General features: G+C 42.1%; 1 long non-coding RNA gene across 1 annotated transcript; it reads right to left on the bottom strand.

Moving 5' to 3' along the window:
- Positions 1-19,688: 19,688 nt before the first annotated feature.
- Positions 19,689-120,750, bottom strand: LOC139560446 (uncharacterized). Its single transcript, XR_011671940.1, has 3 exons — positions 120,388-120,750; positions 110,574-110,659; positions 19,689-22,185 (listed from the first exon to the last, which is right to left on the bottom strand). It is a non-coding gene; the product is annotated as an uncharacterized lncRNA (long non-coding RNA).
- Between the last annotated feature and the right edge of the window lie 3,059 nt (positions 120,751-123,809).

Here is a 123,809-nt window from a genome sequence, read left to right as displayed (position 1 = left end):
TAGGACATTTTTCAAAATCTTATTCCTTATGATTTATTTTCTGACTGTCTTTTTGCCATTTATGAATGTGTTATTCAATGCGCTTCAATTTTTCTTGTATACCTTAAGGGGTCCTAAAATTCAAAATCAAATAGCTAAATGATCCATGGTATTACCATCTTAAAACAATTCCATATGTTAGCTTAGTACTCAAACCCCCCCCCCCCCCCCCCCCCCCCAACGGCTTAGACTTTGATTATAATCAGCTTCTTGACATATGTCGCCTGTCAGGTGGATGGATTATCATAGCCTACTCACTAACAGGGATGTAAACAAATTTCTGCACAAAATTTGAGCGAAATAAGCTTTTGTACATTTGGAACATTTCTGTGATATTTTATTTCAGCTCATGATACATGAGACCAACGCTAAACATGTTGCTTTGATTATTTTGCTCAGTATATGTCGGGTCTATAAGAAATATATCTATTAAGATCATTGGTCTCTACACAGTATGCTTCAAGCTACTTTTTTTCTCTCAGAATGAGCTGGTGTATATGCTATTGATCATTCATTGACATTCATCTTGTACTGCACATTGTTGGTTCAACAAAGATTTAGCCTCATGAGACATTTGAGACATCCAATTGGAGTTCACTAAATGGAATATTAGAAACCAGTACATGGGCATTTCACCAGTACAGAGCTATTCTATCACAACATTGAAGGACCACATCACTGCTGGTTTTTATTCTTTCCTTAAGGTTCCACAGTGTGAAATAATGCTGTGTTGATAACCCATCCACTTAACCCGGAAGCCAGCCACACCAATATGTCAGAGGAAACACAGTTCAACTGATGACTGAAGTCAGCCTGCAGGTGCCCGGCCGGTCAAAAGAAGTCGCTAAAGCGCGATGAGCCCCCGCCAAACCCTACCCTAAAAATGCTGGGCCAAATGTGCAAAGCCCCAAGTGACATAGCCTGGGATCAAACCCAGGCCTGTAGTGATGCCTCAATAACTGCAATGTGATGCAGTGCCTTAGACCGCTGCTCCATTCGGGAGGTAGTTACTCTTCTGTTTTTTATAGTATTTGCTTGTGTATATCAGCAGGGGGCAATGTTCTCATATAATACAACTGACTCCTGCCATGCCTGTCAGATAGAGCATGGCAGAGAGTTAGTGTGCAGTGCAGAGTTGACTACCCAGCAAAAAAGGTCAAGCTTGCAGATGGAGGTATTGTTATTGAGGTGTCAGCAAAATGATATGTCAGTTTGATAGTCATTTTATTTCAATCATGTGATCATCAATAATGAATTTGCATATTTGTTGATGATCAATGACATATTGTTCATTAAATATTTACATATCTGTCAGTGCGTCTGTAGTTTGGACATACGGTACCTGTCAAAAGTTTGGACACACCTACTCATTCAAGGGATTTTCTTTCTTTTTACTGTTTTCTACATTGTATAATAATAGTGAAGACATCAAAACTATGAAATAACACATATGGAATCATGTAGTCAACAAAAAAATGTTAAACAAATCAAAATATATTTTTGATTTTAGATTCTTCAAAGTAGCGACCCTTTGCCTTGATGACAATTTTGCTCACTCTTGGCATTCTCTAAACCAGCTTCACCTGGAATGCTTTTCCAACAGTCTTGAAGGAGTTCGCACACATGCTGAGCACTTGTTGGCTGCTTTTCCTTCACTCTGCAGTTGAGGTCAGGTGATTATGGAGGCCAGGTCATCTGATGCAGCACTTCATCAATCTCCTTCTTGGTCAAATAGCCCTTACACAGCCTGGAGGTGTGTTGGGTCATTGTCCTGTTGACAAACAAATGATAGTCCCACTAAGGGCAAACCAGATGGGATGGCGTATCGCTGCAGAATGCTGTGGTAGCCATGCTAGTTAAGTGTGCCTTGAATTCTAAATAAATTACTGACAGTGTAACCAGCAAAGCACCCCCACACCATCACACCTCCTCTGAACAGTTGATGTTGAGATGTATCTGTTACTTGAACTCTGTGAAGCATTTACTTGAATTCTGTGAATAATTTTTGGGTGCTGCAATCTGAGGTGCAGTTAACGCTAATGAACTTATCCTTTGCAAATCATATCAAATCAAAGTTTACTTGTCACGTGCGCCGAATACAACAGGTAGACCTTACAGTGAAATGCTTACTTACAGGCTCTAACCAATAGTGCTAGAAAGGTGTTAGGTGAACAATAGGTAAGTAAAGAAAAAAAACAACAGTAAAAAGACATTAAAAAGACAGTGAAAAACAGTAGCGAGGCTACATACAGACACCGGTTAGTCAGGCTGATTGAGGTAGTATGTACATGTAGATATGGTTAAAGTGACTATGCACATATGATGAACAGAGAGTAGCAGTAGCGTAAAAGAGGGGTTGGTGGGTGGTGGGTGGCGGGACACAATGCAGATAGCCCGGTTAGCCAATGTGCAGGATCACTGGTTGGTCGGTCCAATTGAGGTAGTATGTACATGAATGTATAGTTAAAGTGACTATGCATATATGATAAATAGTCCGGGTAGCCATTTGATTACCTGTCCAGGTGTCTTATGGCTTGGGGGTAAAAACTGTTGAGAAGCCTTTTTGTCCTAGACTTGGCACTCCGGTACCGCTTGCCATGCGGTAGTAGAGAGTACAGTCTATGACTGGGGTTGCTGGGGTCTTTGACAATTTTTAGGGCCTTCCTCTGACACCGCCTGGTGTAGAGGTCCTGGATGGCAGGCAGCTTTGCCCCAGTGATGTACTGGGCCGTACGCACTACCCTCTGTAGTGCCTTGCGGTCAGAGGCTGAGCAATTGCCGTACCAGGCAGTGATGCAACCAGTCAGGATGCTCTCGATGTTGCAGCTGTAGAATCTTTTGAGGCTCTCAGGACCCATGCCAAATCTTTTAAGTTTCCTGTGGGGAAATAGGCTTTGTCATGCCCTCTTCACGACTGTCTTGCTGTATTTGGACCATTCTAGTTGTTGTTGATGTGGACACCAAGGAACTTGAAGCTCTCAACCTGCTTCACTACAGCCCCCTCGATGAGAATGGGGGTGTGCTCGGTCCTCCTTTTCCTGTAGTCCACAGGGATAGGTTGTTATTCTGGTACCACCCGGCCAGGTCTCTGACCTCCTCCCTATAGGCTGTCTCGTTGTTGTCGGTGATCAGGCCTACTGTTGTGTCGTCTGCAAACTTAAAAAAATATATATATGTATTTCTTTTCTCTCCCCTTTTTCGTGGTATCCAATTGGTAGTAGTCTTGTCGCTGCAACTCCCGTACGGACTCAGGAGAGGCGAAGGTCGAGAGCCATGCGTCCTCCGAAACACAACCCAACTTAGCCGCACTGCTTCTTGACACAACGCACATCCAACCCAGAAGCCAGCCGCACCAATGTGTCGGAGGAAACACTGTACACCTGACGACCTGGTCAGCGTGCACTGCGCCCGGCCCACCACAGGAGTCGCTAGTGCACGATGAGACAAGGATATCCCTGCCGGCCAAACCCTCCCTAACCCGGACGACGCTGGGCCAATTGTGCGTCGGCCAATGGACCTCCCGGTCGCGGCCGGCTGCGACAGAGCCTGGGATCGAACCCAGATTCTCTGGTGGCACAGCTAGCACTGCGATGCAGTGCCTTAGACCACTGCGCCACCCAATGATGGTGTTGGAGTCGTGCCTGGCCATGCAGTCGTGGGTGAACAGGGAGTACAGGAGGGGACTGAGCACACACCCCTGTGGAGCTCCAGTGTTGAGGATCAGCGTGGCAGATGTGTTGCTACCTACCCTCACCACCTGGGGGCGGCCTGTCAGGAAGTCCAGGATCCAGTTGTAGAGGGAGGTGTTTAGTACCAGGATCCTTAGCTTAGTGATGAGCTTTGAGGGTACTATGGTGTTGAATGCTGAGCTGTAGTCAATGAATAGCATTCTCACATAGGTGTTCCTTTTGTCCAGGTGGGAAAGGGCAGTGTGGAGTGCAATAGAGATTGCATCCTCTGTGGATCTGTTTGGGCGGTATGCAAATTGGAGTGGGTCTAGGGTTTCTGGGATAATGGTGTTGATGTGAGCCATGACCAACCTTTCAAAGCACTTCATGGCTACGGACGTGAGTGCTACGGGTCTTTAGTCCTTTAGGCAGGTTTCCTTTGTGTTCTTGGGCACAGGGACTATGGTGGTCTGCTTGAAACATGTTGGTATTACAGACTCAATCAGGGACATGTTGAAAATGTCAGTGAAGACACCTGCCAGTTGGTCAGCACATGCCCAGAGCACACGTCCTGGTCATCCATCTGGCCCCGCAGCCTTGTGCATGTTGACCTGTTTAAAGGTCTTACTCACGTCGGCTACGGAGAGCGTGATCACACAGTCCTCCGGAACAGCTGATGTGCTCATGCATGCCTCAGTGTTGCTTGCCTTGAAGCGAGCATAGAAGTGCTTTCGCCTGTCGTGTCACTGTGCAGCTTGCGGCTGTGCTTCCCTTTGTAGTCTGTAATAGTTTGCAAGCCCTGCCACATAAGATGAGCATCGGAGCCGGTGTAGTATGATTCAATCTTAACCGTGTATTGACGCTTTGCCTGTTTGATGGTTCGTCGCAGGGCATAGCAGGATTTCTTGTAAGCTTCCGGGTTAGAGTCCCGCACCTTGAAAGCGACAGCTCTACCATTTAGCTCAGTGCGAATGTTGCCTGTAATCCATGGCTTCTGGTTGGGGTATGTACGTACAGTCACTGTGGGGACAACGTCCTCGATGTACTTATTGATAAAGCCAGTGACTGATGTGGTGTACTCCTCAATGCCATTGCAAGAATCCCGGAACATGTTCCAGTCTGTGATAGCAAAACAGTCCTGTAGTTTAGCATCTGCTTCATCTGACCACTTTTTTATAGACCAAGTCACTGGTGCTTCCTGCTTTAATTTTTGTTTGTAAGCAGGAATCAGGAGGATAGAGTTGTGGTTGGATTTACCAAGTGGAGGGCGAGGGAGAGCTTTGTACGTGTCTCTGTGTGTGGAGTACAGGTGATCTAGAATTTTTTTCCCTCTGGTTGCACATTTGACATGTTGATAGAAATTTGGTAGAACTGATTTAAGTTTCCCTGCATTAAAGTCTCCGGCCACTAAGAGCGCCGCCTCTGGGTGAGTGGTTTCATGTTTGCTTATTTCCTTATACAGCTGACTGAGTGCGGTCTTAGTGCCAGCATCTGTCTGTGGTGGTAAATAAATAGCCACGAAAAGTATAGCTGAAAACTCTATAGGCAAGTAGTGTGGCCTGCAATTTATCACAATATATTCTACTTCAGGCGAGCAAAATCTAGAGACTTCCTTAGATTTCATGCACCAGCTGTCGTTTACAAATATGCACAGACCCCCCCCCCCCCCCCCGTCTTACCGGAGTGTGCGGTTCTATCTTGCCGGTACAGCGTATATCCCGCCAGCTGAATATCCATGTCGTCATTCAGCCACGATTCCGTGAAACATAGGATATTACAGTTTTTGATGTCCCGTTGGTAGGATATTCGTGATCGTACCTCGTCTAATTTATTGTCCAATGATTGCACGTTGGCGAGTAGTATTGACGATAATGGCAGCTTTCCCAATCGCCTTCTCCGGGTCCTGACCAGGCATCCGGCTCTTTGTCCTCTGTACCTGCGTCGCTTCCTCTTGCAAATAACGGGGATGTCGGCCCTGTGGGGTGTTTGGAGAATGTCTTGTGCGTCGTCCTTGTTGTAGAAAAAATCTTTGTCTAATCCGAGGTGAGTGATCGCTGTCCTGACATCCAGAAGCTCTTTTTTTGCCGTAAGATACGGTTGCAGAAACATTATGTACAAAATAAATTACAAATAACGCGGAAAAAAACATAAGAGCACAATATGTTGGGCACCCGTAAAACTGCTGCCATTTCTTCCGCCGCCATTTTCTGGGTGAACAACAGAGGTAACTCTGAGTCTTCATTTCCTGTGGCGTTCCTCATGAGAGCCAATTTCATCATACGCTTTATGGTTTTTGCGACTGCACTTGAAGAAACTTTCAAGTTCTTGAAATTTTCCAGAGTGAATGACTTTGATGTCTTAAAGTAATGATGGAAACTGTCGTTTCTCTTTGCTTATTTGAGCTGTTCTTGCCATAATATGGACTTGGTCTTTTACCAAAACCTTTTTGGTTACTACATGATTCCATATGTGTTATTTCATAGTTTTTATGTCTTCACTATTGTGATGTAAACAATGTAAAAAAATGTATATATATTATTCTACAATGTAGAAAATAGTAAAAACAAAGAAAAACCCTTGAATGAGTAGGTGTCCAAACTTTTGACTGGTACTGTATATGTACCATGGTTTTCTGATCCACGCCCCTACTTTTTTTAATGTATCCGTGACCATTTTTTTTCAGTTGACTGATTTCCTTATATGAACTGTAACTCAGTAAAATAGTAAACCATTTATAATTAGGCTTTTTAAAGGCACATTACACTTAAAAATCTAAAGTTTGTCTGTTTTCAGAACTCAGAAGTTGTCTTCTGTCAACAAATTTTCCCATCCTAGACCATCTGTAGATCCAGCTGTTTGCAAACAATCCAAAATGAATGGAAAAAATGACCACCAAATAATTTCCAGATTTGCGGTGCTTATCTTTTACACTAAAAACTAAAGCTCTTGGTGTTATATTAGATTGTAAACTGTCATGTTCAAAGCATATTGATTATATTGTTGTAACGACGGGGAGAGGTTTGTCTGTGATAAAGAAATGCTCTGCTTTTTTAACATCACATGCAACTAAACAAGTCCTGCATGCTCAGGTTTTGTCGCATCTTGACTATTTTCCAGTTGTATGGTCAGGTGTGGCAAAATAGGATTTAGAAAAGCTGCAGCTGGCCCCGAACAGAGCAGCACTTCTGGCCCTCAAATGTACACAGAGGGCCAATGTCAATAACATGCAGGTTAGTCTTTACTGGTTTAAGGTGGTAGAGAGATTGACTGCATCACTACTGGTCTTTGTTTTATGTATTGACATGCTGAAAGTACCAAATTGTCTGTTCAACCAGTTAATTATTCGTAGTTAAAATGTTTGTTCCTGTTCCTGTCCATTAGTGTTCTGTATTTGTTCTGTGTTTGTGTCGACCTCAAGAAGAATAGCTGTTGTTTCTTCAACAGCTAATGGGGATCCAAATAAAAATAAATACAATTACTAATTTGGCGTTGAGGCATATGGCACAATGCTCTAATTGTTTGCATGCGTAGTGGACTCTTGACATTGTACTACTTTTGAGATCTGAAAACACCTGACAAACTTTGATATAAACTGCTAAAGGGGCGTTACACTCAAAAATTAACTGATAAATTCTCAGATTGAGTACAAGAAGATGCCGAAACGTTGGTGGTTTACCAATAGACATTACTGGGAGCTTATACATTGTGTGTGACTATCTTTACTTTATAGCCTACAGCTTACTCATCGTTAATCAGCACCTCTACTAACTTTTTGGGGGTGTGCACCAGCTCATGCTTTTTACAAGATAAATGCACACCCCATGCAATTGATTGCGTAGAGCCAGCTGTATGCCTCAACACCAACAGGAAAAGAGGAACGCCATATGATTTCCAGATCTTATTTGGTGCTTATCTTTTCTTATTCATGTGGGGGTTTTGCATATAGGTGTATCTACACAAGTAATGCCCTGGGATGTGGACTTAAAGGGATTGTTCACACAAATTACAAAATTACATATCGGTTTCCCTACCCTGTAAGCAGTCTATGAACAACATAAGACAGCAATCCATGCTTGGGTTTTGTTTACCTGGTCACTGTCTCCTTTTTAGCTTTCATAGCACAAAACCAATGTAAGTGAAAATCCCTGATATTAGCATTTTTCGCTTTTCATTTCCAAATCATCTTCAAGTAACTTTATTGAGCTATACAATCAATTGTTGACAACTTTGGGATGATTTGGACTTGCAATGTGAAAATGCTTATATTGAGGATACCCCCTTGCATTGGGGGGGTGAAAATGCTTATATTGAGGATACCCCTTGCATTGGGGGGGTGAAAATGCTTATATTGAGGATACCCCCTTGCATTGGGGGGGTGAAAATGCTTATATTGAGGATACCCCCTTGCTAAACAAAACCAAAGCAGAGAATGCGGTCTTACCTTGTCCAATGACTGCTTACAGGTTAAGGAAACGGATGTACCAATGATGCAATTTGGGTGAACTATCCCCATAAGCCTACTTTTCAGGTATCAAAACATCCGACAGACTTCAAATGTTTTGAGTGTAATGCCCGTGTAGGGGTTGTGTAGTAATGTAGTAGTCTAATAAACAGAACAATTGTATTAATCTAAACTTCTTGTTGTTAAGATTGGCAGATAAGGAAAGAGGGCTGCATCAGAAGCCAGCGTGGAAAAGCATAGAGTGTAACTGTACAGATATCCAGAGCTTCTTGAGGAGTACAGAAGAAAGGAAAAGAGGTCAAAAGTTGCAGACAAGAGTGTTATTGCTGACTCCCTTGTCCTTACAGAAGTGTTTGGTAACAATGCACAACATTGATTTTATACCTGTGTTGTAACCAGGGCTTTTTTAATAATGTTCAATGGTAACACTGTTTTTCATTGGTAGAAATGTTAGGAGCACCACATACAATTTAGAAGCACCAGAAAAATTGATTGAGTTAAATTGATTGAGATAAGGCCTACATTGGGCCAACGTGAATCCCTACCTACTTTTGAAGCTCATCTCCTGAAGAAGATAGCAATTTTCCTTTCTTTCTGTGCCACCAAATGTTTGCATATACTGTTACCAAGTTGTTAGTAGGGCTGCACAATATGGGCAAAAAAATCATATCGCAATTTTTCAACCAAAGATTGCGATTTGACTTGCGCTATAGATCAGAACACTTGGGTGAACTGTTGTAATCATAGAAATATATTGGTTATTCTAATGCTATGGTTGGTGCTGTCGGGCATGACAACAAATGAAAAAGCCAGGTAGGAGTTATGATAGGGTAGGAACCAAAGTGTTGGCAGATGTTTCCCAGGGGACCCTAATCACATTTGAATAGCATTTAAACAAAGATTTTAGAATAGGCTATCTGATTCAGAACATGCCATTGCACAAACAACATGCTGATCTAGATTGTAGCACCACCACTTGTAGCAACCTGTATTAGAGCTAATGTTTGCTTTGCCCTAGCTAGTGCATTTAGCTAAATGGCATTTAGCTAGCCAGCTAGCTAGTTAGCGGTTAGCATTATTTTAGGCGTTGTTTGTAACACTGTAAGCCTACACTAGTAAAACTGTAATCATGTTATTGCATGCTAATGGAGTTTAGATGTGTATGTTATTACACAAGAGGAATAGGGAGGAGCTGGGCAGTGGTGGGGAGTTAATGATTAATTTGTTGTGATGATTAAAGCATTGCTTAATGCTTCAGATTGTTAATATGTTTAAAAATTATATATTTTTTGCTCTTGATGAAGCACTGTTTGCTCATTTGCTCATTACCATAATGCAGTCTCTCATCTACTGTAACATGGATCTCATTACCAAAATGCAACATCAATGATAAAATATTCCTAGAATAATATTACAGAACTCAAAATATTTGAGCTGTGCATAAAATAATTTGCTCTTTATATTTGTGTACTTTTTAAACAATAATAATAATAGTTTAAAACATAAATAATAAACAATCCAGGTTATGAACATGCCACACGTTACAGTAATGAGAACTGATTAAAATGGAAATATATTTAAAATCAAAATGTCATTTTTTTAATCAAATATATATTTTTGTAACTCTCCAGTATTCTAGGATTTTTTTTTTTTTTTTTACATTTCCACCTTCCTATGTTTGTTTTTTTACTTTACAAGTGTTACAGTAATGAGATTTTCTTGTGCATGGTCTTGGAAAATGTGTAAAAAAAATCATTAAATGTGAACAGTTAAGATGATTAATTTAACATGGACAATAATTACAGATGGCATTTAATTCATTACAAAAGATGCCATTTTTGTCTTTGTGTTTTCAAAATGTACCAAGAGTAATATCAAGTGAAGTAAAAGACCATCGACGGAGTTTTAGGAGTAGATGACCACAGTACGATGACACTTTCTGTAGACTGCAATTACACTGATACAGCAAAGGTTGGATAACATCTCAGATGGATGAAAGAGAATAGATTAATACATTTAGTAAATGAAAGAGGGCAGGGAGATCGAGCGAGAGGCATTTGATTCATGGCAAATACATTTATTTAATAAGCCTATCAGCCCCTTGATGTATTGCATTTAAACTTTTATTTGGTGAATAATTTCATAAATTATGCTCTTAATTCATCACTCAGTTAGACATTTAAATATACAAGACATTTAATCCACATAGCGTAGAGCCTGCTGAGAAACAACACCACAGTCATTTTGTGTGGTGCTAATTCAAAGGTATGCTTGAGCATCCACAGGTAAAACACACAGAGAGAGTCAAAGACTGAGCATGTGTAATCAATATAGGGATCAATAGTTCATAGAAATACAGATGTTATTGAGACATCTTCTACCAAATAATATTTACTTAATAATTTTGACAATAATACATTAATATCAAAATGAATGAATTCTTATGCAATAGTTTAAAAAAATTGACATTAGTTCTGACATTTTAGATGCAATTTGCAAGCCACTGAAAAATGAAAAAGGACTATTAATACTTGCTATTATGTGCAAGGTTTATTTTTTTGCGTATAGCTCACGCCTTGTTGAATAGGATTTGTAATTCTATTGTTGTGGTAGAGAAAGAGGCGTCCCTGTTTGGGTCTTCCTGTGTTTGACTGTATTCATGTACTGAGGTTGATCAGGGATTCTCTTTGTATAGGCTTCTCTCCCTGCACAACTTAACAGGCCATACACAAAGAGAGAGAAAGAAAGAAAGAAAGAAAGAAAGAGAGAGGGAGAGAGAGAAAGAGAGAGCGAAAGAGAGAGAGAGAACACTTGATGAGGTGCAGAAGAGGGAAACCAGCACATTAATTCGGCTTTAACCAACCTTTTTCAAAGCATTCTCAGGGAACTGGATCATATATGCTCCAGCTAGAGGCACAGAAAACAGCCACACTGCACGTTGGGAAAGTGAAATGCCATATTTTGTAATCGTATTTTGTGTGTTTGGACTCTAAGGTCTAGTGTTACTCTCAACAATATGAGTGTGAAACTGCGGCAGAGAGACAATCTAAATAGAAGAATATATCTGCTGCTAATGAGACTAAGAGCAAATAAGAAAGGTATATTTACAGGAGAAAAGGAGGAAGAGAGAGGATTAGGAGTGGATTTATATGTCATATGTAGCCTCCCACGAAGACAAGCATGTCCTGCTGTGGAGTGCCCTGTAGATGGCAGGGCAGGGGGTGGAGAGGACTGAGGAGTTCCCTGTGGATGGCAGGGCAGGGGACAAGGGATTAGTCTAACATGGGGCTGTTTAGAATGGAGGTGACTGACAGGCAAAGACAAAAAGTTGTAGGGAGAACACATGCAAAATGTCAACTATTGTTGTGATGGCGACAGTGATGTTGATGGATAGGGGTGATGGTGATGATGGTAGTGAGGGTGAGGATGATGATAGTCTTGGTGGCTGGCTTTATGCTGCTGTATGCTACTGAAAGTGTGTTCTATTTAACCTGTGTTTGTGTGTCACAGGAAAACATTTATTATGAGAGGCTCCATTCCATATTCTGAAAACAATTGGCTTTGATGTTCAACAGAATAACACTCAAGGCAGTTCAGATGGTTCTTTTAACTCACTAATAAGAGATGATGAAGTTAAGACTTTGCCCTTCTGGAAAATTGCCGCAAAGAAACCTAGCAGCAGCCTCATGCATATTCATGAGGTGTTGATGGTTATCAAGTCATCACAATCAAAACAAACATCCAGGGCCCTCGTTATTGGTTTCTAAATTACACCGCACCAGGAAATAGGACCAAAACAGCTCAGCACCAGATGGAATCCTCAAAGCACTGTGAAATTTGACAAGGAAAACCATGTTGTATTTTTATTGGGGAAACTATCCATTGGTCTGTGTTGATCAGAAAAATATACATTACTGATGAAAACGGACAAAATATTTGCAGAATGTGTTGTTTAGGGGTCCAAATGTGTTGTTTAGAGATGATAGCAAGTATTTTTTCTCAGCATGTCAATTTAATTTAATCGAGTTAATGGGATAACAAAGAGAAAAACAACAACTCAAAGATCAAGAAAAATGAATATGAAAATTGAAATGACTAATTAGTAATAGCAGTGTATTTCAAGGTTTTGACATGCATCAACATTGGTCTAAATTTGACCAATTGGACAAGAAAAGTATGATTTGAAAGGTCATTGTTATTATAATGGTTACAGATAATGCCACACATGAACCAGAAACAAGCATAAATGGTTAACTTGCAGTGTACCCCAACATTCTTCCTACTGAATTAGTAGGTGTTTAGATCTAAAGTCCAACTTTCCTAATTGGAGCAATTACTATGCTGAAGGGAACACATTTTGGCTGGCTTTGAAACAGGTCCAGAGATGTAAAACCATATCCTTATTATCAAATCAAGGTAATAATAGGGTTGATTGATATTGGCAATGCGAATATTAACAATTGTATGGAAACTAATGACGATTTGCCTATTTTCCCACATGGAATATATGCAATTGAAAGTACCGTTACTTATTGAAAGTACACTTACTGATTTTGGCCAAGGCCAGTACTGATGTCCGGAGGTAGTACAGTGGATAAATAAATAAATAAAATGACTGAAAATCCATTATTTCTTTGTGTGGAGGTTTTACAGCGGAATAGCGGTGACATCATTATTCCAACATATTGTAAAATCTCCCTCACTATGCCTCTAACAGCTCCTTAAATCGTATCAGTCAGACCATTTAGGTTTTTCCTGCAATCTTCAAACGCTTATCGGGTTGACCACCCTACCAATTACTGCTCAGCCATGCTGCAGGGCCTCATACACCAACACCACACAGAGCACATCGTAGAGTCAGAAATACATTCAGAAATACACACTCCACTCAAAACATACAGTGACAGGTTTTTTACTAACACAGGGCTTAAATGACAGTTCCATTTGGATAACACAAAATGATCATGAATGGACTTCACTGTATGTAATATAGTCACGTCACATTGGTAGTTTTTAGTGAAGGGAAGTGGCTCATCCAGGTTAAAGGTGTGCTACAGTAAATGTATTCAACTCATACACTGTCTTCTTATAAAGTCAGAGCTATTTAATCAAGCAAAATATGAAACGGAATGATTCTGCACAGTGTATATAGTGAGTAGGAAGATACTTCTCATGATAAAATATGCCATTTTCAATTAACCAAAACCACCTGTGAAACAGTCTGTTTGGCTTGATAATGAAACAAATCGCCATGGTGACACAGAGGCAATGAGGATGAAGGAGGAGGATGTGCCCTGTTTCCCTCACTGTCTACCAGTGTGTGTATGTTTCAGTGTGTGGGTTTCAGTGTGTGTACAGTCTCCTCAGTTACCCAGAGGGATTACCAAGGGAGAGGAACACTTATACCATCCAATTCCTGTTTCATAAATTACTGCTTCTTGGGTCATTTCCAGGAGGACAAATAGGCCTGTGTCGTGTTTAATTCTCCTATAGTACCATCAGAAATAGAGAATCTCTTCCCAAGCAGGATCCCAGCTCACCATTGTTTGACATTCTGTAAGAAGAATTACTAGAAAACTTTTAACAACTTCCACTCTGGGCCATTTTCAATCAAACTCGCACTGCAGAAAAATCGGATAATTTCCATTTACATCAAAATGTGTTTTGTTTTATTTTAAATTGCCTGAGCTCCACAAGTTTGATTGAAATCCAACCTGTAAGCAGCTCAATTAATGAAATCCAACTGGTATTGCAATTTTGACACAGTAGCTCAACCTTCATCACAGAGTGGTTTTGGGTAATATAAAACTCTAACGTGTATATTTCAAATTATGAAGACTGTTTTTTGCTCATTAAGATGAGTTTTGAAATTAAATTCAAATAAAATAAGTGTCATGAATATTGGCATTTCAGAATTTTTCTATTTAATAGTCATCAACTCAAGCACCACCCCAACATCAACAAATGGCATGTTTCTACAGTACCAGTCAATAGTTAAGACACACCTACTCATTCAAAGGTTTTTCTTTATTTTTTATATTTTTTACATTGTAGAATAATAGTGAAGACATCAATACTATGAAATAACACATATGGAATAATGTAGTTACCAAAAAAGTATTAAACAAATCAAAATACATTTTAGATTTTAGATTATTCAAAGTAGCCACCCTTTGCCTTAATGACAGATTTGCACACTCTTGGCATTCTCTCAACCAGCTTCACCTGGAAAGCTTTTAAAAAGTCTTGAAGGAGTTCCCACATATCCTGAGCACTTGTTGGCTGCTTTTCTTCACTCTGCGGTCCAACTCATCCCAAGCCATCTCAATTTGGTTGAGGTCAGGTGATTGTGGAGGCCAGGTCATCTGATGCAGCACTCTATCACTCTCCTTCTTGGTCAAATAGCCCTTACATAGCCTGGAAGTGTGTTGGGTCATTGCCCTGTGGAAAAACAAATGATAGTCCCACTAAGCTTAAACCAGATGGGATGGCATATCGCTGTGGAATGCTGTGGTAGCCATGCTGAAATAGGGCTATCTTGTGTATACCACCCCTACCTTGTCACAACACAACTGATTGGCTCAAACACATTAAGAAAGAAAGAAATTCCACAAATGAATGTTTAATAAAGAACACCTGTTAATTGAAATGCATTCCAGGTGACTAACTCACGAAGCTGGATGATAGAATGCCAAGAGTGTGCAAAGCTGTCATCAAGGCAAAGGGTGGCTACTTTGAAGAACACAAATATAAATTATATTCTGATTTATTTAACACTTTTTTGGTTACTACATGATTCCATATGTGTTTTTTCATAGTTTTGATGTACTCATCATTATTCTACAATGTAGAAGATAGTAAAAATAAAGAAAAACCCTTGAATGACTAGGTGTGTCCAAACGTTTGACTGGTACTGTATGTTCTGTGGATAAACAGATAGAGGAAGATAAGTTTTTCTAATGACATCGGTGTGCATCAAATCATTTTAACCAATTATGAGTAGGCATTGCCTACTAATTGCTTCCTTGCCTACTAACCAATTAATTGACTACTAATTGGTTGATGATGTCATTGGAAACACTTATCTTCCTCTATCTATTTTGAAATTTCCCTTTAAATATCAAAGCTGTGGATGGATTATTTAATCATTTATATTCACTTGTATCCTTGATTATTCCAGTCAGAACACAATATGTTGATTTCAGATTCATCATAACCTAAGGTAAAATATTCAAATAACAACGCAAGTTATTCAATTATAAAATGCCCAATTTTAACTAATTTAACTAATTGGGATGTTCTTAGTTGGGATGCTGAAGTTTTTGTTGATGCTGAAATGTAATTCCTCTGAATTTGTTAATGACTTTCCAATGTCTGTTCTCAGAGTCATGGGACAATTCTCTTTAGCTCCATGCTCGTAGAATTGAGAGCCTAACCTTCTCACATAACATGGTTTATATACGGGATGTGAGGTCACTTTTCCATCGTTGAATGAGACAGTGACTATACCCAAAGGGATTTTTTTAACTCTGTAGGAAGGCTGCATGGAAAGACAGTCTCTCAGGTGTCATGTCAATCATAGCAGGGATCATGGTCTGACATCCATTTGACATGTGTTTGTATTTTCACCATTTCCCTCCATTTTGGAGAGCAGATCTACTCTATGATAATGTCCTGGAGTCAAACTCTAATACCCTTGGTGCCCATAGATTCATCCTGTGAACTACAATTTATATATAGTATGACAGGAAAGTCCTCATTTATTTTTGTTCAATAGCTATGCACAGTTGAAGCACACAATAATAATAGTATTAATAAATAACTAGCTTCATCAATATTATTTCAGTAATTATAACACCACACTAAGAGTCCGGACGAATTTGTGCAAAACATGTCATTAATAGAGGCATTATTTCAGGGTAACTATAAGGGAAAGGATTTAAGTCATTACAATGTACCAGGCATCTTAGAATAGTTTGTAGCATAATACCTGGCTAATTTCTAACTAAATCCAAACATATGAGATCAAAAGTGGTAAGTACATCCACAAATGTAACTTATTACTAGCTTGTTACAGTAATTACAAAGGTTATTCATCTGCAGTTACTCAGCTATAAGTCAACATAGTTGAACTCCGCCTCCTTTTTGCTAAATATTTAGATCAACAACAAATATTTGATTTTATCCGTTGATCCGAGAGCCATGTGAAAACTTGGATGTTTCATATTGATATTTCATATGGAATTCCTATTCATATCGAGAGGTTTAAGGTCTGAACCTTGCTTCAGCATACACTCAGTAGATAAATGTGTATCCTTCACACGGGAGAAGCTCTCAATGGTAGGAGTCAAGGTTCATTACTTTTCCACTCCCATACAGTTGTCTCCTCTACAGAGGCCAACATATGATATATACCGCACTCTACTTTGATTCCCTGTAAGCACAGAAGGTGGTAATAATTCATTGCACAGTTTAACTCTTAAAAGGCAGAAAAGAAGAGGACACAACTGTGGTAAGCCAGCCAAAGGAAGGAACACACTATCTGTCTGAAAGTGACACACTAGAGACAATTGAAAACAATTATTTTCTGACAGAACACCATTGGGAATATCAGGTAATATCAAGACCTTTATTTTTGAGACCATAGGGTTTTGATATATCATCATGGCTGCAAAAATCTTTTTTAAAGGATGTCATGTATGACATTTATATAAAGCAATTATGTTATAATGTACTGTATAAGGAAAAACATGCCATGGATTCAAATTCGTGCTGTGCATAGACATCATGATTTTCTTTCTCTGTCTCTGACAATTTCCCTCTAGCAAGCACCTGCCGTGAAACAAAAGACAGTATTTCAGTCCCCAATAACTGCTTCTCTGCATTTACAGTGAGGTCTGAAATTATTGACACCTTAGATAATGATGAGCAAAAATGACTGTATAAAATAACTAATTATAATACAGCAGCACACAAGCCTAAGATCACCAAGCATCGGCTGGAGTGGTGTAAAGCTCGCCGCCATTGGACTCTGGGGCAGTGGAAACGCGTTCTCTGGAGTGATGAATCACACTTCACCATCTGGCAGTCCGACGGACTAATTTGGGTTTCGTGGATACCAGGAGAATGCTACCTGCCCCAATGCATAGTGCAACTGTAAAGTTTGGTGGAGGAGGAATAATGGTCTGGTGCTGTTTTTTATGGTTCGGGCTAGGCCCCTTAGTTCCAGTGAAGAGAAATCTTACCGCTACATACTTTTGGTAATGTAGTGTATATTGTATGCACAACAAAAATAATAGGGGAATTATATAATTTTATACTAATCCAAGTATAATTTTTTTTTAAAGGTAGTGGTCAAAATTATTGACACCCCTGTTTTCAATATCTCATCTTGTGAAGATAACGGCACTGAGCCTTTTTCTAAAATGTTTTATGAGTTGGTGAATCCTTCCAGATTATTTTGTATCCTTCGCCTGCGCTTGTGGACTGCCCTCTTCAATTCATATCCCATGTTTTCAATGGGTTTCAAGTCCGGCCATTGCAAAATGATGATTTTTGTTGCCAATTAACATTTCTTAGTGGATTTTGATGTGTGCTTGGGGTTATTGTCTTGCTGGAAGATTCACTTTTTCTAAAACACCCTGCGGGGCTAATCAGGATGGCCTACTTTTCCTGTCTTCCTTTTTAAGCCCTCCTGATGGATTTTTTTATTTTAATTCTAATCCTATGAATTTTCATGAGGAGTGAGGAGACCGAGACAGGTCTTTAAATGAAGGTGCATTTTGGCAACAATGTGCATATTTTAAAGATCACACACTGAGCTTTACGTATACAACCAGTAAGAAGTTGGATGATCTCATGAACAAGCTGGGAAATGTAGATACATTTGTTTTTCAGGGGCAAGTCGAGGACATATTTTGTCATGCTTTTAAATGATTTGGTCTGTGTGGGTGGCAAACCAAACAGATATTATCTATAATCTGGGGGGCACTGATGTCTGTCTTATAAATCTTGTTGATCTCAATTCTGGAATTCTGTGGAATCCCAGTTTTTATGCAATTGTGTCAATAATTTGTAATAATAAGATCCCTGGGAGTTATTGCAACAGTGACCAAACCACAGTAATTGTGACTCAAATCCTTTTTGACACTCATCTTGTGTTTAAGGCCAGTCCCAGAAAGCATATTCCTTGGGTGTATAATTCCCCCTACACTCTGCCAGCACAATGTTCTGTGTCATGCTCATCACGACACAACGCATTTGTCAGACACTCCACCTCGTTTCCTCCATCCATCAGCCTGTGTTTGTGTAAACATTCAGAGTGGCCAGGCACATGGAAATACAGCTGTCAATGGACTACAATTACAGTTACAGCACACACAACAGCAGTTTACACAATGACAACACCACTCAAAACAGAACAAGTTTGCTAAGCCAAGAGAGATAAACTGTTGCCACTGGGAAGTTGGACAGTAAAACGAAAGGAGGATGTCATAACAAGATATCCAATTGACTGACATTAGTGTCAGGTTGCATGTGAAGGCTGTTGGGCACACAGTTACAGAAATGTCACGTAGTGCACAATACTTTACATGGTTACATGATGCCAGAACATGTCCAGTACACAAGAGCAGAATTTGTATAATAGCTGCTAGCTCTGGGTGACTGGTGCCCTCACTATAACCATTGATAAATGGCTTCAAATCAAATTGTATGTCACATACACCGAATACAACTAGTGTAGACTTCACCGTCAAATGCTTGCTTACGAGCCCTTCCCAAAATGCAGAGGAATAAAATAAAATACACAAGAAAGAAGCTATATACTGGGAGTACCAGTACCAGGCTTGCCCTGGTACTGGTACTCCCAGTAAATAGCTGGGAGTAGCGATAGTTAATTTGGAATTCTATCAAATCCATGTTGACTGAAGGATCAATTATTCTGAAACACAAAATACTGGAAAAAGCCATACTATGGAACTAACTTATCATATAATCATATTTGTATACACTATGCCAATAGAAATTGACAGACCATCACCATCAGGACAATGTGAGTGTAGATATCATGAGCAACTACTGAGCTGCTGTCTTTGGGAATATGACATAATATGAAGGTACAGGGCTGGCGTTATGGGTGGGCCTTAAGGGGCCTGGTCCGCCCTACCGTACCTCCTTGCTCGTCCAAATAAAATATTAATAATGTATTTGACACAGTGAGACACACCCATAAAGCTGTCATCAGGGCAAAGGGTGACTATTTGAAGAAACTCAAATATAAAATATATTTTGATTTGTTAAACACTTTTTTGTTTACTACATGATTCCATATATGTTATTACATAGTTTTGATGTCACTATTATTTTACAATGTAGAAAATAGGTAAAATAAAGAAAAACCCTTGAATGAGTAGATGTTCTAAAACATTTGACCGGTAGTGTAAGTTAAATTGTAACGGCTGTCTTCGGGTGAAAGAGAGGAGGACCAAAATGCAGCGTGATGATAATCCATAATTTTAATAGGCTACTTAAACAACGAACAAAACAACAACCTGACAGAAATAACCGAAGACGCTACAGTCCCGAACTAGTGAACACGGAACATATGAACAGGAACAGGAACAATCACCCACAAAACACACTACAAAAACAGGCTACCTAAATATGGTTCCCAATCAGAGACAATGACTAACACCTGCCTCTGATTGAGAACCATATCAGGCCAAACAAGAAACCCTACATAGAAACAGACAACATAGACTATACCCACCCAACTCACGTTCTGACCAACTAAATAAAGACCAAACAAAGGAAAATAAGGTCAGAAACGTGACATAAATGCATTGGATACAAAACAAACACTGGCATATTATAAAGGAGAACATATCCAATGTAATTATATTGATTCATATCAAACAAGAAAATACAGTGCATTCGGAAAGTATTCAGACCCCTTCCTTTTTTCCACATTTTGTTACGTTACAACCTTATTCTGAAATGGTTTAAATAGTTTTTTCCCCTCCTCAACCTACATACAATACCCCATAATGACAGAGCAAAAACAGGTTTTAGACAATTTTGTACATTTCTAAAAAATAAAAACAGAAATACTGATTTTACATAAGTATTTAGACTCTTTGCTTTGAGCCCCAAAATTGAGCTCAGGTGCATCCTGGAGATGTTTCTACAACCAGATTGGAGTCATCCTGTGGTAAATTCAATTGATTGGACATTATTTGGAAAGGCATACCTGTCTATATAAGGTCCCACAGTTGACAGTGCATGTCAGAGCAAAAACCAAGCCATGAGGTCGAAGGAATTGTCCGTAGAGCTCCAAGACAGGATTATTGTGAGACACAGATTTGGGGAAGAGTACCAAGACTCTTCCTAGAGCTGGCCACCCAGCCAAACTGAGCAATCGGGGGAAAGGGACCTTGGTCAGGGAGGTGACCAAGAACCAAAGGGTCACTCTGACAGAGCTCCAGAGATCCTCTGTGGAGATCGGAGAACCTTCCAGAAGAACAACCATCGCTCCAGCACTCCACCAATTAGGCCTTTATGGTAGAGTGGCCAGACGGAAGCCACACCTCAGTAAAAGGCATATGACAGGCCGCTTGGAGTTCACCAAAAGGCACCTAAATGACTGTCAGACCATGAGAAACAAGATTCTCTGGTCTGATGAAACCAAGATGGAAATCCTTGCCCTGAATGCCAAGCATCAGGTCTGGAGGAAACCTGGCACCATCCCTACGGTGAAGCACGGTGGTGGCAGCATCATGCTGTTGGGATGTTTTTCAGCAGCAGGGACTGGCAGACTAGTCAGGATCGAGGGAAAGATGAACGCAGCAAAGTACAGAAAGATTGTTGATGAAAACCTTCTCCAGAGCACTCAGGAACTCAGAGTAGTGAGAAGGTTCACCTTTCAACAGGACAACGACCCTAAGCACACAGCCAAGACAACGTAGGAGTGGGTTTCGGGACAAGTCTCTCAATGTCCTTGAGTGGCCCAACCAGAGTCCGTACTTGAGCACGATCAAACATCTCTGGAGGGACCTGGAAATAGCTGTGCAGCGACGCTCCAAATCCAACGTGATAGAGCTTGAGAGGATCTGCAGAGAAGAATGGGAGAAACTCCCCAAGAATGCTCAATGCTTTAATCGCTGCCAAATGTAACAAAATGTGAAAAATGTCAAGGGGTCTGAATATTTTCCGAATGCACTGTATATTCAGTTAAATCAATACAGCATTGTAATATTATGAATGCCTTTCTCTCTCCTTGCCGGGGATTAGACAGAGCCTCAAAACCAGAACCCTGGGGAGACATGAACACTCATGTTTAATAAATATGAACACTTCCATTGTTTTCCTGTATCTGTGCATTAATCCTTAGAGCACAGTCCATTGTACAAAATAAGTCAAGTTTCACGTTTTATTAGTCGTATGTACAGGATACACATAGTCCAACGAAATGCTTACTTGCAGGTTCCTTCTCGACAACGCAACAACAATAAGAAATAATAAAAGATAAGAATATGAACATAAAGTAAATGGCTCAGTAGAATAAACCTTTTAGCATCCCCATGTGAGGGACATTAAGGAGATTAACATTCGAAAGCTTGTTCAGTACATGATGGCAAACCAGAGGTTTTTTGTACACTGGACAGGAGCTCACAGGTTTTTGTTCCAACCACTTACTAACACCTCATTCAACTAATTGTGGTCTAAATTGTAGACAATGAATAGTTGATCATGGTGTTTGCTGGGCAGGAATAAAAACTTGCACAGAGCACTACCCTGGGGCAGAAATCACCCACGTCTAGTTTATAATGAGCTACAATAAGATGACAATTATGCATGATAGAGAATAATGTGTGGATCTACTTCTAACATAGTGATGCTGCCCACTGCTGAATAAACTCCTGACTAAACTCCTGGGATAGGATGATTTTCCTGGTGGATGGGAGGTTCCCAAGTTCTTTACATCTGTTTGGTTGATGGGGTGGGATGTGCTTCAACCTGAGGAGAACAGAGCAGAAACATAAGGCCAAGGGAGGAGAAATTAACCTCACTGCTCAAAAATGAACCATGCGTGCCACAACACTACAGTCAAAATGGGAGCCACTTCCAAAAACTACAAATTCTAGCTCATTTAAAAAAAAAAAAGCCTGAAACTCTTTCTAAAGACTGTTGACATCTGCTGGAAGCCCTAGAAACTGCAATCTGGGAGGATTTCCATTGATTTCCCCCATAGACAGGCATTTAAATGGTGTCACCTCAACAAACAAAAAAATTCTGGATGTATCCTCCTGGGGTTTTCGCCTGCTATATCAGTTCTGTTATACTCACAGACATTATTTTAACAGTTTTGGAAACTTTAGAGTGTTTTCTATCCAATACAATTATATGCATATCCTAGCTTCTGGGCCTGAGTAACAGGCAGTTTATTTTGGGCACCTCATTCATCCAAACTTCCGAATACTGCCCCCTATCCCTAAGAAGTTAACTACTCATGATGTGATTGTGATAACATACAGGAACTCAAGTCCTTATGTTCACCCGACCTAGAATACAGTGGTTCTTCCTTTAAAAGTTTAGAACTTATGCTGCGACCGTTTGTGGTAGATGGTGGCATTCTGTCATTGCACCACACTATCACAAGGGGGAATTAGAACGCTGATCTATCGGTAGTCTAAACTGTGGTACAAATTGACTACCTGTTCGTAAAATTGACAGCTGCGCCATATAGATTGCAAAATAGTTGGGAAGAGATTTTCAATGTATCGATTCCATGGCACATGGTTAATGAATTGACGCGCAATTTTCCGTTCCTCCTGAAAGCCCTAATATTAAAAACAGTCAAATGCATTCTCTCTGTTGCCCACACGCACTTTAAACATTTGGATAATAATGTCACGATCGTCGTCTGGAGAAGGAGAGGAGGACCAAGGTGCAGCGTATTTTAATTAAAATATGAAACACTTGACAAAACAACAAAAACGATAAACGAACAGTCCTGTAAGGTGAACACACAAAACAGAAAACAACCACCCACAAACACAGGTGGGAACAGGCTACCTAAGTATGATTCTCAATCAGAGACAACGATAGACAGCTGCCTCTGATTGAGAACCATACCAGGCCAAACACACAGAAATACAAAACAAGGACAACATAGAACACCAGACATAGAATGCCCACCCAAACTCACGTGACAAATAAAGCATTTAAAACGTATTGATGAAAGAAGCCGCCTCTTAATGAGTTCCGAGAGCCAATCTGTTATCCAATGATTATTTTTATTATTATTAACTCTGCATTATAATTATATAAACACCCCTTCGATATTCTCACAGACCAGAAATAAATCCTATTCATAATGAATAATCAGATGCGTGTTGCAAGCTAGATTTATTTTTTGCTTACTATATTAGGTATTGGATCACAAAAAAGTATTACTTTTACAATACCTTGTAGTTTACCAATAAAATGGACCGATGGGGATGTGGAAATACATGGTATACATATCCCGAAATAAAGAAATGATCTCTCTCCAATAAATGTTAATAGAAAGTTAGCAAAAATAGACAAGATCTTGCTACAATGGAAAGGAAAATACCTGTCTATTTGTGGAAAAATCCCCGTGATTAACTCTTTCGTCATATGCAAGTGTCGTCTGTTGACCTATTTGCTTATGGTTTTGCCTACACCTTGCGACCTGTTTACATTATATGAAGAAGAAAAAAATCAATTTTATTTGGAATGGCAAGCCAGACAAATGTTAGAGGGTATATTTATAGAATGAATATGAATTCGGAGTGCAGAAATTAGAAATTACTTCATCAATTGGAACCTTTATCAAGCAGAAGGGGTAAAAGTAAGGAACTTGTCTGTCGGCCCTGCATTAAAGACCAAAATTGGTTAAAGAAAATTGTGATAAATAAAAAATATATAGCAGTTTCATTTAAGGAACAAAGAATTGACAGCTGTGCCATATAGATTGCAAAATAGTTGGGAAAAGATGTACCGATTCCATGGCACGCAATTTTCCATTTATTATAACCTACTGCAGGCCTTAAACCTATGGGTTTAACCTTCTGAATTAATGATTATATTGAAGATAGCCGCCTCTTAATGAGTTCCGAGAGCCGATCTGTTATCCAACGATTATTACTATTATTGTTATTATTATTACTACTTAATGACAGAGCATGGGGACTGGTCTTGATAAATCAATACGATTTTTCTTTGGAAATGTTAGGATTATGATTGTAAAATTCATCAAATCAAATCAAATTGTATTGGTCACATACACATGGTTGGCAGATGTTAATGTGAGTGTAGCGAAATGCTTGTGCTTCTAGTTCCGACAATGCAGTAATATGTAACAAGTAATCTAACAAATTCACAACAACTACCTTATACACACAAATGTAAAGGGATGAATAACAATATGTGCATATAAATATATGGATGAGCGATGGCCATGCGGCATAGGCAAGTTGCAGTAGATGGTATAGAATACAGTATATACATATGAGATGAGTAATGTAGGATATGTAAACATTATTAAAGTGACATTATTTAAAGGGACTAGTGATACCTTTAGTCCATTTATTAAAGTGGCCAGAGATTTGAGTCTGTATGTTGGCAGCAGCCTCTCTATGTTAGTGATGGCTGTTTAACAGTCTGATGGCCTTGAGATAGAAGCTGTTTTTCAGTCTCTCGGTCCCAGCTTTGATGCACCTGTACTGACCTCGCCTTCGGAATGATAGTGGGGTGAACAGGCAGTGGCTCGGGTGGTTGTTGTCCTTGATTATCTTTTTGGCCTTCCTGTGATATCGGGTGGTGTAGGTGTCCTGGAGGGAAGGTAGTTTGCCCCCAGTGATGCGTTGTGCAGACTGCACTACCCTCTGGAGAGCCTTGCAGTTGAGGGCGGTGCAGTTGCTGTACCAAGCGGTGATACAGCCCAACAGGATGCTCTCGATTGTGCATCTGTAAAGGTTTGTGAGTGCTTCAGATGACAAGCCAAATTTCTTCAGCCTCCTGAGGTTGAAGAGGTGCTGTTGCTCCTTCTTCACCACACTGTCTGTGTGGGTGGACCATTTCAGTTTGTCTGTGATGTGTACGCCGAGGAACTTAAAACTTTCCACCTTCTCCACTACTGTCCCGTCGATGTGGATAGGGGGGTGCTCCCTCTGCTGTTACCACGATCATCTCCTTACTTTTGTTGACGTTGAGTGAGAGGTTATTTGCGAGGGTTAACACGTTTAAATGTTTTACTCACGTTGGCCACGGAGAACGAGAGCCCACAGGCTTTGGTAGCGGGCCGTGTCAGTGGCACTGTATTGTCCTCAAAGCGAGCAAAGAAGTTGTTTAGTTTGTCTGGGAGCAGGACGTCGATATCCGCGACGGGGCTGGTTTTCTTTTTGTAATCCGTGATTGACTGTAGACCCTGTCACATATGTCTCGTGTTTGAGCTGTTGAATTGCGACTCTACTTTGTCTCTATACTGACGCTTTGCTTGTTTGATTGCCTTGCGGAGGGAATAGCTGCACTGTTTGTATTCGGTCATGTTTCCAATCGCCTTGCCATGATTTAAAGCGGTGGTTCGCGCTTTCAGTTTTACGCAAATGCTGCCATCAATCCACGGTTTCTGGTTAGGAAAGGTTTTAATAGTCACAGTGGGTACAACATCTCCGATGCACTTGCTAATAAACTCGCTGACCGAGTCAGCGTACACATCAATGTTGTTGTCTGAGGCTATCCGGAACATATCCCAGTCCACGTGATCGAGGCAATCTTGAAGCGTGGAATCCGATTGGTCAGACCAGCATTGGATAGACCTTAGCACGGGCGTTTCCTGTTTTAGTTTCTGTCTATAGATAGGGAGCAACAAAATGGAGTCATGGTCAGATTTGCCCGAAGGCATGGCGGAGGAGGGCTTTGTATGCATCGCAGAAGTTAGAGTAGCAATGATCCAGAATGCAACCAGCTCGTGTCGCGCTTTTGAGATGCTGATAGAATTTAGGAAGTCTTGTTCTCAGATTAGCTTTGTTAAAATCCCCAGCTACAATAAATGTAGCCTCAGGATGTATGGTTTCCAGTTTACATAGAGTCCAGTGAATTTCTTTCAGGGCCGACGAGGTATCTGCTTCGGGGGATATACACGGCTGTGACTATAATCGAAGAAAATTCTCTTGGAAGATAATGCTGTCAGCATTTGATTGTAAGGAATTCTAGTTCAGGTGAACAAAAGAACATTAGTTCCTGTATGTTGTTGTGATTACACCATGAGTGGTTAATCATCTCTTGCGAGAGAGATGTTTGTTTCTGTCGGCGCGATGCATGAAGAAACCGGGTGGCTCTATCGACTCTGACAACATATCCCGAGTGAGCCATGTTTCTGTGAAACAGAGAATGTTACAATCTCTGATGTCTCTCTGGAAGGCAACTCGTGCCCTAACTTCGTCCACCTTGTTATCTAGAGTAATTGGCGAGTAATATGCTCGGAAGCGGTGGATGGTGTGCTCGCATTCTGAGTCTTACCAGTAGGCCGCTCCGTCTGCCTCTCCCACATTGTTTTGTGTCGGCCTCTGGGATTAGACCCAATGTCCAGGGTGGAGGTCCGAACAAAGGTTCCGCTTCGGGAAAGACGTATTCCTGGTCGTAATGATGGTAAGTTGACATCACTTTTATATTCAATAGTTCTTCCCGGCTGTATGTAATAACACTTGAGATTTTCTGGGCTAACAATGTCATAAATAATACATCAAAAAACAAATAACTGCATAGTTTCCTAAGGACCTGAAGCGAGGCGACCACCTCTGTCGGCACCATGTTACACAAAGAAGATTGTGATTGTAAAATGAATCAGCTGATGCATTGGTCCAGAGCCAGGTGTCATTGGCGGAGAGTCCGGCAGAGAATGACGCGTTGAAGAGGGCGAGGAACTAGATGGAGTCACAATCCATGCCAGGCACACCTGTGACCTCTAGAACTCCACCTCCTGTTTGTGGACTCTGCAAACAATGTGACCTTGATGAAAATACCTGTTTATTTGTGGAAAATCACCCTGATTAACTCTTTAGTCATATCACAGTTCACCTATTTGCTTATGGTTTTGCCTACACCTAGCGACCTGTTTAAATGATATGAGCAAAAAACATGATATTTTATTTGGAATGGCAAGCCAGACAAAATTAAAAGGGCCTATTGTATCACCCAATGTTCAAGAATGGCCTTTTTCCCTTTATTCAGATTACAACCGCTCACTTTTGGTTATTTGAAAAAGAAAAAAAAATCTCCAAAATATCGCTCATTTATCGGCAGTCTAAACTGTGGCATAAATTGACTATCTATTTGTATAAAAAAGGAGGTGTTTTCATATTGAATAATCAGATGTGTGTTGCACTTTAAACATTTGGATAATAAAACATTTAAAGATTGATTTTAATACTTCTGACAGCCAAAATTCTAACTCCACCCATAACTTTTGGACTTTTAAACATTCCCAGAAGGCATGGATTATTATAACCTACTGCAGGCCTAAATCCTAGGGGTGCAAACGTTTCTATGATGGGCTACTAGCAGGACAATAGACTCCTATCAAAAGGATAGCTCGGCTAGGTGTGCAAAAAAATCCCTCCAGCTTGCAATGTGTTAAGTACTCTAAAGTTTGCCATTTCTAACTCTAAACCTCGTGCAACTGCAACATGTCGGATGAAACATATACTGTGCAGTATTTCTTCATCAACATCTTTATGCTTTCTTTATTTAATTTCTTTAAAAAAAAAAGAATGATTAAAATACTCTTTCAAGATGCAGATGTTGATTTCAACTATCAGCAGGATAATAGACTCTTGCCAAGTTTAGGGACTTTAAATATATTAATGGAACAAATTACTATGGGAAGAAATATCACTGAATGACATGTGGACTGGTCTTGATATATCAATCAGATTTTTATTTGGAAATGTTAGGATTATTTTGTTCTTCACTATCACAATATTAAAAACGTTCAAATGCATTCATCAATTAAATCGTTTTAGCTGACACACTGCGGTTCATCTGATGAAGGTGCACATGGGCCTATCTATATAATGAATATGAATTCCGAGGGCAGAAATGATTAAATATTAAAGCATTAGACATCTCAATAAAGGCGTCAGTCATACAAAAATTATACTTAAATCCGAACTGGTTCTCTAGCAAATTAGTAAGAATGTCTCACCCCATGTTCAAGTTATGCCACACATACAGCTAACACAAATATATGGAAATGTCTGCTCTACACAAAATTACAACCAACTAATTGCAGCATTACCGCAAAAATGGAAGAGGCAAGTGGAAGGGGGAAAAGTAAGGAACTTGTTTGACGGCCCTGGAGGCATTTTGAAAACATGCTTGTTTTTCACAAGGGCTATTAGCCGGACAATAGACACGATGTGGTCCCAAAAACACCTCTCTGACATAGGGTCCAGCATATATCTTGATATTGTCATTGAATGTCTCGCCAGCTTTGATCCATGCCTGGGCCTGCAGCACGCAAAGGTCTTTGTTTGTCAGACGAATCATTGGGTCGAAACTACAGAACAGTACAAAACAAGAGAACACACATGGTTAATGTTCTGAAAAAAAGAAGAACAAATATAGAATTATATATATATATATATATATATATATACAGTGGGGAGAACAAGTATTTGATACACTGCCGATTTTGCAGGTTTTCCTACTTACAAAGCATGTAGAGGTCTGTAATTTTTATCATAGGTACACTTCAACTGTGAGAGACGGAATCTAAAACAAAAATCCAGAAAATCTCATTGTATGATTTTTAAATAATTTATTTGCATTTTATTGCATGACATAAGTATTTGATCACCTACCAACCAGTAAGAATTCCGGCTCTCACAGACCTGTTAGTTTTTCTTTAAGAAGCCCTCCTGTTCTCCACTCATTACCTGTATTAACTGCACCTGTTTGAACTTGTTACCTGTATAAAAGACACCTGTCCACACACTCAATCAAACAGATTCCAACCTCCACAATGGCCAAGACCAGAGAGCTGTGTAAGGACATCAGGGATAAAATTGTAGACCTGCACAAGGCTGGGATGGGCTACAGGACAATAGGCAAGCAGCTTGGTGAGAAGGAAACAACTGTTGGCGCAATTATTAGAAAATGGAAGAAGTTCAAGATGACGGTCAATCACCCTCAGTCTGGGGCTCCATGCAAGATTTCACCTCGTGGGGCATCAATGATCATGAGGAAGAAGAGGGATCAGCCCAGAACTACACGGCAGGACCTGGTCAATGACCTGAAGAGAGCTGGGACCACAGTCTCAAAGAAAACCATTAGTAACACACTACGCCGTCATGGATTAAAATCCTGCAGCGCACGCAAGGGCCCCCTGCTTAAGCCAGTGCATGTCCAGGCCTGTCTGAAGTTTGCCAATGACCATCTGGATGATCCAGAGGAGGAATGGGAGAAGGTCATGTGGTCTGATGAGACAAAAATAGAGCTTTTTGGTCTAACTCCACTCGCCGTGTTTGGAGGAAGAAGAAGTATGAGTACAACCCCAAGAACACCATCCCAACCGTGAAGCATGGAGGTGGAAACATCATTCTTTGGGGATGCTTTTCTGCAAAGGGGACAGGACGACTGCACCGTATTGAGGGGAGGATGGATGGGGCCATGTATCGCGAGATCTTGGCCAACAACCTCCTTCCCTCAGTAAGAGCATTGAAGATGGGTCGTGGCTGGGTCTTCCAGCATGACACAGCCATGGCAACTAAGGAGTGGCTCCGTAAGAAGCATCTCAAGGTCCTGGAGAGGCCTAGCCAGTCTCCAGACCTGAACCCAATAGAAAATCTTTGGAGGGAGCTGAAAGTCCGTATTGCCCAGCGACAGCCCCGAAACCTGAAGGATCTGGAGAAGATCTGTAAGGAGGAGTGGGCCAAAATCCCTGCTGCAGTGTGTGCAAACCTAGTCAAGAACTACAGGAAACGTATGATCTCTGTAATTGCAAACAAAGGTTTCTGTACCAAATATTAAGTTCTGCTTTTCTGATGTATCAAATACTTATGTCATGCAATAAAATGCAAATTAATTACTTAAAAATCATACAATGTGATTTTCTGGATTTTTGTTTTAGATTCCGTCTCTCATAGTTGAAGTGTACCTATGATAAAAATTACAGACCTCTACATGCTTTGTAAGTAGGAAAACCTGCAAAATCGGCAGTGTATCAAATACTTGTTCTCCCCACTGTATATATATAACATGTCTTACAGAGCCTTTCCATAAATCCACTCAAATTCCTTCAACTGTCTTTTGACTGCGATTAGAGCAATGTTGATGTTGTGCTGTGATGCCAGCAGATTCCAAATTGCCTTTGCTGATTGCTCATCATCTTCAACCATTAGTGAGTTGATGGCTTGAATGGTCTCGCTGGAAATGGAATACAATGTAAAAATGTGCAGCATACAGTAAAGACCAGCAGTAGATTTATTTAAGCATTCTTTTTTGCATTATTAGGCCTACTTTACAGTATTGTAGCCTACTGTACCTGTTAATTCTCCTGGGCTTTCGCGTTCGGCGTAACACAGTCGAATAGCACTGTCCGTGACCATAATCCCCAAGGTCACGCACGCCTCCAACTCAATCATCAAGTTTGCACACGACACAACAGTAGTAGGCCTGATTACCAACAATGACGAGACAGTCTACAGGGAGGAGGTGAGGGCACTGGCAGAGTAGTACCAGGAAAATACCCTCTCCTTCAATGTCAACAAAACAAAGGAGCTGATCGTGGACTTCAGGAAACAGCAGAGGGAGCACGCCCCTATCCACATCAAGACCACAGGCGAGAAGTTCATTCAGAGACTTGTCTCGAAGCCACTCCTGCGTTGTCTTGGCTATGTGCTTAGGGTCGTTGTCCTGTTGGAAGGTGAACCATCACCCCAGTCTGAGGTCCTGAGCCCCCTGGAGCATGTTTTCATCAAGGATCTCTCTGTACTTTGCTCCGTTCACTTTTCCCTTGATCCTGACTAGTCTCCCAGTCCCTGCCGCTGAAAAACATCCCCACAGCGTGATGCTGACACCACCATGCTTCACCGTAGGTATGGTGCCAGGTTTCTTCCAGATGTGACGCTTGGTATTCAGGCCAAAGAGTTCAATCTTGGTTTCATCAGATCAAAGAATCTTGTTTCTCATTGTCTGAGTCATTTAGGTGCCTTTTGGCAAACTCAAAGTGGGCTGTCATGTGCCTTTTACTGAGGTGTGGCTTCCGTCTGGCCACTCTACCTTAAAGGCCTGATTGGTGGAGTGCTGCAGAGATGGTTGTCCTTCTGGAAGGTTATCCCATCTCCACAGAGGATCTCTGGAGCTCTGTCAGAGTGACCATTGGTTTCTTGGTCACCTCCCTGACCAAGGCCCTTCTCCCCCGATTGCTCAGTTTGGCTGGGCGGCCAGCTCTAGTTAGAGTCTTGGTGGTTCCAAACTTCTTCCATTGAAGATTGATGGAGGCCACTCTGTTCTTGCACCTTCAATGCTGCAGAAATGTTGTGGTACCCTTCCCCAGATCTGTGTCTCGACACAATCCTGTCTCGTAGCTCTATGGACAATTCCTTCAACCTCATGGCTTGGTTTTTGCTTTGACATGCACTGTCAACTGTGGGACCTTGTATAGACAGGTGTGCCTTTCCAAATCATGTCCAATCAATTCAATTTACCACAGGTGGACTCCAATCAAGTTGTAGAAACATCTCAAGGATGATCAATGGAAACAGTTGCACCTGAGCTCAATTTCGAGTTTCATAGCAAAGGGTCTTAATACTTATGTAAATAAGGAAATTCATTTTTTAATTTGTCATAAATTTGCAAACATTTCTAAAAATAATTTAGTCCATTTTAGAATAAGGCTGTAACATAACAACATGTGGAAAAAGGCAAAGGGTCTGAATACTTTCAGAATGCACTGTAGATACTACTGTACTGATGGATCTAGGAACACAAGCATTTCGCTACACCCGCAATAACATCTGCTAAATATGTGCACGTGACCACTAAATTTAGATTTTATGTGCACATTTGGCAATGTCTGATTTCTGATTGTCTTAACTCACCACATCCACCAAGACTAACTACTCAGTAATTGTATCTTCACCTCACACATTGTAAAATAAGTATATATATATTTTTTTACATCCATTACAAATGATAGTTCTTCTGTATTTGAAATCCTTTTCCAACACTCCCTGCCTCGATAATAACCAAGCCTCAGTGTGATTGAGCAATATTTCCAGTGGAGCTCACTGGCACGCAAAACTCTGTGGGCCCGGAATATTCTAGTTGATGCAAGTTCACTAGCAACAGCTTCAGGCTGGATCCAGTTGATAATTTAACACAAATGTTGCACTTCACTAGCAATAGCTCAAGTCAAGACAGATAGAAAGGTAGGCTGACAGGCAGATAGAGAGATAAAGGGGATTGTAAAGAACCAGAATTTTGATCAAGATATTGTCTACTGTTTTAATTTGTCGGCTTTAGGCCTATGTATTTTACTTAGTGAGTTGACGATGTAGACCTACTGCTATCTCTGTGTTGCATACGCTCAGTTCTTTAGCTGCTAATGGATCACGGTGTGTCAATGTGTCCATATGGCAGAGGATGGTGCTCTCTCCTTAGATTAATTTTAATTTCACTTCGGATGTTTGTTACATTTTTATGATGTAACAATGATTTTGAGAAACTAAAAAGTTATTATTGAAATGAAACTGTTCCACAAAAATGCGCATATAAAAATGACTTTCACGTAGATCGGTAGAAATGGTCGGATAAATTGTAAGCTTCACCAAACTTGAAACTCACAAGCTGCCTATGCTCTTTACTATAACGCAAGCACGTGCACACATAGAAGGTCCCGTGAAATAAAAGTGCCCCCCCTATTGATATCAATGTCCCGTCCAACTGATTCGTTCTGGGCCTGGGAAGGTAGTATGAGGAGCAAACTACCTGATAATCCCTAGCACATTAAATCCAAAGTAATACGAAAATATCCTGCCATAAAAAGTCAGTGGGGAGTCGAGTGGTAAGAGAAAATAAAGTAATAATAAATGGTGGAGGACCTGTACTGGACAGTCGGACAAGAAAACACAACACCTAATCAGATACATGTAATTGAGAATTGAGTCCTGAAATAGAGTGAACAAATTCCCTGCTTGTTTATGTCACAGAAATATTATAATAGTATAATTTGGATTTAAAGACATAATACAATTCCAGGAGGGTCCAGGCTTAACTTTCAATCAGATATGGGGAATATATATATCCTAAGTAAATGTTATGCAGTGCAGTCCAGATTGAACAGCATATTACCAAACACAAGAGATAACCAAGGCAACATATTTTGTAGAGTGGTCACTCTTAGATAGCGTCTAGTAATGGGTATATTTGTTGATTTAAAACATTGTTGGACAATTTCAGATATGTTTCCATTCCCAGCAGCATTCCCAAAAAATGTAGGAATCTACCAGGGTTCTCAATGTCAGGAGTAAAGTTCATTCTGCTAGAGCACTTCCATTCTTTAAAACAGGTTTAACCTATACAATAATATACATATAACTTTATTCCTAGCCTATATAAACTCACCAAAAAAGAAACGTCCTCTCACTGTCAACTGCGTTTAATTTCATCAAACTTAAAATGTGTAAATATTTGTATGAACATAACAAGATTCAACAACTGAGACATAAACTGAACAAGTTCCACAGACATGTGACTAACAGAAATGGAATAATGTGTCCCTGAACAAAGGGGGGTCAAAATCAAAAGTAACAGTCAGTATGTGGTGTGACCACCAGCTGCATTAAGTACTGCAGTGCATCTCTTCCTCGTGGACTGCACCAGATTTGCCAGTTCTTGCTGTGAGATGTTACCCCATTCTTCCACCAAGGCACCTGCAAGTTCCCGGACATTTCTTGGGGGAATGGCCCTAGCCCTCACCCTCAGATCCAACAGGTCCCGGACGTGCTCAATGGGATTGAGATCCGGGCTCTTTGCTGGCCATGGCAGAACACTGACATTCCTGTTTTGCTGGAAATTACGCACAGAATGAGCAGTATGGCTGGTGGCATTGTCATGCTGGAGGGTCATGTCAGAATGAGCGTGCAGGAAGGGTACCACATGAGGGAAGAGGATGTCTTCCCTGTAATGCATAGCGTTAAGATTGCCTGCAATGACAACAAGCTTAGTCCGATGATGCTGTGACACATCACCCCAGACCATGATGGACCCTCCACCTCCAAATCGCTCCCGCTCCAGAGTACGAGTCTCGGTGTACGCTCATTCCTTCGACGATAAACGCGAATCCAACCATCACCCCTGGTGAGACAAAACCGCGACTCGTCAGTGAAGAGCACTTTTGCCAGCCCTGTCTGGTCCAGCGACGGTGGGTTTGTGCCCATAGGCGACGTTGTTGCCGGTGATGTCTGGTGAGGACCTGCCTTACAACAGGCCGCTCAGCAAGGAAGATGCCACCGCTCCTAAACCTCCATAAAGAAGCTAGACTACGGTTTGCAACTGCACATGGGGACAAATATCGTACTTTTTGGAGAAATGTCCTCTGGTTGACGAAACAAAAGTAGAACTGTTTGGCCATAATGACCATCATTATGTTTGGAGAAAAAAGGGGGATGCTTGCAAGCCGAAGAACACCATCCCAACCGTGAAGCACGGGGGTGGCAGCATGATCTTGTGGGGGTGCTTTGCTGCAGGAGGGACTGGTGCACTTCACAAAATAGATGGCATCATGAGCAAGGAAAATTATGTGGATATATTGAAGCAACATCTCAAGACATCAGTCAGGAAGTTAAAGCTTGGTCGCAAATGGGTCTTCCAAATGGACAATGACCCCAAGCATACTTCCAAAGTTGTGGCAAAATGGCTTGAGTACAACAAAGTGAAGGTATTGGAGTGGCCATCACAAAGCCCTGACCTCAATCCTATAGAAAATTTGTGGGCAGAACTGAGTAAGCGTATGTGAGCAAGGAGGCCTACAAACCTGACTCAGTTACACCATCTCTGTCAGGAGAAATGGGCCAAAATTCACCCAACAATTGAAAGGCAATGCTACCAAATACTAATTGAGTGTATGTAAACTTCTGACCCACTGGGAATGTGATGAAAGAAATAAAAGCTGAAATAAATCATCTCTCTACTATTATTCTGACATTTCACATTCTTAAAATAAAGTGGTGATCCTAACTGACCTAAGACATGGAATTTTTACTCAGATTAAATGTCAGGAATTGTGAAAAACTGAGTTTAAATGTATTTGGCTAAGGTGTATGTAAACTTCCGACTTAATTTGTAGGTATTCCTTTTCTAGGTGGGCAGTGTGGAGTGCAATTGAGATTGCGTCAATTGAGATTGCGTCGTCTGCGGATCTGTTGGGACAGTATGCACATTGGAGTGGGTCCAGGGTGTCTGGTATGTTGGAGTTGATGTGTGCCACGATCAGCCTTTCAAAGCACTTCATTATTACAGATGTGTGCTAGAGGGCAGTAGTCATTGTGGTGTGGGAGGAAGCCTTAGAGTTTTTGGGAACAGGAAGGATGGTAGTCAGCTTGAAACATGTGGGGATTACAGACTTGAACAAGGAGAGGTTGAAAATGTCTGAAGACGCCTGCCAGCTGATCAGCACATGCCCTGAGATCATTGGCTCGGTCTGCCCTTATACATTCGTATGCCCATATATGGTAGTAAGTCACGCCAAAGATTTTACGGCACATGTCAATAGCCAAGATACTCAGCTTTCCGAGACAGATAGGAGCTACCATTCTCATACCAGACTGAATTGAATAAAAAAAATCAAATAGGGTCCCCAAATATGGGGACTTTACATTTAAGAGGTTAAAATCATTGAATTAGTCTGGTAGAGAGGCAACATTGGGCAGATCACGGCAAGGGCTTCCTTTGTAGTTTGTAATTTACAGTAGCCCCTGCCACGTGTCGAGCATCGGAGCCGGTATATTAGGATTCCACCTTGTTCCGATATTGTTCTTTTGCCTGTGATGGCTTTGGGGAAGTCGTAGCATCACCTCTTGTACGCATTAGTGTCCTCAGCCGTAGCCGTTAGCTGTGATAGCCCTGTGAGTGGTAGATCTGTCCCTTAGCTTAGCGCGCACCTTGTGTTAATCCAAGGTATTTCATTGGGTAAGCAGCGAACCTTTCCTGTGGGGACAACATCAGAGATGCATCTCCTGATGAAGCCAGTGACGAAGGTGCTGCTGCATAGCCTCTGCTTCGGTAGACCTTCGGTAGACCATGGGTACTGGGACTCTGTCGATAGTGTCGACGAGCTAACCACCTGTCACCGGCATCATCAGGAAATGCATCAATGACGTCATCCCCACAGTGAAGGTTTGCTGCTTTCTCAATCAAAAGCTCTAGATTGGCACCTCACCTCTTTCCTCTGGCTGGCTGGAATCACTGCATATAGTCATCTAACTCTTACCACTCCTTCTTTCGCGTCCATATCACTGCTTTGAATGAGCTATACTAGTACTTCTGTCTTCTTACAGTCAAAGGAGAAAGTTTTGCTCGCAGTCTTTGATGTGGTTGTTGCTCCATTCACCTCCACCCATCCTGTGAAGGGGATGGTTGTCTGATAACCTTTTTATCTGAGATAATACGTTTGGCGGTGACAGTGTGGCCTGCTACGGTCACCTGATCAGTTTTTCCCACTGGCTTCCGTTGTACTCTACAGCCCTTTGAGAAGTTCCCAGGTTGTCCACACTTAAAGCAGTGTTCACACCGATCACCTGTATTATTTTCCTGACAGACTCGTCATCCTCTCTTTCCATTCCATCTAGGCTGATGAGCAGGCGCAGGGGGGTTGTGTATACTTTTCTGCATTTCCTCCACTTCCTCCTTCAGTTTCTTCACCATTTCATAAAACTCAGCGTCCCTTTGACTAGCTGCTGCTGGTGCTTTACAACTCTTACAACTTGAGAAGGGTGATCTTGGACCCCTAACATTGTCTCTGCACCGCTGTTACTTTGCTGCTGGATCTGCACCTTAGGTCTGCAGTTCACTCACTTTGGTTATTGTACTGCTTGTGTTCTTTCTCAGATTTTTATTTTTTAATTTTACCTTTATTTAACTAGGCAAGTCAGTTAAGAACAAATTCTTATTTTCAATGACAGCCTAGGAACAGTGGGTTAACTGCCTGTTCAGGGGCAGAACGACAGATTTGTACCTTGTCAGCTCGGGGATTTGAACTTGCAACCTTTCGGTTACTAGTCCAACGCTCTAACCACTAGGCTACCCTGCCGCCCCAGATTGCTTCATCTTTCGTACTCAAAGCTAGCCGTTTCATTAATCTTGTCAATTAGCATCTCGTCTGTCACTCTTTAATCATAGAGGTAATGTTTCAGTTGAAACTTATTGTGATCACACAACAGCTCTGTACTAACTGACCTGAATCATTTCTTCTGTATGAGCTCTGGACTGTACTTCTCATCTGAACCTGCCTCTCTGGCAGCAACCTCTCTTACAACTCAATTGCTCTGAACAGAATGTTCTGTGGGAACTCACGACTGTCTTGGGTTATATTTACTAGCCTGTGGTACAGGTCATTGGAACTGTCGTCCTTGAAATGCCCCTTTAAGATTTCCCCGTATGGCTGGTAGAGCCTGGCACTTGCAATGCCAGGGTTGTGGATTTGATTCCTATTGGGGACCCGTATGAACAGATATGAACAATATGCACTCACTACTGTAAGTTGCTCTGGATAAGAGTGTCTGCTAAATGTATTTATTTAACCCTTATTTTACCAGATAAGTTGACTGAGAACACATGCTCATTTACAGCAACGACCTGGGGAGTAGTTACAGGGGAGAGGAGGGGGGACGAATGAGCCAATTGTAAGCTGGGGATGATTAGGTGACTGTAATGCTATGAGTATCATGACACTAGGCGAGACCCAAATGCAGACACAGGAGGCAGATGGTTGGCATTTAAGATGTTTAATAAATCCAAAGGGAATAGGCAAGAGAATGGTCGTGGACAGGCAAAGGGTCATAACCAGATCAGAGTCCAGGAGGTACAAAGTGGCAGGCAGGCTCGAGGTCAGGGCAGGCAGAATGGTCAGGCAGGCGTGTACAGAGTCCAGAACAAGAAAGGGTCAAAACCGGGAGGACTAGAAAACAGAGAAAAGGCATAGCAGGAAAACGGGAAAAACCACTGGTAGGCTTGGACATATAAGACGAACTGGCACAGAGAGACAGGAAACACAGGGATAAATACACTGGGGAAAACAAGCGACACCTGGAGGTGGTGGAGACAATAACGAGGACAGGTGAAACAGATCAGGGTGTGACAATGAGAGAGTCTAAATTACTCAAATGTTAATGGAAGGGTGAAGTCACTTTTTATTTCAAGCAAATCATTTATGGCCTTCACTACAGCTTCAATGACTTCAGCTTCACTGTGTCCCTTGTTCAGTCCCATGTCAATCTGATGCATCAGATTCATGTATGAAAGTTCGTTTTTTTGTCCCCTCTTCCCAATCTGTCCACAAATCTTGAACTGTCTGCTTAACGTCACTTCAGCTAATCGATTTGACTGTGGATGTAGCACACTGTTTCACTGGCCCTGGGCTGTGTCCTGTGTGTCCCACTTTCTCAAGCAACCTCTTTGATTTTCAAAGCTAAGGCCTGGGTAGCTGACTAAAAACTAAACTGGAGATCTGAGTATTGTTTTTTTCTATCACTTTGCTTTAGCTGGTCTGTTAACTTTAGTAGGTCATTCAGATACTGCTTGGCTACATCCCAATCTTCTTTTTCAAATAACTTCATCCATTCATTCCATAATTAGGCGTATTAACATTTGCCTCTGTCTCTTTCAGCTGGAGCTTTAACATAAACACACACTTCTTTTAGCTGTTCCAGACTCAGGCGCAGTAGTTTCTCACTCACCCTATATTGGCACTGTTCCAGCTCCATACTCTCTGGCCATGTCTAGACTTGACACTTCATGCAGCTTTAGTATTCTGATTATAGAGTTCTGATCATGGAATTTCAAACGCGCCGTGCATCTACGCCTACATTTAAATGTGTCTACCGTGTCCAGAGTGTGTCCAGATTCCCTTTCCCGCACTATATTCAAATGCCAGTATGCATTCTACAAATGGTGGAATAGGCAAAATATGATAATAACACAACATCTGACGATAGTAGCTAAGTTCTGTAGCCAGCTAACCTCTGTGGCTAGCCAGCAAGCTGGTAAGCAATACTAAAGGGTTTGCAAATGGGTTAGCATAACTTTAGCCAAGCAAAATAATAGTTTTTCTAAATATTAGCTAGCTGGCTAGCATTTATGAGGCCAGCAAACACATTCTTCACACGCTAGGAACATATTTCCTCCAACGTTATAATGAAAAGGTGCCTCTCTGTCCCAAAACCAAAACACAATTTTTCTGGAGACTTGTGGGAGGAGTGCTGATGACGTCGCGGACTGTATGGCTTTCGGTAGCCTGATTGTGTCCATACTTAGGAGAAATCCACACACAATGCATCCCTGACCACGTCCTGAAGTGGTCAGCCAGATCTGAACACCTGTCTTTTCAACGCGATCTTCAATTCTGATTGCAGAAGTCGCACGTAAGTGGCAAGTGTAGACACAACCCCTGTGTGTGCTGCCTCTCGTCCCGCAGAGCTAACTCGAATGCTGTCAATCGAGGTCCGGTTCTATTTTTATCCGCGTCATCCATGCCATGGCACAATGTTTTTCTTGGCTAGCTCGCCAATTTTATTGCACATTGTAATAATGACGACTTTCAAGCATGCAGAAGATTAGAACGTTTACTTTTCTTTTCTGAAATCACAAGACATACATGCTGCCTGTATCACCGCTAGGTCTCTTTCACTGATGGTCAATAATCTCTATCTCAAATATATACATTGTCATTCTCTTAAAGGATATAAACTTATACAAAACACATGAACAAACATAGCGAAATACTGGTAATATGGACACATTCACATTTCCGTATTCTCTGTTACAGATGGCTAATTTCATATCTCATCTAGCCAGTTGGCTAGCTAGGCACTCGGTTAGCATACAACACAGTAGGTATATCTCTATATCTGGCAAACTTTTACACACACCTCATTTATTTCCCTGATACCCTTACTGGTGTATACATTCACTTAACATGTGCAAAATAACATTTGTATGCACTTTAGGACTTCTTTGCTCACCTGAAATCACAACACAACACATCAGACAGACTGTGTCATCACTAGGTCTCCTTCTACTGATGGTCAATAATCTAAGACCCGTAAGACCCCTGAGATCTCTTAACTGGTCTAACAGTGCCTGACATTGAGCATTATTCAGTAATTACCACAACAACCATCTCATGTCCTAATATACTAGTCTGCTTTACAGTACCATGTGAATGAGCCACATGTCTAAAGATAATATGAAAAAGGGGGGTCTATTTCTTATGGCTAATGTTACAATAGAGTTCCACACGAAAGCTCCACACCTAAGGATAAAGTACATTGACGCAAACACCCAAAGTCAACTGACAAAATAAAAATGACTGACATGAAACAGTTGAAAGTGTATGAAAGCCGGCGATGACGTCCCTGAGCAATGATGCTCTTTTCATGCCACACAGTACTTGTCTATCCTTGTTTTTGTGTGCCTTAGAAACCCATCAACTGAATATGAACAGCCCTGGTGGGTATTGCTGATGCTTACCCACCAGGGCCGATTCAGATGACACCAAAATGAGTATGGGTGCCGCGGCTGCACTGTATCATTCTTTTGAGCTCTTAATTACAACTTGTATAAAAAGAGGTGATTTCATAAGTATTCTCACATGCACTCTCAGAGGGCACCTTGCTCAGGAGGGGGGGACATGCCTGTCATTTCAGGGCATCAGACAGAGTTGCTTTTTTCCACCAATATTGTACATGTTCCCGGGGAATATTTGACAGCCATATTGCTTTTTAAACTGTGGTTAAAGTAATTACATAGAGCTGCTTTTCAGGAGAAGCTGAGGCCAGCTTTGAATGAACCGCTGGAATTGAAATCAGACTCATACTCAACAAGGATATTTCTCTATCATTTCTCCCTCTAAACTCTTTCTCTGACCATCCATTCTCAGAATCTACCACTTCAATGGACCATGCTTTCTCGGAATCTACCACTTCAATGGACCATGCTTTCTCGGAATCTACCACTTCAATGGACCATGCTTTCTCAGAATCTACCACTTCAATGGACCATGCTTTCTCAGAATCTATCACTTCAATGGACCATGCTTTCTCTGAATCTACCACTTCAATGGACCATGCTTTCTCAGAATCTATCACTTCAATGGACCATGCTTTCTCAGAATCTACCACTTCAATGGACCATGCTTTCTCAGAATCTATCACTTCAATGGACCATGCTTTCTCAGAATTTATCACTTCAATGGACCATGCTTTCTCAGAATCTATCACTTCAATGGACCATGCTTTCTCTGAATCTACCACTTCAATGGACCATGCTTTCTCAGAATCTACCACTTCAATGGACCATGCTTTCTCAGAATCTATCACTTCAATGGACCATGCTTTCTCAGAATCTACCACTTCAATGGACCATGCTTTCTCAGAATCTACCACTTCAATGGACCATGCTTTCTCAGAATCTACCACTTCAATGGACCATGCTTTCTCAGAATCTATCACTTCAATGGATACATCATGTAAAAGGCATGATCTCTTGAATGCAGCCTCATGGACTGTTAGCACAGGCATTCCTTATTGTTAATTAAAGGCGTGGCCTCTAGAAAAATGGTTACAGTGAGGGAAAAAAGTATTTGATCCCCTGCTGATTTTGTACGTTTGCCCACTGACAAAGAAATTATCAGTCTATAATTTTAATGGTAGGTTTATTTGAACAGTGAGAGACAGAATAACAACAAAAATATCCAGAAAAATGCATGTCAAAAATGTTATAAATTGATTTGCATTTTAATGAGGGAAATAAGTAGTTTTGAGTTTTGAGTCAGTCTTTACCCTACAAAATCATGTTAGGATATATCAGTTATCCTGTTAGAGCTTTTGTGCCGAATCCAATGCGGTGTTTCAGGTGCAACGTTTATGGTCAAGTTGCAGTAGTTTGTAGGAGGGAGATTCCAAGATAAGGGAAGTGTGCAGGAGGGCATGGGATAGAGGACTGTGTAGTTTTGGTGGATAAAGTTTGTGTGTGTCAACTGTAGGGGTGCCCATGTTGCTGGGGATCAGAAGTGTCTGGTGCGAGAGAGGCAGGTTGAGGTGGCCAGAGTCAGAGTAGTGCAGAAGATGTCGTATGCTGAAGGAGTAAAGAAAGTAGAGGAGTATGGGTCAAGGGTGAGGGATCCTGAGAGGATCCCTGTGAGTAGTAGATCTGTGCCAGCACAGAGGGATAGGCCAACGAGTGATATATGCTTCAGTAAGGTTGGCTTCTTAGTGTTCATAGCAATGGTTATCAACTGTATCGCACAAATGGAACGTAAATAACAGAAAATAGATGTTGTGGTTGCACCAGAGAAGTATTTGGGTATATGAGATTTGACATCAGAAGTTTTCCAGGGTGTGTTGAGTGGTGGTGTCCCGTCCTCCCAGGCCGTTGGCATTTGCAGGAGCAGATAGGGTCAAAGTAGTGGAATCGGGTCGTGTGTTTTTAATGAGTGTAGGGTTAATTGGAAGGGTGTTTTTTTATATATTTTTTTATTGTAGTTATATATATATTTATTTTGTAGCTCAACGTATAATGTATTTATATTATAGACCAGCGGTAATGCAACATCTTGGATGCCAACCGCTGTTAAACTCCAAAGAAGAAGAAGTCAGGGGATCCCTTTTGTGTTGGTTGGAGTGCTCTGGGAGGACAGGAGGTGTAATGGGTGTTTTGTACCCTCTGAAAGTAAGTATAATCAATCTAAAAGTAGTTTTATGGCAATGCTCTTAGTCCACCTAGAACCATTATCCTTCTCCCTAGGCACAGCTTCCAGTAAGCGTTGCAACATTACTACGTTTACATGCGCACAGTAACTCATATCTCTCTTAAGGTCTTATTTGGGATAAGCTGTTTACATGCAAATTTGATATCCCACTCACGAGTATCCCTGAATCCATGAATAAACAGAATATTCCTCATTTAAGTGGATTAAATGGAATTGTAACTGAAATATGGACACTGACAGTAGGCCTAAAACTCTCGCATGTAGCGTAATATAATATTAACTCCTGCAGAATTATGCCTTTCTTTCAGTAAATTTATACAACAGGAGTGGGGAACAGGAGAAATATGATTTCTTTCTTTCAGCATCTCTTGAGGAAATTTGACTGCGCATGTAATGTGTAATCTTTGACACTTACGCTAGCAGATAGTATTTCAACCACATTAAATACGCACAAAAGACGAACTGAAGACTTTTTTCGTTTTCTCAGCTTTTCATTTCCTTAAAACCGGTCAAACTGATGACATTTGGACATTTTGCACAGGACCAATCTTTCCACTGTTTTGGAGTTATTGCATTTTCCCCCAGTCACCAAACAAAACAGACAACTTTACCGGTGTTAACTAGATTAGATTAACTAGAACCTTGTTCTGAACACCTCCAAAACAAAGGTCATGTGGTTTGGTAAGAAGAATGCCCCTAACCCCACAGGTGTGATTACTACCTCTGAGGGTTTAGAGCTTGAGGTAGTCATCTCATACAAGTACTTGGAAAGCACATATCAAAGCTGCAGGCTGAAGTTAAATCTGGATTTGGTTTCCTCTATCGTAATCGCTCCTCTTTCACCCCAGCTGCCAAACTAACCATCCTACCCATGCTAGATTAAGGATACGTAATTTATTGATCGACAGGTAAGGGTGCTCTCGAGCGGCTAGATGTTCTTTACCATTCGGCCATCAGATTTGCCACCAATGCTCCTTATAGGACACATCACTGCACTCTATACTCTTCTGTAAACTCGTCACCTCTGTATGCCTGTCGCAAGACCTACTGGTTGATGCTTATTTAGAAAACCCTCTTAGGCCTCACTCCCCCCTATCTGAGATATCTACTGCAGCCCTCATCCTCCACATTCAACAACCGTTCTGCCAGTCACATTTTGTTAAGGTCCCCAAAGCACACATCCCTGGGTCGCTCATCTTTTCAGCTCGCTGCAGCTAGCGACTTGAACGAGCTGCAATAAACACTCAAACTGGACAGTTTTATCTCAGTCTCTTCATTCAAAGAATCAATCATGGACACTCTTACTGACAGTTGTGGCTGCTTTGCATGATGTATTGTTGTCTCTACCTTCTTGCCCTTTGTGCTGTTGTCTGTGCCCAACAATGTTAGTACCCTGTTTTGTGCTACTACCATGTTGTGCTGCTGCCATGTTGTGTTACTACCATGTTGGTATCATGTTGTGTTGCTACCATGCTGTCTTGTTATGGGTTGCTGCCATGCTATGTTGTCGTCTTAGCTTTCTCTTCATATAGTGTTGTGTTGTCTCTCTTGTTGTGATGTGTGTTTTGTCCTATATTTTAATTAAATTTATTTGTATTTTTAATCCCAGCCCCCATCCCCATAGGAGGCCTTTTGCCTTTTGGTAGGCCATCATTGTAAATAATAATTTGTTCTTAACTGACTTGCCTAGTTAAATAAAGGTTCAATACATAAAAATTAAAAAAAGATGACTAATGCATCCATTCTATTGATGTAAGACATTATTCTGGGGAGCACTACTCTATTTAGTCTTCTGGGGCATCAAGTTATGACAGAAGAGAAGCTGCATCTAACTATAGTTGACAAAGAACTGGCCGACTAAATGTCGGAAATTATATGGCCTACCAATTGTTGGAAATTATTAGCAGAAACTTAGGGGTGAAAGTAACCAGTACTGGTTATCTGATATTCTGTACTGTGGTCCAGTACAGAATATCAGAAAAATGTATTATTATGGTGGATGGAACAGCGCAGGTAGGCTTAGTGATTTATTTGACAATCAGATGAAAACATTATACAACACCCATGATATGCAAAACTGATTCTGAGCAGACCGCGGAAAACAACAGTAAACAGGATAAGATGTTTACATGCCACAGTACCGTCGAAGATATCCCAGGCATCTAATCCGGGTTTCTCATAACCGGGATACAAGCTTTTTCAGGTTATTGTAAACTGGATATGTTTAAATGCGTCAACTCAAAAACAGAATACTTGAGTGTCCCAAATAATAACAGGATATCGGTGTGCATGTAAACATGTGTCACGCCCTGACCTTAGAGATCCTTTTTATGTCTCTATTTTGGTTTGGTCAAGGCGTGAGTTGGGGTGCGCATTCTATGTTTTGTGTTCTATGTTTTGTATTTCTTTGTTGTTTGGCCGGGTGTGGTTCTCAATCAGAGGCAGCTGTCTATCGTTGTCTCTGATTGAGAACCATACTTAGGTAGCTCTTGCCCACATGGGTTTTGTGGGTAGTTGTTTTCTGTTTTGTGTGTATACCTGACAGAACTGTTGCGTTTTGTTCCATTTTTGTTTTTTGTTTCAGTGTTCAGGTTATATTAAACATCATGAACACTTACCACGCTGCACCTTGGTCCTCTTTTTCAAACAGCCGTTACAACATGGTCCCTGTCTTCTTTTGATTGAAACAAATGTATATTGGCAGCAACTCTAAACTGAATCACTGTCTGTAGTACAGCATGGAGCTCGTATTGATTATCTGATTATTGTGCATTTGTGAACTACGAGAAGCAGAAAATAAATTGTTACACTTTCTTCGTTTTTTATTCTCAGGCTCCACCCTTGATGTACAATAACATGTTTTACCTTGGTATTGTTAGGTTGTATTTAGTTGTTTAGCAGAGGACATCACCTCTTTAAACCAGGGGGTGTAGATATGCTACAATCATCCATGGTGCTACAATCCCTTTTTCCATGACATGAATGGAATTGAATAAGACCAATGTCCCTAAGTGGAAAGAAAGCAAAATACAAATAATTAAAGATACATTAATCTCTATAAAATTTAATCTGCATCAAAGCAAATTAGTTGTACAGTACATGTTGACTTGGAATATTAAAAACCTTGCCTCGCTGAAAAGGCATCTGGCTGGAAGGAGATGAAAGAACAGTTTCATACATGTATGTAATGATCATTTGTTCACTGTGCAAATTGAAAGCAGAGAAGGAAAGATTGCTAGCCTACTCACACCTGCTGTAGTGAGACTCCCACACACAAATCCTAACCACTTATAATACAGTTTGCTATACAAAAATCACTTACACATAAGTAAAAAGTGTGGCTGGAATCATCATTCGGTAAGGGGGGGCAGTTGTACTAAAGGTAGCAGAAGTAGTAGTGGTAGTTATAATAGATGCAGTGGTATAACATGTTATTGAATGTGAAATAAATGGCTGAAATAAGAGTTGCTGATGCTAGGCTGTCTCCCAGCCCAGGAGAGAAGCCCAGGGATTAGCCTGTAGCAATGTAGCAGAGGAAAGCAAAGGATGACCTGTGGAGCGGCTGGGGCTAACACTATACAACTGGACTCTCTAGGCTGCATCACGCTGCAGTGGTTTAGTACACCATGTGTCACACTGCGATATGTAGGTGTCACAAACAAGAAGTCTGTTCTGCACACTGTCAAGAAGGCCTTCACATAGAAGAATGAAAGACAGCCGGGAGAGAGTGGGAGCGATTAAAAAAAAGTGAAAGAAAGTACAAAATTCTCAACAGATTTTTAGCGCCTCTTGAGAGAAGGTTAGTGAAGTTGTGAAATTTGCTGGGGTAGAGAATATATATTTTTTGTCCTTTTTGTCAGAACTTGAAAGAGTTGGATGGGATAATATAATTGGTTCCAGGAGTGTGAGAGCAGGAGGAGGAGGAAGGGAGTACTTATACATACCCCAACAATCTGACAGTACATACAGAAAAAAGAAATGCAAAATAAACGTAAGTTGACAGGCAAAATGGGGACAGTTAGGCTTAGTGTTATTACCATGACAAAGAGTAAAAGAGTGTTGTGTCTACTCCCTGCATGGAGGGTGAAGGGGTTTAAGGGCAGAGCAGCAGGAGAGGAGGAAATGGGATGCCTGTGTGTGTGTGTGTGTGTGTGTGTGTGTGTGTGTGTGTGTGTGTGTGTGTGTGTGTGTGCGTGCGTGCGTGCGTGCGTGCGTGCGTGCGTGCGTGCGTGCGTGCGTGCGTGCGTGCGTGCGTGCGTGCGTGCGTGCGTGCGTGCGTGCGTGCGTGCGTGCGTGCGTGCGTGCGTGCGTGCGTGCGTCTATTACTTCTTTCACATAGGATTCACAGTATGTTACCTGTAAAAACAATTGGGCAATGTTTATATGATCCCTTTTCAAAAAGCTCAGTCTTTACCACTCTTGTCAGCATGCACCTTTTATATTGCCATTGATTTGACGGCAACTGAACAGGAGATTAAACTTTGACCCTGTTGTAGCCACCGTTGTCATGGTAACCTGACACAGCAAGCAACATTTATCAAGTTCTAAATTCCTTGATTGGACGGAATGCAACACACTGCTTTAATTTCTTCACATTCACAACACTGAGTTAGCAGCTCACCATATTTGTAAACAATTACCTTGTAATGTGTTAATTTTCCTCTTATGGTGAATAAAAGTTGGCTACAGTTAAACTCAAAACATTGTCAGATTCTGGTTCTGGTAATTACATGAGCTTGCTAGCCAACTAGATCGCTATAACAGGGTGGACTGGGAGACAAGGGGTTAATTTGAGTCAAGAGATTTGTGATCTGTGAATGCTGTTGCTAATTGTCTGTTGCTTTGATTGTTTTCAGGTGTGCATCTACCTGCCCTTGGAAAACAAGATTGCAGTCAGAGTGCATTATAGCTGCAGTATGCTACAAATACTGCATCCAAAATATATATTTTTTTACCGCAGTAATTTTGCACTGTTACTGCAGTTAGAGTGCAGTATAACTTAGTACACTCAAATCAAATCAAATTGTATTAGTCACATGCACCAAATACGAGCCCCTAACCGACAATGCAGTTTAAACAAAATTGGATAGGAATAAGAGATAAAAGTATAACAAGTAATTAAAGAGCAGCAGTAAAATAACAATAGCGAGACTATATACAGGGGGGTACCGATACAGAGTCAATGTGCGGGGACACCGGTTAGTTGAGGTAGTATGTACAGTGGGGAGAACAAGTATTTGATACACTGACAATTTTGCAGGTTTTCCTACTTACAAAGCATGTAGAGGTCTGTAATTTTTATCATAGGTACACTTCAACTGTGAGAGAAGGAATCTAAAACAAAAATCCAGAAAATCACATTGTATGATTTTTAAGTAATTAATTTGCATTTTATTGCATGACATAAGTATTTGATACATCAGAAAAGCAGAACTGAATATTTGGTACAGAAACCTTAGTTTGCAATTACAGAGATCATACGTTTCCTGTAGTTCTTGACCAGGTTTGCACACACTGCAGCAGGGATTTTGGCCCACTCCTCCATACAGACCTTCTCCAGATCCTTCAGGTTTCGGGGCTGTCGCTGGGCAATACGGACTTTCGGCTCCCTCCAAAGATTTTCTATTGGGTTCAGGTCTGGAGACTGGCTAGGCCACTCCAGGACCTTGAGATGCTTCTTACAGAGCCACTCCTTAGTTGCCCTGGCTGTGTGTTTCGGGTCGTTGTCATGCTGGAAGACCCAGCCACGACCCATCTTCAATGCTCTTACTGAGGGAAGGAGGTTGTTGGTCAAGATCTCGCGATACATGGCCCCGTCCATCCTCCCCTCAATACGGTGCAGTCGTCCTGTCCCCTTTGCAGAAAAGCATCCCCAAAGAATGATGTTTCCACCTCCATGCTTCACGGTTGGCATGGTGTTCTTGGGGTTGTACTCATCCTTCTTCTTCCTCCAAACACGGCGAGTGGAGTTTAGACCAAAAAGCTCTATTTTTGTCTCATCAGACCACATGACCTTCTCCCATTCCTCCTCTGGATCATCCAGATGGTCATTGGCAAACTTCAGACGGGCCTGGACATGCGCTGGCTTGAGCAGGGGGACCTTGCGTGCACTGCAGGATTTTAATCCATGACGGCGTAGTGTGTTACTAATGGTTTTCTTTGAGACTGTGGTCCCAGCTCTCTTCAGGTCATTGACCAGGTCCTGCCGTGTAGTTCTGGGCTGATCCCTCACATTCCTCATGATCATTGATGCCCCACGAGGTGAGATCTTGCATGGAGCCCCAGACCGAAGGTGATTGACCGTCATCTTGAACTTCTTCCATTTTCTAATAATTGTGCCAACAGTTGTTGCCTTCTCACCAAGCTGCTTGGCTATTGTCCTGTAGCCCATCCCAGCCTTGTACAGGTCTACAATTTATCCCTGATGTCCTTACACAGCTCTCTGGTCTTGGCCATTGTGGAGAGGTTGGAGTCTGTTTGATTGAGTGTGTGGACAGGTGTCTTTTATACAGGTAACGAGTTCAAACAGGTGCAGTTAATACAGGTAATGAGTGGAGAACAGGAGGGCTTCTTAAAGAAAAACTAACAGGTCTGTGAGAGCCGGAATTCTTACTGGTTGGTAGGTGATCAAATACTTATGTCATGCAATAAAATGCAAATTAATTACTTAAAAATCATACAATGTGATTTTCTGGATTTTTGTTTTAGATTCCGTCTCTCACAGTTGAAGTGTACCTATGATAAAAATGACAGACCTCTACATGCTTTGTAAGTAGGAAAACCTGCAAAATCGGCAGTGTATCAAATACTTGTTCTCCCCACTGTACATGTAGGTAGGGTAGCCATTTGACGAGATGTTCAGGAGACTTATGCCTTGGGGGTATAAGCTGTTTAGAAGCCTCTTGGACCTAGACTTGGCGCTCCGGTACCACTTGCCGTGCGGGAGCAGAGAGCACAGTCTATGACTAGGGTGGCTTTTAGGGCCTTCCTTTGACACCGCCTGGTATAGAGGTCCTGGATGGCAGGAAGCTTGGCCCCAGTGATGTGATGCAACCAGTCATGATGCTCTCGATGGTGCAGCTGTAGAACCTTTTGAGGTTCTGAGGATCCATGCCAAATCTTTTCAGTCTCTTGAGGGGGAATAGGTTTTGTCATGTCCTCTTCACAACTGTCGTGGTAGGCTTGGACCATGTTAGTTTGTTGGTGATGTGGACACTGAGGAACTTAAAGCTCTCAACCTGCTCCACTGCAGCCCCGTCGATGAGAATGGGGGCGTGCTCGGTCCTCTTTTTCCTGTAGTCCACGATCATCTCCTTTGTCTTGATCACGTTGATGGAGAGGTTGTTGTCCTGGCACCACATGGCCAGGTCTCTGACCTCCCTATAGGCTGTCTCATTGTTGTCAGTGATCGGGCCTACCACTGTTGTGTCATCAGCAAACTTAATGATGGTGTTGGAGTTGTGCCTGGCTGTGCATTCATGAGTGAACAGGGAGTACAGGAGGGGACTGAGCACACACCCCTGAGGGGCCCCTGTGTTGAGGATCAGCATAACAGATGTGTTGTTACCTACCCTTACTACCTGGGGGAGGCCCGTCAGGAAGTCCAGGATCCAGTTGCAGAGGGAGGTGTTTAGTCCCAGGGTCCTTAGCTTATTGATGAGCTATGAGGGCACTATGGTGTTCAATGCTGAGCTGCAGTCAATGAATAGCATTCTCACATAGGTGTTCCTTTTGTCCAGGTGGGAAAGGGCAGTGTGGAGTGCAATAGAGATTGCATCATCTGTGGATCTGTTGGGGCTGTATGCAAACTGGAGTGGGTCTAGGGTTTCTGGGATGATGGTGTTGATGTGAGCCATGACCAGCCTTTCAAAGCACTTCATGGCTACAGATGTGAGTGCTACGGGTCGGTAGACATTTAGGCAGGTTACATTAGTGTTGGTATTACAGACTCGGACAGGGAGAGGTTGAAAATGTCTGTGAAGACACTTGCCAATTGGTCAGCGTATGCTCACAGTACCCGTCCTGGTAATCTGTGGCCCTGCAACCTTGTGAATGTAGACCTGTTTAAAGGTCTTACTCATATCGGCTGCAGAGAGCGTGATCACACAGTCTTCCGGAACAGCTGGTGCTCTCATGCACGTTTCAGTGTTATTTGCCTCGAAGCGAGCATAGAAGTAGTTTAGCTCGTCTGGTAGGCTCGTGTCACTGGGCAGCTCTCGGCTGTGCTTCCCTTTGTAGTTTGTAATGGTTTGTAAGCCTTGCCATATCCGATGAGCATCAGAGCCGGTGTAATACGATTCGATCTCAGTCCTGTATTGATGCTTGAAGCGGCAGCTCTAGCCTTTAGCTCAGTGCGGATGCTGCCTGTAATCCATGGCTTCTGGTTGGGGTATGTATGTACGGTCACTGTGGGGACGACATCATCGATGCACTTATTTATTTATTGATTGATTTTTTTTTTTACCCCCTTTTTCTCCCCAATTTCGTGGTATCCAATTGTTAGTAATTACTATCTTGTCTCATCGCTACAACTCCCATACGGGCTCGGGAGAGACGAAGGTCGAAAGCCATGCGTCCTCCGGAACACAACCCAACCAAGCCGCACTGCTTCTTAACACAGCGCGCCTCCAACCCGGAAGCCAGCCGCACCAATGTGTCGGAGGAAACACCGTGCACCTGGCTGCCTTGGTTAGCGCGCACTGCGCTCGGCCCGCCACAGGAGTCGCAGGTGCGCAATGAGACAAGGATATCCCTACCGGCCAAACCCTCCCTAACCCGGACGACGCTAGGCCAATTGATCGATGCACTTATTGATGAAGCCAATGAATGATGTGGCATACTCCTCAGTGCCATCGGAGGAATCCCGGAACATATTCCGGTCTGTGCTAGCAAAGCAGTCTTGTAGCTTAGCGTCTGCTTCATCTGACAACTTTTTTATTGATCTAGTCACTGGTGCTTCCTGCTTAAATTTTTGCTTTGTAAGCAGGAATCAGGAGGATAGAATTATGGTCAGATTTGCCAAATGGAGGGTGAGTGAGCGCTTCGTGTGCATCTCTGTGTTTGAAGTAAAGGTGGTGCAGAGTTCTTTTTCCTCTGGTTGCACATTTAACATGCTGATAGAAATTTGGTAAAACGGATTTAAGTTTCACTGCATTTAAGTCCCCGGCTACTAAGAGCGCCACCTCTGGGTGAGCGTTTTCTTGTTTGCTTATGGCGGAATACAGCTCATTAAATGCTGTCTTAGTGCCAGCCTCTGACTGTGGTGGTATGTAAACAGTTACGAAGAATACAGATGAAAACTCTCTCGGTAGGTAGTGTGGTCTACAGCTTTTGATGATATACTCTACCTTATGTGAGCAATAGCTCGAGACTTCCTTAGATATCATGCACCAGCTGTTATTCACAAAAATACATAGTCCGCCGCCCCTTGTCTTACCAGACGTCGCTGTTCTATCCTGCCGGTACAACGTATAACCAGCCAGCTGTATGTTGATATTGTCGCCGTTCAGCCACGACTCCGTGAATCATAAGATGTTACAGTTTTTAATGTCCCGTTGGTAGTTTAATCTTACGTGTAACTAGTTGATTTTTTTCTCCAAGGATTGCACGTTTGCTAGCAGAATGGAGGGAAGTGGGGGTTTATTCGATCAAATTCTCAGAAGGCAGCCCGCCCTTCGGCCCCTCTTTCTCCGCCTCCTCTTCACGCAGATCACGGGGATCGGGGCTTGTTCCCGAGAAAGCAGTATAGCCTTCTCGTCAGGCTCGTCAGAGTCGTGAAAGGAAAAAAAGGATTCTGCCAGTCCGTGGTGAGTAATTGCAATCCTGATGTCTAGAAGTTATTTTCGGTCATAAGAGACGGTAGCGGCAACGTTATTTACAAAATAAGTAAAAAAATAAGTTACAAACAACGCAAATAAAAAAATAAAAAACACAATCGGCTGGGGGCACGTAAAACGTCTGCCTTCTTCTCCGGCGCCATTAGTAAGACTAATGGCACCGCAGTTATTCTGCAATTACTGCGTCTAAAATACCAGTCGACTGCAGTTACAAAACTGCAATCTTTTTTGTAACGGTGGGGTTTAAAACCTCTCTGGGATATGTGGGACGCCAGCGTCCCAACTGGCCAACATCCAGTGAAAATGCAGAGCGCCAAATTCAAATAAATTACTATAAAAATTTAACTTTCATGAAATCACACATGCAATACACCAAATTAAAGCTACACCTGTTGTGAATCCAGCCAACGTGTCAGATTTCGAAAAGGCTTTACGGTGAAAGCAAACAATGCTATTATCTGAGGACAGCACCCCAGCAAACAAACACAGACAATCATATTTCAACCCTCCAGGCGCGACACAAAACGCAGAAATAAAGATATAATTAATGCCTTACCTTTGACAAGCTTCTTCTGTTGGCACTCCAATATGTCCCATAAACATCACAAATGGTCCTTTTGTTCGATTAATTCTGTCGATATATATCCAAAATGTCAATTTATTTGGCGTGTTTGATCCAGAAAAACACCGGTTCCAACTCGTGCAACATGACTACAAAATATCTCATAAGTTACCTGTAAGCTTTGTCCAAACATTTCAAACTACTTTCCTAATACAACTTTAGGTATTTTTTACGTAAATAATCGATCAAATTTAAGACGGGATATACTGTGTTCAATACCGGAGGAAAACAAAGTGTAGCGAGCTTTCAGGTCACGCGCCTCTAACAAAGAGTACACTTCTCTCTACCCTCGTTCTGAACAGTGCTACTTCTTCATTTCTCAAAGGAAAAACCTCAACCAATTTCTAAAGACTGTTGACATCCAGTGGAAGCGATAGGAACTGCAAGTAAGTCGCTTAGAAATCTGGATTCCCAATGAAATCCCATTGAAAAGAGAGTGACCTCAAAAAAAAAAATCAGAATGGTTTGTCCTCGAGATTTCACCTGCCAAATAAGTTATGTTATACTCACAGACATGATTCAAACAGTTTTAGAAACTTCAGAGTGTTTTCTATCCAAATCTACCCATAATATGCATATATTAGCTTCTGGGCCTGAGTAGCAGGCAGTTTACTTTGGACATGCTTTTCATCCGGACGTCAAAATACCGCCCACTATCCCAAAGAACTTAAAAGGTTTGTGTATTTCCCGTTCTGGAGAATTACGGGAAAGACAGGGACAACAGTTGTTGTTTCCAAATCTACATGCTGCACTTAACAAAGAAGCAACGTTTGGTGTCTGTTGTTTGAACTATTGAATTGTAGTGTATATTGAGTATTTATTGGAAAGGAATGTAGATTTGGTGACCAGCAAATTTAAATTGTTTTAATATATTTCTCTGTATTCAGGGCCAGTCCGGGCCGTTCTGTCTCCCTAGGCGAGACCAAAAAATTGCCACAGTCCGAAAGGCTGTCGGCCCATGCTTACTGAGGTATAGCCTACAGTGTCGCCTGAAATTGAATTTTAGGAATGCCCATCTATGTGGTAGGCCCACCATTTGTAAAACATATCATTGCATTGGCTTTGTTAGTCATGATTCCTGTGACTAATCAATTTGGTTATTTAAGCTCTGAATATCAGCTAACCAACTTTATCAGGAGGAGTTATCCTTAGACTATTTGCAATGTGTTAACACAGCGGGAAATGCAGAAGTATTTCATTTTTTGCTATGATCAGCTCGTTAAAAATGTAAGAATAAAAACTTGAAACCACTGATCATGACAATTTAGCCCAAGGAATGAAACTCCTGGACCCCAGTTGTGAGTAGCCTACAGTAATTGTCCATTTTACTTTGACCTGTCCTGTTTTTAGGATAGGCTATGTTTTCAAAATGGCCAGAAACAAAGTCCTTTCTTCTGAAACTCGTCAGTCTATTCTTGAAACTGGAGATCTTGTACAACGCTGTGTTCTACTCCGTTCACAGAACAGAGCAAACTGGCCCTAACCAGAATAGAAAGAGGAGTGGGAGGCCCCGGTGCACAACTGAGCAAGAGGACAAGTACATTAGAGTGTCTTCCCTGATCCAGTATTCAGTTTAGGTCTTTATTGGCTTTTAGTTAGCCACCAAGCCAGCAACAAACTAAAGCCGAGTGGTACAGCGGTCTAAGGCACTGCATCACTACTACAGACCCGGGTTTGATCCTGGGATGCATCACAACCGGCTGTGATCAGAAGTCCCATAGAGTGGCGCACAATTGGCCCAGCATCGTCCGAGTTAGTGAGTGTTTGGCCGAGGGAAGGCCGTCATTGTAAATAAGAATTTGTTCTTAACTGACTTGCCTAGTGAAATAAAATAAAACATAAAAAAACATTGTCTAGAAAGTTTATTTAATTTTTATACATCATTTGGGGTCTCTCTAAGCTTCAATAGGAGGTTCTAAATCTAGCATTGAAATGCATCCTTGTAGCTGTGGGCTAATGTAGTCAATGTTTGCCTTGGGTAAGTTGAGCTAATGCAAGGCATTATTGCTGGGATATGTAACATAGGCCTGGCCTATACCAACTTTATAAGGATGAGTTATCCTTAGACTATTTGCAATGTGTTAACACAGCGGGAAATGGCCTGGCCTATGTTAAAAGTGTTTTAAAAAGTACTAGTGTTAAGCTTGTTTAAAAGATGCTTAAAATTATGAAAATACAAAAGTGTTGAATTGTTTGGGAAATAAAGAAAACATTTTTTTAAGGTAGGGGTAATATTTAATTCAGTACAGAAATTTGTAGGTGGCAGGAATTACCCTGTCCCTGGTCAGCTCTCGACCTTCGCCTCTCCTGAGTCCGTAGGAAGTCACAGCGATAGGAAAAGACTATAACTACCAATTGGATATCACGAAATTGGGGAGAGAAACTTACCCCATGCCTGGTTTGTGCCAAGATATTTTTGTGTGTGACAAGCTATGTCTTCTAAACTGTTTACATGAATTCTGATTATTTCCAAGGATACACCAAGGATACATCCTGAAACATGTACAGTAGCAGTCAAAAGCTTGGACACAACTACTCATTCCAGGGTTTTTCTTTATTTTGACTATTTTCTACATTGTAGAATAATAGTGAATACATCAAAACTATTAAATAACACATATGGAATGATGTAGTAAGTGTTAAACTGTCAGTGATTTATTTAGAACTCAAGGCACACTTAATCAGCATGGCTACCACAGCATTCTGCAGCGATATGCCATCCCATCTGGTTTGCACCTAGTGGGACTATCATTTTGTTTTTCAACAGGACAACGACCCAACACACCTCCAGGCTGTGTAAGCGCTATTTGACCAAGAAGGAGAATAATGGAGTGCTGCATCAGATGCCATGGCCTTGACAATCACCCGACCTCAACCCAATTGAGATGGTTTGGGATAAGTTGGACCGCAGAGTGAAGGAAAAGCAGCCAACAAGTGCTCAGCATATGTAGGAACTCCATCAAGACTGTTGGAAAAGCATTCCAGGTGAAGCATGTTGAGAGAATGCCAAAAGTGTGCAAAGCTGTCATCAAGGCAAAGGGTGGCAACTTTGAAGAATCTGAAATATAAAAAATATTTTGATTTGTTTAACACTTTTTTGGTTACTACATGTGTTATTTCATAGTTTTGATGTTTTCACTATTATTCTACAATGTAGAAAATAGTAAAAATAAAGAAAAACCCTGGAATGTGTAGGTGTGTCCAAACTTTTGATTGGTACTGTAGATATCTTTGTTAGAAAGAATACTATTTCCCTTGATGGAGTGATGCTGAATGTAAAAGAAATGCTCAATTTACTCCCCTGTCCCCTACGGGCTTTGTTGTCGGCAATACCTTTCAGATTAATTAAGAAGTCTGCAAAAAGTTTGCGGCAAAACGTATTGGTTTGAAAGGTGTACGTGTGTAAGCTTCTCTCCTATCTAGGCCTACAAAGTTTAACTTATGCATGTAGAAGTTAGTCCATTTCAATATCACATGACGTCTGCACTTTGAACACAGACTTAGAAAGCCTCCCGGTGCGCACTGGTTTTAATGACTGATATTAAATGATTAAGTATGTTTGTTATTTCTACATAGAAGACGAAGTGGTGTTAGTCAGCTGGAAGAGAGATTAAAAGCCTAGTCCCACCTAAGGGGCCCTTCAGGCAAAACAAGAGACAAATTACTCTTCTGCAAGGCTATACGTGATATCATTCTTGGCTGGAAAATGTTATGAAGAGAACTTGCAATAGACTAGAGTTCTCAAAGTCAACTCAGGACCTCAAAGCCAGTTTCACAGCTTTTTTTTCACCTGGTGGGTACAGTTAAGTATCAGCTAAAAGCGAAAACCAGCAGGCTCTGGACCCCTGGACTAGAGCATGCCTCACATAGGTAGACCACATACATGAGTATATAGACTAGGGATTCGTGTGCGTACGTGTGTACAGTGCACCTTGCCCCTGAACATCAAAGAGCATAGGCCTGCATTTGTAAATTTCTCCCTGTGGTATTATGGTGGTACATTGCCTTGCAAAAGTATTCATCCCCCTTAGCGTTTTTCCTATTTTGTTGCATTACAACCTGTAATTTCAATTGATTTTTATTCAGATTTCAAGTAATGAACATACAAATTGGTGAAGTGATATGAAAAAAATTACTTGTTTAAAAAAAAAAAACTGAAAAGTGGTGCGTGTATATGTATTCACCACCTTTGCTATGAAACCCCTAAATAAGATATGGTGCAACCAATTACCTTCAGAAGTCACATAATTAGTAAACTAAAGTCCACCTGTGTGCAATCTAAGTGTCACATGATCTCAGTATATATATACACCTGTTCGGAAAAGCCCCAGAGTCTGCAACACCACTAAGCAAGGGGCACCACCAAGAAAGCGGCACCATGAAGACCAAGGAGCTCTCCAAACAGGTCAGGAACAAAGTTGTGGAGAAGTACAGATCAGAAACTTTGAACGTCCCACGGAGCACCATTAAATCCATTATTAAAACATGGAAAGAATATGGCACCACAACAAACCTGCCAAGAGAGCGCCGCCCACCAAAACTCATGGACCAGGCAAGGAATGCATTAATCAGAGAGGCAACAAAGAGACCAAAGATAACCCTGAAGAAGCTTCAAAGCTCCACAGCGGAGATTGGAGCATCTGTCCATAGGACCACTTTAAGCCATACACTCCACAGAACTGGGCTTTACGGAAGAGGGGCCAGAAAAAAGCCATTGCTTAAAGAAAAAACTAAACAAACACATTTGGTGTTCGCCAAAAGCCATTTGGGAGACTCCCCAAACATATGGAAGAAGGTACTCTGGTCAGATGAGACTAAAATTAAGCTTTTTGACCATCAAGGAAAACGCTATGTCTGGCGCGAACCCAACACCTCTCATCACTCCGAGAACACCCTCCCATGTTTTTCATCGGCAGGGACTGGGAAACTTGTCATAATTGAAGGAATGATGGATGGCGCTAAATACAGGGAAATTCTTGAGGGAAACCTGTTTCAGTCTTCCAGAGATTTGAGACTAGGATGGAGGTTCACTTTCCAGCAGGACAATGACCCTAAGCGTATTGCTAAAGCAACACTCAAGTGGTTTAAGGGGAAACATATAAATGTCTTGGAATGGCCCAGTCAAAGCCCAGACCTCAATCCAATTGAGAATCTGTGGTATGACTTAAAGATTGCTGTACACCAGCGGAACCCATCCAACTTGAATGAGCTGGAGCAGTTTTGCCTTGAAGAATGGGCAAAAATCCCAGTGGCTAGATGTGCTAAGCTTATAGAGACATACCATAAGAGACTTGCAGCTGTAATTGCTGCAAAAGGTGGCTCTACAAAGAATTGACTTTGGTGGTGGTGAATAGTTACGCACGCTCAAGTTTTCATTTTTTTGTCTTATTTCTTGTTTGCTTCACAATAAAACATATTTTGCATCTTCAAAGTGGTAGGCATGTTGTGTAAATCAAATGATACAAACCCCCCCAAAAATCAATTTTAATTCCAGGTTGTAAGGCATTAAAATAGGAAAAATGCCAAGGGGTGAATACTTTTGCAAGCCACTGTATATCTCCCACCGCATTTAATCATGGAAAGAGGGCTGGGAATATGGCCGAATATAAAGAGTGTAGTTATTCCCTCCACAAGGCAATCAAACAAGCGAAATGTCGGTTTAGGGACAAAGTGGAGTTCAATTAAATGGCTCAGACACAAAACGTATATAGCAGGGTCTACAGGCAATCACGGACTACAAAAATAAAACCAGCCACGTCACGGACACCAACGTCTCGCTTCCAGACAAACTAAACACCTTCTTTGCCTGCTTTGAGGATAATACAGTGCCACCGTCGCAAGGACAAGAACTCCAGCACCCCCCTCTCCTTCTCCGTGGCCAAGACATTTAAACGTGTTAACTCTCGCAAGGCTGCTGACCCAGACGGCATCCCTAGCCGCGTCCTCAGAGCATGCACAGACCAGCTGGCTGGTGTGTTTGCGGAAATATTCAATAGCTCGCTATCCCAGTCTCCTGTCCCCACATGCTTCAAAATAGCCCCCATTGTTCCTGTACCCAAGAAGGCAAAGATAACTGAACTAAATGACTACCCCGTAGCACTCACTTCCGTCATCATGAAGTGCTTTGAGAGACTATTCAAGGATCATATCACCCCCATCTTACCTGTCACCATAGACCCACTTCAGATTGCATACCGCCCCAACAAGTCCACAGATGATGCTATCGCCATCACACTGCACACTGCCCTATCCCATCTGGACAAGAGGAATACCTATGTAGAGTGCTGTTCATTGACTACAGCTCAGCATTCAACACTATAGTATCCTCCAAGCTCATCATTAAGCTGGAGGCCCTGGGTCTCGACCCCGCCCTGTGCAATTGGGTCCTGGACATTCTGACGGGCCGCTCCCAAGTGGTGAAGGTAGGAAACAACATCTCCACTTCGCTGATCCAATTTCTTGGGCCACTATACCTATTTTGCCAGTTGGACTTGGACCCCTCTGCTACTCGGAACCCTACTAATCCATCACGACTGGTCTAACGACGTCACCGCACAAGGAGGCCAAAACAGACTTTCCTCCGTCGAGACATCCCTCTAAGACCTTTCTGCTAGCTTGCTAGCCCCTTCTGCTAACTGTCTAAATCGCCGTGAATCGTCTCCAGCCAGCCTAACCACTCACTGAACCCTTATTGATCACCCGGCTACGCATGCCTCTCCCTAATATCAATATGCCTTGTCCATTACTGTCCTGGTTAGTGATTATTGTCTTATTTCACTGTAGAGCCTCTAGCCCTTCTCAATATGCCTTAACCAACCATTTAGTTCCACCTCCCACATATGCGGTGACATCACCTGGTTTCTAGAGACAATATCTCTCTCATCATTACTCAATGCCTAGGTTTACCTCCAATGTACTCACATCCTACCATACCTCTGTCTGTACATTATGCCTTGAATCTATTCTCTTACGCCCAGAAACCTGCTCTTTTTACTCTATGCTCTGAACGCACTAAACGACCAGTCCTGATAGCCTTTAGCCGTACCCTCATCCTACTCCTCCTCTGTTCCTCTGGTAATGTAGAGGTTAATCCAGGCCCTGCAGTGCCTAGCACCACTCCTACTCCCCAGGTGCTCTCATTTGTTGACTTCTGTAACTGTAAAAGCCTTGGTTTCATGCATGTTAACATTAGAAGCCTCCTCCCTAAGTTTGTTTTATTCACTGCTTTAGCACACTCTGCCAATCCGGATGTCCTAGCCTTGTCTGAATCCTGGCTTAGGAAGTCCACCAAAAACCCTGAAATTTCCATCCCTAACTATAACATTTTAGAACTGCCAAAGGGGGCGGTGTTGCAATCTACTGCAGAGATACCCAAACAATTCGAACTTCTACTTTTAAAAATCCATCTATCCAGAAACAAGTCTCTCACTGTTGCCACTTGCTATAGACCACCCTCTGCCCCAGCTGTGCCCTGGACACCATATGTGAATTGATTGCCCCCCATATATCTTCAGAGCTCGTGCTGCTAGGTGACCTAAACTGTGACATGCTTAACACCCTGGCCATCCTACAATCTAAGCTTGATGCCCTCAATCTCACACAAATTATCAATGAACCCACCAGGTACAACCCCAAATCCGTAAACACGGGCACCCTCATAGATATCATCCTAACCAACTTGCCCTTCAAATACACCTCTGCTGTTTTCAACCAAGATCTCAGCGATCACCGCCTCATTGCCTGCATCCGTAATGGGTCTGCGGTCATACGACCACCCCTCATCACTATCAAACGCTCCCTAAAACACTTCAGCGAGCAGGCCTTTCTAATCGACCTGGCCCGGGTATCCTGGAAGGATATTGACCTCATCCCGTCAGTAGAGGATGCCTGGTTATTCTTTAAAAGTGCCTTCCTCACCATCTTAAATAAGCATGCCCCATTCAAAAAATGTAGGACCAGGAACAGATATAGCCCTTGGTTCTCTCCAGACCTGACTGCCATTGACCAGAACAAAAACATCCTGTGGCGTTCTGCATTAGCATCGAACAGCCCCCGTGATATGCAACTTTTCAGGGAAGTTACGAACAAATATACACAGGCAGTTAGGAAAGCTAGGCTAGCTTTTTCAAGCAGAAATTTGCATCCTGTAGCACAAACTCAAAAAACGTCTGGGACACTGTAACGTCCATGGAGAATAATAGCACCTCCTCCTAGCTGCCCACTGCACTGAGGCTAGGAAACACTATTACCACCGATAAATCCACTATAATTGAGAATTTCAATAAGCATTTTTCTACGGCTGGCCATGCTTTCCACCTGGCTACCCCTACCCCGGTCAACAGCCCTGCGCTCCCCACAGCAACTCGCCCAAACTTCCCTCACTTCTCCTTCACCCAAATCCAGATAGCTGATGTTCTGAAAGAGCTGCAAAATCTGCACCCCTACAAATCAGCCGGGCTAGACAATCTGGACCCTCTCTTTCTAAAATTATCTGGCGAAATTGTTGCAACCCCTATTACTAGCCTGTTCAACCTCTCTTTCGTATCGTCTGAGATTCCCATAGATTGGAAAGCTGCCGCGGTCATCCCCCTCTTCAAAGGGGGAGACACTCTAGACCCAAACTGCTACAGACCTATATCTCTTCTACCCTGCCTTTCTAAGGTCTTCGGACACTGTGTTAACAAACCTCCAGATGAGCTTCAATGCCATACAACTCTCCTTCCGTGGCCTCCAACTGCTCTTAAATGCAAGTAAAACTAAATGCATGCTCTTCAACCGATTGCTGCCCGCACCTGCCCTCCCGTCCAGCATCACTACTCTGGACGGTTCTGACTTAGAATATGTGGACAACTACAAATACCTAGGTGTCTGGTTAGACTGTAAATACTCCTTCCAGACTCACATTAAACATCTCCAATCCAAAATTAAATCTAGAATTGGCTTTCTATTTCGCAACAAAGCATCCTTTACTCATGCTGCCAAACATACCCTCGTAAAACTGACCATCCTACCGATCCTCGACTTCGGCGATGTCATTTACAAAATTGCCTCCAACACTCTACTCAACAAATTGGATGCAGTCTATGACAGTGCCATCCGTTTTGTCACCAAAGCCCCATATACTACCCACCACTGCGACCTGTACGCTCTCATTGGCTGGCCCTCGCTTCATACTCATCGCCAAACCCACTGGCTCCAGGTCATCTACAAGTGTCTGCTAGGTAAAGCACCGCCTTATCTCAGCTCACTGGTCACCATAGCAGCACCCACCCGTAGCATGCGCTCCAGCAGGTATATTTCACTGGTCACCCCCAAAGCCAATTCTTCCTTTGGCTGCCTCTCCTTCCAGTTCTCTGCTGCCAATGACTGGGACGAACTGCAAAAATCACTAAAGCTGGAGACTCTTACCTCCCTCACTAGCTTTAAGCACCAGCTCTCAGAGCAGCTCACAGATCTCTGCACCTGTACATAGCTCATCTGTAAATAGCCCATCCAATCTACCTCATCCCTATACTGTATTTATTTATTTATTTTGCTCCTTTACACCCCAGTATCTCTACTTGCACATTCATCTTCTGCACATTCTACCATTCCAGTGTTTATTTGCTATATTGTAATTACTTCGCCACCATGGCCTATTTATTGCCTTACCTCTCTTATCCTACCTCATTTGCAAATGCTGTATATAGATTTTTCTGCTGTATTATTGATTGTATGTTTGTTTATTCCAGGTGTAACTCTGTGTTGTTGTATGTGTCGAACTGCTTTGCTTTATCTTGGCCAGGTCGCAGTTGCAAATGAGAACTTCTCAACTAGCCTACCTGGTTAAATAAAGGTGAAATAATAAAAAGCTAAAAAAATACTCAACACTGGCACTCGGAGTGTGGTGTCAGGAAAACAACCTCTCACTCAACGTCAACAAAACAAAGGAGATGATCGTGGACTTCAGGAAACAGCAGAGCGAGCACCCCCCATCCACATCAAAGGGACAGTAGTGGAGAAGGTGAAAAGCCTCAGGAGGCTGAAGAAATGTGGCTTGTCACCTAAAACCCTGACAAACGTTTACAGATGCACAATCGAGAGCATCCTGTCTGGCTGTATCCCTGCCTAGCAGAGCAACTGCACCGCCCTCAACCGCAAGGCTCTCCAGAAGGTGGTGTGGTCTGCACAACGCATCACCGGGGGGCAAACTACCTGCCCTCCAGGACACCTACAGCACCCGATGTCACAAGAAGCCCAAAAGGATCATCAAGGACAACAACCACCCAAGCCACTGCCTGTTCACCCCGCTACCATCCAGAAGGTGAGGTCAGTACAGGTGCATCAAAGCTGGGACCTGTGTTGTTATGTGTTAATAACATTTAGACTACGTTTCCCAGCAGGCTATGCGGGCACGGAAGATGGTTGAAGAATTTCTTGCATGGCTAAACATGGAGTTTTCTAGCTGAAGTATATGTTCATTAAAAGTAGTTAAACCTAAACCTACGTTTGTCATTATATAAGAAACAAACATAACATGGTGTCAGATTGGTAGTCGCTATGACAAGAGACAGAGAAAAGAAAGGAGTAACTCTGCAAATTTCTGCTACAGAAATTGAACATTCTACCACAAGTCAAGTGACGTGAGTAGTTGAAGATGCTAGCTTGCAAGAGCGAGGACAACGAGCCGCAGCAGCGAGAGTGACAGCAGCGAGAGCGAGGCTGCATTGGAATCTGTTGACGAGCAAGTTGATGAGCAACATACTGAAGTAAGAGAAATTGACACTGTTCCTGTTCTCCGTCATGGATAGGCTTAGTCCTCCTACTCCTATGCAGTTAACAGGCAATCTAGCTGACAATTGGAAATGTTTCAAGCAGATTCAATATCTACCTAGCAGCCAGTGGTGCAGGGGGAGATGATGACAAATTGAAAGCTTCCATTTTTCTGCATGTTATTGGAGAGGATGCATTGGACATTTACAATAGCTTTCAGCAAGACGAGGCAAACTTGACATTGACTGTGCTAATGGCTATATATGAGGAGTACTTTGTACCAAGCCAGAACGTCACGTTTGAGAGATACAAGTTTTTCTCTCATGATCAGAAACAGGGAGTCATTTTTGACCAGTATTTGGCTGAGCTGAACACACTGAGCAAAACGTGTGAATTCGAAAATCTGAAAGACTCACTAGTGAAAGACAGGATAGTCTGTGGCAAACTTGATAATGGACTCAAGGAGAGATTGCTGCGTGAGCAAGATTTAACTTTGGATAAAGCAAGTGAATATGTGTCGAGCAGCTGAAACCAGCAGAGCACAAGCTAAAGAGCTGTGCAGGGATGAGACGTCAGTGTATGCAATAAAAAGAGAGGAGCACAACACACAACGCCTTACAAAACAAAAACAAGCAAAAGAGAGAAATCAAAACACTACTTGTGGAAAATGTGGATTTATCCACAAGCCCAAAAAATGCCCTGCATATGGCAAATAATGTAACAACTGTGGGAAAAATAATAATTTCTCAAAATTCTGCAAAGCTGAGGCTACAAAGAAAAAGGTTCACACAGTCGAGGAGATGGAAGAATTCTTTGTTGATTCTGTGGAAATATGCAATGCAGTAAATGCTGAATGGATTGTGCCATTGACTGTGAATGAAACTATAATACCATTCAAGCTTGATACTGGAGCACAGGTAAACCTGTTATCGCTGGATGACTACAAAACACTGAAGGTGAAGCGCAAAATACACCCGGTGAAATTTAAGGTTACTGGTTATACTGGGGAGAACGTACCAGTTAAAGGTAGTTGCATAGTAACTTTACAGCACAAAGGAAAACAGTTCAGAGCACAGCTGCTGATTGTGGAAAAGAGTGTACAGCCTATTCTAGGAATCATTGCATGTGAAAAGCTCAATTTGTTGAAAAGAGTGTATGTAGTGACATCACAGACTGAAAATGACCAAGAATCACTACTGGCTGTGTATGAGGATGTGTTTGAGGGTCTTGGATGTTTACCAGGAGAACACAAAGGTACTGATGACAAAATTACTCCAGTTGTGCATACATGCAGAAAAGTTCCATTTGCACTGAGGAAAAAGCTCAAAGAGGAAACTCGGACGCATGGAAAAGATGGACGTCATCACAAAAATGGATGAACCTACAGACTGGGTAAGCTCACTGGTTATTGTGGGGAAAAAGAACGGTGATCTCAGGATATATCTAGACCCGAGAGATCTCAACAAAGCAATCAAGAGAGAGCATTTCAAGTTGCCAACCAGAGAAGAGATAATGTCGCAGCTTGCTGGAGCAAAGTGGTTCAGTAAGCTTGATGCCTCATCAGGATTCTGGCAAATGAAGCTAGATGATGCAAGCTCAAGGCTATGCACATTCAACACACCTGAGGGCAGGTACAGATTTCTTCGTCTACCATATGGGATTCTCTCAGCGCCAGAGGTCTACCACAAGTGTCACGTTTTCCTTTATCTTGTATGTGTTTTAGTTGGTCAGGGCGTGAGTTGGGTGGGTTGGTCTAGGTTTGATTTTCTATGTTGGGATTTTGTGTTCGGCCTGGTATGATTCTCAATCAGAGACAGCTGTCAATCGTTGTCCCTGATTGAGAATCATACTTAGGCAGCCAGGGTTTCACGTGTGTTTTGTGGGTGTTTGTTCCTGTGTCAGTGTTTGGGCCACACAGGACTGTTTCAGGTTAGTCACGTTTGTTGGTTGTTGTATTTTGTAGTGTTTGTTGTTTTCCCATTAAAATATGAATACTTACCAATCCGCATCTTGGTCCGATCCATGCTCCTCCTCGTCTGAGGAGGAGAACGACTACGACAGCCGTTACAGAAACACCCACCAAAACAGGACCAAGCGGAGTGGAGAAGGAAGGCAAGAACAACAGCAATGGGGAAAAGAGGAATGGACATGGGAGGAAATCCTAGACGGAGAAGGACCCTGGGCAGAGCCAGAGGAGTGTCGCCGCCCCAAAGCGGAGCTGGAGGCAGCGAAAGCGGAGAGGAGGTACTATGAGGCGAAAGCAAGGCAGAGCGGCTGGAAGCCCGAGAGGCTCACCCAAAAATTTCTTGGGGGGGGGGCTAAAGGGGAGTGTGGCGAAGCCGGGTAGGATACCTGAGCCAACTCCCCGGGCTTACCGTGGAGTGAGAGGGCGTCGTACTGGTCAGACACCGTGTTATGCGGTGGAGCGCACGGTGTCCCCAGTACGCGTGCTTAGCCCAGTGCGGGCTATTCCACCTTGCCGCACTGGTAGGGCTAGGTTGGGCATCGAGCCGGGTGCCATGAAGCCGGCCCAACATATCTGGCCTCCAGTACGTCTCCTCGGGCCGGCGTACATGGCACCAGCCTTGCGGGTGGTGTCCCCGGTTCGCCTGCATAGCCCAGTGCGGGCTATTCCACCTCGCCGCACTGGTAGGGCTACGGGGACCATTCAACCTGGTAAGGTTGGGGAGGCTCGGTGCTCAAGAGCGCGTGTCCTCCTTCACGGTCCGGTATATCCGGCGCCACCTTCCCACCCCAGCCCAGTACCATCAGTGCCGACACCACGCACCAGGCTTCCAGTGCGTTTCCAGAGCCCTGTTCTTCCTCCACGCACTCTCCCTGTGGTGCGTGTCTCCAGCCCAGTGCCTCCAGTTCCGGCACCACGCACCAGGCCTACAGTGCGTCTCAGCCGGCCTGAACTGCCCGTCTGCCCAACGGCGCCTGAACTGCCCGTCTGCCCAACGGCGCCTGAACTGCACGTCTGCCCAACGGCGCCTGAACTGCCCGTCTGCCCTACGCCGTCTGAACTGTCCGTCTGTATTGAGCCTTCAAAGCCGCCCGTCTGCCATGAGCCTGCAAAGCCGCCCGTCTGCCATGAGCCTACAGAGCCGTCCGCCAGACAGGAGCCGCTAGAGCCTTCCGCCAGACAGGAGCCGCTAGAGCCTTCCGCCAGACAGGAGCCGCTAGAGCCTTCCGCCAGACAGGATCAGCCAGAGCCTTCCGCCAGACCGGATCAGCCAGAGCCTTCCGCCAGACCGGATCAGCCAGAGCCTTCCGCCAGACCGGATCAGCCAGAGCCTTCCGCTAGACCGGATCAGCCAGAGCCTTCCGCCAGACCGGATCAGCCAGAGCCTTCCGCCAGACCGGATCAGCCAGAGCCTTCCGCCAGACCGGATCAGCCAGAGCCGTCAGCGAGCCATGACCAGCCAGAGCCGTCAGCGAGCCATGACCAGCCAGAGCCGTCAGCGAGCCATGACCAGCCAGAGCCGTCAGCGAGCCATGACCAGCCAGAGCCGTCAGCGAGCCATGACCAGCTAGAGCCGTCATCCAGCCATGACCAGCTAGAGCCGTCATCCAGCCATGACCAGCCAGAGCCGTCATCCAGCCATGACCAGCCAGAGCCGTCATCCAGCCAGGATCCGCCAGAGCCAGCCAGCCAGGATCCGCCAGAGCCAGCCAGCCAGGATCCGCCAGAGCCAGCCAGCCAGGATCCGCCAGAGCCAGCCAGCCAGGATCCGCCAGAGCCAGCCAGCCAGGATCCGCCAGAGCCAGCCAGCCAGGATCTGCCAGAGCCAGCCAGCCAGGATCCGCCAGCCAGCCAGGGTCAGCCAGTCAGTCCGGAGCTGCCGTCCCTCAGTCCGGAGCTGCCCCTTATCCTGGTGCTGCCCCTTATCCTGATGCTGCCCCTTATCCTGGTGCTGCCCCTTATCCTGGTGCTGCCCCTTAGTCCGGTGCTGCCCCTTAGTCCGGTGCTGCCCTTTAGTCCGGTGCTGCCCCTTAGTCCGGTGCTGCCACTTAGTCCGGTGCTGCCCCTTAATCCAGTGGGGTTAATTTGGAGGGTGGCCATTTGGAGGAGGATACGAAAGCGGGTAGTGACTATGGTGGGGTGGAGACCACGACCAGCGCCAGAGCCGCCACCGTGGACAGACGCCCACCCAGACCCTCCCCTAGACTTTATGCTGGTGCGCCCAGAGTTCGCACCTTAAGGGGGGGGGGTTCTGTCACGTTCCTGACCTGTTTTCCTTTATCTTGTATGTGTTTTAGTTGGTCAGGGCGTGAGTTGGGTGGGTTGGTCTAGGTTTGATTTTCTATGTTGGGATTTTGTGTTCGGCCTGGTATGATTCTCAATCAGAGACAGCTGTCAATCGTTGTCCCTGATTGAGAATCATACTTAGGCAGCCAGGGTTTCACGTGTGTTTTGTGGGTGTTTGTTCCTGTGTCAGTGTTTGGGCCACACAGGACTGTTTCAGGTTAGTCACGTTTGTTGGTTGTTGTATTTTGTAGTGTTTGTTGTTTTCCCATTAAAATATGAATACTTACCAATCCGCATCTTGGTCCGATCCATGCTCCTCCTCGTCTGAGGAGGAGAACGACTACGACAGCCGTTACAACAAGACAATCCACATGATCTTCGAGCACATTCCAGGAGTGGAGACGATGATGGATGACATCATCGTCTGGGGGTCCACAAAAGAAAAACACAATGCGAGAGTGAGACAAGTGCTGGACCTGACATGGAAAGTCAACCTAAAGCTAAACAAGGACAAATGCGAGTTAGGTGTGAAAACACTTACATTCGTGGGAGATGTACTTTCAGAGGACGGAGTCAAATCAGACCAGAGGAAAACATCAGCCATCAACAACATGGAGCGCTCGAAGAACAAGGACGATGTGAGACACTTCATGGGCATGATCACCTACCTTGCCTCAACTGTCAGCACAGTCCGTTCCACTCAGATGTCTTCTGGAACAGAAAAATGAATGGGAATGGTCCCATGAACAGGAAAACTGCTTCAAAAACCTAAAGAAGACAATCACAGAAGAGCCGGTGCTCAGGTTCTATGATCCAGAGAAAATCACAAGGATTTCTGCAGACGCGTCACAGTTTGGCCTGGGAGCAGTTCTTCTGCAACAGCATGACGACACATGGCAACCCGTTGCTTATGCGTCCCGAGCCTTGACAGGCGCAGAGACAAGGTATGCACAAATAGAGAAAGAACTACTGGCAAGCACATACGCTTGCGAAAGGTTTCACCAATACGTCTACGGACGAGACTTCGAAGTAGAAACCGACCACAAACCATTGGTGTCAATCCTGTCTAAGCCACTGAATGATTGTCCAATGAGAATCCAGAGAATGTTGATCAGACTGCAAAAGTATGATGTGAAGATGATCCATACCCCGGGAAAGTTCATGTTCGCCGCCGACACTCTTTCTCGAGCAGTCGACAAGGAGAGCTTCGACACACAGAAAAACACTGAGATTCAGGTCTACGTCGACATGATCGTAGCATCACTTCCTGTGTCTTCTGAGAGAATGGAGCAGATCAAAAGAGAGACCGCAGCTGACCAAACAATGATAGAGTTGAAAGAAACAACACTGATAGGATGGCCTGCACAGAAAAACAACTGTCCAAGGAGAATACAGGATTACTGGATGTGCAGAGCAGAGCTCACCGTTGTGGATGACATAGTGTTCAAAGGCAACAAGATTGTCATTCCCATGACACTACGCAAAGAAATGCTACAGAAAATACACAAGGGCCATTTGGGTGAAGAAAAACGCAAACGACTAGCACGAGAAGTAATGTACTGGCCAAGAATGAACCAGGAAATCAGCCAGACCACTGCTTCATGTGAACTGTGTTTGACCTACAGGCCAAAGCAGCAAGCAGAGCCACTAATGCCTCATCCAGTACCCAACAGACCCTACTACAAAGTTGGAGTTTACCTTTTTGACTGCAATGGCAAAAGTCACATTGTTGTTACCGACTACTACTCAAACTACCCTGAAGTAGCAACACTGCCAACTACCTCCAGCAAAGCTGTAATCACCTACCTGAAATCAGTCTTTGCAAGACATGGGGTTGCGTCTGAACTGTACAAAAAAAAACTGTACAAAAAAAAAAAAAAAAAATACAAGAAAGGGGCACCTGGACTGAATGTTTTGTTAATGTGAAAAGAACTACAGACTATATTTAGTTGAAAAAATATTTTATTTTTCAGGATTTTTGAGGGGGGGAATAAATGTGTTATTGAAAATTGCATGTTATGCAGGTTGAATAAACAAATGTGATGCGACATGTGTAGTTACATAGAAAAGTAGTTTTATTTTAAAGGACAGAAGATGTGTTGTTATGTGTTAATAACATTTAGACTACGTTACCCAGCAGGCTATGCGGGCGCGGGAGATGGTTGAAGAATGCCTTGCATGGCTAAACATGGAGTTTTCTAGCTGAAGTATATGTTCATTAAAAGTAGTTAATTAAACCTACGCCCCGGTTTGTCATTATATAAGGAACAGACATAACAGGACCGAGAGACTGAAAAACAGCTTCTATCTCAAGGCCATCAGACTGCTAAAACAGCAATCATTAACTCAGAGAGGCTGCTGCCTACATAGAGACTCAAATCACTGACCACTTTAATAAATGGATCACTAGTCACTTTAAACAATGCCACTTTAATAATGTTAACATATCTTACATTACTCATTTCATATGTATATACTGTACCTTATACCACCTATTGCACCTCGCCTATGCCACTTGGCCATCGCTCATCCGTATATTTATATGTACATATTCTTATTCCATCCCTTTAGATTTGTGTGTATTAGGTAGTTGTTGGGAATTGTTAGATTACTTGTTAGATATTACTGCACTGTCGGGAACTAGAAGCACAAGCATTTCGCTAAACTTGCATTAACATCTGCTAACCATGTGTATGTGACCAATACAATTTGATTTGATTTGGGATTTATTAACAATGCTGTAAGAGCCATTTTGATTTGGAAAATAAATTGTATAGAAATGCTTATGTACAGTATATATTGGAAACGTACTGTACTCTTTATTTGTGTGTAATTCCTCTTATTGCTATTGTGACACCTGGTGGCCACCTTTTGGGTTTACCTGCAGGCTAGCATAAGGGGGTTTTGGGTAAAGATGGCGGTAGAGGTGACTCAGCACGTCTGTCACTAGCAGCAGGAACCGCAAGGAAACGTGGCTGAAGCGGATGTTCTGTTTGAAACTGATGGGGCATTGAGTGGAGATGCGTGAGAAGGAATGGATTACAGTGGTGAACAAAAAAGCAAAGGAGAAGTAAAGTGGTGGTGAAATCTAGTAAATCCTAGCATAGTTCTGACAGTTTTTGACATCTCTGTGAAAATCATAGATGCATTGGATGAGGTGGCGTCAGTGGTAATAAGAAGTGGGCTTATTTTGGATTTCCGTGTGTCCGTAGAGCAGAAGGAGCGTGCTTTGCGCCTCAAAAAGTTATTGGATTGTAATGTGTGTGGATCTTCGAAGCAGGGCACCTATGAAGGGGGTTATCCCTGGCATGGCGCTAGAAGGGAATGCAAAGGATATAACTGAAGAAATAGATGGAGTGGTTGGTGCACCCCGACTGACCTGTATCCATTCTATTGTTCTTTGAAGAAGGAGTCGCTCCCTTCTCGCGTATTTTGGGGTTATGTGAGATACCCTGTAAGAGCCTTCGTGCCCAAACCCATGCATTGTGATAAATGCAAAATATTTGTACATCGTATGCCAGCTGAGGTTAAATGCTGCAACTGTGGTGGCGAACATGCACCCGAATTCCTTAAGTGCCCTGTTGGGGTGAAGGAGACACTGGTAAGAATAAGCGTTGTCTAGTGCGCCTCCTATCTGGAGGCGGTGAGAAGAGTGTAAGAAGGAAGTAATGTTGAAAAAACAATGGTAGTAGGATTAGAAGCACCAATGGAAGTTGCAACAGAGTGCCAACAGAGTGATCCTGACATGTTGCATGTTAAAGGGGCAATCAGTAGTTGCTACATCCATTTTTGGAAAATGAATGATATGTACCCATTGATCCTTGAAGAATACAACTTAGAAATGCCTTATGAGCTTAGCCCATTGGAAACCAAAATATAAACATGTTTTACTCCAATCTTTGTAAACAAAGTAAATGAAAAACAAATACTCTATAGCCTAAAAACCTAGTTAAAACTATCGTGGTCAGTCCTTGCATCCATAGCACTGCCTTTGAATTTGAGAGTTGTTACTTTTCTCCATGATGGCAGCCATAGAAGGCAGGTATTCATCAAGTTAAGGTAACAGCAACAGACAGGCTTTCTCCGCTTTCTATGGTGGCCAGGAGATGATTTCAGTCAGAGCCTTACTGAGTACAGGATGACTGTGCTAGTTATACCCTGAAGAAGACTGCAGAGGACAACAAGAGCAGCTTTTCAGCTGAGGAAATTGACACCATCAATGACAACTTCTATGTAGATGACTGTTGAAGTCTGTACCAAATGAAAGGCAAGCCAGAAGAACTCTATGCAAAGGGTTGTTTTCTCTTGACAAAATGGATCAGCAAAATACTAGCTGGGTTGGCCTTGATTCCAGGCAGAAAGAGCCAAGGAGGTGAAGGACCTCGACTTGGACAAAGAACACCTATCTTTAGAAGGAGCCATGGGGGTTTAGTGGTGTGTGGAAGAGAATACGCCAAGTTTCAAGTGTCCATGAAGAATCAAGCCTTCATCAGGAGAGGTATTCGTGTGTTGTGTGTAAGATCCACTTGGATTTCTTCCTTCATTCAAATTCACTGAAAAAGCACATCCTGCAGGAGTTATCCCAGCTTAACCATGGCAAAGGTGGCTGGTAGGGCTACAGCAGATGGAGGGCTTCAGCATTGACAGGTGCATCAAGTCAAAGAACTTTGGAAAGATCAAGTCAGTCCTACTGCAACACTTCTGTGATACAAGTGAATCAGGGTACGGCATCGTAAGCTACTTATAACTGACAAAGTCTGAAGATCAGGTGGACTTAGCTTTCATAATGGGAAAGGCAAGAGTAGCACCGTTGAAATGGATGACAATACAAAGCATGGAACTTGCTGCAGCAGTGCTGAGTGTTGAAAGGATGCCGGCTACAGAGCTACAGCTTCCACTGGAGAAATCTACAATTTGGACAGATGGTGAATCTGTCTTGAAGTACATCAAGAATGAGACCAAAAGATGTCAGACGTTTGTGGCAAACAGGGTAAGCACCATCAGAGAAGTGTCAGATGTCACGCATGTTAACACCAAGGTCAACCCAAGGTCAACCCTGCAGACCATGTCTGGGATGTTTGGGATTATAAGGTTCTATCTGACATTTTTGTCAAAAATGAGTTGGTCACATAATTGACAGTTAGAAGATTCTACATATGATTGAAGTTCACTGAAAACATTTTTAAAGTATACTTTAAGTGGGAAAAAACTAGAAAGTTATCTGCAGAAACCCATTTCAATTTAGCGCTATAAGAATCTATCTGCAATACAATCACAAGCCTGAACAAATACAGACGGACTGAGCAGAACACGCCTTTGCCATCTAAGTATGGTCTAGGCTAGTCTAGTCAGCAGTAATGGCATGCAGGCAAAAAAACAACACTGTCAGAAATCTTAGTAAGATCGTTATTCAGTGATGACTACAATCCACAGGCAGCCGAGGCTTTTCAACATATATTCTCTGATGACAACCTAATTGATGCCTAGTGAGCTCATAACCCTAAAGTAAAAGAGTACACCATCTATTCAAACAGGCACAAAACATTCTCCCGAATCGATTTTGTGCTATTATCTACTCCTCTATTTTCTTTTAATCAAGAAAATAGAAATTCGACATATTGCCAGATACAGATGTCAGAATCTCCTAAAAGAGACACAAGATGGTGCTTTAATGTTTCCTTACTACAAAATTATACTCTCTGTGAACAATTTGAAACTGAATTGAATGAATTCATAATGATTAACAAAAATTCAGTCGACGATCTTCTGATTTTATGGGACGCCATTAAAGGTTTTATTAAAAATAATGCAACTGCATTTGCATCTGGGCTGAATAAATCACAATTAAAGAAAATATCAGAAATTGTAAAAGTTGTTAACGACATTAAAGCGACTACTCTACTACCAGGTAGCGACTACTCTCTTCAAAGTCAAGACTGAACAAAATATATTGTTAAGGCAGAGCATAATTTGCCATCCATCGAGTTAGACCATTACTTCCATGGTAATCGACTCAGTCGTCTACTGGCTAACAAGCCTCGCAGTAATGATATTTCAACTATTAAATCTGAATCGGATGAATTACAATCAGAACCCAAATGAATCAACCAAAGATTATCCTGTTTCTATATAGAATTCTGCAGCTCTGATTGTAAATCCACACCAAGCCCGAACGACTCCTTTTAAAAATAATATGAACTCCTCTTCTTTCAACTCAGGAAGCCGGCTTGTTGGGAGCCCAAATCTCTCTCCATGAACTCAAAAGGGCATTGGATAACATGAATAAAGGCAAATCACCTGGTTGTGACGGTATTCCTTCTGAGATCTATTTAACATTTTGAAACCAATTATGTTCACTTTCAGTTGAAATGAGCCGTTCACAAAGGTTACTTTGGAAGGGATTTAACATACAGCACTAATTTAGCTTTTATTTATTTTTTAAGAGGTAAGGATGCCAGCCAGTGCTCTCACTATCACCCTCTATCTTTGATAAACACAGATATTAAACTATTTTCAAAAATGTTGTCATCCTGTCTCGAAACTCACCCAAATTGGTACATCTGGACCAAAGCGGGTTTGTTAAAAAAACTATTCTCCTCAGATAAGCTCTGTCTATTACGTATCTAATATGCTTCCTCAGAAACCTAAGCTATTTTGGCAATTCTATCTCTGGACACAGAACAAGCTTTTGATAGACAAGAATGGTCATATCTTTGATCGGTTTTGGAACGTATGGGATTCCAATTTCATTATATGATTAAAATACTATACTCCAATTCCTCAGCCATAGTAATAACAGGTAATACCTGCTTTGTTTCATTCAGAAAAAACAAAATGTAGCAGGCAAGGTGATCCCATCTCACCTTTGTAATTTATGTCACTGAAGCCCCTGGCCCTGGCAATTCGACAATCAAAAGAAATTACACCCATATCTCTCAATTCTACATATCACGTCATCTCATTATACACTGACAATATCTTACTTTATTTAGACAATGTATCTCAATCCCTCCCAAAAGCTTTGGAAGATCAGACAAATTCACCTCCATCTCAAGTTATAAAATGCATCTAACCAAATCTGCCCTACTGCCTCTCAAGACCCCGATGGAGGTCTCCACCTATAATTATGGAATCCCGCTCGTTTCCTATTTTAAATATCTGGGAATAGAAAAAAACATTGCCTGAAACTTTAACAGAACACTCAAATATAATACATCTGACCACAGTAGATGGACTAATATCCCAGTTGCTTTAAGGAGCAGAATATCTATTGTCAAAATGAATATATTGCCACGGCTGAATTTCTGTAGTTCGATGCTTCCCATGTCTCCCCCTTCAGGCTATTTGGATAAGATCCATAGTGTGGATAAGAAATGTATATGGCAAGGTAAGTGAGCCCGGATAAAATTAACAAACTTGCAAAGTGGGAAAGACTTAGGAGGACTATCCATACCAAACTTGAAATTGTATTTCGAGGCACTAGAATTTCATCCCATCCTGAATTGGTTTAGACATGATTCTTCCGCCCCCTGGCTAAGTATAGAGAGAAATATGGCGTCTCCTATTGCCCTGGAAGATGTGGTCTTCACTGATATATCCCTTAAAACAATGTAAACTACGCTTTGGTCCTATTATTGCTCACACAATTTCTATTTGGTGCAAAATTGAAAAAGATTGTAACTGGGAATCAAAATGGCATGCCCATACTCAGTCTGCATACCCTAGCTCAACACCAACAATTTAAAATAAGCTATTAAAATCATTCCAATCCCTATTAAAAGGCAAATACAGTTTAGCGATATTAAAGGGATGACTTTAGGATGATGCAGATGCCTGGGAGCGGGAGGGAAGGCTGTTTGAATGGCTGGCTGGCTTTATGGAGAGTAGAGATCTGTATATAATGATGACAAGATGGGAGTGCAAAATAAGACCATTGAAACGCAAAGGTCTTATTTTTGACAGATTTTGGCCAGAGTGAAACCTCTCACATCGCCTTTTCCTCTCTGTGGAGAACGCATTGACGCAGCTGCAGGAAACAGCAGGACTTTTCCAACTCATTGCAGAGATAAAGGTGGCTGTAGTAGATGGTTTTGGCTTAGTAACTGCTGTTTGATTTGACATCAAACTCGAGTTGTAATCCCAGTGCTGAGCTAGTGCGTATCAAGCAGCAAATGTTGGTGTGTCACTTTGATTTGGCCTACTATGTCAGTTTTGTTGCTATTGCACTGTGTGAGAAGCCTCTAAATTAAAAATTAAAAATGGCAGCCTACAGGTACATGTTTTATAAACGTATAATTTGAAATGGATAATGTATCTGTAACTGTCCCCCCCCCCAAAACAAATTATAATTTTGAAGTGTGGCTAACCCAAATTGACATTTCAGAGCCATAAGTTTATATCTGCGATTGCACCCCCCTAAAAAAGGATTTACAAATGTCTCAGGATTTTGATACTCTGTACTTTAGGCACCTTTAAGGTGATGACCTTATGAAAGAAGTTGTGGAAGAAGAATTGACTACAAAAAAGTTCTGAGATCTGGGATGTGAAAACTTTGATGCTCAATATCTCAGAACTATGCTTTGCGGAGATAGAACCTTATAGTCACAAGGTCATGAGCTGATGTCTTCCTGAAGTGTGAGATTGTCATGGTTCCACCTGTCACCAGAGGGCGGCAGAGACCATCCTAGAGACAATTATGACACTCAGGTGTGTTCTCTTACTCATTAGAATTTCCCTGTTGAAAGAAGTATGTTTTCTGTTATGCTTTGCAGAAGCTTGAATTGTTTACTGTGTGGTTACTGAGTCAGTGTTTGAGATGTAGTGGTTGTTGGTTTTCCTCAAGTTTACTGTGATCCTGCGGTTACTGTTCTTAGTAAAGTGTTATGTTTACCCTTAACCACTGATTCCTCGTCTGGTCTCTTCTCTGCACCTGGGTGCAACCTTACCATGTCACAGAAATTTGGAGCAGTGGCACGATCCATTCTCCAAACAGCGAATAGGAACGGCACGATCCACTCTCCCCAATATGCCCAGATGATTTTGAGGTCAAGATGAGCAAAGTGACTGTGAACACAATCTTTCCCTTGACTTCACTCCCCTCTGACCTCCAATGGATTTTGAGGAGGCGGCAAGGAGAAAGGACATGAGGAGTATGCAATTTAGATTCTCCCAGGAAGTGTTACGATTGCAGACAGTCTGTGTTTACCTATCTAGAGGTGAGAGCGTGCCATGCGGGTGCACAGCCGGGCAATCCATATTTGAATTAGATTGGAGTGGGTGAGCCATGGAGAGAGCATCAAACAATAGGATGTACTATAATACTTATTTGGGTACTGCTAGGTGATGCAAACGACAATGTTTCAATCAGAACAGTCAACCAATTACGGTTACCGTCCAACGTGAGACATGTGCTGCTAAAACAGTTACAGTCATTGGCCAAGTACTAATCTCAGCAATGGCTGAAGATGGAACGTTACTGTTAAAATAACTGTAATTGCTGTTATAACTTTATATGACGTGCCTTAGGTCATGAGCAAACCAATCTTGATTGCCAAACACAGCCCAGTGGGCACACCACGTCATTTCAATGTGAAGAATTGGGTAATATTTGGTAGATACGTTGATCAATGATATTCCAACATATTTTCACCCACTCAAAAAGACAATGTCTTATCAGTATGCTTTCAACCATCTAAAAGCACATCCAAATAAATAAATTCAAATAAATAAATCTGTCAGATTTTTGGTTTAGTTGTCACATAAATGTACTATTGCTGCACTTTCAACCAATTAAAAGCACCAAGTTCAAATGAGAATACAATGTAAGATATTTCATTTATTTATATATACAACAACTTAATGTGTTAGCACTGGCTTCATCTAATGGCACAACCAAATTATCTCGATTGCAGTTGAGGTTACATTAAAGTTATTGTACATGGCGCAAGTGATCAATTCGGTTTGAGATTCTGTTTAGATTATCATGGCAATTGTGAAGAATTCCACAGAACTGCGACCCTGAACATGGATTCTTTCTGTGATTACATAAGAATACATTTGTAACCTCTAAATGTGGCCATGGATGTTATTCATTTTAAGGTTTATTATCAGTTAAAGAATAGGACTAAATAAAATCAAACTTTAAATGCACTTTAAATAAAGTCTGATTTGATTTAATCCTATTCTTTAACTTAGATTTTTGGTTGAGATGGAGAGGTGAATTCAACATATGTAATGTTAACTTTTATTCCATTTGAAATTAACCAAGGCCTAAAGAGCATCATTGATGATATATAATTGATAAAGTATGGTTATATTTCATTTGGAATGACTTTGATAGCAACAGTATTAAATGGACATTCTCACCAGTCAATCTCACAATAGCACATTGGTTATAGTCAAGTAAAAATACCCAAGGTAAGCAGTGAAGGTTTTGGTTAAGATCCTGGATGGGAGACTGAAGGGATAGCTGTAGATAGATCAACTCTCCAGTAGGAGGTGCTTTCCAGCCTATGGATTTTTCTTATAGTGGATATTATGTTGAATCTCTGATATTGTTTCAAAGTTACAAATTCTAAATATTTCATAAATTTGTCTACGTCGAAAACTGTGGTGGAAATTTCAACCTCAAAACAACAGTTTAGGTTGACTTTTTTCAAGGTCAATATTTTCCAGATTCCACATATTGAAAAATTAGGTTTGAAACAACACTGATTTAACCAGTTTGTGACCAGTTGGAGAGACGCGTTTTGAAGTCAGTTTAATAATTCTTTCCTGTGGATATTTTGTCTCAAATTTCAACTATCTGAAGGACCAACCCCACAGATAACAATCTCAAATGTATAGGCTCAGTCTGAAACACAAATAACAACGCAATAACAAATCTCTGTTTTGGTACAATGTGTTTGTCCTCCAATAAGTTCAGTCTCAAAATCCAGTAAGGAATCCAGAAGTAAGCAAAAATCCAATAATTCAGGTCGGAGAAATGAAATAAGGCTTGATTTTACAGTTCAGTTGCACAGTTGAGTATCATAATCCAAAATAAAATAATCCACTGTGCAAAATTCCCAAAATAAATAAGAATGGTCAAGGATCAGACCATTTTTTTCAATTTTCACCTAAAATGACATTCAATTCAATTCAATTCAATTTTATTTTATATAGCCCTTCGTACATCAGCTAATATCTCGAAGTGCTGTACAGACACCCAGCCTAAAACCCCAAACAGCTAGTAATGCAGGTGTAGAAGCACGGTGGCTAGGAAAAACTCCCTAGAAAGGCCAAAACCTAGGAAGAAACCTAGAGAGGAACCAGGCTATGAGGGGTGGCCAGTCCTCTTCTGGCTGTGCCGGGTGGAGATTATAACAGAACTATGCCAAGATGTTCAAAAATGTTCATAAGTGACAAGCATGGTCAAATAATAATCATGAATAATTACCCAAATCTAACTGCCTGTAGCCAGGACCTGAAGCTAGGATATGCATATTCTTGATACCATTTGAAAGGAAACACTTTGAAGTTTGTGGAAATGTGAAATTAATGTAGGAGAATGCTACACATAGATCTGGTTAAAGATAATACAAAGAAAAAAACATGCGTTTTCTTATATTTTTTTGTACCATCATCTTTGAAATGCAAGAGAAAGGCCATAATGTATTATTCCAGCTTGTTAATCTAATTGCACTGTACAATTTACAGTAGCTATTACAGTGAAAGAATACCATGCTATTGTTTGAAGAGAGTGCACAGTTATGAACTTGAAAATGTATCAATAAACCAATTAGGCACATTTGGGCAGACTTGATACAACATTTTGAACATGCAATGGTTCATTGGATCAGTCTAAAGCTTTGCACATACACTGCTGCCATCTAGTGGCCTAAATCTAAATTGCGCCTAAACTGGAATAATACATTGTGGCCTTTCTCTTGCATTTCAAAGATGAAAAAAATAATAAATAAAATGCATGCTTTTTCTTTGTATTATCTTTTACCAGATGAATGTGTTATATTCTCCTATATTAATTTCACATTTCCACAAGCTTGAAAATTGAAAAAAAGGGTCCGATCCTAATAAGGATTAAAAAATATATATATATTTATACTTTTACTTTTGATACTTAAGTATATTTTAGTAATTACATGTACTTTTGATACTTAAGTATATTTTAAACCAAATACTTTTAGACTTTTACTCAAGTAGAATTTTACTGAGTTACTTTTACTTGAGTCATTTTCTATTAAGGTATCTTTAATAAGGTATTAAGGTTAATTAATTAAGGTATTCACACGCAACACAATTGGCCAGAAAAGGTTCAATACATTGGCCATGCTGTCAATCCAGCATGACTTCTGCCGCATTCAAAACAACTGGAAACTCGGAACTGGAAAATTTTAGACTTCCATGAGTTAAAGACAACTGAGAACTCCGACTGGGAAAATATGTCTTGAACGGTCATCTAACTAATTCCAAGTTGGAAACTTGGGCCTCTTTCTAGGGCTCCGACCTGAAGATCACTGATGTCATGATTCAATTAATTTTTTTCCAGAGTTCCCAGTTGTCTTGGAAGCACTTTAAATCCGGTGAATGACAGATTTTGATGACAAAGTTTCATGACAAAAGCACAATGGTGAGTCCAAAAATGTCTTGTATGCTGCGGCATATATTATGTAATATGCCAGGTTCTGACTTGGTGTACAGGGAGAATACTGTAAGAACGGCCCATGTTCTGAAATCTGTTGCTGTACATTTCAAAATTGCTGAACAAATAGTTATATTGACTACGCCCATCTTAGCTCAGTCATTGTCTTAATCAAAATTACAGATTGCCTCTTATACTTTCATCATTATTCCCTTATGCCATAGCTTGTACATCAGTAGAAACCACATTTGTTTAAGCAAGTCAGCCATATCAGCTATGTTTTATAAAATGCCAGACAAGACTACGCTGATAGCCAGGTGTAGCGGTGGTAAGGATTCACTCCATGGTGCTGAAAAGCTCTGCCGTTGGGACAGCTTTATGTAGGCCGTAACAGTTTGTGTGCACAATTGTCATGTCATAGCTTGCATTAATTATTATTTTTCGGAAACCAGAATTTAGCTTCTAACATCGTTACAAGTTACTAGGATATTTCTTCTTAATTGGCTCGATAACGTTATGGAAAAAGGGTTTATTGTATAGATATAGCTACTCCTCTCTTGCTGTGAAAAAAGAAATTGGGCTAGTTTTCAGGCCTTTTGGTCAGGTTTTGAGTGGTCATTGGGTTAGACATTTTTACTTGACCTGGCAACACGGGTGCAGTCAGTGGGGAGGAGGGAGAGAGAGCAGCAACCAAGCCAACTCACAATAGTTACTAACTTCTAGCTGCTAAACCTAGGTTATTAATCATCCAATCCGATCACGTAATACTTCTTATGACTGCATCAAATCGAGAAGAGAAGCTAGTAATGCTAGCTAGCTACACAATTACAAGAACTCCATATTAAGTAGCCTACCTGTTTGTGATTGGTCATTGTAACCAGAGTGCGAATAATACCGTGATACCGGGGGTCTATACTTTTTTTTGTCACACACACACACACACGGTAATAATTGTTGTGCTATTATGTAATTAATTGTGAGACTACATACATGTTTGGTCATTTAGAAGACACTCACAGGTTAAGTGCCTTGCTCACGGCACATCAAAAAATATATATTCTGATTCACCTAGTCGACCAAGGGATTCAAACCAGCAACCTTTCGGTTACTGAATCAACATTCTTAACCACTAGCCTAACTTCTAACTAGATGACAAATTATACTGTTTTGAGATATGTATTCTAAGTGGCACAAGTTCTGGCCTGGATTACCAATCATAAATGACATGTTAGGCCTACAACGTGTTCACAACCAAGATAAATACACATGATATTGGTTTAAGGATACTCAATATACGGACTTCGGTACAGATCCTGGTAGAGAACACGTTGTAGGCCTAACATCGTTAGTCCTGTTTGAAAAATGTCAGCCTGTTTTGGTGGGAAGGAGTATTGGCCTTCCATGGCGACATTACCATGCGGTAAATTAAATAGGCCAATAAGAAAGAGACTTCCAAACCTCTCTGCCAATAACAGCTAATTTAATTTTCCCCCTCCCCACTCACACTCCATGACAGTCCTATCAAAACTCTTACTTGAGAAATTGCTATTTGTTAAGAAGCTATTTTTGTTTCTATTTGACCATTTTAATTGAAAAAAATCCCAGTAAGGTACTGAACTGTTACCCAGAAATTACTTGACAATGACATAAAAATGGCAGCATTGGACCTTTAACTTTTAATTCCATAATTTTAATTCCAATGATCTCCTTACTGGGTACACACAGAGCCAGAACCTAGTGCCGCTTTGATAACTTGTGATTGGCCCAAGACAACAAGCGCCACACTCCTTGGTATTTATTAGGATCCCCATTAGCCACTGTAAAAGCATCATCTACAGTGAAGTCGGAAGTTTACATACACCTTAGCCAAATACATATAACCTCAGCTTTTCACAATTCCTGACATTCAATCTGAGTAAAAATTCCCTGTCTTTGGTCAGTTAGGATCACCACTTTATTTTAAGAATGTGAAATGTCAGAATAATAGCAGAGAGAATTATTTATGTCAGCATTTATTTCTTTCATCACATTCCCAGTGGGTCAGAAGTTTACATACACTCAATGAGTATTTGGTAGCATTGCCTTTCAATTGTTTAACTTGGGTTAAACATTTCGGGTAGCCTTCCACAAGCTTCCCACAATAGGTTGGGTGAATATTGGCCCATTCCTCCTGACAGAGCTGGTGTAACTGAGTCAGGTTTGTAGGCCTCCTTGCTCGCACATGCTTTTTCAGTTCTGCCCACAAATTTTCTATAGGATTGAGGTCAGGGCTTTGTGATGGCCACTCCAATACCTTGACTTTGTTGTCCTTAAGCCATTTTGCCACAACTTTGGAAGTATGCTTGGGGTCATTGTCCATTTGGAAGGCCCATTTGCGACCAAGCTTTAACTTTCTGACTGATGTCTTGAGATGTTTGTTACGAATCCCTTTGGCCCGACAATCTAGGGGGGATGGTAATGGGACCCGTAACACAACTCATGCAAATTATTATATTGACAACGTAACAGTGAGAACAAATAACACAGACAACTTAATTACCGTCAAACACTAAATGTTTATTTATAAACACACGGTAAATGGGGGGGGAGCAGGAAAAGGGGCTGAGCGGGACCCAAGGAATGAAAGAATAATCCAAAAACACCCCTAAGCTAGACTAGCCTATTTCACAAACAGCTAACTAACTAACCAAAAATACAGGGGGTGGTCCGCCCAGTTCTAACTAGTGTTTATATAACAAAGTTTACCTACGGGTAGTGTATGCCCAAGGGCGACTTGTCTGGTTACCCCCTTTTCCCACCATCAAACAAACACTCAAACACCATAACCAAAACAATACTCACAGGTGGGGACAAAGTGACATGTAGATGCAAAACACACAAGCGATCTACAGACAGAAGGCATTTACAAAAGAGATTGAGCTGGGGAGAAAACAACTGACAGGGGTTTTAAACCAAGGGAAAGGGACTGTGATTGGGTAAGGGAAAAGGAGCAGGTGTCTTCCGATTAGCGACTGATTGATGACTGATTGGGGAATGATTATTGTCACCTGTGAGTAGGGGAGAAGGAGAGAAAAGAAATACACAGGATACACACAGAACACTTGTATCCGTAACACTCCCACCCTTAAAAGCGCAACCCTAGGGATTGCGAACACATTTACAAAACATACAAACATCATTAGTTTTTACACACGTGACAGAATTAACCTTTCGATAATCCGTACATAACCTGGACGTACCATCAGGTTTAGGAACCAGAATGCAAGGAGAATTCCAAGGGCTTGAACTTGGCGTAGCCAGGTCATTCTCCAACAAATATGTCACTTCATCCCTCATTATCTTCCTTTTGGAAGCGTTGATACGATAGGGGTGTTGCTTGATAGGTGTAGCATTTCCAACATTAATGTCATGTTCCAACACGTTTGTGCGAGTAGGAACGTCATTAAAGAGACATGGAAAACTGTGTAGTAGCCTCACAACATCGTCGGCCTGTCCGTCCGTTAAATGAACCAGACCTGACTGGATAGACAACAGCATTTCTGAGTTGGGCAATCTAACGCACTGCTGCTGAGTATTGCGCAACTCTAATCCATCTCCCTCAACATTATCAATATGACAGTCCACTATCATAGCAGTAGAAGCAGCGGAGACAGCCGTACCTTCCTCTGTTTTTGAACTATCCACTTGGGTGATGGGTCGGGTGTGGTATGCTTTTAACATGTTAATGTGGCACACACGAGATTGGCGTTTTCTATCAGGCGTTTGAAGCACATAATCAGTTTCACTTAATTTCTTCTCAATGACATAAGGACCAGAGAAACGAGCTGACAGTGAAGATCCTGGAACAGGCAATAACACCAGTACTTGGTCACCTGGCTGTAATGGACGAGAAACAGCCTCTTTATCATAGTGTCTTTTCATGCTCCTTTGGGAGGAAGACAGAGCTTCCTTTGCAAGAGCACAGGCTTGGTGTAGGCGCTCCCGAAAGCGACTAACGTAGTCCAACACATTTTCATCTCCTGTACACAACTCTTGGGACAAAAACTGTTCTTTAAGAACTTTCATTGGTCCTCTCACTGTGTGACCAAACACTAGTTCAGCCGGGCTGAAACCTAGGGACTCCTGTACAGTTTCACGAGCAGCAAACAAAACTAGAGGAACTCCCTCATCCCAATCTTTCTCAGATTCCAAACAATATTTACGTAGCATAGACTTCAATGTCTGATGCCAACGTTCAAGCGCACCCTGAGACTCTGGGTGATAGGCGCTTGACACACGGTGCGTAATTGACAAGGATTTTAACACCTGCTTGAAAAGCTTGGACAGGACATTGGTACCTTGATCACTTTGTACCACCTTAGGTAATCCGAATGTCGTGAAGAATTTAATTAAGGCTTTACTCACTACCGGGGCTGTAATCCTCCGCAGAGGAATGGCCTCGGGGTATCTTGTTGCCATACACATAATTGTCAACAGAAACTGGTTACCCGATTTTGTCTTCGGTAACGGTCCAACACAATCAACCACCACATGTTCGAATGGTTCACCTATGACAGGTATTGGACAAAGAGGAGCGGGAGGAATAACCTGATTTGGTTTTCCTGTTATCTGACATGTGTGGCATGTACGATAGTACTGAGCCACATCTTGTTTTAAACCTGGCCAAAAGAAATGGCGAAGAATCCGATCATAAGTTTTTGTGATTCCTAAATGACCAGACCACTGGTGATCATGAGCAAGGGATAACACATTTTGTCGAAAGGCTGTAGGAATCACTATTTGGTAAACAGCATTCCAATCTCTGCCCGCGTCATCATGGGATGTCCATTTACGCATGAGGAGATTACCATCAATGAAGTAAGCCACGTTTTTCTTCTTTACCTCTTCCAATGAGACAACACTAGAAAAACATTTAGCAAGCTTGGTGTCAACCTTTTGGTTAGCAACCAGCTGCTCACGAGTGACTGGTAACTGTATTGCATCAGCAATAAGTTCAACATTCTTCGCTTCTTTCCTGGGCTGTTTGTCAGAGGTGATCAGCTTCCCAGAGGTAGCGCACAACCCATCCTCTTGATCATCCTCTTTGAACAGAACAGTGTTCGACAAATCTATCACGTCACTCTCTTGTCGTGCCTGAGCACGAGTGACAGCACAAGCAGGGAACACATGTGGATAACTCTGTGCCAGCTCATTGGAGAGAGAGTGGTCACTTTTATCCAATACTTCCAATACGGGTATTACCTTTCCTCTGGCAATATCGTTACCCATTATAAAGGTCACACCTTTTACTGGCAACATAGGACGTACCCCCACTCTGAATATTCCACTGATTAACTCAGAGTGTACTTTCACAAAGTGCAATGGCACTGGGACAAAACCCATTTCTATACCCTGAACTAACATACTGGAACCACAGTATGTATCGTCGGATAAGGGCAACACATCAGACAATATAAACGACTGCGCCGCACCAGTATCTCTAAGGATTTTAACCGGACGCTGAGACGCTTCGTCATTCGCTAGGGACACAAACCCCTCGAAAATGAACGGTTCATAACTACGGTCGGGAACTGGGTCTTTCAAAATACATTTACCCTTAGGCACCTGTTTCGTTTCAGACCTCACAACCGTACGAATTAGACCAACACCTGTTGGTGGCTTGGCACGAAGAGGCATCCCTTGTTTACGTTTTAGCAGGAAGCAATCATTAATCATATGTCCCACCTTATGACAATAGAAACAGGGACGCTCATTTTTCTGGCGTGCTTGATATACTGCTGGCCGACTAGGGCTATAAGTAGGCAATTCTGTAACTCTACTCTCAGTATGAGCCGAAAACACACTCTTGTGCGTCAACACAAACTCGTCTGCCAACACAGACGCTTCTGACAGGGAGGCTACTTTCTGTTCGTTTAGGTACACTACAATGCGTTCAGGTAAGCAATTTTTTAACTCTTCCAACAAAATTAACTCCCGGAGAGAGTTAAAATCAGTTACCTTGCTAGCAGCATGCCATTTATCAAACAGATTTCCCTTCTCTCTAGCAAATTCCACATAAGTCTTACTAGAAGACTTCTTATGAGACCTAAATCTCTGTCGGTATGCCTCAGGCACAAGCTCATAGGCGCGAAGAACAGTAGCTTTGACCACTTCATAATTTAAACTGTCTTCAAGAGGTAGCACTGACAAAACCTCTTGGGCTTTACCAGTTAATTTACACTGAAGTAATAGGCACCATACCTCTTTAGGCCATTTCAAGGCTACGGCTATACGTTCAAATACACAAAAATAGGAGTCAACCTCTGACTCTCTGAACAAAGGTACTAAGGCAATCTGCCTACTAATGTCAAAAGTGTTGGGATCTCTAGTTGGTGAGGACGGCTCACTAACGGTCACTGCAGGAACGAAGGCTAGCCTCGCTGTCTCTGCCTCCAGTTCCATCTGGCGCATTTTTAACTCCATCTGCCGCTGTTCTCGTTCTTTTTCTGCCTCAATTTTACACATCTCCATTTTTAACTCCATTCTGTGGAATCAATACTGAATAATGGTCAGCCAAGGTCATTAAATCAACTCTACGACACCTATCAAAAACCTCCCACGAAGGGTTATCCAAAAAGGACTTCAAATCAAATGTAGCCATTTTTAAATACTACACAGAGCCAACAAATAGCAAACACCAATTCTACTTTAGCTATAACGTTCAACACTGAACTAGACCACTAAAACAATCTGCACAAGCGGTATGGGTGTCAGTAATGACAGATCCCGGATGAGCTCCCACTTATGTTACGAATCCCTTTGGCCCGACAATCTAGGGGGGATGGTAATGGGACCCGTAACACAACTCATGCAAATTATTATAGTGACAACGTAACAGTGAGAACAAATAACACAGACAACTTAATTACCGTCAAACACTAAATGTTTATTTATAAACACACGGTAAATGGGGGGGAGCAGGAAAAGGGGCTGAGCGGGACCCAAGGAATGAAAGAATAATCCAAAAACACCCCTAAGCTAGACTAGCCTATTTCACAAACAGCTAACTAACTAAACAAAAATACAGGGGGTGGTCCGCCCAGTTCTAACTAGTGTTTATATAACAAAGTTTACCTACGGGTAGTGTATGCCCAAGGGCGACTTGTCTGGTTACCCCCTTTTCCCACCATCAAACAAACACTCAAACACCATAACCAAAACAATACTCACAGGTGGGGACAAAGTGACATGTAGATGCAAAACACACAAGCGATCTACAGACAGAAGGCATTTACAAAAGAGATTGAGCTGGGGAGAAAACAACTGACAGGGGTTTTAAACCAAGGGAAAGGGACTGTGATTGGGTAAGGGAAAAGGAGCAGGTGTCTTCCGATTAGCGACTGATTGATGACTGATTGGGGAATGATTATTGTCACCTGTGAGTAGGGGAGAAGGAGAGAAAAGAAATACACAGGATACACACAGAACACTTGTATCCGTAACATGTTGCTTCAATATATCCACATAATTTTCCTCCCTCATGATGCCATCTATTTTGTGAAGTGCACCAGTCCCTCCTGCAGCAAACAGATACTTTTGTGCCTCTTTCCTCCAGCATCTTCACAAGGTCCTTTGCTGTTGTTCTGGCATTGATTCGCACTTCTCGCACCAAAGTACGTTCATCTCTAGGAGACAGAACGCTTCTCCTTCCTGAGCGGTATGACGGCTGCGTGGTCCCATGGTGTTTATACTTGCGTACTATTGTTTGTACAGATGAACGTGTTACCTGCAGGCATTTGGAAATTGCTCAAGGATGAACCAGACTTATGGAGGCCTACAATTTATTTTCTGAAGTCTTGGCTGATTTCTTTTGATTTTCCCATGATGTCAAGCGAAGAGGCACTGAGTTTGAAGGTAGGCCTTGAAATACATCCACAGGTACACCTCCAATTGACTCAAATGATGTCAATTAGCCTATCAGAAGCTTCTAAAGCCATGACATCATTTTCTGGAATTTTCAAAGCTGTTTAAAGGCACAGTCAACTTAGTGTATGTAAACTTCTGACCCACTGGAATTGTGATACAGTGAATTATAAGTGAAATAATCTGTCTGTAAACAATTGTTGGAAAAATTACTTGTGTCATGCACAAAGTAGATGTTCTAACCGACTTGCCAAAACTATAGTTTGTTAACAAGACATTTGTGCAGTGGTTGAAAAGTTTTATGTTAACATGACTCCAACCTAAGTTTTATGTTAACCTTCCGACTTCAACTGTATATATTACCATTGGTATATTACCATAAGTATTTATATATTCCTTCTACCAGTCACTTTTCGGCCCTGTTTACATATATTTTCGCCTATCTCGTCTACACTGACACTCTTGCACACTCACACACTCCACTAACACCCACACACTTACACTTACATGCGCACACTCACCCACCACTTACAGTATGCTGCTCCAATACTGTTTACTCTTAATATTATTATTTATCCTGTTGCCAGTCACTTTCTCCTAATCTCTGCCTACAATGAATGACAATGAATGAATTGGCAACCCATCAATAATTATTATTACAATTATTACAATAATTCACAGTGATAATTGTTCCAGTGTTCTCTGCAGTGCGCACCACATTAAGAGTAAAAAGTAAATCAATACATAATAGTAAATAAGAATATCCAAACAATAATTATATCCCTAGAGCAGTACAAATATATATACATACATACACTAAATGTGCAAAAGTATGTGGACACCAATTCAAATTAGTGGATTTAGCTATTTCAGCCACACCCGTTGCTGACAGGTGTATAAAACATTGACAGTAGTATGGCCTTACTGAAAAGCTCAGTGACTTTCAACATGGCACCGTCATAGGATGCCACCTTTCCAAAAAGTCAGTTCGTCAAATTTCTGCCTTGCAAGAGCTGCCCCGGTCGACTGTAACTGCTGTTATTGTGAAGTGGAAATGTTTAAAAACAACGGCTCAGCCACGAAGTGGTAGGCAACACAAGCTCACAGAACGGGACCGCCGAGTGCCGAAGCCCGCAGCCTGTAAAAATCAAAAACAAAACAGCTGATAAAACAAAACAAAATTAAAAACACTTAAAAATAATTAAATATACAGCTACATACAGTGTATTCGGAAAGTATTCAGACCCCTTCCGTTTTACCACATTTTGTTACGTTACAGCCTTATTCTAAAATGTATTAAATAAAAAAATGTCCTCATCAATCTACACCATGATGACGAAGCGGAAAAAAAGAAGAAAAAAAACTGAAACCTTAAGTATTCAGACCCTTTGCTATGAGACTAGAAATTGAGCACAGGTGCATCCTGTTTCCATTGATTCTCCTTGAGATGTTTCTACAACTTGATTGGAGTCCACCTGTGTCACAACCTGATCTGTTTCACCTGTCTTTGTGCTTGTCTCCACCCCCCTCCAGGTGTTGCCCATCTTCCCCATTATCCCCAGTGTATTTATACCCGTGTTCTTTGTTTGTCTGTTGCCAGTTCGTTTTGTTCATCAAGCCTCCCAGTGGTTTTCCCCTTGCTCCTGTCTCCTGTTTTGACCATTTCTGCCTGCCCTGACCCTGAGTCTGCCTGCCGTTCTGTACCTTGTCACACCACCCTGGATTACCGACTTATGCCTTCCAAGACACCGAGACTGCCTGCTGTTCTATACCTTATGGACTCTGATCTGGATTACTGACTCTGTCTGCTCTTGACCTGTCATTTTGCCTGCCCCCTGTTCTAGTAATGCACTTTTGTTACTTCGACACGGTCTGCATTGAGATCATCTGGGTCTTCTCCTGAAATGTGATAACCTGTGTTAAATTCAATTGATTGGACATGATTTGAAAAGGCACACACCTGTCTATATAACGTCCCACAGTTGACAGTGCACATCAGAGCAAAAACAAAGTCATGAGGGTGAAGGAATTGTCCGTAGAACTCCGAGACAGGATTGTGTCGAGTCATTGATCTGGAGAAGGGTACCAAAACATTTCTGCAGCATTGAAGGTCCCCAAGAACACAGTGCCATCCATCATTCCTAAATGGAAGAAGTTTGTAACCACCAAGACTCTTCATAGAACTGGGCTCCCGGCCAAACTGAGCAATCGGGGGAGAAGGGCCTTGGTCAGGCAGGTGAATAAGGCTGTAACATAACAAAATTAAGAAAAAGTCAAGATGTCTGAAAACTTTCCGAATGCATTGTATCTACAGGAGCTCTCTGCATAGGCTGCTACTTAGGGCACCATGGCAACTATAGAAGTGTGCTATATTTGCATTGAGGCACTCCACATCACTCCTGTTTTTAGTGTATAGATTCCATTCATCAAAATTATTTTCGCGCAACAAAAAAATATAACTGCAAGATATTTATGTGATGCTTGGATTTGTACTAGGTCTGTCTTCAATAATAACTATGTTGAGCTATAATGCAATAAGCTGGATAGCTTTCCTCAGAGAAAGCTCAGGAAAATTGAGATAATGTTGTTGGGCTTGGTGATCCTGTCGTATAGCGGGAGCTATAGGCAAGATTTAACACAGCCCCCATGCCATACATTAGAGGATGTCTCTTCATATCAAAATACCAACGGCGACCCTGACAAACATAGCCTGCCACAAGCCATAGAGCATTCACAGCTGTGTGCCTTTAAGGGGCTATTAATCCCAAGCTATGGCTGCTGAAAGATGAAACGGCTGGCCATAAACCATTGTGACAAACTTGTGCAACGTGAAATGAAAAGGAGCCTGTCGACCTTCGTTAGTCCCGTCTTTTGTTTGAGAGATTTAATTTCCTCTATCATCTAGCTGTATTCCATCCCTTCACCAACACCACTCCTCCTCCTACACCACAATTTATGGCAAAGGGTATGAGGACATTTTATGTTCTCAATGATGATTCACTTGACTGTTCATTGAGATCTCTGAAGGACATTATGGGTTGGTCTGTATGCCAGAGGAGAAGAGACTGCAAAACAAGCCAAAATGTTTGGTGCACTTACTGCTGGTGTTGTCAAAAACCAAACTATCGGGCATGGTTGTAACTAAAAAATGTACACTAAATGCAATATCTGTATCTATACAGTGCACCTGTGTAGTATCACTGGAATAACTATAGTAACAACATTGTATTATGATGTTGTTACATTGTACTTGAGTAATTTGTATTTGAGATTTAGGCATAATAATTTTTTTAAACAAGTGGAATAAGGAACAGTCCCTTTTAAATTAATGCATTTCATGTTTTATCAAAAGGAACTCTGTAAATGTATTTCAATAGAATTGTAGGTAGATGATCACTCAAAAACATTCAATAATTATTGAATAAATACTTGAAGTCAACAGAAGAAGTGGCCTTGAAGATGTTTCCCCCCACCAGTCTGTGAACCATCCTCTAGGTGGCAGTAAAGGCATCACCACACCCTTTCATCTCCTCTCCTGGCTGCTCCAAGGGAAGGGACGGAAGGGAAGGGGGCAAGGTCAGAGGGGATTTAAGCTTGGCTTACCACCACATGTTTCTCTGCTAGCCCAGTCTTGCTTTAAGGCACAGATTATCCCCACACACTGGCTACTGTTACAACAAACCTTTGTGTCTGTGTGGCACAACAGCTCCTTGCTAACACACCGAGATCCGATTGGCCGCCTCACCTATACTATTTCTATCCTACCTAGTCTTGCATGTTTATGTAACCGCTGCCGTTTTTCCTGATCATCAAACAACATAAACGGGGAGAGGATTAAAATAGAGCAACTTACTCGAAGCTGGATTTAGCGACAAGACGTCGGGCTGGCAGGCATATGGCCATTCACCTCTTCCAAGGGCCTGGAGTGAGAAAAGATTAAGAATAACCAGAATACGTTTTTATTTTTTATTTTTACATGCACATTCTTTGAGTGCCTAGCCGGTTGCCTATACATATGGCTCATACTGTTAAAATTGAACAATCATATCATAAACATGGCACTGGTCTGGTCTTGTCTCCAAGTGGCTCGGCCAATGAGGTAGGAGAGTAAGAGCGTGTAGCCTAATTCTGTTAATGATTTGGCTCTGTGGAAACCCAGGCAGGCAGATATACAGTGCATTCGGAAAGTATTCAGACCCCTTGACTTTTTCCTCATTTTGCTACATTACAGCCTTATTCTGAAATGGATTAAATTGTTTTTAACAGAATTTAAACATGTTTTTAGACATTTTTGCAAAAGAATATCACATTTGCATAAGTATTCAGACCCTTTACTCAGTACTTTGTTGAAGCACCTTTGGCAGCGAATACAGCCTCGAGTCTTCATGGGTATGACCCTACAAGCTTGGCACATCAGTATTTGTTTTTCTCCCATTGAGTTTCTCCCATTCTTCTCTGCAGATCCTCTCAAGCTCTGTCAGGTTGGATGGTGAGCGTCGTTGCACAACTATTTTCAGGTCTATCCAGAGATGTTTGATCGAGTTCAATTCCGGGCTCTGGCTGGGCCACTCAAGGACATTCAGAGACTTGTCCCGAAGCCACTCCTTCATTGTCTTGGCTGTGTGCTTTGGGTCGTTGTTCTGTTGAAAGGTGAACCTTCGCCCCAGTCTGAGGTCCTGATCGCTCTGGAGCAGGTTTTTATCAAGGGTCTCTCTGTACTTTGCTCCGTTCATCTTTCCCTCGATCCTGACTAGTCTGCCAGTCTCTGCCGCTGAAAAACATCCCCACAGCATGATGCTGACACCACCATGGTTCACTGTAGGGATGGTGCCAGGTTTCCTCCAGACCTGACGCTTGGCATTCAGGCCAAAAAGTTCAATCTTGGTTTCATCAGACCAGAGAATCTTGTTTCTCATGGTCTGAGTCCTTTAGGTGCCTTTTAGCAAACTCCAAGCAGGCTGTCATATGCCTTTTACAGAGGAGTGGCTTTCATCTGGCCACTCTACCATAAAAGCCTGATTGGTGAGTGCTTTAGAGGTGGTCCTTCTGGAAGTTTCTCCCATTCCCACAGAGGAACTGTGCTCTGTCAGAGTGACAATCGAGTTCTTGGTATTTGTATTTGTATTTATTATGGCAGCAGCTACTCTTCCTGGGGTCCAGCAAAATTAAGGCAGTTTATACAATTTAAAAACATTACAATACATTCACAGATTTCACAACACACTGTGTGCTCTCAGGCCCCTACTCCACCACTACCACATATCTACAGTACAAAATCCATGCGTACATGTGTGTGTATGTGTGTATGTTATCGTGTGTGTGTGTGTGTGTGTATGCATGTGTTTTTGCTTATGTTTGTGTTGCTTCACAGTCCCTGCTGTTCCATAAGGTGTATTTTTATCTGTTTTTAAATCAATTTTCACTGCTTGCATCAGTTACTTGATGTGGAATAGAGTTCCATGTAGTCATGGCTCTATGTAGTACTGTGCGCCTCCCACAGTCTGTCCTGGACTTGCGGACTGTGAAGAGACCTCTTGGTCACCTCCCTGACCAAGGCCCTTCCTCCACGATTGCTCAGTTTGGCCGGGCGCACAGCTCTAGGAAGAATCTTGGTGGTTCCAAACTTCTTCCATTTAGGAATAATGGAGGCCACTGTGTTCTTGGGGACCTTCAATGCTGCAGAAATGTTTGATATCCTTCACCAGATCTGCGCCTCGACACAATCCTGACTTGGAACTCTAAGGACAATGTCACGTTCCTGACCTATTTCTGTTAGTTTGTTGTATGTGTTAGTTGGTCAGGACGTGAGTTTGGGTGGGCATTCTATGTTGTCTGTTTCTATGTTGGTTTAAGGGTTGCCTGGTATGGCTCTCAATTAGAGGCAGGTGTTTGGCGTTCCTCTAATTGAGAGTCATATTTAGGTAGGTTGTTTCACAGTGTTCGTTGTGGGTGGTTGTCTCCTGTGTCTGTGTCGATGTTACACCATACGGGAATGTTTCGGTTTGTTCGTGCGTTTATGTAGTCTGTTCCTGTGTCAGCGTGCTTCGTGTATTTGTAAGTTCGTTTGTTCAGGTCTGTCTACATCGTTTTGTTATTTTGTTAGTTATATCAAGTATAGTTCGTTTTCGTCTTTGTCTGTTTTGTTTATTTAATAAATCATTATGTATTCACAACCTGCTGCGCCTTGGTTCGATCACTACTCCTCCTCTTCGTATGAAGAGAGAGAGGAACGCCGTTACAGAACCACCCACCAAATAACCAGAACCAAGCAGCGGTGTAACGGGAGTAAGGGACAACGTAAGAAGGAGGAATGGACATGGGAGGATGTTTTGGACGGTAAAGGTTGCTACACATGGGAGGAGATCCTGGCTGGAAGGGATCGCCTCCCATGGGAACAGCTGGAGGCACTGAGGAGAGCAGAGGCTACCGGAGTGAAGAACCGGAGTTATGAGGGGACGCGTCTAGCACGGAAGCCCGAAAAGCCCGTGAGTAACACCCACAAATTTCTTGGGGGGGGGCTAAGAGGTAGTGGGCCAAGGGCAGGTAGGAGACCTGCGCCCACTTCCCAGGCTAACCGTGGAGAGCGGGAGTACGGGCAGACACCGTGTTACGCAGTAGAGCGCACGGTGTCTCCTGTACGTGTGCATAGCCCGGTGCGGGTTATTCCACCTCCCCGCACTGGTAGGGCTAGATTGGGCATTGAGCCAGGTGTCATGAGGCCGGCTCAACGCGTCTGGTCTCCAGTGCGTCTCCTCGGGCCGGCATACATGGCACCTGCCTTACGCATGGTTTCCCCGGTTCGCCTACATAGCCCGGTGCGGGTTATTCCACCTCCCCGCACTGGTCGGGCGACCGGGAGCATTCAACCAGGTAAGGTTGGGCAGGCTCAATGCTCAAGAGAGCCAGTACGCCTGCACGGTCCGGTATTTCCGGCGCTACCTCCCCGCCCCAGCCCAGTACCACCAGTGCCTACACCACGCACCAGGCTTCCAGTGCGTTTCCAGAGCCCTGTTCCTCCTCCACGCACTTTTCCTATGGTGCGTGTATCCAGTTCAGTGCCTCCAGTTCCGGCACCACGCACTAAGCCACCTGTGCGTCTCCAGAGTCCTGTACACACTGTTCCTTCTCCCCGCACTCGCCCTGAGGTGCGTGCCCTTAGCCCGGTACCACCAGTGCCGGTACCACGCACCAGGCCTATAGTGCGCTTTGAGAGGTCAGTGTGCCCTGTCCCTGCTCCCCGCACTAGGCTTGAAGTGCGTGTCTCCAGTCCGGTGCCTCCAGTTCCGGCACCACGTACCAGGCCTACAGTGCGTCTCAGCCGGCCAGAGTCTGCCGTCTGCCCAACGGCGCCTGAACTGTCCGTCTGCCAAGCGCCGCATGAACTGCCCGTCTGTATTGAGCCTTCAAAGCCGCCCGTCTGCCATGAGCCTGCAAAGCCGCCCGTCTGCCATGAGCCTACAGAGCCTTCCGCCAGACTGGAGCCGCTAGAGCCTTCCGCCAGACAGGAGCCGCTAGAGCCTTCCGCCAGACAGGAGCAGCCAAAGCCTTCCGCTAGACAGGATCAGTCTGAGCCATCCGTCTCCGCAGCGCCATCTGAGCCATCCGTCTCCCCAGCGCCATCTGAGCCATCCGTCTCCCCAGCGCCGTCTGAGCCATCCGTCTCCCCAGCGCCGTCTGAGCCATCCGTCTCCCCAGCGCCGTCTGAGCCATCCGTCTCCCCAGCGCCGTCTGAGCCATCCGTCTGTCCCGAGCCATTAGAGCCGATAGTCAGTCAGGAGCCGCTAGAGCCATTCGTCAGACAGGATCTGCCAGAGCCGCCAACCAGACAGGATCTGCCAGAGCCGCCAACCAGACAGGATCTGCCAGAGCCGCCAACCAGACAGGATCTGCCAGAGCCGCCAACCAGACAGGATCTGCCAGAGCCGCCAACCAGACAGGATCTGCCAGAGCCGCCAACCAGACGGGATCTGCCAGAGCCGCCAGCCAGACAGGATCTGCCAGAGCCGTCAGCGAGCCATGACCGTCCAGAGCCGTCAGCGAGCTATGAGCGTCCAGAGCCGTCAGCCTGCCATGAGCGTCCAGAGCCGTCAGCCTGCCATGAGCGTCCAGAGCCGTCAGCCTGCCATGGGCGTCCAGAGCCGTCAGCCTGCCATGAGCGTCCAGAGCCGTCAGTCAGCCATGAGCTGCCCCTCAGCCAGAAGCGGCTAATAATCCAGAACTGCCCCTCAGTCCAGAGCTGTCTCTCTGTCCGGAGCTGCCCTTCAGTCCGGAGTTGCCCCTCTATCCTAAGCTACCTCTTTATCCTGAGCTACCTCTCTATCCTGAGCTATCCCTCTGTCCTGAGCTATTTCTCGGTCCTGAGCTACCTTGTCCCGGAGCTGTCCTTTATCTTGGTGTTGCCCCTTAAATTAGGTGGGGGAAATAAGAGGGTGGTCATGATAAGGGGTAAACGTAAGCTGGGATTGACTATGGTGGGGTGGGGACCTCGTCCAGAGCCTGAGCCACCACCGTGGTCAGATGCCCACCCGGACCCTCCCCTAGACTTTCTGCTGGTGCGCCCGGAGTTCGCACCTTAAGGGGGGGGTTATGTCACGTTCCTGACCTATTTCTGTTAGTTTGTTGTATGTGTTAGTTGGTCAGGACGTGAGTTTGGGTGGGCATTCTATGTTGTCTGTTTCTATGTTGGTTTAAGGGTTGCCTGGTATGGCTCTCAATTAGAGGCAGGTGTTTGGCGTTCCTCTAATTGAGAGTCATATTTAGGTAGGTTGTTTCACAGTGTTCGTTGTGGGTGGTTGTCTCCTGTGTCTGTGTCGATGTTACACCATACGGGAATGTTTCGGTTTGTTCGTGCGTTTATGTAGTCTGTTCCTGTGTCAGCGTGCTTCGTGTATTTGTAAGTTCGTTTGTTCAGGTCTGTCTACATCGTTTTGTTATTTTGTTAGTTATATCAAGTATAGTTCGTTTTCGTCTTTGTCTGTTTTGTTTATTTAATAAATCATTATGTATTCACAACCTGCTGCGCCTTGGTTCGATCACTACTCCTCCTCTTCGTATGAAGAGAGAGAGGAACGCCGTTACAGACAATTCCTTTCACCTCTTGGCTTGGTTTTTGCTCTGACATGCACTGTCAACTGTGGGACCTTATATAGACAGCTGTGTGCCTTTCCAAATCATGTCCAATCAATTGAATTTACCACAGGTGGACTCCAGTCAAGTTATAGAAACATCTCAAGGATGATCAATGGAAACAGGATGCACCAGAGCTCAATTTCAAGTCTCATAGCAAAGGGTCTGAATACTTATGTAAATAAGGTATTTCTGTTTTGCTTTTTTATAAATTAGCAAAAGTGTAAAAAAAAACGTTTTTGCTTTGTCATTCTGGGGTATTGTGTGTAGATTGATGAGGAACAAATATAATTTTATCCATTTTAGAATAAGGCTGTAATGTAACGAAATGTAGTAAAAGGTGCGGGGTCTGAACACGTTCCGAATGCTGCATACATAGGCTAGGCTCAGGCTGAGAGAGAAAGGTTCTATTGCATGAAAAATCAAGGCCACTTATGTTTCCAGTAGAATGCAGGGAAAGAGAAGGAAGAAAATAAATTACCATGCCTGGCATGGCTTTTTTTTAAACCTTCGCCCGCAATTTTAAAAAAACGAATTACACTTGACTCGTCTCAATGTGAATACTACACCACTTATGAATTCATAACTTCTGTTCTTCCTTTGAAAAGCAGCATGGCAGTAAGGAACACTTGAGCAAAGAGTACAAACAAACCGATTTATGAAGGAGTTGGTGTAAATCTTTGTATTAATAGACAACACTTCAGGCAGTTACATTAACTTTGTTGTTTTAAAATAATACTAATCAGTGTTGTCTGTGGAACATGTTCAGGTCAGGCACTGATGTTTTTGTCTTCATTTTCCATTTTCCAATTTGCACTGATACTTTCAGAGCGGATAGACATAATAAGGAAGCTCCAACACAATTGCATATCAACAAATTACAAACATTATCCACATATTAGCCTAGTGGTTAGAGCGTTGGGCCAGTAACCGAAAGGTTGCTAGATTGAATCCCCGAGCTGACAAGGTAAAAATCTGTCGTTCTGCCCCTGAACAAGGCAGTTAACCCACTGTTCCTAGGCAGTCATTGTAAATAAGAGTTTGTTCATAACTGACTTGCTTAGTTAAATAAGAAATATTTTGGGCCGGTTGAGTAGACAGAAAAAAACACCTCTTGACCTTGCAACAACTCTGCTATTGTTCTATAAGTTGGGTTGATGGCGATAGACAGGGAGAGAAGTCTCGGGAGGGCCCCAAGAGGCCTGGACTGTTAGTCCCATGCATGCAGTTGAACTGGCTTGGGTGGAAATCATACAGCAGTGGCCTCAATCTGGCATGTTACCCAGAGCACATCCTGTGGGAGCTTTGGAGAGGGCTGCGCGGCCACATCAAACAATGGCTTCTTGTTGTAAACAAAGCCAGGGCAGCTTGCCTGGGGCTCTCTCTTTCTCCCTCTCTCCCGGCCCGGATCCAGTCTGCCCACTATAATTCTGGAGTCCACATTTACTGAAATGTTATTCAAATTTTCCACACCTGACTGGGCATACTGGACATTGGGTAAAGTCTCATTAGTGTTGGAGAGTAGTGAACTACATGTAGTTCAACTAGTAATTTAACTACATTTTGCAGTAGCTTGGTTGTAGTTGAACAAAATTGTAATCTTGGTAGTGTTTCCAGTAGTTAATCACTTTTTTGCCATGTAGCGGTGTAGCTAACTACTGGAACTACACAATACTTTTTTTGTAAAAAGAAAAGAAAATATGGGTGAAGTAGGCAATCGTTTCCTTTCTTTTTCAGCATCAGACCTGCCTGATTCTCACTTGAAACAAAGTTATTGTGTTTAATAGGCTAAATTACCCATTCTGTTAACATCTGACTCCAGAGTGATCTGAGTGGGCAATTCCACGATAACATACTGATTTTAAAGTATGCCAAACAAAAACCATTGATTGCTAAGTTAAACAATTTGGTAGTGGAATGACACATTTTCATCACTTAAAAAACTAATCGTTATCATTAAAAACACTAACTAATTGGTATGTCTATCTTTACTTGTTACTTCTGTGAACTTTCATTAATGTCCCTCCTCATGAGGGAAAGACATTTAAAAATATCTAAAAGATATGTCGGGTTTTGGTAACAGAATGACACTACAAAATATTTAAAATACAGTATATGTTGATATTAGTTGGTAGGGGTCTTTAGTTCAACATTATTGTGTTTTAATGTATTTCTTTAATACTTTTTCTGCTAGATGTTTTCTAAGACCCATTTTTAATCAATTTGACCAGAAATCAAAGGCTTTGCTTATTTTAAAAATGTATATATGCCTTAATTTTTCAAAAATAGACCCTGCTGTAATTTGACATTTCATTTCTATGTAAAGGTCACATGTAAGTAGAGCTTTTTACCTGGAAATTCCCTCTTGCAATTTGTAGACTATGACATTTCAGATTTAGATATGATAATTTATCACAAAATAGTTTGGATGTACTAACTTTAGCTAATAAACTATATTTTTCATAAGGTTAGCTTTAGTGTATCTTAACTTCTTCCATAGTGAAGTAATTGATAGCTTGGTAAACTATATTTTCAGTGTAGCTTCCCCAACACTGAGTCTGTGCCAACAGGCACACTGTGTCCTTGAGTCATTTCTGTGGTATTATTACACTAAGTGGCGACGCGTCATTCAGGACAGGTGGGGCCGAGCCAAACCTGTTTTGAGCCGCACCTGTTTAGCTTTAAAAAAATAATATATACAGTACTAGTCCAAAGTTTGGACACACCTACTCATTAAAGGGGTTCTCTTTATTTTTACTATTTTCTAAATGGTAGAATAATAGTGAAGACATCAAAACTATTAAATAACACATATGGAATCATGTAGTAACCAAAAAACTGTTAAACAAATCAACATATATTTTATATTCTTCAAAGTAGGCACCCTTTGCCTTGATGACAGCTTTGCACACTCTTGGCATTTGATGGCATGCATACACATTTTTGTCTTTGTTTACCCCACCAAGAATTACATACTAAATTGCCACTGATTACACTGCTCCTTTTTACCAGCAACACACTGAAGCCCCGTTTCCATTAGCACTTTGAAGTCAACCCAGGTTGGGCTGGCCTTGGTGGGCTAGCTCAAATTGCGTTTCCTCTGCCTCCAGAAATGAGAAATGATGTCATGTTGCTAGGTAGCCAATATGTGACTGCAGCTGGCTTCGCTAATGTTGCTGGCTAGCTAGCTAGCAATATGTTGGAAAATGTAATTCACCCTCACCATGCTGTAACTAACGTTACCCCATATTCCTACTAGCTAGCTAAATGATCAGCATCATCGCTAGCATAACAGGCTAGCTAACTGGCTTAATTCCTACCTTGCTTGCCATAGCATTTGCTATTAGCTAGCTAGCTAACCAAGAAAATCAGACGACAGGTTTAATATGATGTTGCTAGCTTTCAATATGACCTGGTCAGCTAAAATTTCTGCATGTTAGCTAACTAACTCTGATTTGCTAGCTAACATTACATAGCTAGCATTCGAGGACTGACTGTTCTCATAAAAGTTTGTGTAGTGCAAAAATGAATGAAGGATCCAGCTATGCTTGACCATGTGCTTGCTAACACCAACAAGCCCAGATGAGCCAGCTAAACGTGTCAGCATCCAGCAGTGATCAGCTTGATGGTTGCATAGTAACGGCGTCACCAGCCCGAATTCTAATCGAGCTGGCACCAGTTGTAAAACTGGGCTGCGCTAGCCCGGGTTTCCCTCGACCCAGCTCAAATTTGAGAGTTCCATTCGAGCCAGCTCGAATTTGGCCCTAATTTTAAGCAGTGGTGTAAAGTACTGAAGTAAAAATACTTTAAAGGACTACGTAAGTCGTTTTTTGGGGGTATCTGTACTTTACTATTTATATTTTTGACTACTTTTACTTTTGCTTCACTACATTCCTGAAAAAAATGATGTACTTTTTACTCCATACATTATCCCTGACACCCAAAAGTACTTGATACATTTTGAATGCTTAGCAGGACTGGAAAATGATCCAATGCATGCACTTATCAAGAGAACATCCCTGGTCATCCTTACTGCCTCTGATCTGGCGGACTCAATTAGCACTAATGCTTCGTTTGTAAATGATGTCTGAGTGTCGGAGTGTGCCCTTGGCTATCAATACATTTAAAAAACAACAAAATTGTGCCATCTGGTTTGTTTAATATAAGGGATTTGAAACGATTCATACTTTTGCTTTTGATACTTAAGTATATTTAAAACCAAATACTTTAAAAAACTTTTGCTCAAGTAGTATTTTACTCTGTGACTTTCACTTTTACTCGTCATTTTCTATTAAGGTATCTTCACTTTTACTCAAGTATGACTATTGGGTACTTCTTCCACCACTGGTTTTAAGTGCCAGTGGAAACAGGGCTTGAGAGCAGTTACATCAACTGTTTTGCAATAAAGTCTGTCTACTCTGAAATGACAGTCAAGGATTTAGACTTCCACTACGGTGGCTTAGAATGCTCCGTTTCCACTATGACTAGTATGCTACACTCCACTAGCCATAAAACTAGACTTAATAGCTACCCCAAGGTGTTGCAACAACATTGTCAGTTCATATTGAAAGTCCCTCTAGGGATCAGAACAAGCTTTTGAAACAAACGCTAAACGCTACAACAAACTGCATCCTGCTGTTTCAGCTCAGTGCCACCAGCATTTCCTGCATCTCATGTGGCTGGGTGGTAGGGACTCAAAGGTGACAATGTGATATGTTTTCACAGTATGGCACTCCAGCTTATCCCATGATTAGCGCCACATTACCGCTAGGAGTGCTGCATGAAGCTCAGCTGGTATACAGTAGGAGGGAGATCAACACTTTAGGAATGATAACGAGAGACTTAAACTCCCAGCTCATTGGGATGTTGTTACAAGGCAGCAGCTGGTAGGCCTATGTATGCTTAGCCATTATCACCCCTAATGGTTTTGATGGGAAGGGGAAACAGGAGGGCCCATCGTTCTCTACTTGGGGGCCCCGGAATCGCACAGAGTTTATTAAGACTCAGTGTTGTTCCATTATGGTACCTATCTATATTTCACTCCTACTTATTCTGTAATTCTGTGGCACAACAGCAGACTGCATAATGATTTGGGAAGTTAGTTAATGTTTAGGCATTCCTGATAATTGTTTAATTATGGCAAGCTGGATTCTATTGTTCTGTCTAGGCCCTGTGGGTCCTAGTGTGCAGAGAGCCAGGGAGTGGTTTTATAGGAGAGGGAAATGGAAAGGTCTGGTTCGCTGCCCCACCAATCCCAGGGGCTTCTGCTCGTTTTTCTTTCCATCATAACCAGTGTATCAGGGGCATTCCCCTTTCCAGGTACTCTATCCGAAAAACTAGAAGAGGTCATAATGCCAGAAACTCTGGAGAAGGCAATGAAGTAGTGGATCCGGTGTGGAGTCCCATTTTTACGCTGCTGCTCTCTGTTTGTTGTCTATGCATAGTCACTTTACATCTACCTACATGTACATACCTCAATTACCTCAACTAACCTGTGCCCCCGCACATTGACTCTGTACCGGTACCGGTATAGCCTCGCCAAAGTTATTTTATTGTTGCTCTTAAATTATTTGTTATTTTTCTATTTTCTTCTTTTAAATTTTAAATGTATTTTTTAAAACTTCAGTTTATTTTAGTAAATACTTTCTTAACACTTATTTTTCTTAAAGTTGCATTGTTGGTTAAGGGCTTGTAAGCATTTCACTGTAAGGTTTACACCTGTTGTATTCGGCGCATGTGACAAATACAATTTGATTTGATTTGGTCATACTCTTCTCTCTCTAGAATACGGCATGCTAGAATACAGGATTCAGTGTTCCAAAATCTGCTGTCAGTTGATTGGTTTTTGTATTCCTTCCAGGGAAAGGGGATTAACCAAGATGTCATTTATATTCAGATATATTTTTGCATGAATGAGCTGTAAATGATAATTGACTGAATCATGGCCAAGTATTTTAATATTAACAATTGCAAGATACACACTGCATCAGCTATTTGAGAAGCCACATGCTGTTCTTCTCTCTGTCAGGGGAAGAGGCTATCGTTGACTGGATTTGAATCCATTTGTGAGCACATGTTAAAAGCTTTACATAGGAAACGGGGGGGCTGTGGAGTGTGGAGATTGGGAGCCAGGCTCGAGAGCAGAGGCTAGGAGCTCTGTGGCTATGTGGGGCACTGCTGTGTGTCTTTGAGTAAGAGTCTAAATCTGATTTGCCTCAGTACACCTCCAGCTGGGGACTTTGTTAAATCAATGAGCCACTTTTATATGTGCATGCTGAAGTTAGTGCCTCTGCTACTACTGGTTCTGCTACTGGTAGTGTGCTACTTCTTCTTTCACTTATACCCAGGGCAATCATTATGAGTGATCGTGGGTTTTGATTGGAAAGTCCCCATGTGTTCATATAGGTAAGCCCATGTCGAGTAAATCCAATGATGTGGTGTATTGGGGTTGTGCCGCAGAGCGTCATGGGGGTTCTATGTGTTGAGATGAGCATGCTCCATTTTCAACTGTTCTGCCTGCGGCTATGGAACCCTGACCTGTTCACCGGACGTGCTACCTGTCCCAGACCTGCTGTTTTCAACTCTCTAGAGAGTAGGAGCGGTAGAGATACTCTAAATGATCGGCTATGAAAAGCCAACTGACATTTACTCCTGAGGTGCTGACTTGCTGCACCCTCGACAACTACTGTGATTATTATTATTTGACCATGCTGGTCATTTATGAACATTTGACCATCTTGGCCATGTTCTGTTATAATCTCCACCCGGCACAGCCAGAAGAGGACTGGCCACCCCTCATAGCCTGGTTCCTCTCTAGGTTTCTTCCTAGGTTTTGGCCTTTCTAGGGAGTTTTTCCTAGCCACCGTGCTTCTACACCTGCATTGCTTGCTGTTTGGGGTTTTAGGCTGGGTTTCTGTACAGCACTTTGAGATATCAGCTGATGTAAGAAGGGCTATATAAATACATTTGATTTGATTTGATTTTATCTTCCAGATAAATAGTTGAATTAATTCCTGTCTCCCGTCTCATCATTATTGAATTGTTATAAAGACATGGCTATGAAACCCATGAGACATTACAAAAGATTGTCCAAGAGTAAGTCTGAACCTACGGGAACTATTCTGTCCGGAGGAAGATGTTTTTTACAATTTTGAAACAATGTATTGCTAGCAGAGGCAAGTGCATAGTTGAGTTAGCTAAGAAAGAGAGTTACCATCATCATGGACCGCAGAAAAGGATTCAAGACGGACGTTGGAGCAGAAAACAACGTGATCAAAAAAGGGGGGAATATACAATGAGTAAAGGAAAGGACATTTATTCAACTGTGAAGACAAACTTTGGAAACTAAAAACTGCTAAATGAGCGAATTTAAGGATGAAATGTCAGTGAGTGAAGTGAATGAAGATCATGTGACTGAGGAAAATTTGTTGAGGAAAATATTGAAGTGAGTGACAATCAGGAGCCTATTGAGAAATGAAAAATGGCTTGGAATTGTTGGAAACATTGGACAGTTTGATGAAAGTGTTGAGCAGTGGAGCTCATATACAAAGCGGTGTGAATATTTTATTCTCGCAAATTACATTCATGAAGACAAAGTTGTGCCTACATCCTTTTGTGTAATTGGGCCAAATACATTTTATTTACAACGCAGCCAACTAAAGCCAGACAGGCCAGGTAATAAGATGGGGATATTGTGGAAATACTGAAAGGACACTTTTCACCAAAACCACTAGTTACGGCTGAAAGGTTTAGGTTCCACGAAAGAAATCAAGGAAAGAAAGAATCAGTTAGAATGTTTGGTGCTGAATTACATAAACTATCAGAGCACTGTGAGTTTAATGATGTTCTAAATGACACTGTTGGAGACAGACTAGTATGTGGGCTACAGAGTGAAGCTACACAAAAGAGACTATTGACAAAGTAATCTGACCTGGGCAAAGGCTATTGAAGTCAGTGTGTCCAAGGTTCAACAGGAAAAGTGCACAGAGTTGCAACTGAAAATCAGAGACAGGGATATCAAGGCACATGCTTCCTTTGTAGCAAAGTGGGATATCAGGCATTTACGTGCTGGAATAAGAACATGTATTTGTCTGGGAAAAAGGGCCACATCGAATGAGCCTGCAGAAACAAAAAGAGCTCAGAGAACTCGTTGAAGACTAAAAACAAGAAAGACATTCCAATGAAAGAAAACGTGACTTTCACACTGTTGAGCAAGAGAACACAAGAGGTAAGTGACTCATCAGACGAGGAATTCACACTGAATATAATGACTGTTGCTGGGGGGAGGGGATGCACGGCTACCATGTCTCTCCCTTACTAGAGGGGCAACTAGAGGGGCAGCCGGTCTATATGGAGATTGATACAGGGGCAGCTGTATCTCTTATGTCAGACACAGTCTACAAAAAGACATTGAAACACCTATCACTTCAGCCAGCGCACATCACGTTCAAGACTTACACAGGTGAATCTGTCGCCGTGAGACATCACTGAGGTCACAGTTCAGTTAAATGGGCAAGCTAAAACGCTGCCACTCTAAGTCGTGAAAGGAGACTATCTATCACTACTGGGACGTTCGTGGCTAGAGAAAATCCCACTGGACTGGTCATCAGTGCGTACAATGACACATGGAGACACAAGCCTACCTGCCATCTAAAATAAACATGGAGAAGTTTTTAATGGAGAGCTGGGTAGCATGACATACACTACAGTAAAGCTTAGCATTAAGCCAGACTGCAAACCAAAGTTATGAAAGCACAATCCGAAACTTATGCTATCAGACCAAAAGTCAAGGCTGACTTGGATGTTTTAGTCATGAACAGTACTGGAGTCGATAAGCGTGAATGGGAAAAACCCATCGTACCAGTCCTCTAGAAGTATGGTGGAATCAGGATGCCTGTATGTTGAGACTTTAAAAAGTCACAGTTAACCCTGTGTTATCCGCTGAGCGGTATCCCCTACCACACATCAACAACATTTTCACGGATTTAGCTGGGGGTCAAAAGTTCAGCAAAATCGACCTCTGCCGTCAGTAACACAACAAAATGTAGAATAAGTCAAGGGGCATGAATACTTTCTGAAGGCACTGTAGCATTGTATCCCTGGCAATCCACTCAAGATCTGGTCCATTGTCCTCTGGAACAGCACTGGCGCAGCTCCTTTGACTTTTCATTTACGTGCATCTTCAAGTTTTAGGTTATTGTCCTGCTGAAAGGTGAATCTGTCTCCCTGTGACTGTAGGAAAGCAGACTGAACCAGGTTTTCCTCTAGCATTTTGCCTGTACTTAGTTCTATTCCGTTTCTTTTTATTTAAAAAACTTGCCGATGACAAGGATACCCATAACAAGATGCAGCCTCCAGATTCAGCGACCACCATGAAGACCACACTTTGTATACAGTGCATAAAGTTAATTTATTTTCCAAATGTTTTCAGTTTTGCTTTAGTGTCTTATTGCAAACATAATCCATGTTTTGGAAAATTTTTATTCTGTGCAGAATTCCTTCTTTTCACTCTATCATTTAGGTTAGTATTTTGGAGTAACTACATTGTTGTTGGTCCATCCTCAGTTTTCTTCTATCACATCCTTTAAACTCTGTAACTGTTTTAATGTCACCTTCTGCATCATGGTGAAATACCTGAGCGGTTTCCTTCCTCTCCGGCAACAGAGTTAGGAAGGACGCCTGTATCTTTGTAGTGACTGGGTGTATTGATACACCATCCAAAGTGTGATTAATAACTTCACATTGCTCCAAAGGATATTCAATATCAGCTTCTTATTTTTTTACCCATCTACCAATAGGTGCTATTCTTTGCGAGTCATTGGAAAACCTCCCTGGTCTTTGTGGTTGAATCTGTGTTTGAAATTCACTGCTCGACTGAGGGACCTTACAGATAATTGTGTGTGGGGTACAGAGATGAGGTAGGCATTCAAAAATCATGTTAAACACTATTAAGGAGTCCATGCAACTTATTATGTGACTTGTTAAGCACATTTTTACTCCTGCACCTATTTAGGCTTGCCATAACAAAGGGGTTTAATACTTATTGACTCAAGACATTTCATCTTTGAATTTTGTATTAATTTGTAAACATTTTGAAAAGGTAGTGTATGTAGGCCAGGCTGTAACACAACAAAATGTGGAAAAAGTCAAAGGGTGTGAATACTTTCTTAAGGCGCTGTACTTGGATGACATCCTCGTTACTGGAAAGGACGAAGAGGACCATCTCCAGAACTTGGAAACCTTTCAGAGGTTTAAGGACTACAAACTGCGAGTTCATAAGGAAAAATGTGCATTCCTCCAATCTTTGGTTGAATTCCTCGGACATTCACAAGTCTCTGTCAAGGCTATTTTGGATGCCCAAGCTCCTCAGAATGGAGCTATCTATGTTCTTCCCTGGGGTTATTGAATTACTACAGATGTTTTATTCCGAGTTTAGCAACTAAACTGAAACCACTTCATCAGTTGCTTTGTCAGGACAAAACATGGAAATGGACAGAACAATGCGAGGAAGCATTTGTGAAAACCAAGGAAACACTCCTGAAATCTGAGGCATTGACTTACTTCGATCCACCATCCAAGTAGCTTGTGATGCTAGTCCCTATGGTGTGGGAGCAGTCGTGTCCCATATCATGCCTTCTTGTGAAGAGAAGCCAATCTCTTTTGAATTGAGGACATTGAACAAAGTAGAAAGTAACAATGCACAGAAATAACAAAAAGCCCTGTTCATTGTTATTAGAGTTTGTACGTTTCACCAGTGTCTGTAAGGGAGGAAGTTCACCCTTCTTACAGATCATCGCCCGCTGACAAGAATCGTTGGACCGCATACTGGAATTCCGTCACTTGTGGCAAGCAGAATACAAAGGTGGGCTTTTGTCAGTACACACCTATGACATCAAGTACTGCAAGTCGGAACTGCACTGCAATACAGATGGACTTTACAGGTTGCCATTACCTGTGGTCAAGCCAGAGTCACACAAAGTGGAGATATTCTACTTCAGACAAGTGTAAAACACACCAATCACTTCAACAAGTGTGGAGAAACACCAGGAATGACCCGATGTTATCTGAAATGGTGGACATTATTAACAAAGGTAAAGCCGCAGGAAATGCTCCAGAACCTTACCTTTCCAGGAGAACTGAACTGTCAGTACAGTCCAGTTGTCTGCTGTGGAGGAGAGTTATCATTCCGCCTTCGCTGAAAAAAACAGTGTTGCAACAGCTACACTCAGGTCATTGTGGCCTGGATAGGATGGAAGCATTGGGGAGAAAGTGAAAACATGTTCCTCGTCACATGCTTTTCATGCATTGGATTGGTCTGAGGAGGTGTGGCAATGCATACATGTCAACTTCGCAGGTTCATTCGAAGACAGAATGTTTCTCGAGGTCGTGGATGCTCAAATCAAGTGGCCAGAGGTTGCCATCATAGTGTAGTACTTCAGAGAAGACCATCGAGAAGCTTGAGAAAGTGTTTATTTAGTTGGTTCAGATTGCTTCTCCAACTCATTAGCAAGAGTGGACAGCAGCTAGTGTCCTGAGAAATGGCAATATTCCTACATGTGGATGGCGTACAACACATCAGGTCCGCACCGTACCATCCATCTACCAACGGGCTGGCGGAGAGGTTCATACAGACCATGAAACATGCCTTAAAAGCTTATTAGAGTCAAGGGACACAGGAACACACCTCATGCAACCACCAAGGCTTCGCCTACATCGCCACTCATGAAGAGAGAGCTAAGCACAAGCTTCCACATACTCAAACCTCAGAACGCAAAGGACGTGCAACGTCAACAGGAGATTTATGTCAAACGTTGTGATCTGAGAGCAAACAACAGAGCTTTCAATCATGCCATAAACTGCCAAAAAGTTAGTCCTGGTAGCTATGTGGTTATTTAACTATCTGCATTGATCCTTTTTGCACTAACTTTTTTTGACTCATCACATACGCTGCTACTACTGTTTATTATCTGTCACTTTATTCCTATTTATATGTACATATCTACCTCAAGTACCTCGTACACCTGCACATCAACTCGGTACTGGTACCCTGTTTATATAGCAAGTTATCATCACTCATTGTGTATTTATTATTACTTTTATTATTATGTGTTTTACTTTTCTATTACTTCTCAATTTTTTCTCTCTCTGCGTTGACGGGAAGGGTCCGTCAGCATTTCACTGTTAGTCTACACCTGTTGTTTATGAAGCATGTGACAAATACAATTCTATTTGAGGGAGATACTGTCTTAGCTAGGAAATACCTCAAAGGACCAAAGCGGGTTCTTGCTACGGTCATTGCTCAGACTGGTCCTGTGTCCTACACTGTCCAGACTGCAGAGGAGGTCATCTGGAAAAGACATACAGATCAGTTACTGTTGAGTAAAGAAACACATACAGAAACACCAGTCATGAGTGGTCCAGAACTGTTACACCCTGACCCAGTAGTCTTCACCTTGGGCCTCACAGTCACCTTCTCAGGATTATTTATGTAGAAGAGGAGGAGATGTGGTATATTGGGGTTGTGCCAGAGCATCAGGGGGGATCTATGTGTTAAGATGAGCACGTTCCAGATACATAGTTGAACTAATTCATGTCTCCCATCTCATCATTATTGAATTGTTACAAAGATGTGGTTATTAAACCCATGACACATAAAACAACACATTCTATTTCTGGTTCTTACTTTTGGTATTGAATTAACTCCAAATGAAATATTTTTTCCAGGTATCTGTTCCTAAAACAAACAGCATGCGTATTCTTTTTTCTATTAATCTGCAGTTACTCCAAATAAAGAACAACCCTATCCCTTCACAGAAAGGCTCAGAATACATCCAGCTTTGAATCCCACTTTAGAATGCCGCTGGCTGCTGCTGGTGGGTTCAAGGAATCCTACATGCTATGCTGCAGCCTTAGACCATTGGTAGGGGAGTCTCTGAGAGAGAAGAAACAACCATCCTCACTCATTGCTGGTGGCTGTTGCCTTGAACTGCAAAAACATGTTAGTGAACCGAAGCAAGCGCCTCTGAAAAAAAAAAATTTATTCAAATGAAATGAGGTCCGGCAGATGGTGTGAGGGGCCATGGGCTTGCGGCAGAAAACTCCTGCTCTCTACCTCTATGACTCCGCCTACAAAGAAATAAAAAAGTTCAAAGGGAATCAACGATCGTGACGGATCTCATTATCATATTCCAAATGAGGGACTTTTAGAGGCAGAGAGAGGGAAAGAAATATTCCTCACAGGAACAAATCAATGTAGGCCTATGCTGTGTACACACAATGCAGTTGGCTGTTTCACCAACTCAATGCTTCATTTCCACTACATAGGAAGTAAAGGAAGAAAGCTCAGTTAGGAAAATGCTAGTGTCTCATGAATATATTTGTAATTCAAAATATACAGACATACAGAGAGCTATTCCTTCCATTACATTTTTCATTTGGTCTCCAATAAAGTTGAGTTGCAGAGTATAGCGTTGACTTGGAATTAAAGGCCCCAGAGAACAAAAATACATGTCATATTACACAACATACATGGAATGGGTTTCATGTGACAAATTAACTCCATTCATCCATTGTATGAACACAAGTGCATAATGAAGCTGAGAGTTTGAGACACATCTCACATACCACGTGCCAGAGCACTGTAAAATAGAGACATGTGCTGGGTGAATCCAGCAGAAAATCCAGGCTTGCCTTGTAAAAATGCTGAGAGCTCTAAAGCTTCCCTCCAGACGCATAAGACCTCTGCACCTGTCCAGGGGTCATTCATGTGTTGGGTTGAAGCCATTGGCACCCAGAAACATGTGCTGTATTCAACGGATCTCATGCTGTCTGTCTCTCTACCTCTGTTTGGTTTCTCTAATGTTTTTAAAATTCTTCCTACAAGGAGATCTCTTCCTAATCCTCTTGGTCTTCTCCCATGGAGCCTAGCTACAGCACCACCCCTTCTCTGATTTGAAATATTGTACTGAGAAATGGTCTGTTCCCCCCCAGGCAGGGACTGTATTTCAAAAACTGAAATCTGAGTGAATTTTTCTGAAGTTCCCTGTGGTGCTGTTCTTTCGGACCACAACAGGCCACAAATCTGGCAATGGTTGCTGCCTCTCTGAGTACAACTATAGAGGATCATTCTACCCATTAAAATACAAGAGCAATCTGGTTAGGGATGGAATGCAATAAAGTATAAAAAAAAAGCCAAATTTGACTTTACACAAATGACCTCAAAACATCTAAGAACCTAAAAAGAGATGTATGGGAACAACTGGATCAGAGGAAGCATTTATTTATGGAATATGACAGAATAATGAGTTCCATATCCGTTGGAAGGTTTTACACATAATCATAGAAAACATTTCTTTATAATGAAAAAAAAAATGACTTGCATTTCTTGTGATTATCATACACATAATTGAATGGCAAGTGGACAAACCTCCTCGCCAACCATTGGATTATTCCAGAAAAATAAAAAAGATTTGGGAAATAACATCATTCTAGTTCATTAGTTAATTGTGCATTGAGTACCAACTCTCTTAATTAAATTAATTGCCATTTATTTACAAATAATTACAAATAATTATTCTGCTTATTACTAACTAACAGAATGGAATGGAATGTTTCCCTTTTACCCTCTCCATACTCACTTGTCCCATTAACAAAAAGTCAAGACTTGAATAGACAATCATGTATTTAAGTCTGTTAAACAGGAACACTTGAATCTGACTTGGCAACAGATTATATCTTTGTTCTGCTAGTATGAAAAATAGCCCTCTGTACATTGAAGAAAAGACCACTACAGAAGAAAAATACCATGGTTGCAAAAAATAGCAACTCCTACTTTCTTGGCAGCAATCTCCCTTTTTCCTATTATTCACGTTTTTTTCAGGATTAATGACAACTGTGTTCTAAAAGAAAGAGAGAGAAGGAAAGAGAAAGGAAGAGAGAGACACTATTATTTTTTCCGTTGATCAGAAAAGGGAAATGAACGAGGGGTTATGGACCTGGAGAGACCTGTTTGAAAACCAGGATGTAAAAAGTCCAGAAAATGATAATACTGGAAGTATTCACTGTTTTAGTATTTTATCCACTATATTTGCTGGAGAGCAGATAAGCTGCTTAAGAAGTCAAAACTGGTCCTAGTTTGAGTTTTATCCAACTGCATCATGATCATGATCCAGGGGGAATCACTGTGATACTGTGCCACTGACCGACTGAGCTAGCACAGACCTAGACAACAGTTTCATATTCCTGTCAGTTTGTGACTCGTATAGTAATTCTCAACGGAAGTTTGAAGGATTACATTTAAGAGGTGCTTCCCAGGCTTGCCTTGTAAATTCTTCCTTCCCACTTTACAGAAGGTACTCCACAGTGTTCTAGTGGTGTGAAAGGGGAAAGGAAGCTGGGACCACTAATATGTGAGAACAATATTAATTGTGAACAAATGTTTCATTGTGTTGTTATAATAAGGTTGGTAGCAGGACGTGAAATCTTTGTGGAATCACAATGCAATGCTCTCTCAATGTGCTGTCTCGCTAGCTAGCTGCACTACATGGCTAAAAGTATGTGGACACGTGCTCGTCGAACGTCTCATTACAAAATCATGGGCATTAATATGGAGTTGCCCCCCCCCCCCCCCCCTTGCTGCTATAACAGCCTCCATTCCTCTGGGAAGGCTTTCCACTAGATGTTGGAACATTGCTGCAAGAACATTAGTGAGGTCAGGCACTGATGCTGGCCAATTAGGCCTGGCTCATAGTCGGCGTTCCAATTCATCCCGAAGGTGTTCGATAGGGTTGAGGTCAGGGCCCTAGCCCGAACCATGAAAAACAGCCCCAGACCATTATTCCTTCTCCACCAAACTTTACAGTTGGCACTATGCATTCGGGCAGGTAGTGTTCTCCTGGTATCCGCCAAACCCAGATTCGTCAGTCGGACTACCAGATGCTGAAGCGTGATTCATCACTCCAGAGAACACGTTTCCACTGCTCCAGAGTTCAATGGTGGTGAGCTTTACACCACTCCAGCCGATGCTTGGCATTGTGCATGGTGATCTTAGGCTTGTGCGCGGCTGCTCGGCCATTGAAACCCATTTCATGAATCTCCCGACTAACAGTTCTTGTGCTGACGTTGCTTCCAGAGGCAGTTTGGAATTTGGTAGTGTGTATTGCAAATGAGGACAGACCATTTTTACGTGCTACGCACTTCAGCACTCGGCGGTCCCGTTCTGTGAGCTTGTGTGGCCTACCACTTTGCGTCTGAACCATTGTTGCTCCTAGATGTTTCCACTTCACTATAAAAACACTTACAGTTGTCCGGGGCAGCTCTAGCAGGGCAGACATTTGACGAACTGACTTGTTAGAAAGGTGGCATCCTATGACGGTGCTACGTTGAAAGTCACTGAGCTCTTCAGTAAGGCCATTCTACTGCCAATGTTTGTCGATGGAGATTGCATGGCTGTGTGCTCGGTTTTATGCACCTGTCAGCAATGGGTGTGGCTGAAATAGCCGAATCCACTAATTTGAATGGGTGTCCAAATACTTTTGGCCAAGTCGTGTAGGTAGCTAGCAAATGTAGCTGCACACAATAATACCAAAGGCCATATCAGCATGTGAAGTAAATAGTTAGCTGTAAAATCACATAAACAAACTGTGCTAGCAATTTAGGAGTCTACAATCTCACCATGTTCAGCCTGCAGATCGATGTGCCTCGCAGAGTGGAGTCTGACATTCGCAACGGACATACAACGGCACTACCTCAGATACACATGAAAACATGAAATGACCCTGGGAATCGATAGAACAGCGTTCAGAGATGCACAAAAACAATATAACATAATTACAGCAGGCTCTTCCCCCCCACCAACTTGCCAAATCCCTTCTTCATTTTAACTTGTGAACTAGAACAGAATAGAAGTGTCAAAGTGACATTGACAAGGCCACTGGGGCTGCTATGGGTAGGTAGAGAGAGAGGGTCCCAGGCCCAGTCAGGCACACCCTAGCTGGGATGGGTGAGGAGGATGACCACCCTGGGTGACTGGCCCAATTTACAGTTACAGCAGCAGCCTCACCCCCACCAGCTGATTGCAGGGCAGCAGGAGGTGTCGGCGAGTGAGGGTGTCAGACACAGGGAGGGTATGATCCAATGTCACACTGCTCACCTGCTCTCTGCAGGTTTCTGGAAATGCAATGTACTAAGCTTTGTGCTGTACTGCAGGGGCATGTTCAACAATACCTCCCCTGCTGTTATCAAGGGGATCACAGCATGAGGGCAAATGATACAATGTTAACCACAACAACAACAACACAAACAACAACGACAACCTTGACAATACTGATAATTAGGGCTGGTCGATTTTGACCTGACCAGGAAAAACTCAGGATGCAAGATAAATAATAATAATAATAATTAATAATAACAACATTCTCTGGGCAATATTTCTGAATTATATTACATTTTGTTGGGCCTTCAAAAATGGAGACTAACAAGAAGCACCCATCAAGTCTGAATAAAAGCAATGAAAATGAGAACGAATGAAGCCAAAGATGTGGCATAATCCACAGCAGATTCTCCATAAGGCATTGTGGAGCGGCTCTCCAGTCTCTCTCCAGTTCCTCTGCCTGTACTGTTAACAAGCTTCTTCTGTGACCGGGGGAGAAATCTGCTGTGGATTAAGCTCAAACAAGGTGGGGGTAACCTCCCTCCCTCCCTTGTGCCCTCCCTTATTCCCTTCCTCCCTCCCACTTCGGGGGAGGCACTGGCATGCTGATCTTCACTGGAGGGCCAGGGTAAAAAAAACACTGGGGAGCAAATGGGCCCCCCACCCTTGGCTCACTTTTTAACCAGTCAGGCCTCTGCAGCACAACCCAGTGTGCACGCAAGGCAAGCCAAAATAGATCATGAGGAATGTTAGCCTAGAAAATGAAAATCACCACTACCAAGACCAAGCTGTTCCGGAGCACTGGTCCAGCATTTACATTCCACAGCAACCTGGAGTGATTTATTGCAACAAAAAAAGACAGGTCTTCCAGAAAAGACATTTAGCAACCACAGCTGGTTAACGCCAACTGGTTGTGACTGCTGATGAGTAATGACATCCCTTTGAATTAGAGACTTTGTTCTTGCGTGTCTAAATGATGGATCACTCGTTTGAATTATTTTTCAAGATGTGCTAGATAATCCATTTCATAATTTCTTCCTGCAAGATAAAAAATAAAAAATAAAACAATGTGATGTATTTCCTTTCTCCAGTGGGGTCGGTCGGGTGGTGTTATCACATTTCCTGGGCAGTCGGCAGAACTGGAGCAAGTCTCAGTCCACTCCTCCTCAGCACAGCCCAGTGTGCTGCTCCCCAACAGTAGACCCAGGGTCCATACAAACCCAATTAAGAATCAATTTCAGCCAGTGTCAGACAGTCTGGCGCCCGGAGAGGGGTAAATGCTTTTGATATGAACATTTATCGTTGTCTCACAGTCTTCCATTGTCTGAAAGTCTGGCATGTGTAAAGTATCTGTCATGAGGTCTAACGCCTGAGCACTACCGCACTACCACCAAGTCAAACAGCTCAGCTTGCTTCCCTGTCTCCAGTCCACACATGGTGTGCATACAAAAGGGAACACTGAAATCCAACAGTGGAGAAATATTAATATGCTAAGCGATATATCCGATTGAAAGGCATAAAAGGCATACAATAGTCAAGCACAATGAGGTTTTGACAGATTGTTTATTGGTCAATAGCGACCATGTTGTTTTAGGTACTAGTCTGGAAAAAAATTGCGTTGAGAGACCTTTTTCCATAGATGCCACATATGTCACGTCCTGACCATAGAGAGTCCTTATTTTCTATGCTGGAGTAAGTCAGGGCGTGACTGGGGGGTTAGTCTAGTTTATTATTTCTATGTGGGTGTTCTAGTTTTCATGTTTCTATGTTGGTGATTTGTATGATTCCCAATTAGAGGCAGCTGGTAATCGTTGTCTCTAATTGGGGATCATATTTAAGTAGTGTTTGTTCCCACCTGTGTTTGTGGGATATTGTATTTTGAGTAAGTGTATGTAGCACCTCTGTAGTCACGGTTTGATATTTGTTTATTGTTTTTGCTAAGTTTCACTATTAATAAATGATGTGGAACTCAACATTCGCTGCACCTTGGTCCGTTTCTACAAACGAACGTGACAACATATCAAGTTTTATGCAGATTGGTCATTCCGTGCCAGCAGAGTAGTGTTTTTATTTTTTATCCACAAAATTCAAAATGGCGGAAAATACATAATGGCGGCCCTAAAGGGTACCAGAAGTAAATTTACATTGGAGAGGGACCTATGTACTGAATTTCATGACTTTAGGTCGAATGGAGTGAGGGGTTTGCATTTTCAATCGCTTGTTATAGCGCCACCATCTGGTCAGTCAGTGTAATTTTGTAAATGCCGGTACTCTGCGGAAAGACACATCATTCACCCAAGTTTCATCAAACTCAGGCCAGTGCTGTCTGAGATATTGCGTGTGACGAACGTACGAACATATTAACGGACGGAGACAGATCCACAGCCCCTCCCCGATTTAATTGTGTGGGACAATGAAGAAAACAGCCAGCACTAAACACATGGGGAAATAACTGGGCTGACCAATAAAACCCCACGGACACCTTGGTAAATACTATTGCAGCTTTCATAAATGACAATAAAAATGCACATTCACATTTGCCATCTGGGCAATTTTGAAGGCCATATGCGAATAGAATAATAACGAATTGGATTCATACAGGCTTTTCTAAGGAGCTAAAAGTGCTTCATATTGTCAAGGGAGAATCACCTCATCCACTACCAGTATACAATATGCAATCACATACATGCAATACATGCCTACAGTGCAGTGTTTACATCTACTCATGTTATTAATTTGTCTGTCACTATGAGCCTCCACGCACAGGAAAAGAAAGGATATTATAATAACATTAGGCCTACACCCAATCACAGTTCTGCGGGTTCCAACAAAGACAACTACAAATAATTACTAAATAACCATGTAGCAACATGTTCATACAATATTGTAACTATAGTAATAACTGTGTTATTACACAGGTAGGCTATAAGGGCAACTTCACATAAAGTGTTACCTAAACATAGGCATTTGCTGAAGAATAGAGCATTACATAACTGGCTTTCCACACATATTTCCAATATGTATCAATGTAGCACTTGTTAAGATAAATTCAAAGACAGAATCTATAGCACACATACCTTGAACTGTATATATAAAAAAGATAAACTTAGATCTGGGTCTCTGCACACTTCTGACAGGTAGAGGGGAAATGACATATTGATTCCTAGCAGTTGAGATGAGAGCTTGCACTTACAGTACATGACTCCCTACAGAGTTTTGTCATCTGCACTCCTCTGACATCCTCCATTGTACAGTTCTATTTGTGTTTCTATACTGTAGAGGTTGAGAAATATAACGGCTGTCCTTTACAGAAGCAGAGCTCCGGCACAAAAGGAAACATTTACTCAGCCTTCCATAGGAGCTGTAACAGACAGGGCTCAAGGCTGTGCACACAGGAGAATGAGCAGGAGATGAGAGCCATAATCATATAAAACATAAAAGGTCCTAAAGTCAGTGGAGGGCATTGAAGTTGTTGGCGTTGTTATTGATTAAACTATTGACATCACTTTTAGAAGGCTTAGACATAGAGTAAGTCAAGTAAAAAGACATAGCAACAAGGAGGAAAAGAAAATCGAATGCCCATAAATTGTCAAATAATTACTAACATAATTATATTTGGGGATCTGTAGAAAGTCTCTGCAGAATGATTGAACCAATATTTTTTAAAGAATACAATTATGTATTCATTCCCTCATAAACATTTGCACATGAGGGGTCTCATGTGCAAATGGAAGTGCAGGATGAATTTATGGGCTATTTAAGTTATTTCAGTTCGTATTAAATGTTTTAGGTTTCATTACATTCTATAAGGAAAGTATAAAATGACAGAGATACATACATCTATGTTTTACAAGCCTTGTATACTTCAGTCGACATTTTTTTCCCGATTTTTTTTCCAGAGTCAATTCTCTCACTCTGTTTTCATTAAAGGCGCTTATTACCATTTCAAATGACTGAATCGTTTAAGTCATGAGAACATAGTGTGTGCCTCTATGTTTGGTGTTTGGTTTTAGGATTTATAGTTTCTGTGTGTCATGGCTAAAATATATGGTATGCTTCTGAACTCCAGGTGCTAAAATTAGAGACAGTCCCCGAGCCTAGAGCTCCGCCTTGAGTAACAACAGATTCCTTTTTCAGTGGCACGCGAAGATGATCCATTTCCTGGTTCCTAAAAAGTGAAACCTTAATCATGCTACAACGTTCTGATGGCTGGTAACAATGCTCTGAGAATTAGCTATGAAAAGTAAAACAAAGGAAAGGGTGCCTTCTTTGTGTGTGTGTGTGTGTGTGTGTGTGTGTGTGTGTGTGTGTGTGTGTGTGTGTGTGTGTGTGTGTGTGTGTGTGTGTGTGTGTGTGTGTGTGTGTGTGTGTGTGTGTGTGAGAGATAATTTCGATGTATCCATATATTTTGTGGAAGCCCATAGCAGCACAGGCTAATGCACTGTTGAATGGAACTGTTAGACACTGTAAATCTATTTTTTCTTTTTTTCTTCCTTTCTTTCTCTTTCTTTCACTGGCGAAAGGGGCATCTGTTTCCATTTAGCTGCATATGCTTGGGGAGAAAAAAATAAAAAGAGATCAGACTCACAACAACCGAACCTTGACACCATCGCACTCCCCTGAACCAAGTCACATAACAAAACCTCACACAAGTAAATAAAAAACCTAGCAAGGAAAGTAACATTGCAATGTCTGCAAGTCAATAGTTTACACAGAAAAAAAGGTTAACCATTTTCAACTTATTAAAATGTGGTCTAAGGTGATTTTTTGTTGTTGTTGATACACATGGCATAGATTATTATATCAACAAAGATCAGGGACATATTCAATGATCAGAATGTTGATATTTGAAGTACAGCCCAAATGTTTGAAAGATATCAAATGTTTTCCCAGTTTATTTGCATTCTCTATAACATTTCACTTACGTCCGAAACATTTTTGGATGACAGAGGGAAGGAAAAGTTCTGTGAGCCAAGGAAGATCTTGAGAGTGGACAAATCTGGGTCCATGTTGCTTGTCAGATGTAATCCGATGTAGAGGCCTGGATTCTTTTTCTGTGCTTGATCTAACTTGTGTCATCTGGGCTGCCTGGCTGGCTGCAGTCAGAGGAAGTCCTATGAGAATAGAGGAGGAAGTCTAGACATGGGTTTCAGAAAAGGAGAGTTAGCAGTCTAGTTGTGCGCTTTTGAAATACAAAGAAAAAATAGAGTGTTGTAGAGTGTTGCAAGTTCCACAATTCACTTGATGATTTAAATTCAGTCAGATCTAAGATTGAACATTTGATTTTGAATGTGGAACTTGTTGCCCTGTATTGTGAATTAGAATGACTTCATCATGAACAAGATGATGAACATAATCACCACACAATTTACTGATACAATAACATTTTCCCTAACATTGCCAATCTTGAAAAACTGACAGGCGGTTTCTCTTCTTGCGGTCCAAAATTAGCTTGCCTTTCAGGTGGTTTTATCCTTGAGCTTTATGGGAACATGTTTGGTACCACGTGACAACAATGAGCCTAAAGAGATGCACACAAATATGTTGTGAAATGGAACTGGCGTCGTCTGAACACAGACTGAGAACAGCAGTGAGTGTTTATTGTCTGAATGGAACAAGCATTTATCGAATGCCAGAGCAAATCCCTCAAACCTTCTTTTAGAATATGTGTATTCTTTCAATGTATGTCCTTTTCCCTCTCTCACTTCAGATTGCCTTTGAATGTTGGGGCTTTTGATCATAATAAGTAAAACCACTGAATAATGACTCAAGACATATTTACCACAACACTCTCTTGTACCCTCTTATTAACAGCGTTAAGGTTTGTTGAAACGGTCCACAATCCTGCATGAGGTTTTGACAATAATCTGAACAACACATTTGGGAGAAAAACACATCCATGGGAAGCAAAATCAAAGAAAATATGTAGGGGTGGAGGAATGGGAGACGTCACATGGGACTTTTTGGGGGGTCTTTTTCCGACAGCCCCCAGAAAAGGCAACATAAAAGGTAGTTGTCAAAGACTTAAGCATAGTATCTGAAGACAACCAGTACTGGTGCAGAGGCAGCAAAGATTGAACTAATCCTCAGATCATTTTTCAAAAATATAAAAACTGTATGGTATATTTACTTCTTACAGGCTACAAGAGTGTTAAAAGGTTATCTCAATGTGCTTTGTTTGTTGTACACTTTAGTAGAAGAAAATGTGTACTGTGAAATTGTGAAATGTGTCGTGCAGATGTTTCACTGAAATGCAGTCAAATGATAAATAACCTTGCCTGAGACAACTCAAAATCAAATCAAATCCAATGTTATTTGTTACATGCTTCATAAACAACAGGTGTAGACTAACAGCGAAATGCTTATTAACGTGTCCTTCCCAACAATGCAGAGAGAAAGAAAATAGAGAAAAAATAGAAATGTAAAACACGTAATAATACAAGTAATAATAAATACACAATGAGTAATGATAACTATATATACACTGGGTAGCAGTACCAAGTCGATGTGCAGGGGTACGAGGTAATTGAGGTAGATATGTACATATAACTAGGAATAAAGTGACAACAGGATAGATAATAAACAGTAGCGATAGCATACAGTATGTGATGAGTCAAAAAAGTTAGTGCAAAAAGGGTCAATGCAGATAGGTAAATAGTTAACTAAATAGCTACATGGACTAACTATTTAGCAGTCTCATGGCTGTCATGGAAATTCTAACCAGAAAGGAGAGAGACTGTTGATTATTCAACAACCTTTATTTAATTAAGATTTGCAAAAATGAGACCGGTCAAACATCACCTCAATGGTGTATGGTTGAAAGCCCAACAAAGAGGAGTTGTGTCTCAGTTTATATACATTGCCGGTCAAAAGTTTTTGAACATCTACTCATTCCAGGGATTTTCTTAATTTGTACTATTTTCTACATTGTAGAATAATAATGAAGATGTCAAAACTATCAAATAACACATATGAATTATGTAGTAAACAAAACCCTTTGCCTCGATGACAGCTTTGCCTACTCTTGGCATTCTCTCAACCAGCTTCATGAGGTAGTCACCTGGAATGCATTTCAATTAACAGGTGTGCCTTCTTAAAAGTTCATGTGTGGAATTTCTTTCCTTCTTAATGCGTTTGAGCCAATCAGTTGTGTTGTGACAAGGTAGGGCTGGTATACAGAAGATAGCACTATTTGGTACAACACCAAGTACATATTATGGCAAGAACAGCTCAAATAAGCACGTAGAAATGACAGTCTATCATTACTTTAAGACATGAAGGTCAGTCAATATGAAACATTTCAACAACTTTCAGTTTCTCATGTGCAGTCACAAAAACCATCAAGCGCTATGATGAAACTGGCTCTCATGAGGACAACCACAGGAATGAAAAACCCAGAGATACATCTGCTGCAGAGGATAAGTTCATTAGAGTTACCAGCCTCAGAAATTGCAACTCAAATAAATGCTTCACGGAGTTCAAGTAAAAAGACACATCTCAACAACAACTGTTCAGAGGAGATTGTGTGAATCAGGTCTTCATGGTCGAATTGCTACAAAGAAACCACTACTAAAGGACATGAATAATAAGAAGAGAATTGCTTGGGCCAAGAAACATGAGCAATGGAAATTTGTCCTTTGGTCTGGAGTCCAAATTGTCGATTTTTGTTTCCAACCGCCGTGTCATTGTGATATTTTTTTATTTTATTTTTTTGCAGTGTGGGTGAATGGATGATCTCCGCATGTGTATTTCCCACCGTAAAGCACGGAGGAGGAGGTGTTATGGTGTGGGGGTGCTTTGCTGGTGACACTGTCTGTGTTTAATTTAGAATTCAAGGCACACTTAACCAGCATGGCTACCACAACATTCAGCAGCGATATGCCATCCTATCTGGTTTGCGCTTAGTGGGACTATCATTTGTTTTCAACAGGACAATCACCCAACAGACCTCCAGGCTGTGTAAGGGCTTTTTGACCAAGAAGGAGAGTGATGGAGTGCTGCATTAGATGACCTGGCCTCCACAATCACCCAACCTCAACCTAATTGACCGCAGAGTATAGGAAAAGCAGCCAACAAGTGCTCAGCATATGTGGGAACTCCTTCAAGACTGTTGGAAAAGCATTCCAGGTGAAGCTGGTTGAGAGAATGCCAAGAGTGTGCAAAGCTGTCATCAAGGCAAACGGTGGCTACTTTGAAGAATCTAAAATCTAAAATATATTTGGATTTGTTTAACACTTTTTTGGTTACTATATGATTCCATATGTGTTATTTCATCGTTTTGATGTCTTCACTATTATTCTACAATGTAGAAAATAGTAAAAATAAAGAAAAACCCTTGAATGAGTAG

The sequence above is a fragment of the Salvelinus alpinus genome, chromosome 30, assembly GCF_045679555.1.
Source record: "Salvelinus alpinus chromosome 30, SLU_Salpinus.1, whole genome shotgun sequence".
Taxonomy (NCBI): domain Eukaryota; kingdom Metazoa; phylum Chordata; class Actinopteri; order Salmoniformes; family Salmonidae; genus Salvelinus; species Salvelinus alpinus.
This window is presented reverse-complemented; position numbering and strand designations above follow the sequence as displayed.